Source organism: Aspergillus stella-maris (genome assembly GCF_047715825.1).
Source record: "Aspergillus stella-maris strain CBS 113639 unplaced genomic scaffold BDV14scaffold_42, whole genome shotgun sequence".
NCBI classification, from domain to species: Eukaryota; Fungi; Ascomycota; class Eurotiomycetes; order Eurotiales; family Aspergillaceae; genus Aspergillus; species Aspergillus stella-maris.
The window spans coordinates 1-128,658 of NW_027396836.1; the positions used below are offsets into that span (position 1 = coordinate 1).

The 128,658-nt window shown below is 51.4% G+C and overlaps 45 protein-coding genes across 45 annotated transcripts in view; 20 read left to right on the forward strand and 25 right to left on the reverse strand.

Moving 5' to 3' along the window:
- Positions 1-583: 583 nt before the first annotated feature.
- On the reverse strand, positions 584-1,297 carry BDV14DRAFT_176672 (uncharacterized protein). The gene has a single exon (XM_073769286.1). It carries the CDS (start codon positions 1,174-1,176, stop codon positions 760-762), a length of 417 nt encoding a protein of 138 aa, XP_073626248.1. The 5' UTR covers positions 1,177-1,297; the 3' UTR covers positions 584-759.
- A 754-nt stretch (positions 1,298-2,051) lies between these two features.
- On the reverse strand, positions 2,052-3,410 carry BDV14DRAFT_90756 (uncharacterized protein). The gene is made up of 2 exons (XM_073777835.1): positions 2,829-3,410; positions 2,052-2,769 (listed from the first exon to the last, which is right to left on the reverse strand). The coding sequence occupies exons 1-2, from the start codon at positions 3,216-3,218 to the stop codon at positions 2,212-2,214; spliced, it is 948 nt and encodes a 315-aa protein (XP_073626249.1). The 5' UTR covers positions 3,219-3,410; the 3' UTR covers positions 2,052-2,211.
- A 1,523-nt stretch (positions 3,411-4,933) lies between these two features.
- Positions 4,934-6,782, reverse strand: BDV14DRAFT_201917 (pyruvate kinase CDC19; the record flags this gene model as incomplete). The annotated part of the gene is made up of 6 exons (XM_073773877.1): positions 4,934-5,179; positions 5,226-6,263; positions 6,317-6,397; positions 6,445-6,491; positions 6,553-6,597; positions 6,659-6,782. The coding sequence occupies 6 exons, from the start codon at positions 6,780-6,782 to the stop codon at positions 4,934-4,936; spliced, it is 1,581 nt and encodes a 526-aa protein (XP_073626250.1).
- A 976-nt stretch (positions 6,783-7,758) lies between these two features.
- On the forward strand, positions 7,759-8,868 carry BDV14DRAFT_176683 (DUF1748 domain-containing protein). Its single transcript, XM_073769287.1, has 4 exons — positions 7,759-7,971; positions 8,075-8,114; positions 8,188-8,230; positions 8,362-8,868. The coding sequence occupies exons 1-4, from the start codon at positions 7,966-7,968 to the stop codon at positions 8,501-8,503; spliced, it is 231 nt and encodes a 76-aa protein (XP_073626251.1). The 5' UTR covers positions 7,759-7,965; the 3' UTR covers positions 8,504-8,868.
- A 105-nt stretch (positions 8,869-8,973) lies between these two features.
- Positions 8,974-11,032, reverse strand: BDV14DRAFT_176687 (F-box protein). The gene is made up of 2 exons (XM_073769288.1): positions 9,604-11,032; positions 8,974-9,533 (listed from the first exon to the last, which is right to left on the reverse strand). Exons 1-2 carry the CDS (start codon positions 10,868-10,870, stop codon positions 9,412-9,414), a joined length of 1,389 nt encoding a protein of 462 aa, XP_073626252.1. The 5' UTR covers positions 10,871-11,032; the 3' UTR covers positions 8,974-9,411.
- Positions 11,033-11,162: 130 nt separating this feature from the next.
- On the forward strand, positions 11,163-14,134 carry BDV14DRAFT_176688 (uncharacterized protein). Its single transcript, XM_073769289.1, has one exon. It carries the CDS (start codon positions 11,715-11,717, stop codon positions 14,037-14,039), a length of 2,325 nt encoding a protein of 774 aa, XP_073626253.1. The 5' UTR covers positions 11,163-11,714; the 3' UTR covers positions 14,040-14,134.
- A 1,742-nt stretch (positions 14,135-15,876) lies between these two features.
- Positions 15,877-16,718, reverse strand: BDV14DRAFT_201921 (chitin deacetylase; the record flags this gene model as incomplete). Its single annotated transcript, XM_073773878.1, has 3 exons — positions 15,877-15,929; positions 16,014-16,381; positions 16,432-16,718. 3 exons carry the CDS (start codon positions 16,716-16,718, stop codon positions 15,877-15,879), a joined length of 708 nt encoding a protein of 235 aa, XP_073626254.1.
- A 3,564-nt stretch (positions 16,719-20,282) lies between these two features.
- On the forward strand, positions 20,283-21,933 carry BDV14DRAFT_190976 (uncharacterized protein; the record flags this gene model as incomplete). The annotated part of the gene is made up of 7 exons (XM_073771424.1): positions 20,283-20,339; positions 20,374-20,527; positions 20,605-20,897; positions 20,950-21,078; positions 21,115-21,433; positions 21,497-21,552; positions 21,643-21,933. The coding sequence occupies 7 exons, from the start codon at positions 20,283-20,285 to the stop codon at positions 21,931-21,933; spliced, it is 1,299 nt and encodes a 432-aa protein (XP_073626255.1).
- A 442-nt stretch (positions 21,934-22,375) lies between these two features.
- BDV14DRAFT_190977 (glycoside hydrolase 5 family protein) lies at positions 22,376-23,739 on the forward strand (the record flags this gene model as incomplete). The annotated part of the gene is made up of 4 exons (XM_073771425.1): positions 22,376-22,630; positions 22,702-22,837; positions 22,894-23,347; positions 23,406-23,739. 4 exons carry the CDS (start codon positions 22,376-22,378, stop codon positions 23,737-23,739), a joined length of 1,179 nt encoding a protein of 392 aa, XP_073626256.1.
- Positions 23,740-24,267: 528 nt separating this feature from the next.
- BDV14DRAFT_176690 (NAD-dependent epimerase/dehydratase family protein) lies at positions 24,268-25,388 on the reverse strand. The gene has a single exon (XM_073769290.1). It carries the CDS (start codon positions 25,302-25,304, stop codon positions 24,342-24,344), a length of 963 nt encoding a protein of 320 aa, XP_073626257.1. The 5' UTR covers positions 25,305-25,388; the 3' UTR covers positions 24,268-24,341.
- Positions 25,389-28,337: 2,949 nt separating this feature from the next.
- BDV14DRAFT_201924 (uncharacterized protein) lies at positions 28,338-29,213 on the forward strand (the record flags this gene model as incomplete). The annotated part of the gene is made up of 2 exons (XM_073773879.1): positions 28,338-28,403; positions 28,770-29,213. The coding sequence occupies 2 exons, from the start codon at positions 28,338-28,340 to the stop codon at positions 29,211-29,213; spliced, it is 510 nt and encodes a 169-aa protein (XP_073626258.1).
- Positions 29,214-29,462: 249 nt separating this feature from the next.
- BDV14DRAFT_201925 (bromodomain-containing protein) lies at positions 29,463-29,894 on the forward strand (the record flags this gene model as incomplete). Its single annotated transcript, XM_073773880.1, has 1 exon — positions 29,463-29,894. The coding sequence occupies one exon, from the start codon at positions 29,463-29,465 to the stop codon at positions 29,892-29,894; it is 432 nt and encodes a 143-aa protein (XP_073626259.1).
- Positions 29,895-30,066: 172 nt separating this feature from the next.
- BDV14DRAFT_190979 (pectate lyase) lies at positions 30,067-31,020 on the reverse strand (the record flags this gene model as incomplete). Its single annotated transcript, XM_073771426.1, has 3 exons — positions 30,067-30,132; positions 30,211-30,551; positions 30,645-31,020. The coding sequence occupies 3 exons, from the start codon at positions 31,018-31,020 to the stop codon at positions 30,067-30,069; spliced, it is 783 nt and encodes a 260-aa protein (XP_073626260.1).
- A 3,768-nt stretch (positions 31,021-34,788) lies between these two features.
- BDV14DRAFT_201927 (DODA-type extradiol aromatic ring-opening family dioxygenase) lies at positions 34,789-35,926 on the forward strand (the record flags this gene model as incomplete). The annotated part of the gene is made up of 5 exons (XM_073773881.1): positions 34,789-35,011; positions 35,070-35,098; positions 35,163-35,449; positions 35,521-35,764; positions 35,813-35,926. The coding sequence occupies 5 exons, from the start codon at positions 34,789-34,791 to the stop codon at positions 35,924-35,926; spliced, it is 897 nt and encodes a 298-aa protein (XP_073626261.1).
- Positions 35,927-36,217: 291 nt separating this feature from the next.
- BDV14DRAFT_201928 (major facilitator superfamily domain-containing protein) lies at positions 36,218-40,024 on the reverse strand (the record flags this gene model as incomplete). The annotated part of the gene is made up of 4 exons (XM_073773882.1): positions 36,218-36,825; positions 38,501-39,592; positions 39,658-39,903; positions 39,958-40,024. The coding sequence occupies 4 exons, from the start codon at positions 40,022-40,024 to the stop codon at positions 36,218-36,220; spliced, it is 2,013 nt and encodes a 670-aa protein (XP_073626262.1).
- A 1,404-nt stretch (positions 40,025-41,428) lies between these two features.
- Positions 41,429-44,626, forward strand: BDV14DRAFT_209992 (uncharacterized protein; the record flags this gene model as incomplete). Its single annotated transcript, XM_073775787.1, has 3 exons — positions 41,429-42,116; positions 42,166-43,214; positions 44,537-44,626. The coding sequence occupies 3 exons, from the start codon at positions 41,429-41,431 to the stop codon at positions 44,624-44,626; spliced, it is 1,827 nt and encodes a 608-aa protein (XP_073626263.1).
- A 1,464-nt stretch (positions 44,627-46,090) lies between these two features.
- Positions 46,091-46,630, reverse strand: BDV14DRAFT_90913 (uncharacterized protein). Its single transcript, XM_073777836.1, has one exon. It carries the CDS (start codon positions 46,525-46,527, stop codon positions 46,249-46,251), a length of 279 nt encoding a protein of 92 aa, XP_073626264.1. The 5' UTR covers positions 46,528-46,630; the 3' UTR covers positions 46,091-46,248.
- On the reverse strand, positions 46,631-49,462 carry BDV14DRAFT_90917 (mRNA-binding ubiquitin-specific protease UBP3). The gene is made up of 2 exons (XM_073777837.1): positions 48,844-49,462; positions 46,631-48,789 (listed from the first exon to the last, which is right to left on the reverse strand). Exons 1-2 carry the CDS (start codon positions 49,363-49,365, stop codon positions 46,735-46,737), a joined length of 2,577 nt encoding a protein of 858 aa, XP_073626265.1. The 5' UTR covers positions 49,366-49,462; the 3' UTR covers positions 46,631-46,734.
- Positions 49,463-49,919: 457 nt separating this feature from the next.
- Positions 49,920-52,558, forward strand: BDV14DRAFT_176696 (RING-type E3 ubiquitin transferase MAG2). The gene is made up of 2 exons (XM_073769291.1): positions 49,920-50,405; positions 50,453-52,558. Exons 1-2 carry the CDS (start codon positions 50,160-50,162, stop codon positions 52,361-52,363), a joined length of 2,157 nt encoding a protein of 718 aa, XP_073626266.1. The 5' UTR covers positions 49,920-50,159; the 3' UTR covers positions 52,364-52,558.
- A 246-nt stretch (positions 52,559-52,804) lies between these two features.
- Positions 52,805-56,349, forward strand: erg4 (c-24(28) sterol reductase; the record flags this gene model as incomplete). Its single annotated transcript, XM_073771427.1, has 8 exons — positions 52,805-52,842; positions 52,950-54,008; positions 54,054-54,607; positions 55,242-55,325; positions 55,386-55,537; positions 55,613-55,864; positions 55,938-56,049; positions 56,195-56,349. The coding sequence occupies 8 exons, from the start codon at positions 52,805-52,807 to the stop codon at positions 56,347-56,349; spliced, it is 2,406 nt and encodes an 801-aa protein (XP_073626267.1).
- Positions 56,350-56,697: 348 nt separating this feature from the next.
- Positions 56,698-58,208, reverse strand: BDV14DRAFT_201935 (uncharacterized protein; the record flags this gene model as incomplete). Its single annotated transcript, XM_073773883.1, has 2 exons — positions 56,698-56,837; positions 57,083-58,208. 2 exons carry the CDS (start codon positions 58,206-58,208, stop codon positions 56,698-56,700), a joined length of 1,266 nt encoding a protein of 421 aa, XP_073626268.1.
- An 89-nt stretch (positions 58,209-58,297) lies between these two features.
- On the reverse strand, positions 58,298-60,059 carry BDV14DRAFT_90940 (Zn(II)2Cys6 transcription factor domain-containing protein). The gene is made up of 3 exons (XM_073777838.1): positions 59,787-60,059; positions 59,331-59,711; positions 58,298-59,266 (listed from the first exon to the last, which is right to left on the reverse strand). Exons 1-3 carry the CDS (start codon positions 59,913-59,915, stop codon positions 58,388-58,390), a joined length of 1,389 nt encoding a protein of 462 aa, XP_073626269.1. The 5' UTR covers positions 59,916-60,059; the 3' UTR covers positions 58,298-58,387.
- A 144-nt stretch (positions 60,060-60,203) lies between these two features.
- On the reverse strand, positions 60,204-60,948 carry BDV14DRAFT_201937 (NudC domain-containing protein; the record flags this gene model as incomplete). Its single annotated transcript, XM_073773884.1, has 3 exons — positions 60,204-60,235; positions 60,304-60,625; positions 60,697-60,948. The coding sequence occupies 3 exons, from the start codon at positions 60,946-60,948 to the stop codon at positions 60,204-60,206; spliced, it is 606 nt and encodes a 201-aa protein (XP_073626270.1).
- Positions 60,949-61,217: 269 nt separating this feature from the next.
- Positions 61,218-64,635, reverse strand: BDV14DRAFT_176706 (uncharacterized protein). The gene has a single exon (XM_073769292.1). The coding sequence runs from the start codon at positions 64,386-64,388 to the stop codon at positions 61,692-61,694; it is 2,697 nt and encodes an 898-aa protein (XP_073626271.1). The 5' UTR covers positions 64,389-64,635; the 3' UTR covers positions 61,218-61,691.
- A 460-nt stretch (positions 64,636-65,095) lies between these two features.
- On the reverse strand, positions 65,096-68,329 carry BDV14DRAFT_190989 (uncharacterized protein; the record flags this gene model as incomplete). The annotated part of the gene is made up of 4 exons (XM_073771428.1): positions 65,096-66,834; positions 67,170-67,173; positions 67,210-67,721; positions 67,798-68,329. The coding sequence occupies 4 exons, from the start codon at positions 68,327-68,329 to the stop codon at positions 65,096-65,098; spliced, it is 2,787 nt and encodes a 928-aa protein (XP_073626272.1).
- Positions 68,330-68,532: 203 nt separating this feature from the next.
- Positions 68,533-70,402, reverse strand: BDV14DRAFT_176711 (WD40 repeat domain-containing protein). The gene is made up of 2 exons (XM_073769293.1): positions 69,922-70,402; positions 68,533-69,830 (listed from the first exon to the last, which is right to left on the reverse strand). Exons 1-2 carry the CDS (start codon positions 70,314-70,316, stop codon positions 68,957-68,959), a joined length of 1,269 nt encoding a protein of 422 aa, XP_073626273.1. The 5' UTR covers positions 70,317-70,402; the 3' UTR covers positions 68,533-68,956.
- A 215-nt stretch (positions 70,403-70,617) lies between these two features.
- On the reverse strand, positions 70,618-72,575 carry BDV14DRAFT_91039 (glycoside hydrolase family 7 protein). Its single transcript, XM_073777840.1, has 3 exons — positions 72,114-72,575; positions 71,681-72,064; positions 70,618-71,631 (listed from the first exon to the last, which is right to left on the reverse strand). Exons 1-3 carry the CDS (start codon positions 72,327-72,329, stop codon positions 70,861-70,863), a joined length of 1,371 nt encoding a protein of 456 aa, XP_073626274.1. The 5' UTR covers positions 72,330-72,575; the 3' UTR covers positions 70,618-70,860.
- A 1,642-nt stretch (positions 72,576-74,217) lies between these two features.
- Positions 74,218-75,755, forward strand: BDV14DRAFT_91048 (alpha/beta hydrolase). The gene is made up of 2 exons (XM_073777841.1): positions 74,218-74,773; positions 74,828-75,755. The coding sequence occupies exons 1-2, from the start codon at positions 74,379-74,381 to the stop codon at positions 75,645-75,647; spliced, it is 1,215 nt and encodes a 404-aa protein (XP_073626275.1). The 5' UTR covers positions 74,218-74,378; the 3' UTR covers positions 75,648-75,755.
- An 85-nt stretch (positions 75,756-75,840) lies between these two features.
- Positions 75,841-76,124, reverse strand: BDV14DRAFT_201944 (uncharacterized protein; the record flags this gene model as incomplete). The annotated part of the gene is made up of 2 exons (XM_073773885.1): positions 75,841-76,045; positions 76,096-76,124. 2 exons carry the CDS (start codon positions 76,122-76,124, stop codon positions 75,841-75,843), a joined length of 234 nt encoding a protein of 77 aa, XP_073626276.1.
- A 4,551-nt stretch (positions 76,125-80,675) lies between these two features.
- On the forward strand, positions 80,676-82,407 carry BDV14DRAFT_176720 (autophagy protein 5). The gene is made up of 4 exons (XM_073769294.1): positions 80,676-80,858; positions 80,911-81,039; positions 81,139-81,586; positions 81,650-82,407. The coding sequence occupies exons 2-4, from the start codon at positions 80,917-80,919 to the stop codon at positions 82,090-82,092; spliced, it is 1,014 nt and encodes a 337-aa protein (XP_073626277.1). The 5' UTR covers positions 80,676-80,858; positions 80,911-80,916; the 3' UTR covers positions 82,093-82,407.
- Positions 82,408-85,833: 3,426 nt separating this feature from the next.
- BDV14DRAFT_176723 (uncharacterized protein) lies at positions 85,834-87,109 on the forward strand. Its single transcript, XM_073769295.1, has one exon. The coding sequence runs from the start codon at positions 86,012-86,014 to the stop codon at positions 86,660-86,662; it is 651 nt and encodes a 216-aa protein (XP_073626278.1). The 5' UTR covers positions 85,834-86,011; the 3' UTR covers positions 86,663-87,109.
- A 2,522-nt stretch (positions 87,110-89,631) lies between these two features.
- BDV14DRAFT_176725 (uncharacterized protein) lies at positions 89,632-90,070 on the reverse strand. Its single transcript, XM_073769296.1, has 2 exons — positions 89,790-90,070; positions 89,632-89,737 (listed from the first exon to the last, which is right to left on the reverse strand). Exons 1-2 carry the CDS (start codon positions 89,990-89,992, stop codon positions 89,734-89,736), a joined length of 207 nt encoding a protein of 68 aa, XP_073626279.1. The 5' UTR covers positions 89,993-90,070; the 3' UTR covers positions 89,632-89,733.
- A 163-nt stretch (positions 90,071-90,233) lies between these two features.
- On the reverse strand, positions 90,234-90,564 carry BDV14DRAFT_176726 (uncharacterized protein). Its single transcript, XM_073769297.1, has one exon. The coding sequence runs from the start codon at positions 90,448-90,450 to the stop codon at positions 90,271-90,273; it is 180 nt and encodes a 59-aa protein (XP_073626280.1). The 5' UTR covers positions 90,451-90,564; the 3' UTR covers positions 90,234-90,270.
- A 945-nt stretch (positions 90,565-91,509) lies between these two features.
- On the reverse strand, positions 91,510-93,921 carry BDV14DRAFT_201947 (Zn(II)2Cys6 transcription factor; the record flags this gene model as incomplete). Its single annotated transcript, XM_073773886.1, has 3 exons — positions 91,510-93,335; positions 93,383-93,583; positions 93,663-93,921. 3 exons carry the CDS (start codon positions 93,919-93,921, stop codon positions 91,510-91,512), a joined length of 2,286 nt encoding a protein of 761 aa, XP_073626281.1.
- Positions 93,922-98,083: 4,162 nt separating this feature from the next.
- BDV14DRAFT_91134 (SAM and PH domain-containing protein) lies at positions 98,084-101,089 on the forward strand. Its single transcript, XM_073777842.1, has 3 exons — positions 98,084-98,223; positions 98,279-98,473; positions 98,533-101,089. Exons 1-3 carry the CDS (start codon positions 98,221-98,223, stop codon positions 100,900-100,902), a joined length of 2,568 nt encoding a protein of 855 aa, XP_073626282.1. The 5' UTR covers positions 98,084-98,220; the 3' UTR covers positions 100,903-101,089.
- BDV14DRAFT_91224 (uncharacterized protein) lies at positions 101,032-102,273 on the reverse strand. Its single transcript, XM_073777844.1, has 3 exons — positions 101,949-102,273; positions 101,295-101,898; positions 101,032-101,235 (listed from the first exon to the last, which is right to left on the reverse strand). Exons 2-3 carry the CDS (start codon positions 101,835-101,837, stop codon positions 101,161-101,163), a joined length of 618 nt encoding a protein of 205 aa, XP_073626283.1. The 5' UTR covers positions 101,838-101,898; positions 101,949-102,273; the 3' UTR covers positions 101,032-101,160.
- Positions 102,274-102,350: 77 nt separating this feature from the next.
- On the forward strand, positions 102,351-103,797 carry BDV14DRAFT_91164 (NACHT and Ankyrin domain protein). The gene is made up of 5 exons (XM_073777843.1): positions 102,351-103,103; positions 103,181-103,242; positions 103,291-103,462; positions 103,539-103,563; positions 103,614-103,797. Exons 1-5 carry the CDS (start codon positions 102,661-102,663, stop codon positions 103,689-103,691), a joined length of 780 nt encoding a protein of 259 aa, XP_073626284.1. The 5' UTR covers positions 102,351-102,660; the 3' UTR covers positions 103,692-103,797.
- Positions 103,798-107,798: 4,001 nt separating this feature from the next.
- On the reverse strand, positions 107,799-111,395 carry BDV14DRAFT_201950 (vWFA and PH domain-containing RING finger protein; the record flags this gene model as incomplete). Its single annotated transcript, XM_073773887.1, has 6 exons — positions 107,799-108,963; positions 109,014-109,713; positions 109,765-109,988; positions 110,034-110,718; positions 110,773-111,288; positions 111,341-111,395. The coding sequence occupies 6 exons, from the start codon at positions 111,393-111,395 to the stop codon at positions 107,799-107,801; spliced, it is 3,345 nt and encodes a 1,114-aa protein (XP_073626285.1).
- Positions 111,396-112,267: 872 nt separating this feature from the next.
- BDV14DRAFT_176753 (uncharacterized protein) lies at positions 112,268-112,585 on the forward strand. The gene has a single exon (XM_073769298.1). It carries the CDS (start codon positions 112,334-112,336, stop codon positions 112,547-112,549), a length of 216 nt encoding a protein of 71 aa, XP_073626286.1. The 5' UTR covers positions 112,268-112,333; the 3' UTR covers positions 112,550-112,585.
- Positions 112,586-116,843: 4,258 nt separating this feature from the next.
- On the forward strand, positions 116,844-117,831 carry BDV14DRAFT_176759 (uncharacterized protein). The gene has a single exon (XM_073769299.1). The coding sequence runs from the start codon at positions 117,258-117,260 to the stop codon at positions 117,753-117,755; it is 498 nt and encodes a 165-aa protein (XP_073626287.1). The 5' UTR covers positions 116,844-117,257; the 3' UTR covers positions 117,756-117,831.
- Positions 117,832-118,559: 728 nt separating this feature from the next.
- cds1 (phosphatidate cytidylyltransferase) lies at positions 118,560-120,317 on the reverse strand. Its single transcript, XM_073777845.1, has 4 exons — positions 120,077-120,317; positions 119,652-120,024; positions 118,811-119,604; positions 118,560-118,758 (listed from the first exon to the last, which is right to left on the reverse strand). The coding sequence occupies exons 1-4, from the start codon at positions 120,215-120,217 to the stop codon at positions 118,720-118,722; spliced, it is 1,347 nt and encodes a 448-aa protein (XP_073626288.1). The 5' UTR covers positions 120,218-120,317; the 3' UTR covers positions 118,560-118,719.
- A 282-nt stretch (positions 120,318-120,599) lies between these two features.
- On the forward strand, positions 120,600-123,245 carry BDV14DRAFT_91273 (putative DNA repair protein Rad26). Its single transcript, XM_073777847.1, has 2 exons — positions 120,600-121,186; positions 121,237-123,245. Exons 1-2 carry the CDS (start codon positions 120,731-120,733, stop codon positions 123,109-123,111), a joined length of 2,331 nt encoding a protein of 776 aa, XP_073626289.1. The 5' UTR covers positions 120,600-120,730; the 3' UTR covers positions 123,112-123,245.
- Positions 123,246-123,636: 391 nt separating this feature from the next.
- Positions 123,637-125,579, forward strand: BDV14DRAFT_176764 (mitochondrial 37S ribosomal protein uS4m). Its single transcript, XM_073769300.1, has 3 exons — positions 123,637-123,815; positions 123,876-124,322; positions 124,387-125,579. Exons 1-3 carry the CDS (start codon positions 123,780-123,782, stop codon positions 125,284-125,286), a joined length of 1,383 nt encoding a protein of 460 aa, XP_073626290.1. The 5' UTR covers positions 123,637-123,779; the 3' UTR covers positions 125,287-125,579.
- A 98-nt stretch (positions 125,580-125,677) lies between these two features.
- BDV14DRAFT_210003 (uncharacterized protein) lies at positions 125,678-128,246 on the forward strand. The gene has a single exon (XM_073775788.1). It carries the CDS (start codon positions 125,932-125,934, stop codon positions 127,936-127,938), a length of 2,007 nt encoding a protein of 668 aa, XP_073626291.1. The 5' UTR covers positions 125,678-125,931; the 3' UTR covers positions 127,939-128,246.
- Positions 128,247-128,478: 232 nt separating this feature from the next.
- BDV14DRAFT_201956 (pyruvate dehydrogenase (acetyl-transferring) subunit E1 alpha) overlaps positions 128,479-128,658 on the reverse strand; it is a gene marked incomplete at both ends in the record, with an annotated part of 1,393 nt that continues 1,213 nt past the window's right edge. Inside the window, one exon of the mRNA XM_073773888.1 lies at positions 128,479-128,658. This exon is cut by the window's right edge and continues 326 nt beyond it. Within this exon, the coding sequence (XP_073626292.1) occupies positions 128,479-128,658 (180 nt within the window).

Sequence of the window (128,658 nt, forward strand, 5' to 3'; positions counted from 1 at the left end):
CGCGGTGGCAGGCATGGCGGCAGAAGTATCAACTCCGTGGGGAAGGAGCAACGTAGTGTCAAGGTGCGGGCTCGGGAGTGTATTCGGAACAGGCTAACGAAGTAGATACACGGGCAGAACGCAGGATCGGGCTATCAGACGGGCACTTAGAATAACAAGACGTTGCTCAGAGGTCGGGAACAGGATCGACATCAGAGTTGAGGAAGTATCGGTCAGCCAGGCGGTCAGAACAGGCAGAATCTCGCGATCCTCATTCCGGGCGCCGTGCCCGGGATGAGGCCCTAAGCTGGCACTGTCACGCTGGTTGGGTATTTCAACCTCAGGTGAAATACCTGCCTTCTGGCACCGTGACAATTGCTGGCAATACCCTACGGCGTAAGCAAGAAACGCAGCTTATCCTGTTGTTTTACAGGGAGAAGAGATATATACCCCCGTTTGCAAATAAGCAGATTCTAATATAAGTCTTTAAGTAATTTGGTGATCATACACAGTGAGCCACCAACTGCAGCCCTATCTACTACCTATAAATCAAGGTAATCTTTGTGTCAGGATAAATATCTCAAATTCTTCTAATTCTAAAAGCAATCTAGTACCTTGAATCTATATCTTAATGGGACGACCAAATTCGGCAACCAAGCTTTTCAATCAAAGCGCCAGGCTGTACCGAAACCGAAGAAAAGAATTTCGAACAGAGAAACAGTATGAAAAGAGAACCACTACACCTAGTCAGCACCATAGAAGAGACCTGTACCGGTCTCGTTAGACCGGCCAGGCACCCGGGAGAGCAGACGGGCATGGAATGTCTTCCAAGTGCACAACCAGTTCCTCGTCCATGTGAGAGCGGAGTCTATGCCAATTTAGATAGACCTCAGAAAAGTCATAAGTGGGCAAGTCAGCTGGCAGCTCACCAGTCCTGGTCATATGCTCACGAAGCCGCAGCAGGGGCGCCTTCTCGTGAATGCCCGGAATACCCTCGAGGTGCAACCACTTCCAGACGAGCCGGTACTGTGGCCGGAGCCTTCGTTGGTAAGCTGGAATCGGCGGCCGGTGATCCTCAGCCAGGGCAAACTGCATCATGTTAAAGACCCTAGACCAATGCAGCCCTTTCATTTTCGGATCCTGCTCGTATAGAGCCATCACGTACAGAATAGATTCTGTGAGTGAGTTGGGATTCATGATCTGGATGGAATATAGACCTGTCCACGGGCCCGTAGGGCCGACTTCGTACGTTGGCGCAATGCCTCTGGGGAAAGGCGGGGGGAGAGCGGGATCAGAAGAGACCGTTAAGTGAGGGTCGTTCTGGGGGGGCGGACCGTGTTTGTAATCTGGGAGCCAGGGGAGTAGCTGGCTCTTCTTGTGTAGAGAGAGCAGCAGCAGCGGTGTGTCTGCGTTTGCATCTGCGTCTGCGTCCCCAATATGAAAGTGTGCTTCCGAGGGGGTGTGGAAGCCGTTTTGGGCCGTACAAATCGCCAGCCCGAGTGCGAAGTCTGGAACATTGGTTCGATCGCCCTTCCACTCGAGACAGTTGGGGTCCCTGCAGACGGGGTACCTAGACCCTACCTCCACCACGGCCTGGGGGATGTGGTGGTCTGGGATGATGAAGTCGACCTCGGGAATCCCATATGTACTCCCTGCAAAGCCGATGGCTAGCCAGCCCCAAAGTATACTTGGGATCTTGAGCTTGTCAAACAGCTCGGCGATCTCTGCTGCGAGGAGCGCTCCGGGGACTGGTTCTTCTGGCATGGTCTTGGACTTTGTTTTTCAATGCTCGTGCAATCTTTCTGGTGCTTTCTTAATCCTCGATCAGCCTATACCACAATTTCAGGAGAGGGTTTCTTGTACGTTTTATAACGCTCTGTTTTACCGCAGACAATGGCATAGTAGAGTATAAAGAGTTAACAAGGAGTCAAGTGCAGTGGCTTGATCTATGCTTTGTTAAGGGGCTTCCATGTAAAATGCCCATGGTATCCAAGGCCATAGAGCATAAGAGGTCTCATCACTTTTCTTTCATCGTATCATAATAGGATCGCGGTATATTCTGGGGACAAAGAGAGGATTGGCATCGTGAAATTATCTATTAGGCACGAGGAGGACAATGTGAGAATAGGTGAATGACAGACAGAGGGAATCCAAGAGAAAGTAACTTGAGAAACATATGATGTCTTACCACCCAGGTCTCCAGTCTAACGAAGGAAACACATGTTTGCTAGGTCAGAAGGCTGATGTGAAGGAGGGTGCTAGCCACAATACGACAAGGAACGAAAAGGCAATCCCACAGAGAAAACCACTGAGAAAGTGAAGAAACAAAAGGAGTTGAGCATCATGGAGTCGAAGCACAAAGGCGCCGCCCTTCTCTCCTTGCACCGTTGTGTCTTTGTTTAGATACTCAGTTCCCGCGGCCGGGTTCGTCGTATGGGACTGGGAATTCGCTTCGATCTTCTGAGCTGGGGCAAGGGATCGCTCGTGTGGAAGTCGAAGATTGTCCTTCCAGCTCGCCGCGTTCCATTCATTGACCATAGCCAGCCACAACATGTCTCTTGCTATTCTCTGCCTTTGCGCGGGTGAGTAGTCGACATTTTCGTGCCTCTGGGAAACATGGCGAGCGATCTTCTCCAGTTGCTCAACAGCGGTTTGGCGTTGGATAGAGGCAGGTCGTGACTTTGTAGAGCTCACAATCTCAGTGACTAGGTCCTCTGGTGTTGCGAACGGAATTTCTCTGTTAGCGTCGGCGTCAAAGGCGCGCTTCATGGAAGCAGTGTCAAGCCAGGTCTACTTGGGGTAGGTTAGCACAATAAAGATCATTGGGTATCCAGATGCTGGGCACTCGCCAATTTTTTTCGAATGGAACTTGATGGTGACTCCCTTGGCCGTCTCCACCGTACACACTCGAGCCTTGTAGTTCGTCGGATCGTGACGGACAAGAGCATCGGATAGGCGTCGACGGATATGCCAGACATCATCAGGCTGATCAAGCAGATCGACAATGATGTCGAGTTCCTGGAAATTCCAGTGCGCGTTAGCTTTTGCTTTGAGAAACACTGTGTTCGATGAATGGGCAAGCCAACATTTGTCTCCGGAACAGACTGCGCATAGTGCGAAAGAGCAAAGGAGCCAACAAAGAGCAGGCGAATAGCATCCGGCTTTTCAACTTGCGCCAGATCAAACATTAGCTGGTGGGCGACAGGTGCAAGGTTGCGCAGCCGTCGGATGCTTGACATTCTGCCGTCGACAAAGAGAAAACGGACTATACAGAGTATCGAGCCTTGACAGAGAATCAAGGCTTTGAGCAAGCTGTCCGAATGAAGGGTGAAGAAGAACCCGGATATGCTAGTAAGAGCCAGGTGAGTGAACGCCGATTGAACGAAAGCGAAACGAGGATGGGGTTCGTTCCCTCAGAGGAGGAAGAATGATTCGCTTTTAAGTACCGTCTCTTGAAGCGCTCTTGGTTGCCCGTAAGACGACACTCATGGGCGCATGCTTGCGTGTGTCAAAGCAATGGCCCGTAGTCGTATGCTCTTGCCAATGAACTGACCACACAGATGGCCCACAGATGAAGATGCAAGTTGCCTCTCCGTTTACATTAGCGGTGCAAATCTCACTGCATGCCGCAAGACCGATGGGGGTATGGCTCAGAGCAGGACCCTCACAATGCCGCCGCTCGCTTTCCTATGGGCCCGGGCTTGGGCCGTGATTACCGCCTCGGGAGATCCATTGCCAGCACGAATCTGCATATAAAGGTGTCAAGGCAGCATCTAAAATGGTGTGTCAGAGTTCATACCTTCCAGTAGAGAGCAATAACTTTGAACTGAGAGGGCAGCTGGAGGGTATCTGCTTCTGCCTTCTCAGCAGCATTGCCCGCCGGGACACAGTGCAAGTTGCAGTTGGAATGCAGACAATGCAGGCCCTTGCGCTGACACAGGAGCACGAGTCTTGTACAGTTGTAATTTTCTAAAAAAGCATCCCAGCCCCTTCCTTTCCACCACCGTAGTACGTAGTAGTGTACTACCTAGATAGAGAAACTCGGCCTCCGCTCCCCCGAGCAGAACCCGAAACTTCGGCGGAACCCGGGAGAAGCCCGGGCTGATGATTTGCCGAGAGCATGGGCTCCAGGGCCGCGATTATTTTATTTTCGTACGAATTGTTTTACATTTTCTCTCCTTACCATTCTCTCTGCTCTGTATCTACTCTATACGTAGAGTGCAGTGCCTGGTGCCTACAGTGTTCATGTCCACGTACATTGCGCCACCCGATAATGGCCGACGGAACGGGAGTGCCTTCTTGATTAAAGCTGCAGGGCCGCGACTCGGGAGTGCAGTCTGCTGCTGCTTTCCCCGCGATTTGTTTTTCTTCCGACTGACTCCCAGTCTTTCGCTCTTACTTTTTCTCCATGGGGGGAAAACCGTTGGGAGTCCTCCCTACGGTGACAAATTCCTAAGCTACAGGCTTGCGCTGTATCCTCTCAGTGCTCTATGGGAGAACATGCCAGCGCCTAATGTTATTACCGGTGGCTTGATGAGCTGAAACAATCAACTGCAGCCAGGCCGAGAGCGCAGCTTGAACGCTTATACCTTGGTGCGCAGGGTATTTACTTGAGCTTGAGTACTCAAGCGGCTACTAACTGAACTGACGATGAAACTAATTATTCTAGCTTTTGATATTGTGCATCATAACCACTAATGATTGCTAACTAACGCCAAGATATTCGAATTTACAGGCTATGTTCTGTTCGTCCTTTCTACCAAGTTGTGTTTGTGGTATGCTTGAGCCGAAAGAGGCTCGTCGCCGTGACTGTCAGGGATACAGGATGTTGACGATTCTTGGAGGTTCGAGGTCGGGATGTGCTCGAGGACAGCCTAGCCTACAAACGCCTATTTCCGATCGTTTCTGCTGCCGTGCCGTTCGTCGAGATTGGGAATACAATCCTTGGACACATTTACTCAGACAGACCGAGGTTCTCCTCGGCGGGGACCACACGGACAGTGTTGGTGTGGCCCATACCGCCGCGCCATCCCTGGACACAGACGATGTTGTCGCCCTTGTTGATGATGCCGAGCTTGAGACCGTGCGAGATACCCCACTTGAGACGACGGTCGACATCCTCCTGCCAGATCTTGACGTTGAAGTCGGGCTTCTGCTCGGGGAAGTAGAAGGGCCAGACACCGCGGTACAGGTGGGAATACTACGAATGTTAGCGACATTCAAGAAAACAATGGTGGTCGACTTACCCGGGAGGCGACGGGGTTACGGGATACCATGATGATGGGGCAGACGGGGCGGTACTTGGAGATCAGACGAGCGGTTTTACCACTGGTGGTGAGAACGACGATGGCACCGGCGTTGAGCTCAAGACTGGCGCTGACAGCGGCCATGGCAATGGACTCGACAGTGTCGGTGGGACGAGGAGCAAGGTTGCGGAGCTCATCGAAGACGTTGAAGTGAGGGATGGCAACCTCAGCGAGGAGACAGGTCTCGGACATCATGGTGACAGCCTCGCAAGGGTAGTTACCCTTGGCGGTCTCTCCGGAAAGCATGACACAGTCAGCACCGTCGAGGACAGCGTTGGCAACGTCGGAAACCTCAGCACGGGTGGGGCGGGGGTTGAATGTCATGGACTCGAGCATCTGAGTGGCGCAAATGACGGGCTTGCCCTTGATGTTACACTTGGCGATCATCATCTTCTGGGCGATGAAGACCTTGGGGGCGGGGATCTCAATACCAAGGTCACCACGGGCAACCATGACACCGTCGGTCTCCTCGAGGATCTCGTCGAAGTTGTTGACACCCTGCTGGTTCTCGATCTTGGCAATGATCTGGATCTCCTTGCCCTCCTCGCCGAGGACCTCACGGATGTGGCGGATGTCGCTGCCGCGACGGATAAATGAAGCGAAGACCATGTCGACCTTGTTCTTGACACCGAACTTGAGATCGCTAATGTCCTTCTCGGAAAGAGCGGGAAGGTCTACGTCGGTACCGGGGAGGTTGACACCCTTGCGGGAGGAGATGTTACCGTTGTTCAAGCAGCGGCAGCGGATGGTCTTGTCATCAACGACCTCGATGACCTCAAATGAGAGGATACCGTCATCGACGTAGATGAGCTTGCCGGCGGAGATGACCTTGGTGATGTTCTTGTAGTCGAGGTACATGTTCTGGTCGTCGCAAGCGGTGGCATATTGATCATCGGTGGTGATGTTCAGCTCGTGGCCAGCCTTGATGGGGATGTCCTTGTCGTCAACGGTGTTACCGGTACGAATCTCAGGTCCTTTCTATTCTAAAGTTAGATTGAAATGCGGCGGGTGGACTAGAGTTTGGCACTCACGGTGTCGAGCGCGATGGCGACGGGGCGGCCGGCCTGGGCCTGCTCGGCTTCCCGAGCGTGGTCAATGACGGATTGGTGGTACTACTGCAGTCAGAATTTTGTCGCAAATTTTCAGCGAGCAATTTTACCTCATATGAACCGTGGGAGAAGTTCATGCGAACAACGTTGAGACCAGCTATTGATGTTATCAGTTCCAGGTCCGAGCACGGTGGTGGTCTCGTTGGGGGTCGCCGTACCTCTGCGGAGGGCGTTGATTTTCTCCACGGAGTTTGTCTTGGGGCCTGCGAGCGAGCGCGTCAGTCAACCAATTAACCAATGCAGTATTAAAAGGTATTCTCATACCGATGGTACAGATGATGGAGGTGCGGCGGAAGTTCTTCGCCGGCACCATCTCGGTGTTCAGCTTGGAGTGCCACTCCAGCTTCATCCGGTTGCTCAGGTGGTCGAGGGAGTTGCTTGCGGCCATTTTGAAAGCTTTCCCTATGTGTAGAATGGAAAAGGAGTAGAAAGGGAGATTGAAGGTAAGATGGGGATGGGGGAGGGAAGGAGGAGAGAAGGAGAGCAGGCGGGCGATAAGAAAAAAGTGAGGTGGGATCGGCGAGTTGGAGTCTCCGGTGAGAGAGTGAGTGTAAGAGTGGGTGGGAGCGTGTTGGCGGGAGGAGGGGCTCTCTCTGCCTGGACTGCGCCCGCCTGCAAAAAACTGTTGGCCGCCCGGTTTACCCTGTGCTCCTGTTCGTCTATCGGCCGGTTCCCCGTGGGTCAATTCTATTATTCATGCTTTTTCTACTATACAATGATAGTCCTTTCCATTGCAAATACATATTATCACAGTCGCCGGTTGGTCTACAGAACAGTAGGTATCTTCGTTGCTTTTTCCGCCTGACGTCAAGGCATGACGCCCCAGTATCAGAAGACCACTCCGAGCATTGGCACGCCTCATACCGGACGATCTATACTCTGATTGCCGAGTCTGTTTCGAGTCCAGCTCCAACATGGGATACCAGCATCGCATTCGCTACCGAGATGTTGAAACTAGAGGAAGATCCCACCCACAGCGAGCCAAGATCGATAGCTCAACCGGACAACCACAGTAGTAAGCTGGAGCCTGTCAGAGATCATCTCAGCGCACTCGCACCATCCGGGTAACTGATTGGTCTCGCGAGGCCTCCGTGCCTGTTCGATTCGCCCTGGGCACCTTCCTGGCCCTTTCCGCTGAGCGCCGGACGGTGTAATTTGACCTGGCCAGCCAGACACCCAGACTTGGTTCAGTTGAGAGCGCCGCTGTCGGACAACGTATTTCCGAGTCTAGTCTGTAGTAGGCTTAGTGCATCCAGCCTCATGGGGAGCAGTCACCAGCCACACTTTCCTGAGGTAGCCAGCACCAGCCACCAGATAATCAGCAGCCCAAAATCATGTGAAGCCCAAGCACCCACTGCACCACGTGAGCTTGACATCCCGACCGCCTGTCGTCTTGTCCGTCTCCCGCGGAGCAGCAAGCTACTTGATACAAGTCAACAACCATATCGAATATTCTCACCGAGCATACCGGGTTACCGACTCACCGGAAGCTCTGCCGCATCATCATCATCCATATTGCTTCTTCGACCTGATACTTGATCCGATCTCATAGCTTAAGCTAACAAGTCAATATGGTGGTACGTTTACCTTCTCCGACTCTTACCGACGATAGGGCCAAGATGTGCCTGGCAGGTTCTGGTTGATTGATCGACTGATACTGACTGCTTTGTGATGCTACAGCTCGGCCGCCTCACTCACTATGCGTTTGACGCTGTTCTTTGTATGTCTTTTCCTTTCCCTCACCACCTATTTGGTATTGAACGAGAGTTAGAGCTAACAGATGCGCTGTATAGTCTCCGCCTTCCTAGCAGGCGTAAAGCGCTCGACGGGCCTCACGTAAATACCCCCGACAAAACACCTTCCTTCCTTCCTACTTCCTCCATACATGCATACAAACATACAAATACCCACCCCGATTCAAATCGATTGAAGAAAACAGTATAGTGCAAAAAAACTAACATCCCCAGCCCCAGTCTCGAAAGCGACAAAGTCACAGACAACAAGGACTTCAAGAAGTGGATCGACAATTATCTCGGTGTTGGCGAGTGGGTGATGGACCAGAGTATTGCTGTGCTTGGGTCGACGAGTTATTTCGAGAGGAGGCGGTGATTTCGTCTCGAAATAACGTGAAAGTAGATGGGTATTGATAGAGAGGTCTGAAAAGAGGTTCAAGATGGAAAGAGATGCGACCCATTCTGCAGGAGGGCAGGATGGTTGAAAGGAGACTCTCCGATCGCTGTACGATGTCCGGGTGATTCTGCTCTGTTCTTGAGCGAATCTGTGGTCTTTTTTTATCTTGGCTTGGGGATTATGAATTATGAAAGAGATTTGAATCGTTATTGTTGTTGACCGATTGACTATACTTACTATGCTGCTATGCTTCGCGACCTGGCGTTAGGAATGCTGCGCTGTTACTTCACTATTACGCTACTACATACCATACTAAGCACTAAACAAACTCAAAGCTTCCTCGCATCAAACTCAGTACGATTATTCAATTGGTTCCCTGGCGTAGACCTTAATGTTAGAAAGTGAAATCCCACGTCCGCTTGGCCGCAAGTTAGGATTTTCGGTTGAGTGGTGGAGCGTGCGCTAGAGATATATATTTTGCCCGGCCCAAGTGACAGGTCCATCCACAACCCACATAACGAGAAACTTATAACGCCTGTCTATTTCAAGGGGGAAATCGCACCAGACCATTCTGAGATTGATTAGAATTATTGATTGTAGCAGATCCCGAGACAAAGGAGCGGGAATAAGTAGATTCCTGTACCGGCGCCGAAATACTTCTACCTAACATAGTACCATAGCAAAAGGATTCCTGAGTTACGATTCACAAACGCCGTTGGTATGAGCTCCTACCGAGAACTAATGACAACATGGAAGGGGATGGATCAAAAACAGAACGCCTAGGACACCGTGAAGACCAGATTGATAGAGCAGGGGAGGGGAGGGAAGGGCAAGGGGTCATTAACGTTAATCATGATTAGTGCGGAGCGGGAAAGGAATAGTATGCATCACGTCCGGATGAGAGCGTCAATATCCAGACGGCGATAGTACGTGATATGCCCCATGGACTCCCAGTAGTGCGCGACGCAGTCGGGGGATTTGAGGATGAGTTGGGAGTTTATGAAGGTATCTATCAGGACAAGTTAGTAAAAGCAAGGCAAAATTGGAGAACGAAGAGGAGGAAGATTAAAACAGCGTACCATCTCTGAATCCCAAACCCGCGATATGACCTCTACTCCGTACGACCCTCGCACCCTGGAAGAGTGCCTCCGTCGCAATGCGAACAGTCCCGCCGGGCCCAATGTCATCGGAGACAAAAGAGTATTCGCCGCGGGGTACGTTTGGATCTCCTGTTAGCTTGACGGCCTTGAGACTGCCCCTTTGGACAATCTGATCATCTCTGGGGTCATGCGCGTCATATTCATCGCCTCCACTTTCCTTGTCCTGCTGTAGGAAAAGGAGGAATTCGCATCCGTGCGCGGAGTAGTCACCTACCCAAATACCCTGGTATGGTTTTTGACTTATTGGCGTGTATAAAGATGGATCGAGGGTCGAGTATGTAGATACCGTCTCCTGCTGACCAGCCGTGAACATCGGAAGACCGAGCCTGAAATGCGCCCAGCGCCGAATCCGGAAGGCATATTCCGATATTTCATTCAACAACTGGGGTATTTGGTTCCGGGGGCTCGAGTCGTCGTCTGGATCCCTGTAGACGCGGTGGTCGCTTGGCACGTTCGGCGGCGGCCACTGCGTGTCGTCTGTGAGCTCTGCTGGGTTTCCGGGTCGGCAGAGGGAGATGGAGTTGAAGACGTATTGGGCTTCCACGGGCATTGTCATCCGGCTTTCGGTGTTGAGGTAGCGCGGGATGCCCTCGGGGTCTCCTTGCAGGAGGAGGATCGGATCGTCGAGCCATAGACTCACTTTCGGTTCGAAGGCTTGTATAACGACGTCGAGGTTATATTCCCATACTTGGAACTTGTGTGAGCGGCGCTCAGTAGTCACCCTATATCCCTCGATTACACCCCGGCGGTTGTCGTACCGCGTGAGTATGAGATTCCCTGTGTGCTCCGTGTCGGAGAACCACACTTTATGTCGCGGAATGAACCAGCAGGGGTGGTGAGTGATGTAAAGTCTGCGGAAGGAGTCGAAGATGCCGGGATCATGGATCGGATCGAGAATATTCGCATTGACGAGGTTCGACCAGAGCCGGTCGTTATTCGCATGCTGGGCTAGTATCCGACAAGATTCGGAGAGGCGGGCAAGATCGAGTGCGGGGAGGTAGGAAAAGATCTCGTAGAGGAGTTCGGGCGGGAGTTGGAGCAGCGGCGTCTTCATGTTCTGTAGTGTTATAAAGTCCTGATCGGATAGAGGTTGCTGCTCTTCGTTATCTGGGGACTCGCCCTGGTGGGACGATTCTTGAGCGGGCTGCCCAAGGGGCGGTGGCCACTCCATGAGTGCAACTGCCATCGAGAATGTGGTGGGTGAAAGGTGTCAATCGGTGGATAGGAGAGAGATTGAACCGGGGAGAAAAAGGTCGAACCCCAGGAGCATTGAGGGCAGCATCTGGAGACAGGTCGTGGGGAAGTCTTTATCTGGGGATTGTGTATCTGGACCTGGAGAGCACGAAGCTGCGAATGCTGTGACTGGCCCAATGATGATGATGTCACATGCCGGTCTATGGTCCCTGTGCTCACGTGAACCGTACAACTTTGGCTTCCCTAGTCTAGACCATCCAACCCTTGCAGACAATGCGATTATCATTCAAGTGCTAGTATATACAGTGTACTGAGTATTGTTCATGGACCATCGTGGTCGACTACGAATCGATGTTCTTGGATCTACCACTGCACTTGCGTCCCTCACCTTGTAGCCAGGAACGACAAGATGGCGATGCGCGCCGAGCATCTTCCCCAGGTCATACAAAAGGACTGACCACTGAAAAAATACAGCTGAGAGACAGAGTATACACCACGGTAAGTCTGCTGATTGGCCCATTAGAAGAAAACAAAAGCCCCAGTACAACTTCAACCTGCCAGGCAGAGGTCACCTGACTGCTGCCTTGTTTACATTTCCCGATTAGGACAACATGCTTGACCCCTCACGCGCAAGGACGACACGACCGTGTGCTAGGGTTGAATCATAATAACGCCTCTTATAAATGTCGACTGTTGGGTTGTTGACTGCTGCTACCTGTGAGGCGTTGTTGTGGCCCGCTCTCGTTGCCTGGCACTAACGCTTTATCAACCGCGTTGGCCCACCTGCGTCTACTCGACTTGCGTTTCATCTTCCCGTCCAACAAAAAACTGCAGCCATGGCCGCCAAAACCAGAAGAAAGAGGTGTGACAGTGCTGGCTCACCAGCTGTGCAGTCTTCGCCCCTCGTGCGCGATAGGTTACGTCCCAGGGATGACTCTGCTAGGCAATGCGAGACCCCCCGTCCGCATAAGAGAGTGCGCTTCTCGGATTTTGGGCCGAAATCACAAAATGTTCCCGAATACTCGACTGGCCTTACGCCAGCTCTGAACCGGACCTCTTTCGAGGAGAGAGACGATGCTTCGCAACGTACACCAACTCGCGCATCCCGTCGCCACTCGGCTCCGCTGTCTCGATCTCGCCGGACCCCTGATAGTCCAATGCCCCTGGGCTCTATGCCAGAGGAGAAGGTGCTGCATTTTACGCCTCTGCGACAGCTTCTCGACCGGCGGACCCAGCGACGAATTAGACGCATAGGGCTGAGCGACGAAATCAACAACCTCGAACGTGAGAAGCGATCGGCCGCTCGATACGAGAAATCTATCGAGTCGCTGCTGCACGAGCGGAATCTTTTGAGACAGGAACTCGACGCGGCGAAGAAAGAACGGTCTTTATCAGCAAGCCAGCTATCTAGTGATGATGGATCGTGGATGGCAACTCAAGATCGGATTCGACACTTGGAGTGCGGTAACGATCGACTAAGGGCTCAGCTATCCTTCTCAGGCTTCAGCAATGACCAGCCTCCAACCCCCCAGAGTGAGACCGGCACTGTAGATACTCTCATATTGAATGAAAGCGGCTTCGACGGAGACACAATGTTCATGTCTGATTCCCCCGACTTCCGCGCAACGGATAACAACCACTCGGTACCCGACAACTTTTCTCTCAGTCAGAACCAAACGGGAGTCGATGCTTCGGCTCAAACGTCAAGCGACCAGGATCCTGAATACCTTGCCATTTCTCGGGACCTGAAATCTGCCGAGGAAGCAAAAAGGACGCTGTTCGAGGGGTGTCGCTCCCGCCTCCAGGAACTCAAAGGAACCGCCCTTGAGCGCCACCTCCACAATAACTCACCCCCGCCAGAGTTCTTTGACGATATTCTTTCAACCATGATGCAAACAATTTCTCGCGCCTCAGATGCGACGCAGGCACTGAGCGACATCCATAATGAAATATCCACTCTGGGATTTGAGGGCGAAAGTGCAGAAGAAAGTGTCGGAGAATTGCAAAGCCAACTCCGCGCTGCTCGTCTTGAGCTGGAGCGAATTTTGCCCGGAGAAACCGCCAACGCGGGCTTGAACGATGGAATGTCGACGTTGAGTGCGCTCGTGAAGCGGGTCGAGACACTTGTCAATAATCTCGGCGAAGAGCAAACGCGTTATGAAGGTTCAGCTGACCGGGAAAGAGCTCTGCGGGGACAGTTCGATTCGCTCCTGGCCCGCTATGAGACTGCATCCAAGAAGATAGAAGATTTGGAAGAGTCGATTTCGTCTTCCGCAGGCGATATGCTCCACACACGAATGCAGATGCAGGAAATGGAACGCGAAGCCGAAGAGCGGACTGTGGGCATCGACAGATTGAACGCGGCTTTGAGTAAGTATCATGACGAAGTGAAGAGCCTCGAAGACCTCGTGACCAAACTCGAAGACGAGAAAGCGCAGGCTTGCAAGGACCATGCTCAGCAGGTATCAGAGTTGAAGCAGAAGCTTGCCGATGAGGAGACCTCTCGCCAGGCATCTGATCAGCTAGCCGCAGAAATGGGCAAGCACCTTCACGAGCTGGAAGAAACGATCGAACAGAATCGGATTCAAGTCTGCGATCTCACTGCCAAGGTAGAGACTCTTGAGCGTCAGCACTCCGAAGCCGTTGCAGCTCTCGAGAAGAACACCGAAGAACACGAACAAGAAGTCGGCCTCATGAACGTCCGCGTCGCCGAACTCAACACCGCTCTCGAAGCCGCCAAAGCCGAAGCGGCCAAACTCAGCCGAACAAACACCGGCCTCGAGGAGCAACTACGCCTGGAAATGGAAAACAGAGACGGTCTACTAGACACCTGGGTTGAAGAACAGACGCGCGCATTCGCAGCCATGAAATCGGCCGTTAGCTCTCAACGACGCAAGGCCAAGGCACGTGCAGCGAACTGGGAATTGAAGTCTGATGAGCTGCTGTCGACGCCTTCTAGCATTGGTCCTGAGAGTGAGCCCATCACGCCTGTTAGTATGACGAGGTTCGTGGATGTAGAGGTTGGTCGTGGTAAGCAGCGACGAAGACTGGATAGTGGGATCGGGGTTTTCACCTCGGATGAGCTGGGTGAGGATGAGGATGTGGATGAGCATGGGGAGTTGCATGTAGATGTGGTGCCTTCTGACCCTGTCGATCTTTGAGCCTGTTGTATACGGTAGTATTTTTCTTTGTTCATATCTAATATTGTATCTATCATGTTGGAATAGACAACTTTTTTTGGAATTTCTGGAACACCCATGTTACTATGTGGATGTTAGACCACATGATTTCTATCAACCCCTTCAGCTTGCAGCATAATGCGTGAAGAACGAAGAAAACCTCCTTTAATTCTACTCTCGTATCAAATTCAGAATCAAATTCTACTACTTCTTTGCCATGTCCATACAGCCCGGTTAGAAACAGAACCGGGCCCTTCAGCAACTCGTGCTGCACCATCCCCTCGAAGGCCAGGCTGTTGGCACTCCTCAAGGTCAGAAACTCTTGATCCTACATTAGCTTCTCGAATGTATACTTTTGAGTGTATACATTTGGCAGGATTCTTTATGTTAAATGAGAGTAGGGCAATATAGTAAAACCTCAAATTGAGAGGAGCAATACCACGTTAAACAGCAATCCAACCCACGACATTGGCGTCCACAACCTAATGTAGGGCTGAATATTCAGTTGCGCTTACAAAAGTATATATACGCCAACCGGTTAGACTCGTGTTTAAGTCCAGGGACGCCGAGTCTGGTTGTAGATGATGTATGCATGTACATATGTATGTATGTATGTATGTATGTATGTATGCGTGCTCTGCTTGTGCATTATGGTCCATTTCCAGCCTCCATGTCCGACATGACCCGATCCAGCCTGGTGCCAATTGCTGGCAGAATGTGATGCAGAATTTCTAGCAGCGCGGGTAGCCAGGACCTCTGTCATTTTGTCTCGCAGGTCATGGACATGGAAACCTTTAAGGAAGCTTGTGCCTACCTAGGACCTGACCGAGGTAACAAGCCCCAACTGCCAAGACTGGTTGAGGCAAGTCAAACCAGATAGGTACGATAGTAATTCAAGCTGGTTGAATTTGAGTGAAGGAATCACGAATAAGGTTGGCTCGACTTTGTTTTGTTGTTATGGTACTCTCTGCCATGTCCCTGACCGGCCACCTGTCCGCTGCGCTCTTTCACGGTAGAGGCAGGGGTTTAATGGCTCTGATTAGATACAAGGCAATTGCGGTACATAATCAGAGGCACCTGAGTTACCTACAATCATAGCCAACTAGAGTCATGTAGTAACCGCCTAAACAAAACAAAAAGAAAAGCAAAAGGTTGAACATGAGAGCTGAAAATCCACTACCACTACCACTGTACAACCCCCGAACGTACGCCGTATCGGCCGCCCATGTTCCTTGAAACCCATCGCTCGGGGCTACTAGATTGCCAAATACTTGGGGCCAGCCTAAAGTAAGGTGTCCCACTATATCGGGCAATAGTAGTGTAACGTGCTATTGTACGACCCGAATTCAGGGGCATCCGATCTGTTGGATGAGAGATCGTATTGACTGCCTCGTATAAGGTAGTAAACAAATCATGTTGCCTACCTATTTTCTGGTGAAAGGGACAGTGTGAATGATGATGGTGTCGTCGTTGTGTCTATTTCCTGAGGAGTTAGGGCTAGGGACCTCCCGTCGATTTGAAGCCTAGGTAAGCAACCCATTCCCCATTCACAGTAAGATATATTCATCCGAAGGCTATTACTATTAAGTATTACCAGAGTACCCAAAATAACCAGGAAATTGAAAAAGAAAAGGGAAAGAAAAAGGACAATATGTGGCGCGGGTATGTTCAACCAAAGCCCATCATCCATCTGTATCTACCAATGCCAATTCTGGACTCGCTTGTCATCTTCGGTCCGGGTGCTTAGCGGACCATTACCAGAGGCATTAGGGAGGTAGCCATTCGGTAATTAGAGATCTCGATTACTCTCCGCTCCCAATTAACGGTACCAGATTCCCTCCGCTTCACCGAGACAATCACCGACAGTCGTAGCTGCAGAAACATCCCGCATTAGCACATTTCCAACCCCAATGTTTGTAAATAAGCAAAGCGAAAAAAGCAAAGAAGAAAACATACCAACAATCCCCCTCCTATTTACCTCCTGCAACATCCGTTCCGCCAAGCTCGCAACAGTCCAATAATGAATATCGTGCGCAAGCACAATACTCCCCCCCCCATCCAACTGGTTAACGAAATTCGCATACGCAACATTGATAATCGCGTTCGCGTCCTGGTTCTCGTAGTCCTTTGTGTCGATGCTCGCTGATATAACGCGGTAGTTCATGTTTGCCATTGTTTGCAGCATTGCGGGACTGGTTTCGAGGTAGGGCGGGCGCATGTAGGAGGGGACCACGCCGAGCGCGGGCCGGATTACGTTGTCGAGCTGGGTCATTTCTGAGCGGATGCCTGCGTCGCCTAGGGAGGCGAGGGATGGGTGCGTGTATCTTTGATTCCTTGTTAGTGAGGGACTTGAATACGTGGGGGGAGAGCGTACGTATGTGAGGCGACCTGGTGGCCTTCGTTCCTTATGCGGGTGAGGATGCCTGGGTTTGAGGCTGCTGCGTCGCCGAGGACAAAGAATGTTGCGCGGGCGCCATATTGGCTTAGGATGTCGAGGAGTTGCGGTGTGTACTGGGATGGGCCGTCGTCAAATGTAAGGGCAATGGTGTTTGGCGTTGTGCATTGAAGCAGGACCTGGCCTACTGGAGCTCTCTTTGCGAGAGGTGTAGCCAGGGCATTGCAGGCCAGGGTTGCAAAGAGAAAGGCGAGAGCTGCGTGCATCTTGCAGGACAGTGACAAAAGAAGGCTAATATTGACAATGAATGGTCTGAACGAAAAAACGAAAGTGACTTAAGAGATCAATTGCAAGAGCATACAGCTGTACTTGTATCAAATACAACGATGAGCTTCTTATCCTTGAAGAAATATAAGTGACAGGTCCCAAACTATAAAACTACGTCCCTTACCTCCTTATACATAGTCTCTCCGGAGCACTGGAGCAAAGACGAGCTTTATCGCACGGATCGCCTCGCAGGAAGAGCTCCTCCACGTCGAGGCAACGATCAACATAATGCCCCGATCTGGTTGGCAGATGCGTAGCAACGTGGCTGAGGGGTTCAAGAACCCATGGATAATGATCCTTCCCTGAGTTGTCGCGCCCCTATCGCTGCGCGCCTTAACCGAGGACCCAATAACGCAGCAATGTGAGCGATCCAACGGGTCAAGCTGCATCGCCAAGAGGCATTGGCTGATCTGTGATATCAGCTATAAAATCCGGACTTTCTCCGCCAAAGGTCAAGGCAATGCAATGCGAGGCAAGGCAGTGCAGAGCCAAGAAGGCAACCTCTGATAAGTTGAAAGTTTGGAACCGAGCTCAAGTCTGCGGTAGTTAAGCGGATGTATCACATCATTCGAGGATCGATCCGCCAAGGATCGGATCTGCATGGGCGATATGGTAATATGCGTCTCGGCGGGCCATGAACCCTGCTGCGTCGTTCTTGGGCTTCTTGGCCCGAGTCAGACACTCAATGGATCTTGTAACCCTTTTGGGTGAGGTTCAATCGTTTGTACAATGTTTGTGTGATGTCACGCAAGTCTTCTGTTGTTGGTATTAGGAACCACGAAGTAAGATCCCCTCATTTTCGGGCATCAAGGGAGTGCGACAAGAGAATTAGGGCCGTGTAGTCTGCCTGACTGCCTGCCTCATTGCCTTGTACCCTTGTCACTTACCTGCAGCCGCAAACCCCGAGCCGTGTTCAAAGGTATTTGGAAACAACCCGCATGTCTGCCAACGGTTCATCGGTGCGTCATCATATGATAATGTACATGGTATGCACTTCGTATTCTTATCAGACCCCAGCAACAACCCCGACTCCGACTACCCCAGCATCTGGACCCACCGCGGGGCTGAGTTTACTTTGATTCTTTGAGCCTCTACATACACTGTCGATGATCTTCATTGGACGGTAAAGTGAGACATACCAGGGTTGTTCTTCTGGGCATAAGCAGCAACCCCTAAACTCCGATAAACCTGACTCAAGCCCTATTGTGTCACCACTGCGAGACTAGTTTATCTCGCACGCCTATCCTTTCCAATATCCATTGTGCACGCATAAGGCCGTCTAACCTGCTTCTATGGCGGGCCTTGCGGCTGCAGTCTTGACGTCAACACCGTGCCAGGCTGGCCTCGCTTCGCGCGCTCGGTACCGAAGACTGGGCGTCAGGTGAATTTTATTAGCCGGGGCAAACGTGCATACTCCGTGCATACTCGGCCGGGACGCCCGGGACCTGGCATCTACCGAGACTATTCGACGAGTATGACATCAAGACAACCCGATCCTTCGCAAGCCACACGATAACGGCCTTCCTGGGCTGAAGCGCATGGTTGGCATATGCAGCGCAAACCACGAGGTCAAATCAGCGGACTGCATGGGTACGAGGGTACTTGCGTGAAATATCGCACATTGGCTTCGAGGCACAACAGTGCGTTTTGAACAAGACTCGTCGCCGCTAATAAGGATCATTGCAGATGCACCGCTGTGGCATTTCTCCTCATGGTCACGATTGGCCCGTTGTCGATATGCGACTTGAATAACCTCATGTCGATAAAGTATTCCAAGAGCAGGGGTGGCCTGCCTCGGAAACACCATTAATATCCGACCGATATATCCAAAGCGCCGAGAGCAATATCGATCGACTTGGCAGGTTGGCGTCTTGGGACCGGGCAATCCTTGTCCTCGTAGGACTCGGTAAAGTTTTTGAAACTGACTAGATTCTCACCGTTGCCAAGCAGCTGTTATGCTTGATTGCAAGATGAAGAGGAAAGAGAAAGAAAGTGAGGTCTAGTGTCCGCTCTCTACGAGGAAGGCGCGACCATGAGCCCTGGCATGTAGGGAAAGGGGGCCTTGGCCCACAGACCCCAATCAAGGAAAGAGCTCGAGGAAGTTCCTTCCCTGCTCTGGAGTTCCGAGAAAACCCCGGAGTACAAATTCATGGGGAATAATGGAGTGGATCAAGAACTTAACCTGAGCGATGCAAATTCATCTTGAGTAAGCCCAGGAATAGATATATCACACTGAAGTAGGTTGCCGGTATGGGCACCGATGGAAAGTCATCCCTTGGTTCAAGAGATTCTTTCTCAACCCTCCTGGTCAAGAGGCTGACCGGATCATCAGGACGGTAGGGTATCCGAGGGACCATAAAGTCGCACAATCGGTCCGAACTGGAGGGAGTATGCGGTACCCAGTACGGATAAATGAACATGAACATCGATGGGGCCCGAAGAACGTATAGCTAAGTCGGAGTAAGCACCATTCTGTGCGCAACAGGGCAGCTAACGCTTGACTAACTGAAACACAAGTCAAACCCACCAGACTCTTTGGAATCCGGAGATCATGCTTGGAAAGCACAGGGATGTACTCGGAGCTCAAGAGGTCGGTTATAGAGAACCCAGACATGACACCACGCTCTTGCCCGGATGTGGAATGTTGGGTGACTGGGTTGCGATACCGCATGCTCTGCTCGTGGTTCACGAGGTTTGATGCAGAACCAGTTCATGCAACATGCCACATACAGGAACCAGAATGTGTATGCATCAAGTAATCCTCACAACAGCAAACACGAACTGCGGGAACTCCCTTTCGGATTTCCAACCAGGCTAAACTCGAAGCACAATATCTCTTTGGTTGGGGTGACGATAAGAGAAGAAGCGACAGGTGGAGCGGGGTTGTTTACTCTGGGCCGTCGCAATCACAATCACAACCAGACTGTCTGCTTATGAGCGCCAGATGTGTTCAATAGATAAGCACCCGCGATTACAGCACTCCCTATACTCAATTAAAATGCTTGAAAGTATTGGACTCAAGCAGGTAGCACTGAAGGAAGATTAGATTCGCGGTCGATGCCTGCTTACGGCCAGAGACACTGGCGTGAGATCGTAACCGTGAAATCGAAACCAGTAGGAGCGTAGATCCTTTTTGAATCCTTCTGTAACTTGATCGCTTCGCACATGCGAGGGCATCTAAGAACCACGGAAAACCCTTCCAGTGCTCTTGGGATATGCGGATGCAACGTTAACTCTGGGAGCTAGGGCTGGAGGGGCACGTGCCCGAGGCCAACGCAGAGGTAAGTAGAGTAGATATTGGAAAGGGACGAGAGCAAAGCATAGTGGCAGATTATCAGATGTTAGTGGTAAGTGGGCTGCTCTAGATTGCTGTTGGACCTTCTGCGTTGCCTGCCCGCCTACTTATATGGTCAATGATTTTCCTTTTCTGAAATGAAAAATTCTCCCCCTTCCGCGCATGACTGAAAGCATCTGCCGGCAGGATCCGCATATCCAAACGATAAATGACAAACAAGGAGTTCCGAAACTGCACCGATGAAGTCTTCAAGTCTAGGAAAATAGTTGATGCCGACGGCACAGCTCTCTACGAGACAGAGGCTCCTCCTGCGCAAGATCATAATCCACAATGATACCGCTCTCTTAAATGAATACATCACCGCTTGGGATCATCAAAGCCTTGGGATCATGAGCACAGATATACAATCGCATGATCCTTTCTATACAGCTGCAGCAAAGGGAGCCTTGATGCGTTGCACATCCTGCTTGATGCGTTGCACATCCTGCTTGATGCTCACCACGGCAATGACAACTCGGTGTCGCTTGAAGAGCGGGGAGTCTCGCTAGTACATGTTGCTTGTCAGCATGCGCAGATTAGTGTCGTGAAGTTCTTGCTTGATTCCGACCCTCCTTTTGCGACTATTCATGATAGGACCCCAGGCGGGTGGACACCGCTTATGTCGGCAGCGTATTCGACTGGTACTTTTGGCGAAGGCGCAGAGGCTCGGCGCGGCCGGGCTGAGGGCCTAATGAATATGCTTCTAGACCAGGGGGCTTCTGCTCATGACAAGGCGCCATCATCGACTACGATCCGTCAAGGACAGCTGGTCCCGCAGGCCGGAGTTTACCTGGCTTGGCCTGGCTATTACGGGCTGCAGTTATGGAATGATAAAGCGACTTCTAGAACGTGGTGCTGATCCACGGGAGCGTTTGGAATATTACTGTGATGAACCAGCTTTCTGGGATGATGGTGTTATTGTTCGGGATGTTACCCCGATGCATATAGGAAGTCGGACTTGGATTGTAGATGGGATAAGGGCGCTTCTTGACCACTATCAGGAAAGTGGCTCAAAACTGTCATATTTGCTGTCTCGTCATGATAGCATGAATCGAATACCTTTCCACTGGGCAGCCGCAGGCTCCCATCCAGAATATGAGCCCTCTCTTCCGGAGAACGCTTTAACCAAAAGGGTAACCAACACATTCGGGCTTCTCGTGCCTAAGAATGACCCGGCCGCCGCGGAGAAGCTGATCAACTCCCGCGACATAAAAGGCGCAATGCCGCTTCACTACGCCACACAGGCGCACGCCAGTTGCGGAAGCAAAGGGTCAAATCATGCTCACCACACCATTCAATGGCTCTGCTATCGCGGAGCAAGTGCGAGCACGACAGACCATAAGATGTAAACCACCCTCCACAATATGGCCTACTCAACCCTAGACGGCGAGCCCATTAACCTTCGTTTGATTACTCTACTTCTAGCCCACGGCTGCCTCGTCGACACCAAAGATGAACACGGCGAAACCCCACTGCATATCCTGGCGAGACATCTGCGACAAGCTCATGCAGCCAAAATGCTTATTTAGTACGGTGCGAGAGTTGATGTCATGAACAACAGGAGAAATTTGCCATTGCATGAAGCAATGAGAGGAGCGATGAGGCCGAGGCTTAGATGGGATGGTCGAAGGCAGGAGGCAGTATCGATGAGCGACCGTATAGATGCTCAAGACAAGGTTGTGGAGGCTCTACTGGATGCGCATGGAACAAAAAATGTATTGGATGAACCAAACATGCAAGGAAAGGTGCCGCGCCAGCTGAGGGAGAAGACGAGCGGAGATGGGAGGTGGAGGCACGCTCCTCGCGATCAGATCCAGTAACTCGGTAGAGGAGGGGCGGGTTTCAGGGAATTTATAATTTTTCTAACCTGGCAAGTTAGTCTTGCTAGGCCTTGAGTTAATTCAACAGTCTAGATCTCTGCTTTAATCAAGTTCTCCCATCTCTAGGGCCCCGTTCCGTTCCGCTTGTGGTAGCAGCCGCTCTAAGACGAGTTAGTGCTGATGTCCGGAGCTCGGCAGGTAAATTACAGCTCAGTAATAGGACGCCATGGATCTAGATCTGCTGTCGGACGGGAAAATAATATCCGGGGAAGGAGCTTTGACGCTTTCCTCTCCCCGGTTCTGGGTCCTTCATATAAGAGTCGGCGGGCTGTCAAGGCGATTGCAAAAATGTTTGAGTTTATTGAGAGTTGATAATCGGCAAGCAGTAGGAATCAACTGTTCGTTAACACATGATACGAACAGAATTACCATAATATTCATCATGCTCTTGACCAAAAGCCTTTCCTGGATTCTAGCAGTGACAGTTCTCCCAGCTGCCATCCAAGCTGTGCCGCCACCAGCTTATACCGCTCCATCAGTGCCGATAGGTAAAGGAAAGGATCACATTCCTCGAACAAAGGGCCGACTGTTTGAACTTGATGGGAAAGTTCAATATTTTGCTGGGACAAATTGCTGGTGGCTTGGGAACCTCTTGAATGATGATGAGGTCGAGTTGGCAATCTCGCAGATGGCGGATGTATGCAGTGCACTTTCCTTACCTTGTCAATTGGTCTAATACGAATAGCCACTAACCATTTTGTTCCTAAGACTGGTTATAAAGTCGTCCGAACTTGGGGCTTCTTTGGCGTCAATGATCCCACAAACCCAGGTCAGCCTACCTTCTACCAGGTACTGAACGAGAGTCTTTATGATGGCGGATGGGGAATCAACTACGGACCCGAGGGTGCGTAACTCATAGCACGCTGAACGACATTCTAGATCTTTGCTTACTCCCCACAGGAATCCACCGCCTCGACGTTGTCGTCTCCCTAGCCGAGAAATACAACCTCAAGCTCGTCCTAGTCTTAATGAACAATTGGAACGACTTCGGCGGGATAAACATCTACAGCAATGCCTTCGGCAGCAACGCAACAACATTCTACACGCACCCCGACGCGCAGCGTGCTTACCAGAGTTACGTCAAATTCATTGTAAACAGGTACAAGTCGTCCTCGGCAATCTTCGCATGGGAATTGGGCAACGAGCCTCGATGCAAGGGGTGTGATCCGTCCGTTATCTATAAGTGGGCGACCGAGATAAGCCAGTTGATTAAAAGCCTTGATTCGAAGCATATGGTTGCGCTTGGCGACGAGGGGTGGCTTTGTCCGCCTGAGGGGGATGGGACGTATGCGTATGATTGTTCTGAGGGTGTGGACTTTGTGAGGAATTTGGAGATTGAGACGTTGGATTATGGGTAACGCCCCCTTGCACCCATTTCCCTCACATTAGCGTACTTATTAACGCGACTGCAGCACATTCCACATGTACCCCGAATCATGGGGCTACAACTACACCTGGGGCAACGAATGGATCCGACAACACGACGCAATCGGTGCGCGAACCGGCAAGCCCGTCAAGTTCGAGGAATATGGTGCGCCAATCAACCATACGGAGATTGAGCGGCCTTGGCAGTTGACTGTTTTGAGGGATACGAAGGTTGCGGCGGACTTTATCTGGCAGTTTGGGTCTGTGTTGCCGGAGTCGGGGACTACGTGGGGAGATGTGAATTCGATTTATTATGGGACGGAGGAGTATGAGGTTTTGGCGGTTAAGCATGTGGAGGAGATGCGGAGGAAACGTGTGTAAAGTCATCCCGTGGGCTGGTCATTAGCACTTGGTAGGAAAAGAAAGAAGCCGATTGAAGAGAAGCTCTTTGACCTTATCCCTCTTATACACCTCGATTGTTATAAATGAGACTCCGGAGACAATGCTGCCTATCCTGTTGCAAAGTCGAGTCCTTATCGGCGCTTGAACAGTAGGCGATAGCCATGCCCTGCTTTGGTCAATGGACCTGTTCCTGACACCAAGTGGCTCGCACTGTAGGTTGCCTGAAGCGGAAAGATAATTATAAGCACAAATGCTCATGGGCATGTCTTATGTCGGGTAGCTGCAGTATATGTGCCCTATTGTCGTACCCGGGTGGCGCGGGCCGTTCCGTGTCACGGGTACCGAAAGCGGATTTTATTTTGACTATTTGGACCTTGCAAGTACCGCACAAGAACGACTACAGCAAAACTCAGATTTAGGCTTTTATACACTGTAGGGACGCTTTTTGCATGACCATTACGATGTAGAGAAGCTGGGCGCATCCGAGCTTCAACGACCACAGTCAAGTCAGTAAGGTAGCTTCTCAATTTTATAAAATATCAAATCGTGCAAAGATCTGCTTTGCTAGAGTAGATATTGAGCTACTCCTGCACAGCCTCCCAAGCACGAATATACATGGGCATATTCAATATGAATTCCGTTCGCTTCGGATACCATCCGAGCAAAGCCCTCGCCCTCCCCGCCTCACACTTTCCCGCTGTACTCAATGCCTCAAGCATGACGTCTCCCTGGGTCCCCGTATACTCGATCCTAGCGGCAATCCCCAAAGCAGACTTCGCTGCCTCAACAATATCATGCACGCCGACCGTCTCAGTAACGAGGTCAAACACAGGCCAAGAACCAAGTTGTCCATGGATACGATCAACAGCAGCATGAATCCCAGCCGCTGTATCATCAATATGCACTGTTGATGGACGTGCTGTGATATCAGTGGGGATTTGAATCGCGTCGCCCTGACCACTTCGCTTCGCCTCAAGGAGTGGTTTCCACCAAGGCGTCCAGATCCATGAGCCCCGACCGTAGACAAGACCTGGTCGGATAATCGCGACGTCAAGGATATCCCGAGAAGAAAGAATAGCCTGCTCGTATACAGGTCGCCAAGTGATAATCCGCGGCGGTCTCCCCATTGACTGCGCGCTTCCAACAGGTGAAAGATCACTGGTCGTCACAGAGGGCGACCCGTGGATCCAGATCCCAGAGGTATAGACGAAGCCTAGCTTTGGACCGACTATACCGTCGTTTGCGAGGTCGGCGTACCGCCTTGTCGCGGCGGCCTTGATGCCCTCTAGAATAGCGGTGCCGAGCTGAAGTGTTGAGGTGGCGTCGACGACGACGTCGATGCGATTTTCAAGAATGGCAGCGCTCAGGGCTTCAGGGGCAAGGATATCAAGATCGACTGGAATTATCTCATTTTGGAGCAGTAATTTGGCCTTCTCGGGATTGCGAGCCGTGCCCCAGACTGTGTAGTTGCCTGAGGAGAGTAGAGACTGCGCGGTGGCTAGGCCGATGTAGCCTGAGCCACCGAGGATGAGAACGTTTGGCATTTCAGTGGGTACGAGTGGCTGCCTGCAGGATGCAGAATGTCGCTGTATAGAGTTGATGGAATTGTGGTGGTTAATTCATTGAGGGGTTAAGATGGTGGAGAGGTGAACTTACACTAGTCATTAGCTGCTCTAACCTTGTACATCACACTTTGTTTCAGATGACCGGATAGGCTAACCAGAATGGAGACTTCTACCTTCTCGTCCTGAACAGCATTATATATCTTTCGCCAGGCGTGGTCAATTAAAGAGTCCAGGGGTCTGCGAATTACTGCATCATGCGCGTCAACTTGTTCTTCACGACGAGGAATGTGTCTGTTTATACAAAATATGCATGTATAAGGTAGAGGACGGCCGTAGTGCACTGGGCTGACTGCTGAGTGGTGATTGGTGATCCGAACTTCTGGCGGCACTATGTATGCCTGGGGCACCAGGCTCGCTGGCGGACTGAACCGACACATTGAAATTAGGATGGTTCCCAGACTTCCGGTGAAGAATTGGATGTTCCGCGAAGTTATGTACATATCTTGAGCCATTGAGGGGTAAACGTTTAGCCTGCACGGCAGCAGTTTGTAGTTATGATACGATAGGGAGTTCTTGTTTCGTTGGCCCACAAGGCTCATGGCTTATACCCACATTAACTAAGCTTGTTTGGTTAATTCTAACCTGTACAGCAGTATTGCCCTATAGGACCTACTCTTCTTTACATGAAGGGTCATTTGGGATCACAGAGGTAAAACTAAGGTAATTATATTAGTCAGGGTCCTATCCGGGCGGGTTCTAACCTGCGACTAGGGAAAGCCCAAGTAAACTAGTGCTCTTCGACACCATGTAAAAACAAAGAATTAGCTATTCAAAATGCCAACTTGGCCGACCAGCGGAGTCATATCGTAGTCCAACCAGTTTCCAAGTAGAATCATTAGCATATTACTCGCAATCCCTTTTTATCTGAAGAAAGAGGGTATTTCTGCTTCCCTTTCTCCTCGGGATGCTATATCCCTTGGCGCAAGGCACCGGATTGTTCAAAGCTCGGCAGCAATTAAGAAGATTGAGTCTCAGCACAGAGACGTCACGCAGGACATATACCCGAAACCGGCGTTGCAAATCAACAGATTAGCCATCACACCTAGCAAGGCTGCCGGCACTCGGCACAGAGTGGGCGGACTAATCTCTCGCGGTTAGTCAGCTAGATCAGAACCATGAACAAACGGGATCACTATGTCGATCAGGGATTGGATCGTAGATTTGGGAGGGTCTTGAGGTCTAGTAGTTCGAAGTTCATCTAGCGGTGGAAGGTCGGCTGAGAGGGTCGTGCGCCTCAATCGATCCTACCCACAATGAAAACCGGCTTGGCCTTTTGAGAGACAGGTGTGACTGTCGAATTCTTCTCCTTACGCTCCCCTGTGGCCTAGCTTAACGGTGAATCCCGATACACCAAGTGGGCGGCCACGGCGTTCGTTTGGGTGAGCGGAAAGGAAACAAATGTGGCTGCCAGGAATGTACCGGTCTAACTGACACGGGTACAGCATGAGCAGGTCAGACAGGGATGCAAAAGTTGAGCAATAGGATTCACAAGTCGTCGGACACGGGGGTCAGCCTTCAAAGTCGGCCAGTCAAAGCATACTGCTCAAAGAGTACGGCGATGCAACTCTGAGATTCAATCGAATCTTGAGCCAGCGCACCAGTCAACGAGCTACCGCCCCATGCCCCGAGTCCCAAGCCATAGCCCCCACGCAAAGATTATCTCGATGCAACTCAGCTGGTAATATAGATACTTCTCTTGACGTTTTCCACGGTTCACGCGCCGGACAGAAAGCCCTGTCGCGTAGAGTCACACCCTGAAAGGTATGGGTAACATCACAGCCAATCATGGAGCCGGGGTAAGCAGAGTTGCCTTGTGGGGGCTTGGATCTGAAAAGTTGCAGAGAGGGCCAATCCGCTTTGATGAGATTACGTATTGACGTGTCTTGATTCCAGATCGTGGACGGATCCAGATTGCTAGGCGCATATCAGGTGGACACACTGGACTAACCCCGAAGAGCGGAACATGACAGGGCCGTACCTCGCTGCATTACCTAGAGAGCGGTACTCGAAGCGTTTCTGGCATTGAACAAGTTCTGGAGGTGAACTTTTGGGGATAACAAGGTGCTGCCCAGGTGGTCCTCAGCGCCGTAAAGGGGGTGAACGTGCACCATGGGCTCCAGAGTACTCACCTCAGCACCAGCAGATATGTAAAAGGGCTTACCGTCCTCTAGGGAGGCTTACAGAGCCTTTCACCTCGCTTTCCACTCTGCTCGCGCAGAGTTTGTCACTCAAGCGCGAAGGATCAGTGACAAGCCCGTCTGACCTTGTGCTCTCTTGTTATCCCGCACCTGACTACATACGCAACATGACAACAATACGGCACGTGTGGATATTCAGCTCGTCCAGGACACGCGTTTACCGGTTGGGACACTGCTAACCTACTCGTCTCCTTCTCTTTTTAGAACAAGGTGCATCCCACGAAGCACAACGCTGGACCCTCCGTAATAACCTGCGGTTAACTCGCTTCGCTATCCCTTGTTCTTCCGGCTACACGATCCCGATCGGACCAGTAGCTCTCGCTCAAGACATATCTCGAACCCAAACAAACCTCACGCTTTCAAAGCCGAACCTCCAACAACAAATCCTCAAGATGTCTTCCTGCTCTTGCAACTGCTGCTCCGGCGACTGCAACTCTTGCTCTTGCAGCTCTTGCAGCGTACGTTCCGTTCTCATGCACTTTGTCCCTCTGTCTATCTTCTGCCTTTAGCCAACTCTCTAACAAGTCTTTCCCCTGCAGCACTAAATACCTCCAATGCAAGCTCGCCCCGTGCCTATGCCTCGATACTCTGACCTCGACCTCGACCTCAATCTTTGCCTCGCAAGCCCATCCTGAGTGTGCCAAGCTGCCTTGAACCTGTTCGCCCGCCTATGTCTACTCTCTACGACTGACAACAAATACGGTACTTCAGTTTCGGCGGACCGGACAAGATGCCTAGGGTGGATTGCTCAACCATGGGGGAAAATGGTATCATGGCGTCTGGGAGTGCTGTTGATATCATAACCATGACCGACATGCTTGTTCCATGAATGTTGTATTTAACAAAGTCGCTCTTTACCAAATAAAATGACGTCGACGTTGTCAAAGAAATGTGTTTCGCTTGATGGCTGGAGAGCACGTCGTAGGTACGCCAGGTAACAAGAGGTTATGACCCTCTATGACCACTGACAGAAAATTTATTCAATGAAGCCAAGTTGCTGACGATACTCAATGTCTTTCCCACCGTCCCGTAGCACAAGAGTTGACTGATCAGCGCCATACCCAGCCGACGCTGGGAGCTCAGGTACCAACCCCCCGGCTCCACTACGGAGGCCGAGAGTTCCTTTCCCTGAAAAGGTGCGCTACTTCTACTTCTACTGTTCAGACAGTTATCTGACCGTGTCTAGCCAGCTGTTCTCGAAGAGCTAAACAGCGACATCAAATTCCGCGTCGTCAACAACGATGGCTCCCCCACAAGCACAATCATCCTCACCGGCCTAAAATGCCTATTCCAGAAGCAACTCCCCAAGATGCCAAAAGACTACATTGCGCGACTCGTCTACGACAGAACTCACCTATCAATTGCTATCGTCAAAATGCCCCTTGAAGTAATAGGCGGCATCTCCTTCCGCGAATTCCGAGACCGCAAGTTTGCTGAGATTGTCTTCTGCGCTGTCTCTTCTGACCAGCAGGTTAAGGGGTATGGTGCGCATTTAATGGCTCATTTGAAGGATTATGTCTGTGCTACTTCACTTGTTATGCATCTTCTTACATACGCGGATAATTACGCGACGGGGTATTTCCAGAAACAGGGCTTCACGAAGGACATCGCGCTCAACAAATCACTCTGAATGGGCTACATTAAGGACTACGAAAGCGGAACATTGATGCAATGCTCAATGGTCCCGAAGATTCGATACTTAGAAGTCGGCCGAATGTTACTGAAGCAGAAGGCCACCGTCCGCGCTTAAATGCGTCTACTAAGCAAAAGCCATGCCGTGCATCAGCCGTTGGCGCAGTGGGCTCATGCCAATGGGGCTCTACCAGTACTCAACCCGCAATTCATACCAGCCACCTAAGCAACAGGCTGGTCCCCCGACATGGACAAACTATCCCGCGAACCACGGCACGGCCCACAATTCACTGAACTCCGGCGCTTCTTGAACCAGATCCAGAAACATAAGCAGGCTTGGCCATTCTTGCACCCTGTTAACAGGGATGAAGTACCCGATTACTATAATGTCATTGTTGAGCCGTTGGATCTATCGACGATTGAGGAGCGGCTGGAGCAGGATAGCTATGCTGCGCCGAGGAATCTTGTAAGGGACCTCAAGCTGATCTTTAGTAATTGTCGGCAGTATAATGATGCGGCGACGGTTTATGCGAAGTGTGCGGAGAAGTTGGAGAGGTTCATGTGGGATTTGATCAAGGAGGTTCGGAGTGGTTTGAGTTGCTCAAGTCATGATTGCAGTAGAGCAGGATTTTCTTTGACAGGTCTTTCGCGCGAGGGCAGCTTACTATTCCTACAATAGGAACATATGAATTGATCCGGAAACTTTTGCATTCCAATCGCTGCAGATAACACCGTCTAACTATTTACACAAATCGGGTAGCATCGCAGATACTACCCGAAGTCTTTTTGCAGATTGCAACGGCGGAGCCGGACACGCACATCAGACCCCGAACCCATGGGGCTAAAGCAATCTAGCACTCGGTAAGAGGCTCAGAGTAGATACAGTAGTCAGAGACACCATCGCCAATCTCCTCGGGCTATAAGGGGGGAAAAACATTAGCAAACAAATCCAATCCACACAATCAAGTAGGGAAATCAAGAAAGAAGCAACATACCTCCTCATCATTGTTATCAGTGCCCTGGTACTCAGCACAGATAGTCTTGACGTCAGTAGCGCAGGTGGCGCTGTCAATGGTCGCAGTGTCGCCGTAGTTGCTGTTGATGCCGACGAGGTACTTGCCCTCGACGGCGGTGATGCCCTCAAGGACAATGTGGCGCTCGTACATGCTGTCGCAGTTTCCGCAGGAGCGGTAAAGCTTGCCGAAGTCGTAGACGGTGAAGTCAGAGACGGTAACGGTGCCGCCGCCGTTGTGCTGGATGACCTTGTCGTCGGCACCTTGGGCTCCGCCGCCGACGACGTTGAAGGGGCCTTCGCCGGTTTTGAGGGAGAGGGCGTCTAGACGGGGTGTGTTAAGTATGCTCATGGTAGGTCAAGAGGGGGTCAAGGTAGGTAGGGTGTGGTTAGAAAGAAAAGGGAATGAAAGCATACCCTCGCAAACAGCCTCCCACCAGACGTTCTCGATCGTGCAGGATCCCTCGCAGTGTACACCCTCGGTCTGGTCAGCGCCGATAATGACGTTCTTGAGGGTACCGCCGTCCTTGACCATGAAGACGGCGTCAGAGTCGCCACCCTCGGATTGACCGGAGCAGTCGACGCCACGGCCGTAGGTCTGCATGCCACCGTCGAAGGTCTCGCCGGAAATCTCCATGGTCTCGTCGAGGGTGACGCTGCCCTGGGACTCGGGGATGGGGAAGGTGTAGCGCTTGCTGAGCTTGCTGGCGTTGGGGTGCGAGCGGGCGCCGTGCGTGGCCAGCACGCTGGTCGCCATGGCGAGGGAGAGGATGAGGCCGTTCTTGACGAACATTTTGATGTTGTACAGGGTATACTAAGAAAGTATGTAGAGATTGAATAGAGTACAGAGAAAGAAAGTGATACCAGATCAACGATGGAATGAGGATTGAAGTCGGATGGATTGCGAATGGGTTGGCGAGACTGGCCTCTTTATATCTTCTCACTTCCCCTATAAAGTGAAGAATCATGTCTCAAGCCGTTGGGCCTCAAGGAGTCAAGGTCCCCGTACAGAGTACCTGGTCTACGCCGCTTGGCACGTTTCAATGCAAATCCACCCCGAAATAAACCCATAAATGAATCATGAGCGGTCAGCTAGCGAAGAGGACCGTCAGAGCGGCCAACAAGGTGGCACGGTCTTGCATGGTTCGTGGAACAACCATAGCTCTCCCATCCCCAACAGAGACAAGACCTACCCCTTGACCTCTTGGCATCAAAGCTTGGAAACACCCTCGGTCCTCACGCCAGGCCAGATAAGACTCCGATTCGCGCGTCTCCAAGCTCCGAGTCAGGTCCAGACGCCTGGCCTGCTTGGCAGCCTCAGCGGCGTCGATGAATGGCCGCCTCTCTCCACAGTGCCGACGCACGCCGGAGCTGTCATTCGAGGTGTTTGATTGTAATTTGGCCTCTGTTGCTTGTTGCGGTGATGATTGTCGTTGTGCTTTGTGATTGTTGTTCCAGACTGTCAAAGTGGTGGTGATATGTCGGGTTCCGCGAGATCCGGCACTTGCATTTCAGGAAGGATTGTCTGACCTTGGCTGGCCGTGTGTGTTTGTAGGGCTCTCGGAAAATTCTTCACAAGGCGACGGACGGCCCAGTGATCATCGCGGTTCCTGATGCTGTGTGTGACAAACTGCGATAATCCTCGTTGACTGCGATCGGCCAAACCCTATCTTCCACACTCTGTACCAGCCTCATATCGAAACCTCGTATAACCTCAGCCCCTTTACGAGGTTTAAACCCCTATCAAGCCACCTCCAGACTCTGCACACCGTCAAGGCAATTAATACGAGTGCGCCCGCGCCTGCAAAGTGGCTGTTCTCCACAGGAGTCAAAAGTGGATCTTATCGTGGAGCCAGTTGAAGCCACCGTCTCAAATAGAAAGGCCCGGCCCAGTGGCTGTTTATGGTTAACTCCATTAACCTCAAACAACGGTCTCCATCCGATATTTGGTAATCTGGGCTGTGGGCTTTGGCCCTGGTGTTTTGACTCTTGTCCCTGCACTTGCAGTGAAGCTGAAGGAAAGTGGGATACGATGTCGGCCAGGGCCGAAGCTTCGTATGTCGTATCTTGTTTATAGTGTGTTTCACTTGGCCGGTTATTCTTGGAAGTACTATACGACAGGATACTTCGTACTAAGATGAACCTGAATCCGATGTCCCTTCGAGAGTCATCCGTATCTCGGCTCATGCTTCATGATTCGAGCAGTGAGTGTCGCGACTTTGCTGCCGGCGATTGCATTCGATCTCAACAATCTGATAGATCACGACCGCTGCATATCCTCGGTTATCAACGTGATAATGATCATCACTGCGCGACTTCCCCGCCGTTACAAGCCACAGCCCTGCAAGGCTGCAACGCGTAAGGCTGCAACGTGCTGTGCTGCATCACCTGTCGGTTCCTCATATGGCACATTCAACGCACCAGAATGAATCTCAGAGATCTAGCCGTAGGATCACTTCGGACAGCTCAATTCCCGTAGAGTACAAGGCTGACATAGTCGTTAGAGAGGAGGGTACCGCGAACGGCGTTGCGGTCGCCGAAGATATTTTACATCCGTCCCAGCCTGCATAGTAATGATATAGATAGTAGACCGAGAGGCCTATCGGGGATATTTTGTAATCACCAAGCCCCGCAAAAACTTTTTATAACGTAAAACTTGGTCCCTAGTAGCCGGAATGTAAGTGGCGGAATGACTGTGTACCTGAGTAACCATTCTCAGGGGATTGATCGCTAAACGTCAGGTCTAGTGCTTTTGGGCCCAGGTCCAGTTGCAAGAGAGTAGTTACTCGGTATATAGATGCGTAAAATGTAGAACAACATCTTCTCTGACCTGTCGGGTATGGCTGGGTATATATATGTATATAGTGCTCGAGCTCGAGGCAGTCAATTGGGACGCACCGGGAATGGTATATATACTGGTTTTGGCATACGTATAGTGAACACCAAGTATGCTAGAGCGTCAAAAGTATTATCGCCTTTATCCGCAGAAGGTTACAAGGCTCTTTGAGGACGGTCCGTTTGTTAGCTCGGTATATACCCCGTAATATGCGATCGTTCTTGGGCATCAATTGTTGTCGATAATCGGCTTCGAGACCTTCTTCCTGGCGTTTCTTCAACCCTAACTCCTCTCAAACCCTCCGCGAACTCTGAGCTTGCACAGTCTCATTCACCAAATATACTGCGGGCTCTGCTTGTCATTAAAGCCCTCGGCCGCAGTCTCGCCTGCATTACTGCAATTGTCTTTCTTGAAACCCCGAGTTGCCCACCTAAATCCCGCAATCTGCAAGATAGTTATAAACAACCAGACCGCTCCAAGTGATATACATGCAATTCACGCCGTGAGGTAGTGCGGGGCATCGCTCTAGAAGGTATCTGAATTATTGATCTAGACACTGAGCGTGAAAGGCAAACGGGAAAACGGATGAAAACGTACCCCTTTGAAGACTTGGTTTCCGTATGTGCCGCCTAGATTGGAACAGCCAACTTTGAGACACAACATGTGGTTAGAAGTCTCTCATTAAATCATTCACTAGCATTTTTGACTTGCGACTGCAGGGCTTCCACTCTACCCCAGACAATAACTTGTCCAGGAATCCAGTAATGTGGGCCGATACGATGAAGAACGATGTTTGATGGATTTCAAGTAGAACTATGCCGAACCAGAGTAGGAAAACGCCGGTGTTCGCTCGCTCGTGCGTCATATTTGTATCGGTCAGGAAGGTCGATGTTAGAACGCTGGAAACATTGGTGCGGTCGATTGCCTTTCAGGTAAACATTAGCTAGATAGCAGTCAGATTCCAGGCTCATAATCAAATGGAGGAAGCTAGGACTGACAGCAAATATAGGAAGGAAGATAAAGTCAATATTTCGCACGATGCGGGTTTCTTCTTCTCGCTTCCAGGTAACAAGGACCTGTTCGCCGTCCTTGTGGATCTTCTGAGAGAAAATGCCATTTTGTGCTTCTGAGTCCGGAACCTGGTTATCTGGCGGAGTATCGGTATCGACGCTGACATTTATAGCCTTGTCTTTGAAGCTTTGGCCGATATCGTAGCGGCAATGATCTGCTATTGTGAATGTCCTGAATACTGCTGTTGCAGCTTCTTAAGGGTAACTGGGCTCTAGTTGTGATTGTGATTCTAAAAATTTGAATAAATCCAGAGAATTCGGGAAGAAGACAAGAATAATAAGAAAATACGATTGCGACATATATACTAAAGAGTCGCATGCTTGGGGTAGTTCTTCATGGCGAGAACTGTTGCAGTCGTGATTGTGCAGGATGTTGTCATCGTAGCCGAGCCATACTGCAATATTGTTGATATTGATAGGGGCTTAGAAGATCCATTTTAAGTGCACATGAACAATATTTGATGAGAGGAGTTTCCGGTGATGAGTTTCCTGAGAGATTTGTATATTGACGCAGAGTAGCCGGGGTATTTGCATGTACAACTGACGCCATCTGTACCCCAATCTGCACCATCAGACCCTCCAACTAATTCCTTATCACTGTGGACATCCCAGGATAATGGATCCTACACTTAATCAACGAAGATTCTAACACAAGATGACTGGACCTAACTATCAAAGCCATTCCCCCCCGGTGTACCACATCGGCCACGCCGGCGTCGGGTTGCTCTTCGATGACAGGCCCGTGATGCAAGCTGCAAGGACAAACTTAAAAGAGATCGGGGAAGAGATCCTGTCTCTGCTTCCGCGACCCAAAGCCATCATCGCATTCAGCGGTCACTTTGAAGCTGGCGAGATTCATGGGCCGGGGGTAATTGAAGGTATGTTCTAAGGGTGAAGCACAATGTATTTCTGGAACGTCAGGTTAACGAAACCCAGTGAATGTTAAGAAAAATACGTATATTCAGGTAGTATTTATACCAAAACAGATAGTTCTGGACCTTTACAAGACTGGCTCTGACCAATTTTAAGCATGACTTTGTCAACGACTTCCACGACAGAAAGCCTTTCGTTTATGAATACGACTGGCCGCACCGCGACACACCAGAGCTGGCAAATGACATCTGGAAACACCTTCACAATGCCGGAATCAAGGCTAAGCGCGTCGAACGAGGAGTCGATCACGGCGTCTGGGTTCCATTCAAGGTTATGTTTCCCGAAGAGAGACCGCTTGATGTCCCCTTGATTCAAGTTTCCACGTTCCATGGGTATGACCTTGAAAGTCAAATCCTGTTGGGAGAAGCTATACATAGCCTACGGTACGATCACTTCATTTACCCTAGGTCTTGACCCATGTGCCATTGGACACATACTGATAGCTTCATTCTAGTCACGAAGGCTACCTTATCATAGGTTCTCTAATGGCGGTACATTCTTTTGCCTCCAAACAGGAAATTGCAGACGCGCCCAACAAAGAAAAAGAGGCGACTTGGGCAAAGGTGTTATCCGAATCGAGAGCATTCGATACCCATCTTCGCGAAGCAGTCACGAAGCGAGACGCAAACGAGAGAAGAGAAGCGCTACTGAAGCTGGAAAGTCTTTATGAATTCAGACGATCGCATCCAACCGTTGAAGTAAGTTCACAAAGAACGTGGAATACAGTATAGCTTATATGACAATAGCACTTTACGCCTTTGCTTGCTGCGGCTGGGGCAGCTGGCAATGCGGATGTTGTGCCTTTGGGCGTGGATCTGGTTGAGCCTGGCTTTTCATACCTTAATCTGCGGTTCTCTTGATCGCTGCCCAGATGACTATAATCACTGGAGAAATCCTGATTTGAACGCCGACTTAATGGATATTCCGTCTGGCACTGATGAAGGTAGCTGTGGCCTTATTGTTATAGTAATGGAGAATCGCCCGATGGTCATCTGTATCTCGAGGGCGATATGACCTATCATACTGTTATTCAATACAGTCTAGTATTTCCATCCCAATATATCTCACGTCAACTTGGATCTTGGCTTAAGAACCCAATGCCCGGGGGCAGCTCTATGACTAACAGGTCGAACTAGATTCGCTAACCCTAATTACTTTCTCTCCTTCAACAATTCCTCGATGTGCTCATTCAACCAATACCTCGCCAAAACATCCTTCAAAATACTCTTCGACCCTTCAATAAATCCAAGACACCCTCCAGCCCCACAAGCACAAACAAAAGGCTGCGCCATAGTCCACTCAGAACTAGGGTAAAAGAACGTCAAGTCATCCCCTTTCTTAATGCCCTTCCCCCCAACACGAACTTCCATAGCTTTCATATCAAAGATCAATGATGGCGCACAAGAGTGATTACAGAAGACAAGATCATCATTCAGTTCGACTTGCGTGTCTTCGCACGTTGCGACACTCGAGTATGTTCTTTTCCATGTGGGAGTTGCGGAGGAGATTTTTGTAAAGAGAGCCCCGGGCGGCAGGGTGACGAGAGACGCTGCGCTGTTACTGTAGGCTTCTGGGTTGCGGTTTATTTGGATGAGGTTTGGGTGGGTTGGGTTTGATGGGAGGATAATGTTGCCGGTAGAGGTACATGTAGTTTCGGTTGTGGCGTTTGGGTTGATGTTTTTGGCATTGTGAAGCTTGAGGGCGGGAGTAGGAGGGACTATATCAATTGACGGGGCTATGGTGGCCGCAAATTGGTGATCTATGTATACCAATATTGAACAGGCGATTCGAGATCCAGGTATATTTTTGTAGTTCTTGGGAACAAGTCGAAGTAGCTAGCTACTTATGTAGCGTATTTTGTCTATGCGTCATTGTTATAGACGGTCAATGGACCTATAGTACGGACATAGAGCCCAATACAACGTTTCTGGAACACCATATGCGTCTTTTGCGTCTCCTTAGGAATGTCACAATTGTTTTCAATTTGACGGGTACGCCGTCACCATGCAGCAACCACGCAATGCTCTACACTATCCAACTCCTAAAGTAGCAAGTAGAAAGCCCTACATGCACCATTATATTCACGTATGACTGGGCATCCCAAAGGAAGAAAGAGGCTTCAAAGGCTGCAAAGAAGTTCTATGACGCATGACTCCAATATAGTGGTCCGCTTTACCCAGTGCGGGCCGCATCCAGAAGTTTGTGCTACCGTACCAAACATTCCAGCAGAGCTTATCCGAGGTTATTTCCAGTATCAACTTCACTAAAGTTGGTCCCATGCAAACATCTTATTGGCACGCAAGACCTACCAGACTCGTAGCCTCTGTATTCCCCTCGTTCAGTTGGTCCAATAACGACCTTTGTAAACGGCTGGGTACACCAATATCCTTCCTCCACTCGATAGTCCATGCAGCTTGACCGAGAATCTGGATATAAAGGCAGCTACTGATTGGAACCACGTAATATCTGACTGAGCGCCAGCTGATGGATGATTTTCCCGATTGCCAGATCGAAGCCAGGTCCAGTACACTGGAGAACCAAAAGCAGGGGTAGCAGGTCTCCATCGCCCGCCTCACATGCATCCTACAGACGGAAGATTGGAAACTTATGTTGGACTGGTAGGCTTCACACTTCAAGGTCTTGCAGTCTAAAGTTTCATCTGCAGGAATGGGCAGAGTTTGAATTCCAGCCTGAGACAGCCTTTTGATCGGACTCGTGCTTCCGACCAATTGCCGAGGTGAGATATAAGGTGGCTTGCAGACTGTGTAGCATCACAGTGGACCAATTCCCGGAACTACCCTGCTAGCTGCGGCCGTAAACCTTGTTGATCCTGGGTTCTGCTCAGCATGAATCATGAGCCGATAATCTTGGGAGCTCAAATTGAAGGCACTAGATTGTAGATCGTGTTTTTGGCAATCTGCAAGAGATCGACGCGCAGAGTCATCAGGTCGTCAAAGTAAGGTCTTCCTGTCCCCGAACCCGAGAGATTAATGCAGACATTGCAATTGTGTATGATGGATTTTTTTTTGAAAACCATATTGTAGTACAATGAGGTTGCTGGGGAAGTTTTCAGCACATCTAGATGATAGGCACCAATTAAACCCGCTCTCTGGTTTGTGGATTTGCAATGCCACAAACTTTTGTCTTATCTTCATTCCTTGGCCATCAAGCAATGCTACACAGATGAACCTGCGAGTCACTCAAGTTTCGTACACTTGCGCCACAGTTACACTGACATTCCACCTATGCTACGCTGGAACGCGTTTCCGCTCCCCTCTCCTTTTCCTTCGACTGACTCGAGTTTCCGGGCACAAAGAAGAGATATACCACAAGTGCAGTGAGCAGGCAAATAACCGCTATGTTGTTTGGAATATTTAGTTAGCTAATGGACAGGAATCTCGGGCCTTAAGTATCAAAAAAGAGTTTCGACTTACCCAAAGTCATATTCATATAAAAGTACCCAAATGCCTCTGAAAAGGACCCCGATATCAGGGGGCCTAGCACAAGCCCCGAGTTGAACGCCACCTCGTTGATTGCGAATGCGCGTGAGCGGCCGCCGTTCGGTCCGAATATGCCGGGGTGTTCTGACTCGATAGCTTGAAGGGCCACTTCGCAATATTTGTTCTCAGTACGCCATTGATACAACGAGTAGCGAGACAAAACAACTGGGTTATTGGAGGCTTTACTCATCGTGTTTAGGAGCCCAGCCCCGTGAACAAGGGGCTGCAGAAAACCAATGCCAGCAACGCAGACAATAAAAAGTGATTCCCCACCATGACCCGGTCTGATCCAACCCCAATGACCGTGGATTTGCGCTGCGCCAGGAACCCCCAGTCCAAACACGAAAGGGGCCAGAAGAGTCCACCCCAAAACCGCTGGATCCCTTGTTCCAACTCTATCTCGCAGCCAGCCAGATATTGGGGACAGGAGAGCAAGCGGAAGCTGCAATATGAGAAATACTGCGCCAACAGAGGCGGACTTCCACATGAATATCTGCTGAAGGTGGACGGGCCATGTTGCGCTGAAGCCCGCGAGCAGGCTAGAGAGGACGACTGAGTTTGCGAGGCCTGCCAGGACGCGGAAGTCGCTGAGCATGTAGGTGTAGAAATTTGTTGTCTTGGTCTCGTGTGAGCGTTCATCATTTCTATCAGTATTTCTATCGTTAATCCGGGTTCCAATATCGGTTCGAAGAAGCGGCGACCGGTCTGTATCATCTGCGAGTGGCCCCTTCCCAGGATCGGAGTCCGGATACCGCTGCGAATCAACAATAAAAAGGCGCGCAAGAATGTCAATGGTTAAAAATGCCATCGGTACAGTCCAAGCAGGCCAGTAACCCGCATATTGAAGAAGTGCTCCCGAAATTGCTGGGCCACCCACTGTACCAGCGATCACAAAAGACATGCATATTCCCATCATCTTGCCGAGGTCCTTCTCGTCTACATTGTCTGTCAACATTGCCAGACCGACGATCCATGCAGCAGAGTCTGCTGTTGCTTGTAGGATACGGCCAACGTATACTGCCGGCACTATCAGCGAAGGCAGGTTAGTTCACTGCGATGTTGGAACGGACGGGGCAGGATTGCCAACGTACAAGATGGCGTGGATGCAACCAACAGCGTTCCTATAAGGCACGTCCCCAAGGATACCAACAGCGGCATCTTTCTGCTCTTGATCCGGTCGGCTAAGTTGGCGTTTAAGGGGGTCGCGACAAGTAATACCACGCCGTAGGTAGTCTGCAATTGGGTCGTTAAGCTTTGCGTTTGTGCTGGGTCGATGTAGAGGCGGACTTCGAGCATGTAGGGAAGTATCGGTGTGAGGAAACCGTATAGAAGAGTCTCTTGAAGTATGTGTCAGATGAGAAAGTAGGAGTCAGTGTCTTGGGTTCTCATACCGGTGAACATGGCAATGCAGGCCGTTCCTACAGCCAGGGCTCGCGAGGAGCGCCAACCCTGAACCATATTGCTATTGCGAGAAGCAAACACTAAAAAAGATGTTGATAACCTAATCTGTTCTCATGAGGCCGTTGCCATTTTATAAAATTGCAATCTAGGCAACGATACCTTTTTGCGCCGATGTGTAGATACCGGGCCGAAGGCTCTTTCTACGTCCGGTTACACCTCGAAAAGTTGGATGAGTGACAGTGACGTAGTATTCAACAAATTTTCAGCACGATCTGCGTTTGAATGGTGCTCAGCTGAGTTCCGTCGAGCCTGTTTATCTTTGGTGCGACAAGGATGTATGAGGTACAGAGTTAGGGATCCCATGCATGTTTTTGAACCCACCATACCCCGGGCAGTGTCCTTCCCTGGATGAGACGTAACGTGATTCCGTATGATAGGAGACATATTCCCCAAAGGCAGGGTTGACCCGATACATAATCTGGGAGTAAGCTAGGGATATTGCAAGTGATACCGAGCTAGACAGAGCATGGCAGGCTCTATACTCCCCTGGACCTTCCTTAGCTTCAAGAAAGGGAACCTGCCAGCACTGTTCCTAAAATGCACTAAACAGCTTTCTTGCTCTTCTCCGATGGATAACTCAATCTCCCGGTCCAAATACAGGATCCTTTGCTGAAGGTTGCCACACCAGTCACCTATAGGATCTATTCTTCTGGGAGATGCAGCTTTGATCTTACATTCCAGTTTCCCAAGATTTTCGTCAAGCCTACGTGTTCGCGACCTTGCGTTACACTACGCAATCATCAAGATTGCATGTCACCCCGCAGTAAGATAAGCAATGTACTACTCTGCTGCGTCCAACTTTTGTATTTTCCCCCATATGACTTCCATGGGAGTTTCCCTTATACTCACACAAGTTCGGTCAATAGCATTGTGGCTGACATTCTGCCGATCTGTCACTTTGAATGAAATGGGGAGATGAAATGACAGGGGTTGAGAGGGACGATCAATAGCGAGACTACAATGTCACGTGGTCATTTCGAGGCATCGTAAGCCATGTCCCTCGTTGGTTGGTACTCGCCATGATCTTGGTATGCTGGCACTATATCTCAGATGCGTGTATAAAGTCTACAGTTTCTGTGGGTGGAATGTCGCTGCCTCGGTAGTCATGGGCATCAGGGCCGCAATATCGTTTGGTTCATGGCTGGTCGTTCATGCCTTGGGAATCGACAACGCAATGTGCGATTACCACCTTAGGTTTCGATATCTTCTGCCTCTCGATCATACGCAGTCCATGTTTCCATCAACAACAACTTGTCAACCTTTTTTGTGGAGGAAGATGCAGCCTATCGGACGGCATGTTCACCCGCGCCGGGACATGCTTGATCCTGCAGCCTGAAGGAACGATCTGCATTTAGCCAGAATCTCACTTCCAACTTCAAGTGAGGGACCAAATAGACAGAAATGGCAAAAGGATCACCATTTCAGAGAGCAAGAATTGCCTACGAGCAGAAAGTCCGCCGCTTAGCCCGGTTCCTCCCAGAATACAATCAACTCCTCGAAGAGAGTGAGTGTCCGGTTCAAATCGAGTTCATCGACTACTACAACGATGGAGAGGTTCAAGCCCAAGGGCCGTCAACTTGGGATGCCGATTCCTCTCACGATACCCTAGCAGATTGGCTCGGACGCCGGCATGAAGCAGTTACCACGAGATATATTCTCGTGGAAGATGTGGCGCCCTCTATCTGTCTTACCTTAGGAGCAGTACTTGATCTGGACCCGCGCTTCTTCGTTAATCATATAAACAATAGTTCCAGTCTCATGGATAATGAGAAACATCGCATGAGCCCCAACTGGAAATCTTCGACACGCCTAACTCCGTACATCTCTTTTAGTTGGTGTCGTCCGGTTGCTCGCAATGGTGCAATGGTTGTTGAAAAACGTAGAGCTATTGAAGCTCGTTCAGTTACCAAAGAAGTGACCAGGCCCGGAGCAAAGTTTACTCTGGTTCATTCTGGGGCAAATGTTCTCCGGCCAGAATTAGTAAACTTCTCCGTGAAATCGTCAAATCTCTCTTCGAGGGTCAGGTTGGCTGCCATTGAGGAGCGAGCATCCATCTTCAAAATCCGGGTTGACGATAATTGCAATTATGGTACGGCAAAACGAGATCCTCTCCCAGTAATATGCTCACTATTTTGCAGTGATTATGCTCCTCGACAAAGTTCCACAACAAGCTCACACACGTTGGTCAGTACCCTGGGACGACTCGGAAGAATTGCCGCGCCTTGCGCCTGTCAACGCCACAACGCAGTCTTCTCCATTGTATAAGTGCCTTGTTCCGCGAATGCCGCCCGATATTATTGCCGATGTTGATGCTCTACGGCTAGAAGACCTTGCGTTAAACTTCATTTATACGAATTTGGCTTCTTCGCAGTCGTGCATGGATGCCTTTTTTGGCCTCAATTCAACTCCCTTGCATATTCTCGCCGGCATTGTCGAATCAGATACATTGGGGCTTTTGCGACTAGTCTCTGACATCCAGTCTGACGTCTTAGAGGTTACCTTATCGCCTGACGCTGAGCTCGACGACATTCTTGCGCTGAGGACACTCGTAGCGCGCTTGCAGTCCCAGATCCCCGACTTGAGTTTGGATGTTCAGGAAGCATTAAAATCACTGACTCGATGCAGTGAACAAGAATATCATGGAGATACACATGTCCATCGAATTGGCAGCACTTTTGACAAGGCAAATGAGCGACTTGACAAAACACTACACACTATATCAGGCACACTCCAGTTCATCGAAAGCCATCGCGCCATTTTGGAGACGGAGAGTATCTCACGCCTGACAGAGCTGGCCTTTCTTTTTATCCCACTTTCTTTCGTGGCATCGTTATTCTCGATGCAAATACAAAGCCTGTCAAATCCGGTCCCTGTGTCCCACTTTGTTGCGTGCGCCCTGTCGCTGAGCGTCACAACATACGGTATACGCGCCTTTGCGCGGAGCACCTGGGTACATAAACGAAAGCTGTCGGTACTGAAATCTATACGGACGCATTATCCCATCCCTGCTGCCGCCTCAATATCCAACCGGGTTGTGCTTCTTTGGTTCTTGGTTCAAATAAAATCCCTCCCAAAGCGGGCTTTTGCTCAGGTTGGCTACGTTGGGTCACTGTCCATCCTCTTGCTAGTCGTATTTGTCCCACCAGTTGTGGTTCTATGGAAACGAGAGTTGACTATTGGTCTGAGCGTCAGCATCACCTTTGTACTGTTACTTCTCGGGCTGACTACTGTGAGCTTATTTGTTCTCGCACGGCGTTTAAGCGAAGGCTGGCGGAATGACACAAGAAATGAGACACATGTCGAGTAAGACACTATCTTGCGACGAAGAATATAATTCTTACTGCATGCTTCAGAATCGGGACACATACGGCCGCCAACAAAAATAAAACTCCATAGCTTGCCCATCTAGCCTGATTTGAGCAACTTAATGTGATAGCTCAGATACATGAATGTGAGAATTGGCATGAGGACCGACACCGCTGTAGCCATGACCGCACCCCAGCCGAGTCCCATCGCTGTTGTGCCTATTCTTGTCTTCACCACCTCACCAAATATGGATTGGACACCAGCAGAATGAGCAACTGCGGCAACATGCTGCCAGATAACGGCGACCAGTAGAATTGCTATGGCAATTGAATTGCAAGCAATAATCATTCCCACCGATGCGACCCGTGGGAATGGTCTTACCTCAACTTCTCCCGTCGCAGTTTCCTCATCGTGCCATCCGGGGAACGTGCTGTTAATGAAAGTAGTAATCACTAGCAAAACCGTGGATGCAATGCTGCAGCACGCTTAGTATCTAGGGCATCATTCCATGACCATTCTTTGCAGGCCCCACGAACAGGAATGGAGAAAACAAGGGCACTCACATGAAAACAGAGACAACCACACCGTCCTTATAGTTATCCGCAACGGCGAGCAAGTTCAACGGATCCAGTGTGCTATTGAGCGTCTCTGCAATTTCCGTAGCCGAGGACCGACATATCCAATTACTGTTACTATAGCCGCGGCTGGCAGCGCATAAGCCAAAATATCCGACGCGAACCTGGAGGTCACCCATTGAACTGATATTGGCCGCAAGTTCGTAGAACGCTGGGTTCAGAACGGCGTCTGTTGAGACAATATTGTCTTGCTGATTGACCTCGTCGGCGTACGAGAAGGATACAAGCCATATACCCCTCATGTGGTAGGATGAGCAACCAGCGACCAGAATTGCTGCAGCAATGAGTTTTTGATAAAAAGATAAATCGAGATGATGGGGCACTCACAAAGCATCGCGATCGCGACAATACTCACGGCAATCAGCAAACGGGACCAACTCAACATATCTTCTACTTTTGTCTTCAAGCGATCTTTATATCTCGCCATCCTTTTCTTCAGACGCGCCATCCTAGCGTTCGATTTCGATCTCGTCGAATCACCATCATTAGACCCCTCTGACTCCTCTGACTCGTTTAATTGTCTCGCCGACTCTCCTGTTTTGGACGCTGCTCCGTGTTCAGATGCTAGCGGCGTGCGTTCATCAGGCTCGATTTCCTCTTCCTCTTCTTCTCCATCTTCAGCCTCGTGCTTATCATTGTTGCCCCCTGCCGCAGCTGAAGCTGAAGCTGCTTTCCAACTCCAGTTCTCGCCTCGCTCAGCCTTGTCGTCCTCGTCCCGACCGAGATCTTCATGTTTCGCAGCAGCTAGACTGTCCGTCTCGCCAGTCGTAATTAATTTCTGTTTGTCTTTCTGTTCCCCTTTCTCTTCCTTTTTCCTATCACCCGTCATCAAATCGTCCCCACGGCCCGCTACCTTTGCAGAAAAGGCAGACGCAGACGCAGCCTCAATCTCATCCCTCGTGATACCAGCCAGTTTCATTACCGTCGGTTGGGATAGAGAATTCTCGCTGTCAGATAAAGGGGAAGCTGCATGTGCCGGTGGCTGGCATTTAGCCGCCGCAGATTGAGGAGCGAATAGATCCCGCAGACTGGGGGTGAGATTGGGATTGTTTTCGCTTTTCCCCATCTTTTCGCGGTCGCTCTTCGTCACGTTCTTCTTTAGTACCGGATACATTTTTGTTGTAATGCTGAGAAGTAAAGTGTTTGGTTTACCTTGTTATGGTATATTAGGGTTGGTATGTATCACGGCACCCTAAATGTACCCCATGCACAGTGGGAAAGAACAAGGATCAGAAATTGAATGAGAAGAGGTCAGGAAGCGAAGCGAAGGAAAGAAAACGGGACTCTAACCTGCAGCCAAACCAAGCTCACCTGCATCTTAGCACAGCACAGCCCGACTCTAGAGTCGAGATAAGGTACCTGAGAGGGCAGAGCCTCGTGCGGGGTCGGACCCTTCCCGCCCTCCCGCTACCGGGACCATAAACCTTGCATTCCAAGGCTGGAGTAATTGGGTAGACTGTCAACAAACTCGGACAATTTAAGACGTGGTACCCTGGGTTTCTTGAAGATTCGGCTGCCGAGGTTTTTATGCATGTTATGTTGGGCGGGTGCGGGTTAGGTTTAAATGGTTTGATCGCGGTTTGGAGATCATGTACAGGTCATGTCGAGATACATATCCCCTGTACCTCTAGTCTACTTCTTGGATGACAAAATTTTGTGTTGAGCGAACCGCTAATAAGTAAAAACTGCCTCTTCTTTAATCTTGGGGATATAGGGGAAGTGACAACAAACTGGAGAGTGGTATATGCTACAGCGATATTGATAGACAGTTTGTTTTATTGAAGCAGGCTTTTTGTCTCACAAGTCAGACGTTGATCCACGAAGAATCCCAATATCCATTCCTCCTTCCGTTCCCCTTCCTCCTCTTGCATAAGAATCCTTTTCGGCAATAAGTTCAGTCCAGCAGTCCCAGTCCCATCCCACTGGCTTTGAACATCGCCAACAAGAAAGCATAAGAAAAACATAACCGCGTCTCCCCATCTAGCAAACACACCGGAAGCACACCAGCCAAATCCATCAGTAGCGGTAGCGATAAAGGTAACCGCCCACACAGCACGCACCAACACCAAGCAACAGCAGCAACAACAGCAACAGCAACAGGGCAACAGCAACCACGCTCATGATAACACGCAACGTACGTACACATCTATGAAAGGAAATTCATGCAGTCGTAATGATCCCGTCTCATGCCACAGAGCAAGCAAGCAAGCACAAGCACAGGAATGGCAGCCGTGAGATGAGGTAAACCAATGGGCTATGCGAGGAAATTCGGGGTATATATCAGAGCGACATCCTCCAGATACAACATCGTAAGTAAAACAGCGGTAAATCGGGGAGTGTAGAGGTCAATGCAAAGGTCAAAAGGGAAGCCGCCGTATCAGGCGATAAGCGGGTGAAATAGATTAGATGGCAATATCGACGTAAAGGCATCGTAAAGTAGTGAATAAGGCATAAGAGTAGATGGTTAGAGGACCATCGGAGCAATGCCAGTAAAAGCAAGACAAGTCGGGAAGTTGAAAGCCAAGTACTTCCAGACTTTTGGATGAGACTGGTTCTCATCAAGTGAATAGGTTATGATCAAAGACAAGGATGTTTGTGCAATCACATCGGATCGAAGGGTAGACAATCGGGCAATTGATCAGACTGCTCGACGATGAGGTAAGAGTCCATACGCTGTTGAAGGGAAAAATGCTTTCATTCGCATTTTAGTCATCAGAGCATCATACTCCGCAGTTGAAGCGGGTGTCTCGACCGTCATATAGCCGATCATGGGATACGCTCATAGAACAACAGGTACGCGACCTTGTTGTCGCGAGTACCATAACGTCCCAGAGGCGTTCGGATACCAGAGGATGCTCCAGATTGGTTAGGAGCGCCATTGACGGCAGCGGAGGTGGATTTCTTGCTCGAGTGGCCACCAGATGTGCCGTTGACCTGACTCCAGCCTCTCTCGTCGTCCGACTGCTCACCCTGGTCAATATGGTCGTAGATATTACCGGGCTCCTTGTCACGCTTGTGTTGTTCAAGTGCAGCGGCGAGCACTTTAGGGTCCTCTTCGCCGCCGGCCTCAGCAACATCCTCGCTCTTAACGCGACGGATGACAGTGTCGTCGAGACGAATCCACTCACGGCCTTCCTGGCGACGAACATCAACAGTGTAATGACCGCCACTAGCGTTCTTGCCATGGTGGTAGATGACACCAATGAGTCGGTACTTGGGAAGACCGCCCTGGGCCATCATGACGCTGCGTCTGTGGGGAGGGAAGACCTCGCGAGGAATCTCTAGATCAAGAGGGTACCCGATCTTCTTCCAGATCTTCTGCGTACCGTGCGTCACACTGTCGTACTGGAAGCGCTTGAGGTGAAGGATGAGGACGGGAGGCAGATTCTCAATGAAGACTTGCTTGGTGGCAGTGACATTGGGGCCGCGGGCAGAGTTGAAGTCGCCTTGGATGCTTTCCGACTTGGTCAATCCCTTCAGCGCGTCGATGATGTTGTGAACATCAGGAGCACCGATATCAAGCTGCAGTGGCTGGTACGGTTCGAGAGTCACCGATGGCTTGTTGCCAGGTACGCGGAATTCAGATCGGATCTTGCCGCCAAAGATCTTTGTGACCGGCGACTCGGAGGCAATATGTCCCGATGAGCGCGTAACAGCAGATTTTTGCTTGTGACCAACCTCAAGCCAACCATCACCATTCTCGCCTTCTGTAGATACGGAATCAGCTGCCGGGGCAGGAGCTTCCTTTGCAGCGCGGGCACATTCCTCGTGCATCTCCTCAAGAAGGAAACCGAGGAACTCCTGAGCATCCTGCTGGTGGCCACGGCGCATGTCTCGGAAACGGGGAAGCTGGCGAATAACCTCGTAAACAAACTCGGGGACGAATGCCTCACCGTATTGCTCGATCTCGGTGGGCTTGAGTCTCCTCCGCAGCTGTTCCTCGTCCTCAGCGGAATCTATGACACGGAACTCCTTCATAAACATGATCAAGGCATCAACCATTGGGAAACTGCTTTGAATGCTGTGGGACGCTCGCTTTCCGATGTGGTCAAGGAACTGATAGAAAGGTACACAAGAAACAAGAATCTGAAGCACTGAGTTCATATAGCACATGTTGCCGGTATTGACAAGACCTCTGGGTTCCAGGAACGAAACCTTATCACTGTACTGGGAGACCTCATCACTAATGTTGGAGATAACATCTGCCACAGTCTGGTTTCGCTGAGGAGCCGCGCCATTGATAACGCCAGTCGCAGCAGTCTGTCCAGCCGCACGTGCGAGGTTCTTGTTCCGGACCAAGTCCGCCCAAGATTTAGGAATAGCTGGCTTAGCAGGCTCCTCCGGCTTGTTTTCAGTCGCGTCGGTAGGTTGCGCCTCCTGTGGGGTCTCGGTAGTGGCTTCACTAGTAGACTTTGGTGTTTCCGCAGGGCGGCTAGCCTCGCCTTGAGTACCGCGGCGAGGAGTGCTTGGTGTGGGAAGGACTGGAAGGACTGGCACGACAGGTAGAGTCGCCTTTGATCCCTTGGGTTGGGACTGAGGGCGGACAGTTGCACTCTGGACAGCAGAAGAAGGCGTCGTGGGCTGGGTGGAATCTGCGATAGAAGGAGCGGCGGAAATGGTTGGGGTCTCCGGCTCAGAGGGTGTTTGAGCCTGGGTCTCCTGAGTCTTTGGCTGTTCTATAGCCTGAGCTTCTTGGACACGCGGATCGTCCTTTGCTGGAAGCTCCACGGAAAGAGATGAAGCTTGCAAATTGCGGGTCCTACGCGCCTTGCGAGGAGCTCTGGCCGGGAACGGAGTATCGGGATTCGAAAGCCACGGGAGCTGGTAATTGATCATTAGTACTAGGAGTGGAGTAACACGATCGAGATCACTTACCGGAGCACGGAAAGGCTCTTTGGGAGGCGAAGCAGCGGCAACCGGAACAGGACCAGGAGATGAAATGGCGGGACTGGGAGTGGGATGAACGGGAACCACGACAGGTGACTGAGTATGAGGTGGAAGCGGTGCAGGAGCTGGGACGACAGATGGGGACATCGGGTTCTGGTAGGGAGTGGAAGCCCTTGGCTGGAGAGGAAGCGTTTGCGGTGGCATGTGCGCCGGCGCCATCATAGGCTGCTGAGGAGGGTACGACGATATGAATGCCGGTGCATAAGGATTGAAATGAGGACGAGGTGGAGGCATTTGCATCGGCGGATAAGGAGCGTACCACTGAGGGTACTGCTGCGGCGAGAAGGCGGCGGGAGGGGGATGACCGTTCATCTGAGGCGGGTAACCCATATACGCCGGTGGCGAACGCATGTTGGGAGGGCCGCTGGCGTAAGGAACGTCCTGCTGGCGCCGCGGCGCAGGAATGGGTGGCTGCCCATGGGGCATTGCGGGCAGATGATGGTTCATCATGTCCAGGCACGAAAGCGAGCCGCCTTGACAATTTCAGCCACGCGTTGCCGCAATGGGAGCCATAAGAGGTCCGGAAAGATATTCGAGAGAGCGATGTGCCTTCTAGGCGGCCATTATCCCTAAAGGGTTAGATGGCTTAGGAGAGGAGGCAGGGAGTTGAAGTGACGATGGTCGGCGGTGTCTGTGGGAACGGTCTAAGAGGGGGAGTCGTGTGTTAGCCAGCGCGAAAGCAAACGCTCGAAAGCGAGGGGGCAATGGGGGAGAAAGAGAGACAGAAAGACAAGCAAAATTAAACAACAGGGTAACACACCACTTGACGCGAAGGATAAAGGATAGAGAGGTAGTGCCAGGGTGAGGGCGGGCAGGGAGGAGGGAGCACCGGGTAACGGGCAGCGGCAGAAAGGCGACAGAGCTCCGAACTGGGAACGAGATGATGTTTTTTTCGGTGCTGGCTCGGGTGCACGTGCCTGAGGCTCCCAGCGCCAAGCGCAGCAATGACATACCTGCAGCTCTCGCCCCTCACTCTCTACTGGCTTTTCTCCCTTTCCCTGCCTCGAGCCGGAGAAGGATCAGGTTGCTGGTGCTTCTCCTCTCCTATAGCTGCCCCGCAGGGATTACTTGTCTACTTGTTCAATTATATTGTTTTACATCTGTAGGCCGGAGTAAAAGGTTTACTTTTGCCTCCTGGTTGTTACCCCTGCGGAGACGCCCGCGTTGAGTCAGAAAGACTCGACCCCTCATACTCATCCACTTCCGACTGGAACACCAAACACTACTGTTGCTTCGGGCGAGCAATGTCGTCCAATTCTGGCCAGACTCCTACCTCTTCCAAGGCGGTGAACATTCCCAATAAGTCGTCACCCTCGACGTTTCACTCCGCGCCGGCAATTGATAGCGCAAGCAGACGCGGAGGCTCAGGGAGTTTTGGCGCAGGATTGGCTTCGAGGAGCTCGAGCTCGCCTCGGAACAATCAGGCTCTCAAGAGTCAACACAAGCGACAAAGACATCCTCGGTTGTTGGATGATGATATCGATGAGTCGGTGGGTAAGATCACTTACCTGGTTCGAAAAACATGCTAATCAGGCAGACCATCATGAGATCGACAACCAGCCGCAAAGGACAAACGTCCATCACCCATTTAATGAACTTCTCCCTCCCTCCTCGCCCTGAATACCATCCGCCGCCGCGAAACACACGCCGCTACAATTCATGGGGCCTCGGTTCTGGCTATCATGCGATGGACAAGGCGCGCTACGTACACGCCAATTATCGTTTCATCGTAACACCAAACCGTGTCTACCATGCTCAGGCAGCCAATGCTGATGTCCATCTCGACTGGGACTCGATTCTTCAGATCCTCGTTTCCGCCCAGACTCAGTCGTCGAGCTGCCCGATCTGTTTATCCACACCTGTCGCTCCACGGATGGCTCGCTGTGGGCACATCTTTTGTCTGCCGTGTCTAATTCGCTTTATGCACTCGACAGACGCCGAGACCCCAGTACCCGAAAAGAAGGCGCGCTCGAAAAAGTGCCCCATCTGTTGGGACATTATTTACATCTCGGAAACGCGACCAGTGAGATGGTTTAGCGGACAGGAAGGAGTTCTTCCGTTCGAAGGGGGAGACGTCGTACTAAGGCTAGTCAAGAGAGAACCGCGCAGTACTCTTGCTCTTCCTCGAGATGGTGCTGAGGCCCTTGCTCCTGAAGAGGACATTCCGTGGTATCATGCTGCCGAGGTTGCGGATTACGCTCGTATCATGAAGGGGGGAGAAGACTACATGAGCTCGCAATACGATATTGAGATTGAAGATCTGCGCAGGCAGGAGCAGGAAGATGAAGTACTTTTCGGCGATGAGACAACTTGGACGAGAAAGGCAGTGTCCGCCATCAATGAAGCCAAACAAAAGCTCCATGGCATTGGAAATCCTCCTGAATCATCGCCCAGCCCAAGTGCTACTCGACCCCCGAAAGACCCAATTGAGATTCAGCAACCCCCAGAAGAAGTTGCTCTCATGTACGCGTCTCAACATGCAGTAAAATCCGGCAAAACTTCGTCCGATCAGCCGGCCACTCCTTTAATAGAGAACGGGCTATCTCAAACAATAGATGCGATGGAAAACCTGAACCTGGCCGCTACAAATGGCGCAAAGTCCAAGCAGAAACATCCTGTCAGGGGCGGAAACGCGCCTCATCCGTCCGACCAGCCATACTATTTCTACCAAGCACTTCCTCACTACTACCTCTCTCCCCTCGACATTCGCGTCCTCAAAGCTGCGTTTGGTGATTACTCACAATTTCCCGCCACAATTCTACCCCGAGTCGAACACATTACAACTGGTCACATTGTCGACGACGAACTCCGGAAACGAGTCAAGTACCTCGGCCACCTCCCCCAAGGCTGTGAAGTCAACTTTCTAGAGTGCGATTGGAGAGAGACCATCATGCCTGACGTTCTAGAACAGTTCAATACAGACCTGACCAAGAGAAGGAAGCGAAATAAAGAAAAGGAAGCTCGCGAGGAAAAGAGCCGCATCAAAGCCGAAAAGGAAGAAGACGATAAACGTTGGGCTGCAGCTCGCCAGAAGCGGCCCAGTATCAGCATCGCCGACCGTCCGTTCAACGACCATGATTTCCTGCCGCTGGCGAGTGGCGCCTCTGCAGCTGAGTCTGGAATCGAGCTAGGGTCCTCTGCGTCACCCCCTCGGGCACCTTCCCACTTCAGTGCCCTGGCAAGTCCTTCAAGCAGCCCACCTGGAGCCCGCACCGTCTGGGGCACCGCTGCCGTTGCACAGTCAGGGGGACTTCCAGAGCACCTGAGATCAACTCCTCGAGATGGGTGGCGAGAAGGATGGGAAGAAGAGCTGTTCGCTCAGCAGGAGTCTGACCTGATTGCCCAGACGGCCGTCGATGAAAACAGTTCTTCGTCGCAAGCCAAGAAGAAGGGCAAGAAGAACAAGAAGATCACCCTGATGTCGACGAACATCCAAAGAGGTGCTTGACGGTTGCTGTGCTAGCGTTTTCTTGTTTATACTACCCTTCTCTGTATTTTTTTTCTCTCTTTCAAGCGCAGGATTGACGTCGATTATCTGGGAGTCGCAGGAGCAGGAGTTGAAGGCTATTTGCATTGACAATCATACACAACATTTACATATGAAGCTAGAAATTAGAACAAAATCAATAAATAAACCCTGTCAATCTGACTTCTGCTAGGACCTGCAAGTGATCTTGTTTGCGCCGGTGGAGCATTCCTTTGGCGGTGATTTGCTGGCCCCTTAAACGATCGGCGTGCTAAATGTTCCCCAGCTTTATTTTTGTTGTCCTTCCAAACATTCCATCCTTCCCTTTTCTTTTCCCTTTCCCCAGTCAATTGTTCCTCTTTCTTTTGGTCATTCATTTCTCTCGAAGGTTAGGCCTCTCGAGAGTCTTATGCCGACGAAATCATGACAGTCACTCGTTCTCAGACGGGAAGAACCCCCAAGTAAGTTGCCACTCCGGATCAGGGGCGATGCGCCAACCTCCCTCGTTGAACCCAACCGTTCCCCTGGTGCTTTCAGAGTCAATTGCTAATTGGGTTTTTGCGATTAGAAAGGTTGACCGCCCCGGCTACGTTGAAACCCCCGGTCGCCGCGTCACCCGCAGCAGCGTCGCGCCCGAGGAGACTGATTCCGCGACAGAGACCAGGGGCCGCACAAGGTCGACCCGCCGCAGCCCTCGAGCAAAGAGCGAGGAGGACTCCGAAGACGACGTCAAGACCTCTACTACCAACGGTCACGCCAACGGAAAGGCCAATGGTCACGCCAATGGCCACGCCAATGGCAACGTCGCGGCCGAGAACCAGCGCATTGTTGACGGCTGGGCGGAAGGCATGGACCCCAAGGTCGACTACAGCGGACACTTCGAATTCGGAGGCTCAATGGGCGTTCTCTCCATGATGATCGGTTTCCCGCTCTTGATGTACTACATGTGGATTGGCGCGACATACTATGACGGCAAGTTCCCTACGCGTTCAGAGGGACAGACTCTGTCAGAGTTTTTCGGACACCTTGCAGGACTGGCGTACGAGGGCGCGTTCCCATCGCTCAAGGCATGGACTATTTACTGGACTTTCTTTATCTTCGAGGGTATTCTCTACCTCGTTGCCCCTGGTATCACTGTTATGGGCCGCCCTCTGCCGCACCTCAAGGGAAAGCAGCTGCCCTACTACTGCTCCGCTCTTTGGTCGTTCTGGACTACCATTGCGATCGCATTCACTCTGCACTTTACCGGTCTTTTCAAGCTATACACTATTATTGATGAATTCGGCCCTCTCATGAGCGTGGCCATTCTTTCAGGATTCTTGGTTGCTTTCATTGCCTACTTCTCGGCTTTGGCTCGTGGAGCCCAGCACCGCATGACTGGCTACCCCATCTACGACTTCTTCATGGGTGCCGAGCTCAACCCTCGTATGTTTGGCATTCTTGACTTCAAGATGTTCTTCGAGGTCCGTCTGCCGTGGTACATCCTTCTTCTTGTCACCATGGGCGCCGCCGCGAGGCAGTGGGAGGTATACGGATACGTCTCTGGAGAAGTTGGATTCCTCTTGCTCGCTCACTTCCTCTACGCCAACGCCTGCTCCAAGGGCGAGGAGTGCATTGTCTCCACATGGTAAGTTCTCAAACTCAATAATTCGAATTGTCTTAACAGTCATAGGGATATGTACTATGAGAAATGGGGTTTCATGTTGATCTTCTGGAACTTGGCCGGTGTGCCCCTGAGCTACTGCCACTGCACCATCTACCTCGCCAACCACGACCCAGCCACATACCACTGGAACCGCTTCTTCCTGGTCTTCCTCTATATCGCCTACCTGTTCGTCTACTGGGTCTGGGATACGACCAACAGCCAGAAGAACCGCTACCGCCAGCAAGAGCGCGGTACCCGCGTCTTCCGCAAGGCCTTCCCCCAGCTCCCCTGGCAGACGGTTGAGAACCCCAAGACCATCACCGCCGCCGATGGCTCCAAGATCCTGGTCGACGGATGGTACGGCAAGGCTCGCAAGATCCACTATACTTGCGATCTGTACTTTGCTCTGAACTGGGGTCTTATCACAGGATTCAACAGCCCGTTCCCCTGGTTCTACCCGGTCTTCTTCGCCTGCATGATTTCCCACCGTGCTCTGCGCGACATCCAGCGCTGCCGCAACAAGTACGGTGAGGCCTGGGCCGAGTATGAGAAACAGGTCCCCTACCTGTTCATTCCTGTACGTCAACCCAAACTATGTCTAAGCGTCAGCTAACGGTTTCTAGTACGTCTTCTAAGCGCCTTTCTGGCTGAGTCCACTCCATCATCGACTTCCCAATTACCTGACGACTGCGGCAACTCGCTGCTCCAATTCTCAACACCTTGATTCGACCACTTGATTTTGTACTACCATTCGCTGTATCTATTACCTTCGCTTCTGCACCTGTTTTTACATTTGCTCTTACCTTTTGCCCACTACGGAGGATGTACACAACCCTTTTTGACATTTCTGGTTCCTGGATGGCAGTGACGCCGACTAATTACATTACGATAATCCGATCTCGATGCAGACATGTACTTTATGTACTCTACAGAATTCTACAAAACAATCAAACTCAATAGAAATACCACGATGCTTATCAACCACGTGACTCTTATCAGTAGCAGCACCCCGCACTCTATCAAGCTCCGTAGCTTAGCTAGCTTCAACACTTCACCAACTACTGTACCTAGAACTTTAAAGGTCAATCGTGGCTCAAAATGTTGATCCAGGAATACACACACGACGTCCCCACAACCGCAGACGGCAATGGCTCGATGCGTACGAACTAGCCCATCCTCACCACAAGACGCCTCTCTCTGACAGTCTCCCAACAGGAATATATGTCTTCCATCCCACGATCCCAGGATACCCAAATGCGCGATTCCCTGGTGTTGTTGTCTTTAGTGAGATTTATCAAGGTATATCCAACTCTTTCTTGAACACAATGGCCAGCAAGCTAATTTAGTGATCGTTGTTAGTGACCGGCCCAGTCGCCCGCTTCGCCCGCCAAATCGCCGGACAGGGATACATCGTTGCATGCCCGAGCTCCTACCATGAATTTACGGGTCCCGAGGCACTCAAGTATGATGCTGAGGACACGGATAAGGGGAATGAGTGGAAGGTTGCGAAGGTGCGTGCTTTCCCTACGATTCCCCACCCCCTCATCTTTCGAAATTTATGCTGATTGTGGATGTCTGCGTGGCAGACAATCCCCGCCTACGACGAAGACGCACAACTCTCCGTCTCATACCTCCTAAGTCTAAAGACATGTACCGGCCGCATCGGCGCAACGGGGATGTGTCTCGGCGGACACCTTGCGTACCGCTGTGCCCTTGATCCTCGCGTGCATGCGAGCGTTTGTTACTTCGCGACGGACATCCACTCTCATACGCTTGGAAGGGGGAAGAATGATGATTCTTTGGTTAGAGCGGGAGATATCAAAGGGGAGCTTGTTATGGTGCGTTTTTCACTTGATTTACTTTTAGAGTTGGTAGAAGGGTTTTAAGAAAGGTTGCTAATGTGGCATCCAGATATTCGGCAAGAACGACACCCACGTCCCGCCCGCTGGTCGAGACTTGATCCGCTCTACACTGCATGAAAAGGGCGTCCTATTTAGTTTCTATGAGGTTGCTTGGGCGCAGCGTACGTCTCCCTTCCCTTGCCTTTATCCTTTCCTTACCCTTATCCTTTCCCTTCTCATATCCGAACCCAACCCAACCCAACCCTACCTCCGCATCCAACTACATCCAGACCATGGTCAATCTAACGTGTTTTTGCTGGGCGACAGACGCATTCATCCGCGACGAACTAAGCAAAGGCCGGTACGATCCCGCGATCTCGAAAGTCTGTTTCGAGATGTTACTCGAGGTATTCGGGCGCGTGTTGAAGGTTGATCTTGGTGAGAGTGATGGGAAGGGGATGTTTGTTGAGGATGTTTGTTGATTCTAGCAAGTGATTCTTGCGAACTAGTGGGGAGGATTGCGGAGGGGAAGGAGGTAGGTAGGGCTTCTAGCTTGATCTGTCTGTGGGGTTGAGGGTTATGGCCACGGTCGAGATTGTGTGTGAAGGATGGTCTTCATAGCTGTTAATATCTTTCGTCCTCGGCCTGGGTACAGAGCCTCTGTATAGAAAGAGGGCCATTGTTACGGCTACGGTGAGTAGAACGGATAGGATTCCGAAGACATTCTGAAAAAGCATGACTATTCTCAATCCTATGCTGAATCCTACCTATCTATGAGTGTACCGACTATTTGCGCTCAATCGGGCGTGGCCAAACCCATAAACTCATGGCTAGGTATCACCGAGGCTATCGTAAACATCTCGAATGGTACCACTGTCCATTGCCAGCACGCCGCCCCGGCCCAAAGCCTGCACCAATGACTGGCTGTCTGTCTCGAACTTGAACTTGAAATGATCAACGTCCGGTTCAACTGCTCGTGGTGAGCGGGCGGTCGTTCTTTAGTCGATGATGCGCGTGGATAGTCCCGCCCCGCCCGGCATGTGTGGATGATGTCGAGGCATGGGAAAATCCAGTAGCGCAACATGACTGGGAGGTTGAGCCCAGATTCTTCGCGAGTTTTATTGCCCTGGATTCTTCTCGGCCGGGCTCTGCGGACGAGGAGATAGGCCAAATGCGTGACTACCGCTGGTCGCCGACCGGGTACAACGAACTGACAATATGTGCGGAAGACTTCGCATAGTAAAATATCCGCTGGAAGACACCCTCTTTCTGAACAAGGACAAGACCAGATGTCGCGATGCTCAGTGTCCCGACATATCATCCGATACACAGGTGAGTTCTTGATCATTGGCTTAACGGCGCTGGCCCAGTGATCCCTGAACCGACGTCCGGCTGTCTCTGCATCTTCCTCTCCGTGTCGGTACGAGCGCGTGTAGTCTGCTACTATGAATGCCAAATACCGTCCAATGTGGCCGGCTATACAATGCAAGGGGGTGGACCCATCATCATCGGACACTAATGTCATATTGGCACTCCTTTCTTTGTACCAGTCGCACATCTTGATATATTTGGAGAGCGCATCTGTGTCGTTCTCTGTTTTGTATTTCCCGTGGTATTTCCCGTGGTATTGAGCCGGTTGGGGGACCTTCAACGAAACAATTGACTGTTCTTGGAATTTATTAGCCGGTTGAACATCATGAAACCCAGCATCATAGAGGATTTGCGCTGCCTCTAAGTTGGATTCGACTAGGGTGTAGACAGAGGGACTAGGTTTGAAAATATCAGCGAAGAGATTTCGAAGTTTGCTGTACGCGAGGTAGCCATTGCTATGGAGTTCGGCTGCGATTTCCCCGCTGTGAAAGTCCAAGATTGTTTGCTCGTCCTGTATATCGAATTTCCTGAGGTCATATTGTTGGAGGGTTCCCCGTGCATGTTGTAACAGTTTGGCCATTTGCGCAGCAAAGCCAACAGCTAAGATTTCCAATACAGCCTTGTTGAAGTAGTCGATAGCTGCGGGCTTGAGAATCTGTCGATTGACAGGGCATAAGCGGTCTTCCACTAAAATCCGTACCTCCGCGACTTCAAAGGCAATCACCGCTTGAAACAATGCTTCAAGCGGCGGCTCATTCGAGCCGTCGGATGAGATCAATGATGCATTGGTGCGCGGTTGCTCTTCTAGCGGTATCTCCGCAGTATCCACGGTTGATGTAGCTATTTCGTCGTCAGTAGAAATACTACCATCGTTATCCTCATAACGACCACGGTCAGAAGTCTCACCAGCAGAGGGATCCGCGCTATCGGCGCTGGGATCATTCAAGGCAGATTCCCGGTCCCCTGCCATCACGAAGCATGCCCGAGGCGTTCGACCAGGTCTGAAGATAAGCGGATCGGAATTATAAGAATAGATGCCAGTAAAAATGCCAATCGCTATGATAACAGCTGGAGGATGTCCGGTAGAAGTTTGTTGGCTTTCAGGTCGCGGGTTGGGGATGGGCCCTCCAGTTGAGGGCCGCGACTGCCTTATTTGAACTCGACCACCTGAAGCTGCTCAATCGGATCCAGCGATGCCCCCAGTACCTCGTCTAGCGACACATCCAACGAAACATGTTTGAGCATATAGCCACAAGCACTTGCCGGGAACTCCAGCAGCTTTAGTACTAGAGGATCCAGACTATTCTCCAGATACATACAGATAGCGATGCACTCTGAGCGAGCCCGTTTCTCTACCCACCACAGGTCAACACCCAGCATGAGCGCTAGCCACCAAGCGAGGACGACCAGTGCCGGAGGGTCCTTTGTGATGAGGAGCTCGTAAAAGTCTGGTCCTAGCCGACCCATGAACGTTGTTATCCTTGGGAAGGTTTTGTATGATGGTTCGAGGGCGAGTAAGGGAGTGAGCATCCGAAGTGGTAGGAAATAGGAGCTGTTGGTCTCGTCCGTCTGCTCACTTATCCCACAGAGGTCTGCCAGCCCAGAGTGCAGTCCCTCCCTTCCAGGCCTTGTATCATCAAACAGATCGTTTCGCGAATCCATAAACATGTCCCACCACATGCTCTTCCGAACCCAGGGTCGAGATCGGGCAAGAAGATGGCGGAGACCGGACTGAACAAATAACCAGTTCAGTGAGACTGCTGGGTTCGACGAGAACACAAATGACTGCCTCGGGTTAAACGAGTTCATGGCGAAGGAGTTGACTGTCATTAGCAGGCAAGCTGAAAACAATGGGTCCATGTTGTTGGGTCCCGTTGGAGACTGCAGATCACTGCTATACTGCCTTATCGCTCTCTGCCAGTGATGCGCTTCAAGCAGGGTATATCGATCCGCAGTCTCTCTATCCGGGAGCGCAGTCCTCAGGTGCGCAATTGCAACAGCGACAATGCTATGCATTAGATACGGGGACTGCACAGGCAGTCAAGTCAGTCTGTCAATTGCTTCCCAACATTGAAATAGTGTCCGTTCTCACCTTCAGCGCCAAGCCAATCATCTTCCCTCTCATAACACTCATCCCATTCTGACTAATAATCGTCGGCGTGATAGTATCCTGAAACATCCTGATCGTATCCAAATTCCCCATGCACCCCTTGAAGCGAAGCTTTCCTTGCGTCGCACCCAACACATCGTCGATCTGACTTGACACCGCGCTGACAGCAAGACTATGCGCCGTCCCATCGGGAGAGGGAGCAGGAACACCGTCGAGAAACCGCGCGATAATCACATTATCACTATCTCCGCCGTCTAACCCCTTTGATTTGCCGTATCCAGGCGGAAGAATAGCTTCGTAAACACACTCCCTCCCGAGTCCAAGCTTGATGCATTTCTGGCATTGCGGGCGTGTCTCATCGCACTGCACCAAGCATCCTTATCAGCCCTTCATCCACATACATCATCCCAAGGAAGCTGGAATGGGAATTATACGCACCTTAACTCGTCGGACCTTGCATTTTGCACACCCCTCTCTTGACTTCCTGTGCGCGCGCCGAGCGTGGTAGACGCGTTCAGTGGGTTGGGAGGGGAGTTTCACGCGAAAGGGGACGTTCTGGCCTTTCATGGTAGCATTGGATCATATGTGCAAAGGAGAGAGGGAGGCTGCATGATGGATGATTTAGGTACGTCAGAGGTTCAAGTCGAACAAGAGGTGTTGTGGTGCCGGTGCCCAGGCTCGTATTCGTGGCGGAGGGCGGTCTTGTTCCGCTCAGTCTTATGGTATTGATCTACATCACGCTGATTCTGGTCCCTCTTGCTAGAACAGAAAAAGTTACAAAGTAGTCAATCTTCAATAATCGTAGCTTCATTAGCATAGTCCGCTATGCTATGGTATGGTATCTGTTATATCGTCTTAACCCATCTTCGCATTCGAAAAGTCCATCTCTAAACACACAAACAAATTAGCAATCCCCTTCCAAATTTCCAAACACAAAGGAAGAACAAAAACATACCAGGATGATCCTTCTTAAACTTCTCCAAAATATCCATCTTCTTCCGCTCCTCAGAATCAGGCAACCCCAGCTCCTTCTGCCTCTGATCAAACATCATCTTCTCAACCATGGCCCTCGTCTCGCCGTCCAGATCACTTAAGTTCGAATTCTCAGGCGTGATTTTGGAAACGTCGATTTTGGGAGCGGAAGTAACGACATGAGCCCACCACTCTGCCTTGTTAGCTTTGTCGAGGTGAACGCTTATTTCCTTCCCGGCTGGCTTTGATGTAGTCTCGAGCGTCCACGACGATTCGGATGTTTTGATAGGGTGTGGGAAGGGGCCCTGCATTAACAATGAATTAGCATCTCAGTCCACCCTCACATCAGGGTGTCAGGAAGAAGAGATTGGGATACCTGAACAAAAACCTCCCCATCCTTCCCACGCAACTTAACAAGTATAGATTCCTTCTTGATCTCAACCTCAAAGTCCTTCCCGCGATACTTTGCGTCAACGGGGATCGTGATGTCAAGATCGCGAATTGTTTGGGTCCATTTGTAGGGGAGTTGAGACTGCTCGGCGTCTTCGGCGGCCTTGCGGGCTTTTTCGGTTTCTTCGCGCTGGGCGGTTTCGAGGGGGGTTGGGTCGGATTCTGTGGGGGCGGACATAGTGATGGTTTTGTTTGGTAAGAGAGGAAGAAGGAAGGAAGGTTAATGGGGAAGAGGTGAGGGGTGGTGTTGAGGGAAACCTTTGGAAATCGGAGGGGAGCTTTGCGGTGCGGAGGTAAAGTGGTGGTGGGGTTGATCGGCGGAGCCTCAAGTGTACTCAAAGTAAAGTTCTGGATGCTTCCATCCAATGCTTAATGGAGGCAAAGCAGGGCCACCATCTTATAAATTATGTAGATAATATGGCATTTTTTCTTTCTTGAAAATAACGGGCTTTATTATTCACTGACTAACTAGACAAGGCACTTGGCTAGCATATTCTCAAATATGGTACGAGGACCAATGGGCTCAAACAACAATACCTTACTGAAGGTATAGCTATTCGGAAGTTCGCAACATTGAGAAGCGAACGAAAACACAGGCAGACGGGAGGAGCTAAGGAGAAAAGACCAGCCGTTAATTACTTGAAAAACAATATCAAATCATATTTGTACTCCCATCCCATCCCATCCATCCATCCTACCGAAGTACTCCATCGAAGTAAAATTGAATATGAACAGCAAATAAATCAGCATGGTAAGGAAAAAGAAATGATACTCGAACATAAAGAACCGCCGACGCCATGGTATGTTAAGATAATGAGGAGAGCAGGCCGTTTATGCTTGACGCCTGAAGCAGAAGATAGGTACATGATGTCTAGGTGCAAACGCGGATGCGGCAGTATGCAGATGCGGGTCGGATGCAGGTTACTCGTTCCCGCCTAGGAGAGTCTGAATCAGCAGAAATTGCAAACTCTCATGCACATCGACCTGGTGAGGATTTGAGGCTGAGACGGAGGCTGAAGCGTGAGGTTGGTCTGGATCATCAATGTCATCCGCAGCGTCATTTTCAATCGTTGTAGTAGGAGTGGACGACGAGTCGGCGTCAACAGACCCAAAGAACTGCCCCGCGAACTCGGCAACCTCGTTAGCAAGCTTTGTCTCAAGCATCCGCTCGAGCGTAGCCATGTCCCGTTGCAGCTTCTGCTCCCTCTGCGCCTTCTGCTCTTCCGCCCTTCGACAAGTCCCATCACGATCACGGAGTTTTGCGCAATTTGGACAGTGGTAGTTCGTTTCGCAGTAAGAGCACTTGCAGGGCGGATTGGCCGTGACACAGTCCTGGCAGACATATACCGAGCAGCTAGAACATTCTCTCAGAACACTAGCGCAGCGCTGGCGCTGGTCACCGATGGGACGGTACTGGGGGCAGAAGAAGGATTGGCAACCCTGCCATTTGGCGTTGTGTTCGGCAGGCGAGTCGGAATAGAGAGAGGGGGAGGAGGAGCGGGAGCGATTAGAGTTCGAGGCGGAGAGGCTGCGCGAGCGGCGGAGATGGTGGGGGACTTGCGGGATGTTCAGTTCGTGATCTTCTGTAAAGCTGCTAGTCGTAGAATCGAGCGCACGTTGTGTTCGATATGGTAGGTCAAAGCCTGCCGTGGCATTCTGGACAACGGTCTGAACGGCATTTTCAATGGTGGACGGCGAGTCATCTAGCGAAGGAAGTGCCAAAGGCGAGACAATGGTAGGGGTTGCAGTTCGATTTTGAATGGCCAATTTCTCCAATGTGAGATCGCGATAACCACAAATCCTCAAGCGAAGCCCGCGCAGGTCATGCTCGATACACAGTGGCTTGGAACAGCTCTTGCAATGTACCTTCCACTGCGGGGTGTCATAACACTCCTTGCATAGATTCCGAGGACAAGCAGATGGCTGACGATCCGGAGGACCAAGGAGCCACTTCATCATAGCAATATGACCAGCTTCCAGGGTGTAGTCCGGTTTGCGGGGATCACCATACGCATACTTAGGGAAAGACTTGCTCCATTCCTGTGCAGAATACTCTAGATCCTCCCAGCCTTGACCACGAGGCAAAGGAGCCGCGCGCACTTGATCAACTTCCCGATTTGGCGTGCCGATGCTGATGCCGCCGCCTCCCGAGAAGATCGGCTCGGTGCAGCACCAGTGGAGTTTGAGCGCGGGGTACGATACTGGCACGTTTGGCTGCACGGCCGCATCATCATCTGTGTTCTCTTCAGGATCGTACATGAGACATGGCGAGGTACTGGATCCGGGAGCCCACCAGAAGGGACCAGCGGTGGTTCCCGCTCCTGGTGACTTGGGCGCTTGCGAGTGCAGGTATGGCCGTTCGTATGCGCAGCTGGCGCAGAGCGTCTTGCGACAGCCAACGCAGTGCATGAGGATACTGCACTGTTCGCACCGTTCGGCAATCGGCTCGCAGCAGTTGTCGCAGCGGATGTTCTCGACGAATTGTCGGTGTGTTCGGCGAAGGTGTGTCGGCAACATTTTTCCCTCACCTAAATCCCTTTTCTCCCCGGTGCCTAGGGCTTCACCGAAACACCCAGTCTCATCATGCTCCCACAGCTTGCCATCCTTCTGTGATGGACGACTATTCGGGTCGATCGGACCAATCCAGTTCTTCGACCTCCACAACCGGTCAAACACTACCCAGGCCTCCGGTGAACCCTGCGGAGCACGCATAGCAACATACCCTCTTCTCCGGAAACATCTCCCAGCCGGAGTCGAGCACCATGCTGTATCCGTCCAGATACCCAGCTTATGACATAGATTCACCAGTTCATGAGTCGGCTCCGAGTCCGAGTCCTTCCGGGTAAGCGAAGAAGAAAGATATGGTCGTCGTCGATGGTGCCGGCATCGATAAGTGTAGAGACTTTTCAAGGCTAGATGTTGTGTCGACGGCGAGCTGCCGATGTTCTTCTCCATGCTAACATCGTACTGCAGCCCGAACATCATGAGGTACGGGATAAGGTGGTACTTCAACGAGACATTTTTGCACCCGCGCACAGACAGATGCTCAAGCGTTTCCCGTCTCGGATGCAGAACCGTCGAAATGAGTATTTGCCCTGAGACTGCAGTGTTATCCAGCTCCAGGCTTTTCAAGCACGGACTAAACGGCACCACCACTTTCATTAACAACTGATCAAGAGCATACGGAAGGGACTGGCGCGGTGTTCGCGGGTCCGACGACCCAGGCAAAATAATCCGTAACGGCGATGGGGTGCCGGAGGGGAAGAGAAGGCGAAAAGAGAGGTATTTCCATGCTGTCGGATATGAGCGGAGGAAGGATCGCAGGTAGCGTGAGGTATGTGAGAGTCGGAGGATAGCGGCGGTCGGCAGCTGGAGGAGGAGGGATTCAAGGATCGGGGTGTGTGTAGTGAGGACTCGTTCGAATGTTGAGAGGGTATGTCGTTTTTGTCTTGAATGTGTTGGTTCATCTGGGGTAAGGCCGAGGATCTCATCGTCTTCATCATGTTGCTGCTCGTCGTCCATTGCTATTGCCTTACTGTTTCCAATCCCCGCATCCCAGAGCTCCGCAGTGGTTGGTACCGGTATCATATCGATGGTGTTAAGCTCAACGAGTGCCATTTCGGATGTTTTCCCACTTTCACTGACTTCGTATGTCTTCGTTTCACCAATCTAGGTTGACGCGAGATCGCGAACACAGCGGAGGACGCGGGCGGTACAGCGCATCATAAGGGAGCAGGGACCGGCGGAAGGAAGGGCGCGTAAGTAGGGAGCACCTAGGAAGTAGGCGGCTGGGCCTCGAAAGCCATGAAAAGGAGATCACGATAAGAAGATGAGGACAGTGAAGTTGCAACTGAGGGGGCCTTGTTGGACAACTCAGAAAGTTGTGAATGAGGCACAAAATCCCGGATGTTGCCCTGGCTCATCATGTGATAGGTCGCCTCGATTGCCGATTCATTGGTCTGAGCGGTGATTCTCTCACTGCGATCGTTTATCTTACGGCACAGAATCGACTTTTATTCTTCAGTTAATGGAATGAAATCTCATATTGACTCATATTGGCTCTCTATGTTCTTGAATAATTGCGCGATCAACGCAAAGTCTGCTCTTCTACTTCGTACCATACCTCGTACCGACCTCCGAAAGCAGTGAATCTGCGATAAGAAGGATGGGCCCAGGTCCCCGTCCCGCCCAATCCCCAACTGTTGACACCAGTCTCCATCATTGGCATCCACCACCAATCTAAGTGATATGATTTCTTAGATCCAGCCCAACGGTTCGTCAATCGGCGTCACATTCTAAAATCAGTTGCTAAAAGGGGCTAATAATTAGTGCCTGCCTACTGACTCCCCCACGGTGTACCCCCTCGCAATACCCTTGCGCCCTTCCACCACAAGCGTACTGTCGTCCTCGTCCGCCCCCTCGCCATCATATTGAACACTGTTCGCCGCGCTATTGAAATCGCTACCGAGACCGGCCCATGTTCGTTGAGATCGCAAGAACTCCGCTCCTGGTGAGAAGGTGCCGCCGACCATTGCCAGGTCGCCTTTTGCGCGGCGAGCCAGTGCGCGCGCTGTTGATGGGCCGTCGGGAGCGGTGATTGATGCGTTGCCGCTGGTAGAACTGGACACGCGGGGTGCGGATTCTCGCATCGGGCGCGAGTTCGAGACGTACCGACCGGTGCGGAGGTCGAACTCGGGTGGTGCAGATTCGGGTTCCGACATGTCGTCCTCTTCCTGGTCGGCGCCGTTTGTCTCGCCATTGGCATCGGCGGTGTCTGGCGCTGATTTCTGGGGCTTGTCCAGAATACTCTGGAAGTCAGCCTGCCAGGCCCCGGTCCAGACCCGCTCTTCGTCACCCTGCAGCGCAACCTCCAGCTCAAACGGAGTAATGACCGGCTTCCAGAAGTCCTTGCTATCGACCAACGAGCTTTCCCAGCAACCGATCACAACCCATCCACCGATCTCGCTGAAGTTGGCTACCTTGGCGGCATTCAATTTGCCCACGACAAACAGGTAGCTCTTTTTACCAGCGGCAGCAATCTTCTCTTTCACGTGTTCCACAATGTGCAGGTAATTCTTGACACTCAATGTATTTACCAGGATACCGAAAATTGGCACCGTGCTCAACCGTGTCGTGATTGCATACCGCCGTCTCAAAACCGCCGCAGTCGACGCAGGAAGAGGCTTAACTTCCTCACCAGCCGGCCGGTCGGTAGGATAAATATGAATATCCTTCACCCTCGACGCAAGGGTCAACAACAGCGCCGTCGGCGGCTCTGAAATATGGAACAGCGCCCACTCGCCCAACTTCTCCGGAGCCTCCTTGACCTCCTCCGGCACCGTCCTGTTCGGGATAACACTGCTCGGATCATGCACCAACCCCGTAGCGAACAAATTGTATTCGCTGTACCCGTGCTCCTTGACCAAACGCTTATACACCTCCGCGACATGGATCTGGAACGTCACGTCCGCGGCAATTATAACTTTCGTTTGCGGGTCGGGATACGTCTCCTTGAATGCTGCGAACAGCGGGTCGAGACAAAGTGGTTTCCGCGTGAAAACATAAATAACGGGGAGGTGCGAGGTAGGCGATAGACAGGACCGGCCGTAGTGCACAACCACATCTGCAGAGACATGCTCGGCTGCGACTTCGTCAACGCAGCAAGTACCGTAGGATGTATCAGCCAGGATGTAAAGTTTCGGCGGCTGTTCCTTTTCGTTCTCGGTCTCATTGCCAACGCTAAGATTCAAGACATCGGTAGCGAGGCTTTCTGTAGGCGTAGCCTCCTTCTCATTTCCATTCAACTCTTTACCCCCCACATCGACTTCCAACCCGCGACTCAAAAGCTGAAAGACCCGCGGCGCATCAGGGAGCATCTCATCCGGGAACTGCAGCGCCACACGCTTATACCGCAGCGCGCGGATCTCGCGCAATGTGTGTTCAATGTCATATGTAATACTCAGTTCATCATCACTGAGAATGTTGTTTGTCTCGGTGGGCGGGGCGACGGGCGAGGTTTCTTCGAGGATGCGTGTGTCGGGGGTTGAGAGGATGGGGGCTGCTTCTGGCGCGGACATTTTGGGTACCAGTGTTTGTTGTAGATTGTGTAGAATATAGGCAAAGGAGGGAGGGGAAGGCGTGGTAGTGAGGGTTGTATGGTGGAGGGGTAGCGGAGGGAAATTTTTATTTTTTGGGCTCCGATGATCTCCCCACCTCCAGCTGCAGTCAATCACCCCGCCGCTGTAGTACTAATGGCGGCCAATTGGTGACGGGCTATTTCATGCTTACACTGCACATTGTACACTGCCAGACACCAGATAATTTTGATGTACTTCGGTTGTTATATGCAAACAATAAAAGATTCAGAGTTCTATATACCCAACATCCATCCCCAAGAACTTATCTACAAATCCGCCCTAGCAGGCTCCCCCGCCCAAACGCGCCGAATCAACTCGCGAATCGGCTCCCTCTGAATCTCCCTCGGATTCCAATAAGGGTTTCCCACAGCAATATCAGCAGCCTTGTCAATATCGCTCTCCTTCATCCCAAACTCCTTCACACCTCTCTTAACACCCAATTTCTCAAGTAGCACATTCAATCCCCGAATCGCATCCCCCTCACTCCCCGGCAACACCTCAGCGAGTTTCTTCATGGCCTCCGGGATCTTGGGAGCATTGTAGGAAATCGCATGGGGCAGAACGCAGGTGTGTGTTTCTGCGTGCGGGAGATTGAATGACCCGCCGAGTGTATGGCAGAGTTTGTGGTGGATTGACATGCCAACGCTTCCCAGACATGTACCGCATAGCCAGGCGCCGTAGAGGGCTAGGGAGCGGGCGGATTCCGAGGACGGGTTCTGGACGATTTCGGGGAGGGAGGAGGCCAGTGCGCGGGTTCCTTCTACTGCCATGAGGTTTATCACTGGGTTTGTGTTGCGGGCGTAGAGGGCTTCGACTGTTTAACCATAACAATTAGCATCCACTCTGGAGAGGAAGGTAGGGTAGGTAAGTAGAAAAAGGTGAATGCATACCAGCATGCGCAATAGCATTGACACCACTCGTCGCACTCATCCCCGTCGGCAAACTCATCGTCAACTCAACATCATAAATGACCGTTCCCGGGAGAATCTTCGGATCAGATCTCGTCTTCTTCAGCCCATCCGCTGTCTCACCCAGAATAGGCGTCATCTCACTCCCCGCATACGTAGTCGGAATACAAACGTGGTAAAGACCCGTGCGAATAGAAATCGCCTTTCCCAGGCCAATTGTACTCCCGCCCCCAATTGAAACAACAACATCCGCGCCCTTCTCCTTCGCATAATCAACGGCTTTATCGGTGATGTGAGTGGGCGTGTGCATTGTTGCTTCGGTGAATATCCCCGCGACAGGGACCTTGCCCTCTAGCACGGAGGAGACGCGCTCGGCATGGGAGGTTTGTTGCGGGGTTGAGAGGATAAGGGGGGCTTTTTTTTCGAGCCGGGAGAGCTCGTCGGGGAGTTTGGAGAGGGTGCCGCTGCCAAAAATTACGCGGCCGGGGTTGGCGTTGTATTCAAAGGCGTCCATTGCGATCTATACGTATTGTGATCGAGGTGTAGTATGAACGTGGGGTAATGTTAGGTGGTGAGGGGAAGAGAGGGGAGAAGGGAAAGGACAGCAGGGGAGGAGAGGAGCCACTCTCATATAAGAAAAGAAGTCAAGCTTGATCATCATGAATAATCCGCACTTCAACTCTCCCCACACCCCACCACGACCCGAATTGGACGTCATGGATGAAGCTAAATTGGGTTCGGCAAATCCTTACTGCCGTGGGTCTGTCGCGGGGCTGGCGGTTAATGTATATCCGAGTGAAGTATATCCAGCCGGGGTTGAACATGACGAGATTAGCTAGGTACTTGCTAGGAGAGACTAGTCAATTACACTTCAGATATTGAATGTTAGTCGAAGTGTCCTGGTCGTTGGATTGTATTCGTAGGCTGGTCGTTTATGCTCTCTTGAGTGTAGAAATGCAGGCCGGAAATCCCCCACCTGATCCGTCTCGACGGGCCGGGTGCCTGGGGCGGAATTGCGGATTTGGCTGCAGTATGCAGTTTATACCCTACGATTGCATGTATGCTTTGCTCCAACGCTTCGCGAGCCTGGAAAACTGGGTCTTCTGATGCATAGTGTACACTATGGGTAGTAGGTATTACCCTAATCCATATCTGCAAATCCCATAACTTCCCTGGCAGTCCCCCGATCTTTGCCCTTTGCCTTCTTGCGCTTCTTTCTCGACTCTTTATCCTGCTTCGTCTCTCGATCACTATCATCTGAATCATCATCGCTGTCATCGCCCCCTCCGTACATGCGCTTCTCGCCGGAAAAGTCACCGCCATCCGCGGCCTCATGCCAGACCTTCACGATTTGCCCACCACCACTAACCATGCGACCCTCAACGTCAAATCCAAGCCCGATAACACCCTCCGTCTCATCATGCGTAAGTTCCGAAACAACCTTGTTCATGCCCATCTTGACGAACTTGACTTTCCCGCTCCCGAGACCGATGGCGATCGTCTTGCCCTTGCCTAGTTCATCGGGGACGACGCTGAGTGTCTCCAGACTCTCGCCACCACCAGCACCACCCTTCTCAACGTAGACTCTCTCGTCCTGATCATCCCAGACTCCCCTCTCCCAAAGCGTAAGAACACCGCTAGATCCACCAGCAACGACCTTTTCGCCCCGACTCGTTCCACCAGATGATAACCCGCTAATAAACGTTGAACTAATCAATTCCTCTTCCTGGTCTTCGCTCCGCACAAGCACGCCCCGTCGTAAATCTGTAACTGCCAGTGTTGTGCCACCTGTTGTAACCCACTGCTTGCTGAATCCTGATGTGCTGGTATCTGAGGCTGGAAGAGGTGTTAATGAGGAAACGTAATCGTCATGAGGACGGTGCGTTTGTTGAGGTTTAGCCGAGACTTTCGAGTAAGGAACACGCAGGTCGTAGAGGTGTAGTTTGCTTGAGTCCGTCGCAAGGAGGAGTGTCTGTGGTGAGAGGGCGTGCACAACCGTCGGAGCATCAATTGACCTGCATGACCAAGTTAAGAACCGTTAGCACCAGAGTCAATCTACAACCTTCAAGTAGGTCCGTCCATTGACTCGATCAAGTATATACTTACCCATCCTTCGTCGTAGGCACAGCGATCTTATTAACAACAACACCACTCTCACTCTTCGCAGCCTTGACAAGCCCATCCGTACCAGCACTATAAAGCTCCTCCCCATCAACACCAAACGTCAGCGTGCGACAACTCCCCTTGTGCCGTCTTGTGCGCCAAGCAGTATCAATATGTCCCTTGCCATTGCGCGATGAGCTTGTCGACACCGAAGCGCGGTCATTTTCTTCGTCGTCGTCGTCGTCAGCGTCGGCGTCTGAGTCATGTTCGTCCGAGGGAAGTCGGTAGGTCTGTACATGGCCTGTTGAGAGACCGACAGAGAGAACAGGTTCGGAAGGGTGCAGGGCCTGCGCAAAGAGGTCTGCGCTTAGAGGAAGGGTGCAAACTGTGTCGAACATTGTGATGTAGTTTCAAAGATGAGCAAACGGGTGCTCAATGGGTGGATGCTCTTTGCTAGGATTCGAGCTTTCGTCGGTGATCGTCGGATTTTTTGGATTTTGTGACGGAGCTCCCGCGGAGCTGTGTTTGCTTTGTTTGCTTAGCAGAAGTGACTGCTAGGACCGAGAATTTTCCGGTTATTTGATAACGATTAGGCTAACCTGTTTGGGTGACTATACCCATGCGTGGCAGGAAGATTTAGGAAGACTAGATTTAAGGGATGAAGGTATAAACGGAATGATGACTCTGAAGCATTTTATACTGGAGGAACACATCTTAAAAGCAGTAAATCATTCGAGAGTAGCATAATTCAGTACATGAAAGGGCAAAGACAAAGTTGACGAAGCCAAAAGCAACAAATAGGAAGCATGTACAGAGAAAGAAAGCATCCTGCAGCCAGGCAGGATCGAAGTCCCTATGTACAGTTTTTGGGACAGCAAATCCAAATCAACATAAGAAACATTTGTCTCCACATTGTTTAAGGAAGTCCTGTTGTTTTACTGCTCAGAAGCGAGCAGCAGTGGTACCAGCAGAGTCAAATGTAGAACCAATGGGGCCGAACTTGATGTTCGAGAAAGTAACAGAGGAGTCAGGGAACTGAGATTCAACAACCTCAGGATCACCCTCGCCGTTCTCGCAAGTACCGCGGGCAACACCGGGGGTTTCGGGGTCAGCTTCCTCGGGGTAAGAGCTGTCGAGCCACTGCATGCTAGCGTAGTGGTCATCCCAGATACTGAGGATGAGGACCATGGCAGACGCGGCATCACCCATCGCGGGAAGACCACCGTGCAGAGCGAAGATGTCCTCGTCACCAAATGCGGTCTTTTGGGCAGTGCAGAACTCGGAGGTAATGGAGTTACCCTCGACGCCTGAGATGTTAGACTCGGAGTTGGGGATCACTTCGCCGTTCTGGACGTAGAAGCGCTTGATATCAGAAAGAGAGCCGCCATCGGCATAGAATTGGGTGACGACAGTGATGGTGGACGAAGTGTCGACTATGCCGCCGGGGCCGTAGAAGCTAGTGTTGCCCATGCGGTATGAGTTGAAGTCGCACCCGTCTGGGTCGCAGGTGCCGCCGTAGCGGTCGGCGGAGTAGGTACCACCACAGGCATCACCTTCACAGACCGTCTGGCCAATGTCGTCGCAAGGGTGAGGGGTGTAGGCGGAGGAGATGCTGTTGGCTTCCCAGATGTCCATTTCAGGACAGCAGCTACCTAGATTACCGACACCCGCGTTCTCGTCGCTGTCGGATCCTGTCCATCCTTCAACGTTGGCCTGCATCTGTCAGCATATCATATAGACATTGGAGTATTGCGTATCTCACCACTCCGTTAATAAACTTAATGTCACGAGGGCACTGGGAATCGCAGTAACCAGTACCGTACTTGGCACCAGCCGAATTCCCCTCGTAGCTGCCCAGGCCACCATCGGCATCCATTGAAGTAAAGTACAAAGCACCGTTCAACCCGCAAGGCAGATTGGAGACATCAACGTCAAAGGTGAACTCGTTGTTCAGGAGGTCGAATGTCTGGTAGGTGGTGTCGTCCTCCATCAAATACACACGAGAACCGATGTTTGCACCGGTCACAAACTTGAGGGTCAAAGCATCGCCGGAGGAGGTAATACCGTAGGTACCCTCGTAATCGGCACCATCGATGGCACAGTTGGCAGCGCAAGACTCATTGTCAGGGCAAAGAGTCGAATCCCACTGTTCAACGTTTAATAGTGGTCAGGATAGAAGAGAATCATGAACTCACGGTGTTGCCAGTGTAGCAGTTGGTGTACCCGTCGACTGAGTGAGTCCAGCGCCAGTTGGAGTCAAGGACAACTGATCCCTGAACTTCTGTGCATGTCCCGCCGCTTGAACATTGCTGCCAGGTCAAAGATGGGTGTACTTCTTCCTGCTGGGTGCCAGCCTGCTGGGCACGAGAGACCGACCAAAGGGCTGAAATGAGGAGAGCGCGCTGATACATGATGTATGAAGGACCAAAGACTTTTGTGTTTTTGTTTGTCTATCCGGTAGATGATGAGCAGGGTAACGGAACGACAGAACGCCTGTCTTTATACTGTGTTCTGGAGAGCAGTCATGCCGCTGGATTCGCTTCTACATCCAAATTGGGATCGTTTGACAGCGCTCCGTCAATCAAGACGGTGCTCCGGACCGCGGGGCCGTGCTGTTCCTGTTTCAAAGAGACAGCAAGGCATGGCCATCTCGAGCGTCGGCAAGAGCTCCATATTGCGAAAGCTCCATAAGGTCCTTCGGCCAAGGCAGGTTGTATGCTCGCTAATTGAGGGTGTGGACATTGGATTACTGGTCAATAACCATAGCCGCTTGCAATTGGTCTAGGGTTCAATGAAGGACGATATGACGGAGGAAGCTCCGAGTACAATCCGTCGAAGAGAATACAAGATGGGAAACACTGCGTCGATCTCGTTTGAGATGGGGTAGTTTTTATGCAGGGGTTATGGATTTGCAACTTGCTGAAAGCGCCCTGCTCTTGATCGTAGGCCGTTATTGGGCAATGAATGGCATTGAGCGGAGTTTTGGAGCTCTGGCTCGAGAACCGTATGTCTCTGCCCAGCTGGTGGCCGGTGCATGTAGGTATGCAGGAACAACTCGGGATCTAAGCTTGGATGGGCGCCATGTCCCTGTCCGTCCCTGTCGGTTCGCTGACAAAAGGCCAACGGAACGTATGGCACATTGGTTCTCATCCGGTTCATGTGTTAGGCACATACTTGGCGCTATAATTTTTCCGGGGTATGATGATGAGGCGGGGACGAGATCCTTGACCGTTCTGTAGGCACGAAAGCGAGGAAGCAACATGGGACTGGCGCCGGGGTGGTATAGTGCGACAGGGCGCAGATTTGATTGGGCGCCTATAACATCCTGAAGACTCTAGGGTCTTGGTGGAGATTAATCAAGTCCTGAACTGTTCCTTATCCTGGCGATCTCCGGGGTGCGGGGGTGGCACTAAAATGCTAATACCGTCAATTGCATGCTGACCCCCGGATTCTGCAGGAAATGTGAAAACGCCAGTGTTTCGCTTATCGCTCCTTTTGATTTCGCGTCGAGTGCGCTTCACAGATCAAGACTCACAATTAAGCTACCACTCGGCGCCACTGTGACTGCTCGTTTCTGGGACGACGAGTACATGCGTCTAGTCAGAAGAAGAGCGTTGCAATCATCAGGGGTAGGAAGCGTCAGCAGCCGAGCCTCGATATTGTGCCGTAGCGCATTAGGTAGTCCTATATTGCGGAGCGCAACGAAGGTTGTCCGGAGGTCTGTAGAAGGACAAGGAAGTCGATACAGTGTGCATTGCCGATCCTTTCCTCGTTCATCAACTGTAAGCTGGCCGCACGAGCGGGCTGAGCGGCCATAAATTGAAAAGCTGAGGATAATGCCACATCGAAGTCACTGGTCGCCTCAGGAGACGCGGAGTCGTGTTCTCCAGACCTCCGAGTTACCCGGGGTGAAACACGCTCCAAACTGTAACACGGAGACTGCCTCCGCCTTCGATCAAGCAAGAGCAGAAGGAGTGGTCCACAGTAGGAAGATAGAGAGACCAGCGATAGCCCTGCCTTCTTTTCAGGCGCGGCGTTCAAATGTCATTGCAACGGATCACGGCAGGTGAGACTGGAAAAGTGCCGGCTCCCAGGACTCTTCCTGACAAGGTGGCATCTTTGTAGAGTCCGAATAAGTCCGTGGTTCTCAGAGACAGAAAGGCTGTGGATGAGATAGCCTCGTAAGGCTGTGGCTTGGACGACCGAGTAGGCAGGAGGCTTGCACATGCTTGTTCCTGGCTGTCACGTGACAGTGCAGTTGGTGCCTTATCTCTGAGGTTCCAGGAACAATCTCTTCTTATCTCCTTATCCTTATCGGCCCAAGGCTGCAGTCCTTCCGTCACGCTCTCCTCCGTCTCCCTTCCTTCTCTCCCTCTCTCCCTCTACTTAACTCTCCCAGAGAAAGTGCAACCAGCTCCTTTTCTTCGTAACACAATAGATCATCTTGGTATTGTACCGCAATGGTTTCCTGGTACAACCAGTTTGAGAACATTTCTCTTTCTCTAGCAGATCATCGCTATTCCCTGCTCGCCGCTGCAGGGGTGTCGCTAAGCGTGGGTCTGTTCCTACGCACGCTATACCCAGACCAGTACATTGAGGACAGGGTCTTGTATTCCCCGCTTGCTGCCACCCGATCTGCTGGCACAAACAGCAAAGACCACCCTCTCCCATTAGATGTTTTGCCAGGGGCCCGGGATGTGCCGTCCCCTTATGGATCGATCCGGGTCTACGAATGGGGCCCAGAAGACGGTCCAAAGGTGCTGCTTGTTCACGGAATCACGACCCCCTGTGTCTCACTCGGTGGACTAGCGCACGCCTTTGTAGATCGAGGATGCCGGGTTATGCTGTTTGATCTGTAGGTTTTTGTTTGTCTTGAAACATCAAGCTGGCCTTTGCTGATTATTGTCAGATTTGGAAGAGGTTACTCTGATTGCCCCTCAGATCTCCCCCAAGATGAGCGTTTATTCGCAAGTCAAATCTTCCTGGCTCTGAGCTCTTCCCCAATTTCATGGACAGGTGCCGGCTCCGGCAAGTTCTGTCTCGTTGGCTACTCTCTTGGCGGCGGTATAGCTGCATCTTTTGCTTCATTCTTTCCACAACTCTTGACGTCCCTGGTGCTTCTTGCTCCAGCAGGATTGATCCGTGACTCTCAAATCAGCTTCCGGACCAGGCTTCTGTACGCCGGAGGCCTTCCAACCGGACTTCTACGATACCTCTCTGGTAAACGTCTGCGTGCTGGCCCTCTTTCTACCCCGAAGCCCCCAAGCAAGAAGATCAGCGCCAGTGACGCGCTCACTGAAGAAATTCCTTCTGAAAGAGCCGCGGAGAAACAGATTCTATCCCGATCGTACCCTGATGTCACGGTTCCTTCTGCGGTCCAATGGCAAGTGAACAACCACAGCGGCTTTGTGCATGCTTTTGTGTCTAGCATGCGATATGGTCCAATTTTGAGCCAACGCCAACGGGAAACATGGGAACGCCTCGGACAATATCTCTCTTCACAGAAGCACCTTTCCGCAGAAGCGCAGAGAGCTAATGGCCTTCCCAGCAACAAGGTCATCATTATGTGCGGCGAGAACGATCCAATCATCGTCCAGGAAGAGCTACTTTCCGACGTCAATGCAACCCTTGGAAACAATGTGATGTTCAAACATTTCTCTGCCGGTCACGAATTCCCCAGCACTAAATATGATGAAGTTGCACAGATTGTTTTGGACACTTTGCTTTGATTCGGCTTCACCGGCGATATTACAAGACGCACCGACCCTTTTTTGGACCCATAGATAACACCTGGCTATAGACATGCGTGCGCGCGAACCTTGGGTTTCCTCCCATGCTAATGACAAATGCATTTTTAGACCCTGTATATAGAAATTTTTCTCCTTTTGGTGATTTCCAATGTCGAATTGCTTTTCCCCTTGCTCACTTTTTCAGAAGCTCATCCGATGCATCAAGCTGGCTTGTCAATTGGTTCATGTGCTGTGAGCGGTCCTGCATTCCTGCGCGCGCGTAATATGGTTGGTCCGAGGATGATGATTGAGAGTATCGGTCTGCACCGCTGCTGCCTTCGGCGGGGACATTGTTCACGTTTCCTTCGCTAAGATTGCTGTTGGTTCCGTTTCTCATCCTGGAGCCGTAATGTTAGCGGGTTGGCTTGTAGAATCTCTGGAAACCTACTGAGATTGTCCTTGGCCGTTTGAAGACATGTTCGTTGCTTTGCCTTGCTGATATGTTTACTAGACACAGTTGAAGTTGGAATTGCGATCGATGCTGTCCAAGGTGTTCTGGTGAAAAATATGCAGACTTTGGTCTGAGGAAGGATATAATGCCAGAAGGTGTTGGGTGAGAGGGCTTATCAAGAATGAGGTGTCTCGTGGTTGCAGGTAAGAAAGCAAGACTGTCGGGAATCTCTCAGCCTTATATACCCCAGCATCCCAGGTAAAATTAAATCTCTTACGGTAAAGCTAATGATGAGTCCAGATAATGTGTCACAAGAGCAGGTCCACCCTCTGAAACAACGCAAAGTTTCGCTCCTTTTCGACCAAGAATGGAAGGGCTCGACATTGAAAACCTACAAAATGAAGTAAGCAATTCAATCCAGCAGCGACGAGGTCGAATGGGGCACATGAGTAGGTGGATGACGCTGCCGGGCGAGATGGAGATCTTCGCATGCCTTGCGCTTCCTAGGAGAAAAAACTTTCAGCGTCCCAATAAAGACAAACTTTGACACCACGTCAGTGTCTTCTTCTGGACTTTGTTTCCAAGAGGACTTTTCCAGCTTCAGCACCCTGGGCGATGCGGGTTTGGTCTGTGTATCGCGGCAATCGCGATTGATGGGCCCAACAATAGGGTTCATCCTGTACAGCGAACCCCGCCTACTGGAACTATAAGGTTCGGCAAGCAGTAGTATGCTAATTCATAAAGAGGTTACTGTTGGTCATATTTTGGTTCCAGTGCCTGGGAGAGGAATTGTTACTGGATCGACTGTGGACCAGACTGGGCCCAGAACGAAAATTCTGGGGAATCTATGGCCAGCGGACAAGGATGGCTTCCGTCAAGGCACATGAGCCGAAAATCGCCGATCCAGTCTCTCGGTATACGGATTCGGACCCAATACGACGAGCTGAGATTGACGCGCCTTAACCAGGAAGGTACGTCGAGATGGCGTTGCCAGTGCCACTCTGTTCTGGAAAGGAAACCAGTAACGTATATACAAACAGATTATGGAATATACTATCTCTACTTACCTTGGCAGGTACAGTGGCTGAAACTGACAGCCATCTTTTCCATATCAAGGTATGAAGCTCTGCCGCAAATCTAGGCCACAACCCTGCCCCAGCTGTCACACGACCTGCAGATTGCAATGCAATCCGTAATGGGGACCACCTTATCAAATTGAATCGGCTCCAGGGGTTAGGTTGTGATCTCATCAAGGGCAGCCGTTAAACGATCTGCCGGTTCCATACTAATGTGGGCGAACGTGGATGACCTGGCCCCTGCACGATTGATGAGGAGGGCTGCACGGTCACTCCCACGCTCTTGGTCGAGGACTTTGATGGCGTCTCCCACCCTTACAGGATGGAGAAATCAAGGTTGCTTTCCTTCTTGGCCGTTTGGGAGTACAGAAATACTGCACTTCGGGCTTACCGCATGTCAAACATATGTTCTATGGCATTTTTGCTATTACAAGGTAAGTCAGCTCCTTTTTTTTCCGTGTTGGATTCCATTCTTACCGTATGTGCACATCGGTGTAGCGACAATTTGCTCGAGAAAATTCTGCTGGTCATAATTACATTTCACTCGTTAGTGTGGCAGATGGTGTTCTGCTCGGGTGTTTTTGCTTTTTCTCCAATCCTTTTCTCCCCACGATAGGTAAGTCGCACTTATCGACGATGAATTTCTATTAGGCTGAGTTATTACTTGTTTTTAGTATCCACTTCCCACTACTCCCCCAGCGCTTGAGGTTTAGGAAGTTAATTTCGACTTGGCCATGCCTCTCTCACCGAGGCACTGCCACGATTCACGGAGCGCTCGTGTTCTATGCGCTTGGATCTTGGCTCAACCGGAAGAGACCTATCTCAATGATCGGCCACAGCCTTGCCCAGAAGAGCCGCAGCGCACAATCTATGTGTGACCTGAAGCCCCTGCATTTGCAGCTCCCAGCTCCTATCCAGGCCCTCTGACGTGAACGCTAGTTCGACCACAGACAAAGGGGGAAATCTTTTCCTTCTGTGCCCAAGAAATTTCGTCGACGAGGGTCAGGGGATCATGACTGGCGAACACCTGGCTGCGCCTCTTCCGTGGAATGCTGGGGTTCCCTAGGTCTCAGCGGCTCACAAATCGCCGCCAGGCGCACCGGCAGCTGTACTTCCACGAACCCCGCGGGGCGATCAGTCCTTTCACCAGTCATGTTTGGTCCCAGTCACTCGGTTCCGACAGCAGGGCCGGCTCGAACTAGCTAACGGTAGCCGCACCAATGTCTGATGTTCTGTCGCAAACCAACGAGAATCTGACAGTCTGTGAAGAATGTTCCCCGAAGTCTGTACTTCCGCGGAGCTGCCTCCACCAGCATCATTTCCCCTGCCGTCATAGCTCAGTTCCTTCTCGTGACACGGTCCAGCCACAAGAGATCGGTCTAAAACATCTATCTCGAGATCTTGGAATCTTGGTCGGTTTCCGGCCCGCGTTCGCTGATGCTGCGGCTGTTTGACAGTCGCTCCCCGGCCGAAGCTAGCGATAAGCTTTCGCCTCGGTTTTATTATTCACCCTTGTCTAACGTTACATCTGGACCCGACTGTTTATCGGTCATTGTTTTGGCTATCAGGATTCAGGAGTCCACGGAGTCACCTCAGTATCCTGTCAGTCGAATTCCAGGGCTACGCCAATGCCCTTTCCTCAATTTTGTCAGCCATTCGCTCTAACATACTGCTATCGCCAAGGTAATTCCACTGTCACGCTGTCATCACTGCCAAGCATACCGTTCCCACAGCTTCGTGGCCCAGTGCATAGCCTCGTACCCCTTGCTTCGAATCGAGCCGCCAACATCCATCTAAGGCTGGCATTGCGGTATTTGGAATTCAGGACGTCAAGCTCAGGGAATTTGATGCCTTATTCGGATCCGTCGTGGGATTAAAATTGTCTGTGTGACTCTCCCACGGGATCAGATCCTTTTTTGGCCACGCTCAGAGCAGGGATTGCGAAGCATTGGCATTGCGTATGCTTCAATTACACCGTGGATGATGACATCTTCGGATCCGAGCTTGTTTGCACGGAGCGAGATATATAATCACATGCCAGAAGGGCACTTGGTTCATGCTACTGGTTTACGCTCCGTCTCTGCTTCGAGACTCGTCTTCGAACGACATGTTCTTGGTTGACCTCATTGCGTACAAGAGCAACGATACACACATTTTCTTCATGGTGACCCGAGGCAGTTTCCAGGCCATGCTAAGCCCGCAGAAGTCGCAACAAAGCAATTCCATAAACTCAGAAGACGAGCTCGCTTCCCGATTATCAGCCGACTACTCGCATATTCGAGCACGGGACAATGGCCGAGATCCAACTTTGACAGTGCTTGCTTTTGAGCTCCGTCTTACGACTAAGGGAGCCACCTGAGACCAGTCTCTTTTACTGGAAAGTTGTACAATGTTTGCTGTGATCAACCTTTGATGAGACTGATCTGTTCCACATTGCGCAAATCCTTTTCCTTCCACAACGACGGTCAATTTTGGCTCAGCCTCACGAAATCCAGCATCACCAATCCCATTCTTGCGCAAAATGTCAATCAGGCTTACGAGAACCGTCTATAGCATATAGCGACATAGTCACCTGGTGACCCCTGCCACAGGAATCATTTCTCTAACATCGCGTCCCGCTCCGTTACCCACGCACCCTGTATCCTCCAAACAGGGTGCTATATGGAATGGGTGCCCTGCGTAGCCACTCAACGCTGCAAAATGCGCAGTTTGCATGCAGCTTTAGCGTTACTATTCGAACTGACATCTACTCTGTATCATGGACCAATAAACTCGTACTCCAAAAATGGGCCCGCACTGGCAAACGCCACGGGAGAAAGGAGTATACTGATCTGCCTCTGACAACTGATGCAGAGCCGATCGTACCTTAGATTACTCCGTCCCGATCCGCAGGTGACCTTTCTGAACCCGGCTCTTTGGGTCGCCTCTCTGTGTGACGTGCAGGGATCCGGGTTCTCGGAATTTATCTCCGGGTCCTAGGCAAAGGTTCCTATAGCTGATGCTCGAATCTCGACTGGAAGAATTTGGCGAAGACTCACTGGTGACTGGCGTCGGGGGCAGTTCACTCTCTTGCGTAGCACATATAATCTTATCTAGCGCAGTTACCGCATGGCCAATGCTCCGAGGAGATGAGATCTCTGATCCCATTTTACTGAAATCGTGAACCAGACCTATCACTGAGCTTGCGATGTCCTACTCGTAGTGAAAGAATCGCTTCCAGTCATCACTCGTCAAGGGGATTAGTCTACATTTTCGGAGTCACTGCAGTGTCTACGCCCATTAGTGTTTTGAAGCGCCGAAATATATATTCATCACTACACGGTTTCTACGTGCCAACAAGACTCTAGGAACCTTAACTAATGATAGAGCATAGACTTACATGTACCATCGCAGGGAAGTATAGAGCCAGAATAAGCCCAGATATACCCAGTGAAAAGCGTTCAGTTAACTTGAAGTGGAAAGTCTGCAAACTGCCCTCATGACAAATCACGTGCCCAAAGCCTGGCGTCGGGAGAGTTTCCTAATCAAGAACCAACACCACATCGTCTCCGTGGGGGCCCCGCGACTCGCCATCTTCATCTCATCATCTAGATCAACTTGATCCGTTCGCTTGGCTTTGCGCTCTTCAGAAGTACAGGAGGACTTGTTTGCATAATAAAAATGCTGCGTAGAACATAACAACTGGTACCGTTACCCCACTCCTTGAAGACCAGATAGCTAACATCCTCCCTACCAGGCAACCATGGCCATCGACTACGCAACCCTAAACACAGTCCAGAAATCAATTTGGGAAGGCTATATCCCGCTGCAGATTAGCCTTGCGCCGTCTGAGAGTCGGACGTTTGATCGGACGGATCCGTATCTTGTACGTTGTGATCACTGTACCTCAGTAGGCTGGAGTCAACGGCCATCAGCCATCAGACGCATGATGGAGGGGAGTCAGCTAGCTAAATAACGTGAAAAGATCTCCTACCCTCGAATCTCATACCTTCCTTCCCTCCTAACCCGACTAAAAGCATTCTTCACACCATTCCTTATCGACTCTTCCGCCTCACAGCCTCACGAAGGCTGGTTCTCCTTCGAAGGCGTGCCTCTGAAATGGCACTATCCCGTTGGCTTGCTCTACGATCTATACGCTGGCGCAGAACCAGCGACAAAGTCCAGCGACATTAACACCGACGACTCAGACAGTCCAGAAACCGGTCCTGGTCCCCTTCCCTGGCGACTTGTAGTGCACTTCAGCGACTGGCCTGATGATGAACTTGTTCGGCTGGACAGTAATGGAATGGTCATGAACGATGCATTCATTAATAGCGTCAAGGAAGCGGATTTTGTGAGGAACGGGAATGCAAAGGGAATTATGAGCTTGAGTAAGGGGGATTCTGCGGGGTTGTGGAGGGCTGTTCAGGATGGTAAGTAACCCTTCCCTTTGTCATACGCTTGTGGTTGGGGATTGTGCTAACAGTGGTTGGCAGTTGATCTACCGTCCTACCAACGCATAATGAACATCCTCCTCCCAAGCACACCACACCAACCCCTCCGCAACCTACCAATCCGACTCTTTCTCCCCCTCCCGCCAAAACCAGATAGCGATAGCGACAGCCCCTTCCTCAAGGTCGTACAGTCGCCTATCCCGCCGACAATCTCAGCACAGCAGCATCATCCAAGCCAATCAATTCTACTATCTGGATCCCGCGCCTCCGTATCGAGTCCAAGTCCAGGCCCACAGGTCCAAACAATAGGAACGGCGCTGAACTCGATTCTACCGCATTTGTTTCCGAGTCGGCGCACGCCTGTGCTCGCGAAGCCGGTGTTGCATGGGGCGCAGGTTCCTATGTCTGCGCCGGTTGAGGAGGTTGTGAGGGGTGCGGCTTATGGGGATGGGTGGGTTTATATTGTTGTTAGGATGATGGGATAAGTCTAGTCCTCTTGACTCTTAACTTGAACGAATGGATGATTGAAGCCGTGACAAATGAATAAGAGAACTATCGCATCATTCTCGTCGTATAGAGCGGTGTCTGTCTGACCCCCTCACCTACTCGTCCGCAATATCATTAGACTATCAATCCCAGGTGCGTCCTACCTATCACTGGGTAGCGTAATTGAGTCCCAGTAATCTATGATAAACCAGACAGATCCAACGCTCCCCGTTCTCGTCCCCTATCCCTAGGTCAACCCCACATCACAGTTGGAAAAACTCAGTTCACCAAAACCAAGACCATGATCCTTCATGATCATTCCAACCTGCCAAATCCCAAGTGCAGGAGGCCTTATTGCTGCTAACGCAGCGCCGTAAGACCCAATACTGGTGTGTCCATGCTAGTCCCAACACTGGTTCTGAGCGGGACCTAGGCTGGTATCTGTATGAAGGATCTGAAGCACGGCACGGTGAGGCAAGGCAAGGCAGAATCTACCTTACGACATGAAGATGCGAGATGGATTTGGTAGATGCCTTGTGCGCCGTGAAATCGGGACATAATTAGGCAAGGCATTCTACGCACGCGGGCAGTCGGCGAAGGGCTGACCGGGGACTAGTAATGTAGATAGGTAATGGCTAGGTATGCCCGTCGATAGTAATTCCTACCCAGTCAGGAGGGAAGGAACCACCAGTCCGAATGTTGGTCGTTCCTTCCTCATGTGTTGGTGCTATTCGTTAATTGGGAAGGAGCGATGGGCGTCGGGTGCTTTTGGCTAAGGAGGAAGGTGCTACTGGCTCCCGTTCCGTCAGGTGTGGGTTTGGGATGGAATGAGCGGCACAGTTTGTGCACGCGCAGCGGTCCTGTGCCTACCTAGCTGATCACTCCTGTCTGTATTTTGTCCCCATGAACCAGGACCTCCTAGGTAGACTTCGGACAGTGCATGCCCCGCCTTCAAATGGTATTGCTTAGTTTCCGAATGATAAAATCCAGTGGGTCTCGACAGGTGTTGGGCCTGGGGATGCCTTGTCTGAGCCCTTGGGCTTGGTGCATGCATGGACATGAGGCCAATTCTGGCCGTAAGTATACCATCCATCAAGACCATAAACAGTAAAACGTCGTCAGTACAATTCCAACAAGAAGAGCCGGATACGCACTGCCCGTACTGAGATAGGAGCCTGTGGTCCAGCCACTTGAGCACCAAAATATCAATACAACAAACCGCAAGAGCAAGATGAGAAGAACAATAGGTAAAGTAAAACAGACACTAGGAAAGAATGGATCTTGAAATCTATCCAATGACAGGTGTATACGACGATATGGCACAGATGGCCCTGCATACCGCAATGATTCGGCGTCTAGGGAGATTGCGCTGGATCGTGGACGGGTCCGCTTGCTCGGAGTACTTAAGACGGCGCTTCCGTTGTCCTATCCCTCAATATCTTCATACTTTACTGTTAGGCTCTCTGGGGCGGAGCGTACTGGCCCGCTTGACCGCGGTGTGGAAATTAGAATTGGAGTAGGATCGAGGCGAACTCTAAGATCAGGAAGGGGGTATATCCGAGATGGCTTAGAAGAAATAGACGGGTTGGTCACAAAAGACTGAGGTCCCATCAAGGAAGCATTAGTAGAAAACCAGGTACGTGGACCTGTGCGAGTGAAACCTCGGCCTGCGCGGCGATATCAATAAGCAGTAATGGGCCTTGGTAAGGATCGCGCTGTAGAGACCAATGCTGCCGACTATCAGTTTAGCGGTGGCAGGGGCATTGACCCAGATCTAGAAATTGTCTCGGCGCCAAAGCTCTAGCCAAACATAGCATGAGTTTGAGATGTCGAGGTTGGCGGCGCGCGAACTAGTAGAAGCAGGTACCTGTGCGGATTGTACTAGCAGACGGGACAAGCTTGTATACCTCAAGTGGAGTTGGCGCGTCGTGATTCTTCTTTGTGCTGTTGCAAACAGTTCAGTGTCCCAAAATAGACAGATGGAGCCTTGAGTCTACCCTTGAGCCAGTCCGGATGTAAACAGCATATTGACTCACTAGGATGTGGCGCTAAACGACGTCGTTACAGCGACAACAGACGGGTCCCGACCCGGCTGGCCATTAAGTCGACGCTTCCAGCTCAGCCACTACATATATCGCCCTGGGAGATAGTCCGAAAGACGGCGGCAACGGCAGACCCAAATATAATAGCTTCAGCATATATCGCGAGCCTTGGCAAGGTAGGATGACTGGCGTGGGAGCTCTCGTTCAAGTAGAGTAGTATTAGCTGTGGACTACCCCACACTGGCGTGAGTTATGAGCATATTGAAAGTCGAAACAGCATCGAATCATCACTCAGACTGCAGAAAGATCTAAGCAGCGCGGAGTGTCGCGGTTCCTGCCAACGGTTGATTGTTACACAACGACATTGTCTGCAGCGCCGTGGCGTCAAATCATTCCTGGTCAATTGGGGCCGGCGCTTCGATATACCTGGATACCCACGGCGCTAAGTACCCAAGGCCGGATTTAGAACTCAGGGATCTCGTTTCGGATCTCCATGAACAGGGAAACAAAATAATAAGGCTTCTCTTGACAGGGTAGACCTCCACAGTGTTCCCGATCTCCATAGCACGAGAAACAGTCTCAGATTGCTGGTAGAATTTTTATCGAAGCAAACGGACCCCTGCGAGAGAAGCGTCAAACTTAGCTTATTGTCTCGGCGATCATGAATGGTCCTGCAGCCAATGGGAGAAGCTGTCATTGTTAAGCGTCTTACTAGGTCCCTGCTTCGGCGGCACGGATCTAAAGACGTAGTACCGCCCAGCGCGATAATTGGGTAGCAGTGCTGCAAGCCAGCTTGGGTCAGCGGTTCTTCAGACTTAAGAGCTGTGGAGCTAAGGGGCGTCTTAGCTAGATTGTCGCAAAGCGAGTGTATGAAGGGGCACTGTAGGGAGGGCGGGCGGCTACGTCGGTCAGTGGGCAGAGGGCTGTCAACCAACCGACGGCTGATGGGAGGAGCCGCGCGCAATGACCACAGCTACCTGTCTGGTAGAAGCGCCGGGGGCGGGCACTCGAGATTAAGGCGCCATGGCAACCAGACAGGGGCAGCGGCTGAACAGGCGGGGATTCGCTGGAGGAACCCCTGCTGATTCTCTTCAGCTGGCGCGCGCGAGAAGTCTGCAGAAAGGCCTCCTGGTGTCATGTCTGGAGGTGTTTCAGGATGGACCCTGGCGCCAGAGAAGCAGTCAACAAGACATATAAGAGTGAGGATTATCTTCAGCAATGAGATTATCATCAGTACTTCTCTTCATCTTCATCTTCATAATCAACGATATTGGTCGGGTTGATCCTGATCTTGTCCATCTCTGTTGCACTCTGGTTTAAGCGCCGAGGCGAATGCCATCGTTCCCTGAACCACCACCGAGGTCATTCAGCCACGCGAAAACAAAGCAGACCGAAGACCGGATCTCAGTCTGCCCTATAATAGATAATCCACAATTAACACCGTCTTTAGCTGGCTAAGACGCTGTTCAGTGAGTTGGACTCTGCGCTGTTTCTATTTTCGAGTCTCTTGGGCGTGGCCGCTAACCGAATCCGGCTAAAAAAGCACTACCTGGCGCTAAGCGTGTATTGATACCGTTTCCAACGCTCTGTACCGTTTCTGTACCGCCATCGTACCAAGCGACAAGGGACTCTCCTCCAGCTTCTGCTCTTGTACAGCACCGTTTGTCTTCCTTGCAGCGCCTCTGGCTACATTACTATCTTTAGCCGATCTGCTTCTTTACTTAACTCATCTCACCCCTCCATATTGCCTCCATCTACAACCTCTCATCTACTCATCTACCTCACCAACTCACCCATCTCAACCCTACCTTACCATAACTACTATACCACCACACCACCTCACCAACCTCAACCTTCTCAATACTACAACCTCAACATGGCACCTCGACCCGATCTCTATCCTCTCGAAACACCGAAGCATCTTGCCTTCCCGTCAGAGCTTCAGGAACCCCACCGCTCAGCGAACCCTACGTCGACAAGATGCGACGGCAAAGGACCATCAGTACCTCCACCTCTTGCCTACACAGAGTTCCTCAAGGCTCTCAGTCCGACATACGGGAGCCCTCCTCAGTCTGCAGGCACCCCCTATTCAGCAAGCTACCCTACCAACAAGCAGCTCCCATCACCACCATCCCACCCATCAACGGCATCAACCTCCTCATTCCCTCTGGACACTGTTCCACCATCATCAAAAGCAAGGACGCACATGCGCACTCACTCAGCATCATCTACCCCTCTGTATGCATCTCGATCAGCCGTAGATGCCAGCCATTACCGCCGCATGCGAATGTCCCCGACTCACTACTACTCCCCCGTCGGTGCTGTGGACTCGCCGAAGAGCGCACACCCCGTCCACTCCCCGTACCCACCAGTCGAGCGGAAGGTACGATACGTCGAATCTCCTTCTGGCGTGACGTCGAGGTCCATTACCATCCAGCACGTCGTGACACATACCGTGACGCTCAAGCGCGTGCCTTCGCTTGCGGCCCCTCCAAAGGGCAAGCGCAGAAGGATGCCTGTGGCTTAACTTGAGCCAGTCACCACATTTTCTCTTAACGATTTATTACTCCTGTCTCATCTACTGCATCTTCTTTGTGTCCTATCTCTACTTTGTTCAAGTTATCCTGCGTTACGTTTTGCATATATCCTAAATGGGGCTGAAACTAACCCAGGCGGCTGAAGACAGCCCCAGGAAGCAAGGGTCGGCGTTAGCGCATTTCATTTGTCATCGTCTATCTAGCATATTCTGTCTTTGTGTTTGTTGAAAGCGAGAGCGGAGTTCAGGGTCAGCATGTTCTCTGTTGTCTGTTGTCTCGTTGGGTGAAAGCGGGTGTTCACTTTACTGTTCTGTTGGCGTTGGGAGCATTTCTTTCCTGTATAACCTACGAAAGATACCTAGTCCAGTCAGCCAAACCGACATAATGGAATGAATGAACGACTACCCCTCTCGCTTCTAGTCCTACTAATTCCTTCCTCACAATCTCAAAGATGAGTCGCCCAGAACTCAGAGCCTCGACCTCCAAGAGTCAGTCATGTCGTCTATGCGCACCAATCATGCCTTCACCCCAACCTGACCTGTTGGACCCCAGTCCGGTCCAGCTTACTCGACTCCATCCTTCGTTTCGACCCACGTTCATACCAGTAGCCCGCAGGATCAAATTACCGACCCAACATGTCAGACGCACAGACAAACAGACAATGGGCTTAGCGCTCGAAGGATCGCGATGGCGCTTCCGGGCCCTGGTGGCAGGTGCTTACGCCTACTGACTCCTGAGCTGTTGCTGTTGCTGTTGCTGTTGCTGCCTTTGTCTTTGTTTGTGGCCGCATGGTGGGAGCTTGGACTGTCCGTCTCATGGTGCTTGCCTGCTCTATACTATAGCGGACTAGTGTTGGTTGTAGAGTCATCCTATCAGATGGGATTGCGGACTAACGCCATTTCTTGGCGCTGGAGGGCGGATGGAGATCTTTTCCTATTGATTGAGGCTTTAGAGCTGGAGCTATGTCCGCTTACATGCTTTGTTTGGGATATATTGTATCGGCGGGAAGGGAACGTATGGGGATCCTGGGTGACCCGTGGAAAGCAAGCTGTATATGGGACAGGCTATCACTATCAAGTTACTTGTGGAGTGGGTGTAGTTTAGCGGGCGAGGTGGGAATACTCGAGCTTGTTGTCGACAACACCATCACCAACAACGCAGTAACCCTCACTTCCGTGAGCCGAGCACCTTACGACAGTCAGAATACCTTACCTACTTGTGAAGCTAGCACTCGAACCAATGTCAAGTCGAAGCATGAACCTAGCTCGCTACGGTAGGTACCAGCAACCCGCCCGGCAACACACCGAGCGCCAAGACATGTCATACCGTATCTTCGTAAAACACCCGTAATACACTAGTCTATACAACGAAGTATATCATCAGCCTGGCCGGAGATCACCAAGGACAACAGTCTCACTTCGTATAGAGGAGTTCGCCGAGATAGGCAAGTGCCATGCTTAGCAGACCGGGTAAGTTTAGTTGCCATCTGCAAAAGCTCAGGGGTTTCGGTTGTGATTGGGTACTTTGGCTGTTGAGTTGGTTATCTCAGGGCAGACAGCGGCACGCACCTGGCAGCAATATGAGAACGGACAGGGAATTGACGACAATATCCGCATCAAACCCGCATGCATGCATGGGCCAATAGTTTGCCCTGGGAGGCAAAATAGAGAGGGGAAAGAGGGATATACCTCGCGATAACACCCCTTCGGAGTTCTATTTACAGAATTACATCCACAGTTCCCTGACATGGAGCTCATGATAGGGCAAGCGAAATCTATAAACAGCCCAGAGGGCAATTAGCACAGGTGATTGACGGCCTCGCGCAGAGCTAATAAAGTGATATGAGCTACCTAGTACTTGGATTCCCGCGTGGGCCATAGAAACACACGCAATTGACTCGCGGTTCGGAGGTCCGGGGTGAAAGACTGGTTGTCTACCTAGGCAGAAGCATAGCATGGCATGTAGGGTAAGGTGAGGTGAGGTAGCTTTTCTTTAAGCATGAACTAGCGCCCTTGCATGCTTTAGCGGGCGCGAGCTAGCCTTGTCCTTCATTCACATCTTGGATCCAGGACAGAGATTGGTTGAACAGAGATAAATAAAGAAACGAGTGTCGTGGGCATGATGGAATCAGTGCTGATCGCAGTTACAAATATAGAACGACCCGGCGTTCAGGATGGAGAGGTGATCCTGGGGAGGACAGAAAGTTGCTCTGTGGATGGTGATTGGGTAAGGGTGTAGATTTAAGCGCCGGGGTCGCTATTTTTGGGTCCCACGATGGAGATCATCCTTGGGTCTTGGCGGATGTGTTGTAGGTATGGATGTACCCTTCCCACGCGAACAGTAGACGTCACCATTCACGTTTTCCGGTGGGAATTGGGAAGGCTAACCGCTTGGAAACCAGCCAGCGGCCTACGCTAGAACAAATCACCATCATCGTCTCGATGGTTCTATTCTATCCAAAACCATACCTAATGCACCAGCATCACCGGTCCCACTGGGCGACCAGTCACATCGCACGCCTAAGCGCCCGCTTACCCTGAAGACTCCATTTATAGAATGATAACGAACTTCACCCTCCCAACTATGGAGGGATGGTTGCATGCTACTAAACATGTAACTCGTACCTGCAGGCTGCTTCTATATTTGGGGGTGTAAGAGGGGGTAGGATGGTGTCTTGGAGAGGGGATTGGTGTCCTAACCGCTGGGGAGATTGCATTTTCTGGAAGAGGAGGTGCCGTGCGGTTTGCGAGGGCGGTGGGCGTCAGTATGGTAGGGGAAAATCACCACGGATTGGGATGAACTGCGAAGGGGGAGGGTGGGAGTACGCTGGCGACGGGATTGTCGGGTCAAGTCGATGGAACTGGGAAGCGCCGTCACAGTCCATATTGTTCAATGCATCTATTTTGGTCTACCTGAGCGCTACCACAATACCTAATACCTGCCTACTACCCTTCCACCCATTCTCTCTGATTATATTTCTCTTCAGTTCACTCCTTGTGCTGGTTCTAAGCAAGACCTTTGAAAGCACCAAGAGACTGATACCGACGCGATTGATTAATGGCTAAGTGAATATCCTGAATATCAATGAGTAATATGGTCACTGACAGTTCTGAGCAGATTACCCATTGCAACAACCTTAAGGCTGGCTGACAAAGAACGCCTCTTACCACCCTCGCGCTGCTTCGGAAAGAGATGAGAGATCGCCTCGGATTGACGTCCTCAAAACAAACCAAGTACAACAAGACGAGACCAGACCAAAGGCCCGTTGATCTCAACATAAGCGGATAGTGACACAAGGGCCTACAACGACCTACATACATCCGTTGTCCGAGGCGAAAGTCATTCGCAATGCGTACCTTTGACTATGTCGCTAGGGCTATATTCCGCTGAACACCAGGACTAGACAGCTGTCGTAGCCTTCTGCACCTCTGCGGCTTAACGTACCTGGATTGGACTGGTTTCGTCCGCGCTCCACTAAGCAGACCCTCTCACTCTGGGCTCGTCGACCATCAGCCGCTGGTCTCTCGTGCGTAGTCAAGGTAACATGAGTAGATCGTAAAACCAATAGTAACCTCCCCTCCGTAGCCTCCACTGCACCCTAAAGAAACCACATATAGAAGGTGAGTAGAGTAAGCCGTCCAATCAGTAGAATGACCCGTAGAAGGGCGTAGTCTTTGCAGATGGTGGGATTGTGCACCGAGGGGAAAACATATCCTATGTAAGTCGAGTAAAGTAGGCCGTCCTTCGGGAAAGTAGCCGTTGTAGCCATCGTAGTCATTGTGGTACTCGTGCCGTAGTGAAGGTAGTATGACTCTTACTCTAGCGTAAAATAGATATGATCGGGACGTATTCGTTCCTCAGTGGTCTAATAATGCAGAGATTCTGCGTTGACATTTGACCCCAAAGCTGAGGGTATGTTGCCGGTATTGTGGGTTTGCTCCCAGAGCACTAGCTTCGTATAACAAATAGCCATCTTCAGTCGAGAAATTTAGAAGGGAGGGATATAGCTAGATGTCGATCCGTGAATGAGGTAGGGGTGGGACACGGAAACCTCTATCTCTGTACGAGGTTCGGTTTTTCAAGGTATATATGTAAGAGATTGTTCCTTGGAATTAAATCCTTTTTAGACTTGGTAGCAGAAGGAGAAAGAGTTTTTTGTAGCACTATATAAGCACATTGAAAATAGGGTATCAAAATATATCGAGTGAAGGTAGAACATCCAAAGCCAGAGCAATGTAACCGAAGAAGCAGAAGGTATATATAAGTTGTGTCACGCTGAAGAAGCAACTCTAAGACAAAAGCTGTATGCCATCGGTCGCCCGAGATCATTTAAAGCGCAGTGAAGCAAAAGCTAGATGTATATAACGAAAGACCAAAGTGGAAACAAACACGTGGAGCTCCAGCACAAGATTTGAGAAACGAGGATATAAAGCAGCGACACATTCCATTCGTCAGAAGGTCAAAAGCATCATTTGAATATTCACAGTGAAAAGTAGAGTGCAAATAACTGGAAAACTGCCGAACATCCCACCCGAACTAGAAAAGCCATAAAGGTAAAAGCACAAAATGACAGTTGAAACCGGGCAAGAGGAACATTCGTATGAAAGAGCCCATTTCTCCCGCCAGCCCTTAGAGATCGTGCGGAAGCCAGATCAAGAGGGGCAGAATGTAAGATAAACAAACGTGAAGCAAGAAAGCCCAAACGAACAAAAATCCACCAAAACACAAACTTCAACCGTACGCCAAGTAATGAATGCTTGACGAGACTGGTCCTCGTCAGCATCCAATTATTCACCCCTATCCAGCTGCACAACAATCGTGTCTGACTGTGAGGCAGCTACAAGAGTAGATATTGCCATTCCCTCAACTTCATGACATCACGCCAGTGGATAGGCTGTTTTTTGACGCGCGGCGCAATATCAGGAGCAGCCATAGATGGAGAAAGAAGACCCATGCCTTCAAAAGAAAATGTCATGGCAGATGGAGCCGCGGCCGAAGGGAACGTTTTGGTCAAATCCGAGTAAACCGGCTCCGGCTCCAGATCATCAGAGAGACTCCAGGTCTCCTGGAGCACGGCATACATTCGACCAAAGCTGCCAAAATCGGCGCAATCCCCCATTGCCGCAATCCGCTGTTCGAGAATAATGCGGAAGTTGCTTGTCGGCGTGGAGTTTACGCCAGTAATGAGCATCGGCCAGACGAGGGAGCGGTCGAAGCCATGCGCTCCAGCAGGAATGTACTGGAGATTTGTTGCGATCGTTTCAACAAGTTCGGTGATGGCTTGCTGCTCTGGGTGGAAGCCTGGGCTAAGGCTGTGGAGATAGACGCGAGCGGCAAGGCGGAACATGGTAGTCATGTTTTTGGTGAGCTTGTCTGGATCAATGGTGCCTCTTTCATTCGTTGGACTCTCGACGTGAGGTTGCATGGTAGCTTGTTCGGCGTGGTCGAGTTGTGCCATTAGACCGGCGACGTAGGAGGCGACTTCCATGTCGTTGAGCCTGCCGGACTCCTTGTGGAAATCGAGACAGGCAATTTCTGAGATCAGGTACATTATTCTGTCTTCGCAGCCCATAAGCTCTCTAAGACCAGAGGAAACCCCCTTAAGATGCTTTTCGCGGTATTTGTGTGCAAACTTAGGAGACTTGCCGAGCATTGTGGCGCCAAAAATATCAATCCAGCTGCTGAGAGAAACACTGAAGGGGGGGATAATGTAAGGATTTGCTGAATGAAGGTTTAGTTTCTCGACGAGGTCGGTGACAGCTGTGAAATGGTCGCTCCAGGCAATGTCAGGGAGAGAGTCAACTTCTGGGGATCCCACAGAGCAGTGGAAGAAGATCATAGCCAATGTTGCGTCTAGGATCGTATCATGGCCATTATCAGCATACAAGGCCTTGTTGAGCTTGGAGACAGCTGCATAGCGGTGTCGCATGATGTCGTTCTCGACGCGTTTGCCACGCTGCTTCTTCACAGTCTTGAGATGGATTGCCGCAACACTCAAACAGCAGTGGTAATAAGATATGTTGGTTTCGAGGGAGTGTAGGATGTCGCGGGCGCGGGACGGACCCTGCTTATGGAGATCGAGAATGGGGAATACAAGTCGAAGAACATTGTCGACAAAGTGATAGAGTAGGTATCGCTCTCGCTCGTTTGAACTCATCTTCGCCTCCAAATAGTAGGACAGCGGCCCTTCGGGGAATTCAGCCGACTGGAGCGTGATGGGGTCTTGGGCACTGGCAAGAGGGTTAGAGAAGCCTTGGTACCAATCGTCACTATTTGGCAGGGCTGGGGTCGTTGTGGCAATTGCGGTTGCTGTCGAGGTTGTTGTTATTACTGCTGGGCTAGCTAAACTGGCATTGGTGGCAGTTGTACCTGCCGATGTAGGCGTAGGGAGCATGGGGTTTGGCATGGGGTTGAAGTAGAAGGCGTTGGGGTCCTGTAACAAGGCTAAGTTGTCCGCGACAGGGACAAAGTTGCTACTTCCAATTCCGGCATCGTACCCATAAGCACCGGGAAGTAGCGATGCTGATGTGGGAGTTGGCAGGAACGGCGTTGAAGGGATGAACATGGGAGTTTGCTCTACTGTCTCTGTCGGCTGCACCTGAGGTGTGTTGGCGGGAGGTTGCTGTTGGGTCCTGCTTGATGGCACAGTGTCCCTGATATATTCTGAAGAACTCTCAGTCATTTCCCATCAACTATGGTGCCAAACATACCGTGAAGGGCCTTGTCCCTCTGCTCTGCTCTAACTTGCCGACCTGCCACTCTGATTCTCTCTCTGTGCAGTTTTTGCGCCTGGAGACTGACCCACCAACTCGGCCTTTCGTACTGGCAATTAACGCCTAGGGTACTGCAAGCGCTGCAGATCGGATGTTTCTCATCGCATTTCTTCCTTCTCAGGCGGCAGGTATAGCATCCTGTACATTGTGGTCAGCTGTTTTCTTAGCAGCCCGTTAGTGGTACGTGGGCTAGCCGCGCGCCTTGCGTCTCACTAACCGTCCTTCGAGCGCTTTTGACCCTTCGTGACTTTCCTCCTCGGCCCAGAGACAGGCGAAGTTGGAGATCTAATAGGTGATGAGGGTTCGACATATGTTGATTGGGTGGGCTGTTGAGGCCTGGTCAAGATTGCGGGTCGTCTGCGGGCAGACATGTTCTTGGGGTTTGGACGTCGAGTTGGCTTCAGGACGTGGATATCGTATTGAGAACCCGGAGCTCCGGTGGTGACAAAGTATGAGTCGGCGAGCTCGGTCGTCATCGATACAAGCAGTCCTCACAGTGATGCAACTCTCCACAAGTGTGGCAAGCTACAGAGCATCTAAGCAGTTCGAGATGAAAGAACCAAGTGAGGCTGTCTGTCCGAGAGACAATTGCATGAACTGGTGGTGACCATGATGCTCTTAATACATCTGGAGATGCAGAGCTTTAAGTCCAAAAACAGCAACGTGCCATGCTCTGATGCTTCTATTTTGGACCACCCTGCGGCGGTTGAGCTACTGAGCTATGTGCAGACTGCATCTCGAAGCGCGGACGGGGAGATCCCAAGCTAACGACGAATGACAGGACGACAAAGAAGCTAATTTTGGATTATGGTCGGCGGTTGTGCCTGAGGTTGATCAAGGCTCTTTTCCAGAGCTAACTTGGGAACTGGAGGGTCGCTGGGGTCCCCATGTCATGTTCTTTCTTCGGCATAGTTGGCGCCGGCTCACAGGCCACTCCGATCATCCTCTGACGCGGCGGCTCTATGCGGCCCCATCAACTTTCTGGGGTAATCCCGTCGATCATACATCATGTCTGATTACGCATTGCACTGTTACACTCTTGACTTTAAAACAATCATCATACTTCTTTTCTACTTCAATTCGACCAACTTTTCGCTGACTTTCGCATCTTGTCGCTGCCATCGCTCTAAATCGATTTTGACTACTTCCATAGGGGTGGTCAGAAAGGACGCCCACCTCAACACAAGCCGAACGCGTCATTGGCCGATTTGCGTTTCAGAATGACAATTATCCTGTTTAGCGAACACCTCGGCGACTGATGAAACGATCGTCCATGAGGTTAATTGTGAATGAAAGACTGGTAGGTGCGTCGCCAAGCTCCATTCTCCAATCACCATTGGCTCGCTGGGAAGCCTCAGCGGTTCCAGAAGCCCTTGGATTGGCTACTTTAGGATATGTTGGCGCTCTGATTCTCGCCAGCCAACCAGCAGTGGGGAATAAGGACAGGCCCGTACCGCACCGTAAATCGCTCGGCGCTATCTTCTCTGATTCGCTCATTCCTGTTATCAGATCATCCCCCAATCAGCAACCGCGAGGAAGCGCCTCTAACCACCATAGCATAAAGTCAATGCAGGCTAATTCTACTAGTTCTGTCGAAGGATTTAGGCTAATTAGGTGCTGACCACCGCTTTTTCGCGCTCTATTAATAGCCATTTCCTTTCATCAGATGCACTAATTACCTGCTTCAGGCCAATAGTGCATTACTTGGCGTTAATATTGAACATAATTAGCAACGCTTATGCATGAGACAATCTTGAGACTGAATTTTGGGAGCGCCGCACTCTTGTCTCGGACTTTTCCAACACTCAGGGTCTCGTCTCATTCGTTTCAACTTGTTTTGGGTTGCCGCTCACTGCTACGCTGTTACCGCTGAGCTGGCTTCTGGATAGATACACTTCAGATTCTACCGAATGGTGAATTGTCTGTTGCCGCTGTTGGTTTTTGCTGTTGAGTTATTGGTAACTTGAATGTCGGCGATTCGCTTTGAATGGCGTGCAGGAGATAGAACTCGAACTCGGTTATACTCTATGTCTATAGGAGGTGCGGTTTCAAAGGATCGGTGTTGACCATCAGTGTTGCATTGGTCAATTGTATATTTTTGACGCTGCAATTGCATTAGGTCGAGTGTGATGACATAATGCTCCTGTTGTCATGCTTGTCGCGATCGGGGAGCGCTAACACTGGACTCATAGAATTGGCTCGACGGGTATGGTAGGTACATATCCCAAATGTCAAACTCAGAATACGTAGATGGCGCGATCCTTCGTTGTGCTCGAAGACTCCTACGGGCGAGCAATGCCATTCAGCGGCCCTCTCCTCCTGCGGAAGGAACGATTCCAAATAGAAGAACTTTACTCTGGAGATACTCCGAGTGTAACTTCAACAATTTGCTGCCTTATGGTGACTTAACTAAGTATTAACTTAAGTTATCTAATAGGAGGATTGGTAGGTGGGCAACCAACGCGCAGGTTATGTCCTGAGTATATCATTGGACTCTACCTCCTCTAAACGACTGGTTGTCTACAGCGATACTAAGGCCAAGACTGGTCATGTGCCCACGGCCCTACGAGGAGGACCACTCATTTCCTACCTGGCATGCAGCCTAGCGCCCACGTGCAATGTGACTTTATTCGTATGTACGTATTGGATGTTGTATGGGGTAGAGGCATCAAGTCACGAGGTTGGCGGTGGAGGGTAAACTACGTGCGCCTAAGAACGCAAGGGGTTGACAACTTGACGTAGATATTGCAGGTGCATAACGCACCTACAGCGCATCGTGCTTTACGCAATGCACAGTGATGGTTCTAGAAGAAATACAGAAGCAGAAGCAGAAGCCCAGGCCAGCGCAAAGCAGAGACGAGGAGAGCACCTAGGGTTACTTGTAGATATACTTCTGGACTGACGGAATGGTTGCCTTGTCCCAAGGAGATACAACCAGCTTCGGTAAGGTGAGATTGGGCGCTGCTAAGAATTATGCACTGCAAGGCAACAGAACCGATGGGGCCAGACTCCAGACCCCAGGGCAGGCTAGTGGAAGGTGAAACACGCGAGTTTGCCTCGTGTTGATCGACTGGTGCTATTGGCGGAGAGGGGAGACCTTACGATGCTGGAGGTCCAACGGAAGGACTTACCCTGGGCTATGGTACCGCTGGGTTAATCTAAATGTCTGAACCCGGGACTATCGAGTCCAAGTTGTACAGCGATGTACTGTACACGTCTGCCACGACGGCATGCCAGCGAGGCGGTGCCGGGTACTGGGATTAATTCTTTTTGCTAAAGAGCTAGATGTGAATTGACTCGTCATGTCGTTTTGGGCTGTAGTTTCTTCGAAGAGGTCAAAGCTGCGAAGGGCTGGAGGAAGAAGGAACGAATGGATTCGTTCCAGCCACTTGATACGATTACCTAGACAACCAGAGTCTCATCTCACAATCACATCGCTTGGCTGATTGCGGTCAGAACACAAAAATCTGCTGGGCTGCTGGATAGGTGGGCTTTAGGAGTGTCCGAGAGCCCGAGGCTTGTGTGACGCGGGGAAGACCTGGTGGAATCTTGGACGGTCAGCGGCATGGACAGCGAGGTGGCTGATGTTGATCTCGGCAGGAATGCTCTGGACCCAGAAGCCTAATATTGCGATGTTCGTTGAGTGATCCGAGTGGTTGAATTGGGAATTTTCAACGGTGCACTGCACATAAGTTGTCTTCGGGTGGTTGGGCCGAGAGGGCAGTCAAATGATTCATGATAAGGCACTGGAAGAGCGGTATAGGACATCAAGTCATAGTGTACCGTCCGAGAGGTCGGAAACTGCCTTATGACAATGAAACGGTCAAGAGAGGCGGGAAATCGATTGGTATTTGAGCGTTTGAGGTTCGGACTGACAGGTCTCAGAGCGACCGTGACGGGGGTGACAAGTGGGGAGGGCAAGTCTCAACAGAATCCCATCACATCCTGACCAGCAGAAGGGAGCAATCACAACTTTATACAAGGATGGATCCTGGGCTGCGAACTGGTGCCGTGATGGGCGATATTAGCGTGGACAAAAGGCAGTAAATGGGCAAGGAAGGTGGAATTAACCGTCATTGGCGTGGTCAAATGGGACAGCCCGCCTTAGCGCTAGCCTAGGAAGCCAACAACTGGCCACCAAGCGTGTGATCACGGCAGTAGCGTCAGTTCCTCCAGCCTCTCACACCGCGTGCTTCCCCTCCTTCTATCACCGGAGGAATTTCAAGGTTCTGCAGCCATCTGCACTCCCAACCAACCAGGCAATGCGATTGGTGTGCTGTAGGCGCTGGAGAATCCTGTCATGCAGGAGTGCAGCCAATCCCCTGCCTGAAACTCGAGACTTGCAGCAGACGACGTTGATCTATTCGCAGTTACCCTTCGCCCCCTCCCGCATGCATCGCCAGGGAAACTTCATCACATCCAGCGACTGCGATTTGCGCTCGGCGGATCCTGGCGGTTCGACTTGATGCAGCGTCTTGCGGCCGGCGCTTTAGCCCGTAGCAGATTCCTTCTTCCCCCCCAGGGGAGACTGAGCGCTTTTACCGACTGGTATATACTTAACGCTGTGTCATCCCACGATCTTCCCCTGTACTTCCTCGCTTCTGAAACCCAAGTCACATCCCCCAAACTCTGGCCGTGAAGTCTCTAATATTCTTTTGACTTCACTTTGTCTCAAGAGGACAAACAACCTCGTCTTGAAGCATACTCATCTTCACCGTTGTCTAGCATTGTTGCATCCCCACTTGTAGGAGCTTTTGGCTCCATCTTCCGGCACCATGGTACGACTCGTGTCCTTTGTTTGCAAGGGCTTTCAGACTAACAATGCTCTTCTAGCCTTACACTCAAGGATTCCAGCCAACCCTCGACTACCGCAGGCTCCAGGAAAAGCTCTACAATGAGACAAGAACGCTGCCTCGTTACCGTTCCGCATCGGCGATGTCGGAGGCTACCGAGATCTACGACTCGGACATCGATACGGCCTCGCTAGGTGCATCCTCCGATGGCTCACCTTACGGAAGTGCTGGCTCGGTAAGTCTTACATATGGCCATTTTTAACCCTCGTATGATATTAATGTGAGGTTCTATAGCTCGTCGCCGAGAGTGTCACCACCCTGTCGAGTGTCGACGATGCCAAAACCCCCGATACAACCGGCCTCAGTCGATTCACCTTCGCTCTCGATGGAAGCCCGATTAGAGGTCCTCAGGGACCACACCTATTCCGGACGTCGGAGGACTCGCTTTCACGACCTCAATTGTCGCCAGAGTGGGGCTATGAGAAGGTCCCCGACAGCGCAATTGCTACCCATTTCTACACCGACTTCAAGGTCCAGCCTCAACACCAGCCTCAACACCAGCCTTCGCCTGTCCCCGTCAATATTGCACCAACTCCTTCGCCGCCACCACCACAACCTATTTCTCGGCCCGAGTCTGGTGTTGACATTGCAAAATGGTCACCTAACCAAGTTGTCCGCTGGATGCAGGGTTTGGGCTTCGATGAGTCTGTCACAGAAAAGTTCTACATCAACGATATCTCCGGTGCAATTTTGTTGGAACTGCAAGTCGATGATCTCAAGGAACTTGAGATTGCTTCGTTCGGAAAACGCCATCAACTTATGGCTTGCATCAAGAAACTCCGGGAGTGTCAGTTCTCAAGCGCCGCCCCATCTTGCGACTCGCGCTACCCAACTCCAGATCCTTCCTCACGGCTCGATACACGCACCCCTCAGACCACTGCTGGTGAGGTAGGTGCTGTGCGGGATTGCTTTAGCCCAGTCATGGACAGGGTTGATCAGGCTTTGAGGACCCGGTCTGGTTCGCGATCTTCGGCCCAAAGCAGCAGCCGACAAGACAGCATTCCCAAACGCGGGCGTCAGGAGACTGATGTTGTACCTCAAGATTCTGTCTCCATCGTTGCAATTGAGCAACTGCTTCCCAAGCTGCACGTGTGCTCTAAGGGTGAAAACTGCCGCAAATGGCAGAAGCAGCAATCTCGTGTCGCTCGTCTTCTCAAGGACCTCCAACTCGAAGGACTCGGCGGCTCTGTTCTGGTTACCGGCGACCCTGGCAACCCTTCTACTGCGCAGTCTGTGACCAAATCCCCGAAGCCGGATCACAGGCCACCGGCACTCAACTTTCAGACTTCCAAGTCTGATCTGCTAAGGTCGCCGAGGATGGACGAGAAGACACCAAAGTCAGACATTACTCCGTCTCTCATCGCCTCCTCTGATCTTATGGGGGCCAACCTGCCAGCGGACATTCGACTGTCGCAGGAGAAGCTTGAGAGCATGAAATCACGAGACCCACAGGAGAATGTTCGTAACTTCCTCAACTTTCAGCGTCTCAGCTCCTTGAAGCCGGTGACAGACCCTGCCACACCTCCTGATGATGAAATGTCGATGGAAGATTCACCCATCTCCCCCAAAGGAGTCCAGATCCCAACGCTTGCCAACAATCTTCGTACCCTTCCCAAGCTGCAGATCCCAAGCCTAAACTCTCCTGGTGAATCGGTCCTCTCCCCATCCTACTCGGCTCTGCGCACCATTACGCCGTCTGTTTACAACAAGGGAAGGCAGTACGGGGTCAACTCTAGCGCGATGAACACCCAAAGTTCTTTCATGTCGCCGTCCGATTACTACCGAGTGGATTCTCGCTACGAGGTGGTTACTCCCCAGGTCGCAGATGACCCCATGACCGCAGTTCCGGTTGAGGAGATTGAGCGTGGTTGCTCCCAATCCGTCCCTCCGGATATGCGATTTGGAGGAAACTTGGGCAACAGCCAAGACTCTACGGCTAACACCAAGTCTGAGAACCACCGTCGCCTTCACTCTGCGGCTCTCGGACAAGGCGCTCAGAAACTGGTTCCTGTTGCCGAGCGCTCTCCGCTTCCCCCAATTGACACATTGGAAGACTACGAGAAGACCCCTCGAGCTCCACGCTACAGGAACAACCCCTTCAGCCCCGGGTCAGCCCATGCCGACGACATCATCCACAGCGGCTGGATGAAGAAGCGCAAAACGACCAAGCTCATTCGCCACGAATGGGAGGACCACCACTTTGCTCTCCGCGGCACTCAGCTCTGCATGTACAACGACGAAGAAGCTGCTCAACAAAACTCCAAGGCACTCGAGCGCATCGACGTTGATGACTACGCTGTCGCATGCTCATCCCTCCAATCCAAGTCTAAGCTCACTGCCGCCTTCAAGAAGACCGTTCTGAAGCGCGTCAATGACAACCCCGGCGACGCCACAGCGTTCGCCTTCTCCCTTATCCCCGGCACCAACAACAACGGTGTTGTCGAGAAAAAGCCTTTCCTCGCCAGTGGCCCCAAGTCGCACCACTTCGCCGTCAAGACACGGGAAGAGCGCATCGACTGGATGCGTGAGCTGATGCTCGCCAAAGCTCTGCGCCGTAGTCGCGAGAGCGGAGACTCTGGTTATCTTAATGGCGAGCCATTCTAGTTTGCTGAACAGGCTGGCCTTGATCTATCTCTGACCCTCAGTTACTAGCATTGATACCCATACCCCATTCATACCCCCATTGGTCATTCTTTCTGCCGCATTCTGCTTCTTATCATTCATTCTTCTTCCTTTTTGTGTGTTTTACTTTTTGAACTTTTTGCACAACATAACGACTTTACGACTCTCCTCCTTCTGTCAAGTAACGCGATTTGTCTTTACTGCTCGATTACTGTCATTGTTATCCTTGTTTTCATTTGTCTACTGGCAAGAAACAGCTAGACTGGATACAAAATCTTTGGCAAACGATAATGGCTCGCGCCTGGTTTGCATGGACTAATGGACGGTTTTTGTGAGCTTGAGCTGGACCTCAAAGGCTAACAGGGGAACTGTACTGGAAGAATCGCATGTATGTACATTGAGCAAAGAACAACTGTAAGAATGAATTTTTCCCAACGGACTACCTTTTCTTCAATTCTGCCTCTTCGTAAAAGTCTCGCAGCCAGCTCGTACCGTTTCCCCCAACAGTCAGTGGCTGGGCGAATCCCGACAAGACCAAGATCAACAGCCACCTCACACCTCACGCCATCGAACCTGATACTCAGGGCAAATCCCGCATTCGAGCATGATTGGCGGTCCCAAAAACGAGTGGAGTTCGCCCGGCGCGTAACAAGACGATCACACTGGCCTGACATGTTGCCGCAGTCGCTGATCACACCTACGAATCCCACTTCCACTGCTGCGTGGTCGGAGCCGGATTGAGTGAGGCATATCATCGCCAGTTTCGTCTTCTTCGGTTGAATCCTGAAGGAGCCAGTCAATGAGGCACTAGCCTCTTGACCCCTTTGTTTCGACCTCGAATGGATCCTCGTCATGGCTTGTCTGTCAGGTGCAAGTCCAACGGCGTGAGTCTGCAGGATGCTTGGCGTTGGCTGCATTGTTCTTGTTGTCTGCTACCCATTGTAGTTCTCGTACTGGGGGATTTATATGGGCCAATACCTGCCTACTTAGTAGTGGAGGTAGTAAATGTTGGAGAACGCACGACTCACGAGAGACTGTGAGACAGATAGTGGACACGATCTCTATCTGGTATCTGATCGATCAAACCCCACCAGTCAAGCAAGTAAGCAATCGCACAGAATGGAACTATTGCTTTCCAACAAAGAACATGGAAGCAGCCGGGACCCGAAGCATCCGGTCCGGTTCCTTTCACCGCAACAAGACTTGGGGAAGTGTAACGTCCAGCGAGGTTCAGCCAACGATATCGCGTCTGCCAGGGTGTTTGGAGGGGCAGGGGGTATTGTTCAGTAATTGGTGCGCTTATGTAGGAGAGCTTGTCATTTGATCTTCTGTCTAGTTTAATTTGCGTCTTGGCTGCGTGGGCTGGCTGTGGGCACTTATCTGTGCTGGGATAGGCTGGCTGGCATGAGTTGATTCCGGGGGAGAGAGAGGCTTCCATTTTGCCTTCTTGGTTGTCTGTCTCTCGCTCGCATTCTCGTCCGTTCTCATTCCCGTTCTCTCTCTTTTGGTTTGTTCTCTTCTCTTTTCTTTCCTCTCTCTTGCGTCTGTCCTCTCCCTCTCCCGATTCACCTCACTACCTACCTCTCTACTCTCCTTCTCTCCTTTCGGCTCCTTTCCTCGCTTCTCACCCGCCTCTTCCCCGCGGCCTCTCATCCCGCCATCTCGTCTCACCCCGTCTCACCCCACCCTATCTATGATCCGCTCCTCTACCGTCCACCATAGCGACGCCGTCGACGGAGCATGTTGGACGTTAGAACCCTGCGGGGCCATCTCACCACCGCAACAACCTCCGCACGCGTCGTCGTGCGCTGTCTAAACGGTGGTCGAGACCTGCAGGATTCCTCGCAACGGGCAATAATTCTACTGGTGGATACATTGGACTCTTTATACAGACTCAGGATCCAACTATGCTGCGGCGATGAGTCGGACATTGAAATTGGGGAATCGAGTGAGAGCAATGGGGTTGGAGTTGGGACCGGTGGCTGGCTCACCGATCCGGGAAGGATGGTTGCGCTCGCTGAGACGCTGGAATGCTTCTGCTCGACTATGAAGAGTATGGAGCTTTACTTTCAGCCTGGTGGGGTGGGGGTCACGTTTTATCGGAAGAAGTTGCTTGAGCAGACGTTTTTTGGGAGGTTGAAGAGGTTTAAGGTGCTGTTGTTGCTGTTTATGCAACCGGTGAGGTCAGTATATTCCCTTTTTTCGATGCGTTTTTGCAAAGTAAGTTACTAGTGTAGGCTAACAGTATATGCTTGAGCAGTAATCGGTCGTTCCTGGACAAGGAGATCTTCAGCCTGAAGTTGCTGGGGGAAGTGGAGTCTGGTATATTTTCTTTTCCTGTTCCTGGTAGAAAGTACTGACTTTATCTAGGTCCGAAGCTCGACACCGAGTTCGAAGAACGCGTCCTTGGCATTTCGAGTCAACTTGCTTCAGAACATTTCATCACTCTCGCGGATCTATGTAATCGTCGGCTGCAGGGGACTGGGCAGTGGTTGTTTGAGGATGAGGAGTATGAGCGGTGGTTGATGGGGTTCTCCAAAACGTTGTATTGTGTCGGGCCTCGTGAGTATCTCCATTATTGATGGAATTGGCTATGAGCTAACAAGACGATTTGATAGCTGGTGTTGGCAAGACCTTTCTATCGTAAGTTTTCCGTCGACCGCACAAAACATCCAAAGACTAACAACTTCCAGAGCATCAATCATCGACTCTCTTCAGAGAACGTTCACCTCCCCCGATGTGGCAACAGTATTCATCTTCTGTCAAGATGAGACACAAAGGGAACTGACAACTCTCGATCTTCTCCGAAATATCCTGGCTCAACTCGTCTACCGTAGACGCAGTCTCTCCTACGCTTCATCGGCTCTCTATCATTCCGAGTCCGTAACGAAAGGGAAGGCTTCGCCAAAGGTATATCAAAATGCGATCCGCGCTGAAGTTGACCGGTTCTCAAAAGTGTTCTTCATCATTGACGGACTGGATATGATGTCGGATAAGGAGCGTTTCTTGACCCGTCTTCAGAAGCTCCCGGACCAGGTGCAGCTTTTGGTTACCCTGCGGGAGGTTACGCAGATTGGGGATGAGGCCTACGTGTCGGTGATGGCTCCATCGAATGATCTTCAGGCGTACGCAGTGTCTCGCATCGAGAGCGACCCCAACCTGAGTGTATTACTCAAACAAGAATCAAGCCCGAGGTTGTATGATATGGTCGTCAATGTTGTGACGGAGAGGAGTCATGGAATGTAAGTCCCCATTATTCTTGTTCTCTGTGGAAACCACTGACAACGACAGATTCCTCCTCGCCAAGATACATCTCGAGTCCCTCTCCCGATATGCCCACAAGAGCCGTAAAGGCCTCTTCGAAAATGTCTTGAGGTACCTCCCGCACACCCTCAACGAAGCCTACGGCGAAGCAATGAAACAGGTCGTAGGCCATAGCAAGAAAGCCACATCCTACGTATACTGGACATTGTATTCGCTCCGCCCGTTGTCGGTAGGGGAGTTGAAATGCGCGACCAATAGCGCGGACGGTGAAGCAGACGACGAGGAAGCTATCAGCTTTGAGCACTCCCTGCAGACCCAGAGCGCCGGGATACTCACCGTTGATGCAATTACCGGGAGCGTTTGTTTCGTGCATCGAACGGCCAAGGAGTACCTGAGTGGTGCGCCGGCTAGAGTATTCTTTCCAGCCGCGCAGAAGGATATCGCAGAGACTTGTCTCACTGCCATCACACCGGACGAGGTCGTTGACGACTGTTACTACAACGGAGGTACACCGTCTCGTAGCTCCGGAAATGGATTCCTTAATTACGCGGCTATGTACTGGGGTAGCCATGCGCGGGAGGTCTCTGAGGACGAGCAGACGATCCAGGTTTTAATCAAGACTTTCCTGAACAAGCTACTGTGGCGGCGCCCACCTCTTCAAGTCCTGACCAATGAACCCAGAATGCCATCAGAGCTCGGCCTTGGAAGATATCCACAGGATTGGACAGCTCTCCATATTCTCGCCTACTTTGGTATCGTCAGCAAATCGCGACGTCTTCATGTACAGGGCGCGAACCTGGACGCGAACGATAATTCATTTCGGATTACTCCGCTACATTGCGCGGCCAGCCAGGGGAACCTGGAAGTCGCGGAGTTCCTCCTCGACAATGGCGCCGACGCAAACACCACTGCGCGCGATGGAAGCACAGCACTACATCTCGCTACGCAATACGGGCATCGTCAGATCATGAAACTATTCCTTCACCATCCTGTCAACCCGCAAGTGGCAAATGATGAAGGTGCAACGGCTCTTCAGCTTGCGATCAAGACAGAATGGGACGAGGGCACAGTTCCTCTCCTAGTAAAAAACAAGGTCGACGTCAACACTAGAAACCTTCACACGGGAGACACAGCCCTCCATGTCGCAATCAAGTGGCGACGACCTCGTATCGTCCTGCATCTCCTTGAGAAGGGTGCTTCTATCGACATGACCAACGAAGACGGCCTCACACCCCTTCAACTCGCCGTCAAAGTCGACAACTGTGAGGCAATTTCCGTCCTTCTCCAGCGACGCGCAAACATCGAGGCGCGGTCTTTATCCGGATCAACGGCTCTTCAAGTCGCCGCCTCTGAAGGGCACTGGATTGCCTTTGATCTTCTCATGCTGGGAGGCGCAGATATCAACGCCTGGAACAGGGAAGGCGAGCCTCTCATCCACAAACAGGCTCGTCTAGCAAGCAGCCCAGCTATCGCGTCGAAACTGCTCGCTCACGGCGCAGACATCGACACACTCAACAGCAAGGGTATGAACGCACTTCATTGCGCCGCCGCAGCAGGTAACAAAACAATGTTCATTTTTCTCCTAGAGCACGGCGCAAAACCAGAAACGCTCACCTCCGCCGCTGAATCAATCCTCCACCTTACGCCCCCAACAACCCAAGATGGCCTCGACATCCTCAAACTCGCAACCCTCAACTTTGGTCTCGACGTCAACGCCCCCTCTTCAAAGGGCTGGACACCCCTACACCAAGCCGTCTACGTAGGCACAGGTGCCTCAAACCACGACTACTCGCAGATATCAGAGTACATCCATTTCCTCCTCTCCGCAAACGCAAACGTCAACGCCCGCCTGCAACCACCCTCCCGCTCACAAACAAACACCCCCTCATCAATGAACATGCCCATGCCCATGAAAATAGCCATAAACCCAAACACAAACGCCGAAACCCCGCTCCACCTCGCCGTAACAGCCATCGTCCCGCGCCCCTCCCTCCTAACCCTCCTCATCGCCTCAGGCGCAGACGTCAACGCCGCCACAGCAGAGGGAAAAACACCCCTCCACCTCGCCGCCGAGCGCGGCCGCGAATCCCTCTTCCGTATCCTCTACGAGGCAGGCGCAGATATATCCGCCGAAGCACCGGATAGCGCGCGCGCAGACGACGGCCAGGCCGTTCGAAACGGCACCACGCCGCTCGAAGTCGCGCTCAAAAACCCGTTTGGAAGAGAGTGGTTTTCGCATGATGGCGAGCTCAAGCCGTGGGTGCGGAGTCGCAGCGGAAATGGTAGACGGAGGAAGAGCGCGGGGATTAGTGGCGAGTGGAGTGCTGGTGGCACGAGGAGGGATAGCGTTGGCACTGTCATTGAGGAAGATCTAGGCGGCGATACCGATAGCGGTACAGATGGCCACGGGGATGCAGACATCATTGATGACGGTGATAGTCACAGTGACAGCGGGAGCGTCAGCGTGGGTCACAGCGTCGACGAAGTCTCCGAGACAGAGGGCGACGGAGACGAACTACTAAATTCAACAGCGTACAGGTATTCAAAGGTCGCCAAGGAGTTTCCAGAAACCCTAAATCTGAAGGATGACGATGAGAAGATCCGCATCGAACACGTCCCCGTCTCACTACGCAATGAGACACCCTACGTGATTGTTTGAGAACAGAATACGTCAGATAACTAGCTGGCTTGATTACATTTGGATACACTATTCGGTCGTGCATTTAGCATTTAGCGAGCATGGCATGATGCGATACGATGCGATATATTGGCGTATCACTAGCGGTCCATTTTCTTTCCTTTTTGTTGCCCTCTCTTGTTCTCTCGTTATATACTACCCACTTGCTTACATACCTACACTCTGTGTACATCTGGCTGCATATACGCTCACGAAGACATGATACCCTCTTTAGATAATATCAGATTATCTCATCCACAGTGAAGACTACGTCAGTGTTGGTAGGACGGTAGTATCAGGATAAACGGGGCAGTAAGGAGTACTCATCATTCAGATGGAACGGGAGAGAGCAAGTTATAATCAGAATTCAATGCAATATAGATTCTTCTAAGAAAAACAAAGATCATGACCAGATCACTTGGTAACCGCCCAAGGGCATACAGATGTAACACCATGAGCACCTGAACTTCACATACATCAGATCATGACCATGGCTTCACAATCACAATCAAGGCAATCAATCAGACAATCGCACAATCACAAAAGTAATCCAATCACGCAATCGCAATCCAACCCCAGACCAACAGACTAGTCCAAACCAAGAATCAAAATCCAGATCCGAATCCATCATAAAGAAGACGCGCATGCATGCATATCCAGGAAAGAAAAGATGACCAAGAAGCAGAATATCACAGAAAGGAGATACCCAAAAGCGAAGGAGGATAGAGATTATAGACAAGGAGAATTAGGTGTAGTAGTATGTATGTATAGTCGAGAACCGTGGTATCATGCCGCACACAGCCATGAACATGAGCAACAAAGTGGTATCATAAATAAACGAAGAGGGGAAGGAATCAGGACGAGAGAAGAAAGATATAAACAACCAGGAATTGTCACAAAAGAAGATGTGAGGTAAGAATGGGAAAAATCATGTCTTTTATTCTTCGGTCAGAGCGTCGTCGCCGGTCTCGCGCCAGTCCTTTGAGCGCTCGGTTAGACGGCGCACACCGGAGATGCGCTGGGCCCAGTGTGCTTCAGACGGCGAGCGGAAGGTGTATGCACGCTGGGAGGAGATCACGCCGATGCTCTGGAGAACGGCCTTGCGGGAATCACGACCGAAAACGGCAGGGTGGTTGATCCACTCGAGAGCGGACTCGAGGTCGCCATCAAGGGCCATCATGGTCTGGGAGTCGACTGCTGCAACCGGGGTGATAGTGGCAGTATCCGAAGCAGCGGAGGAATGACCTTCGTAGGTCGAGGAGTTGGGGGAGCTGGAGGTGGGTGTTTCGCCTCGAGACTCTGGCTCGGCTGAGCCCTTGGAAGCAGGAGGAGGAAGAGGAGGGAGGCTGCCCTTGCCTAGACCCTTGAGGATACTGCGGGTCTCGTTGAGCAGATGTTGGGCTCGATCGTGCTGGTTACGTGAGGCGAGTGTGAGAGCACGCGTCAACATATCCGACGTAAGGAGCTCCATGCGACGTTGCACAATAGATGGGTGAGGAGGGATTGGAGGGGTCACGGGCCGACCAGAGCCCTTGTACCTGGGGTTCGGCGGCAGCATGGTGATGGCAAGGAGCGATGGCCGTGGTGAGTGTTGTAGGTGACCCTCCCGAAGCAAGTCGCCGTACGTCAGATCCGCTTGGATCAGCGGAACCTCCTCCACGCTCAAGACGCGCTGCTCATCGCCGTCCGACCCGCCTCCCAAGGCTTCCAAGCCGGAAACCAAGCTCTCCCAGGGATCGTGGGGTGGGGACTCGTGGGTCGCAGTGTCTGGTGGAATGACGAGCTGAACGAGAACATCTCGCTTGTCGCCAAATCGCAAGTCTCCAAGAGCCGCCTCAGCATCTCTGCCTGTAGCTCTCTTGGTTGTGTGCAGAGCTCCGCTGATCTTGACGAACTTGGCAGGGGAGCCTTCCGGGAGGCGGAGCTTCAACTTGACGTTCTGGTGAGACGTCGTTTGGATAGCTCCCAGGCAACCAGCAACACATTCCCTCAGCATCATCCAGTCCTTGACGTAGAGGTAAGAACCCTTGGTCCGCGTCGAGAGCTCGATCATAGTGTCCGGCTTGTGAGTTAATCCGAGACCGAAAGAATGGATGCCAACCCTGTCTTAGTCAGCAATTATCCCTTGGTTGTCAGTTGTGTTGTCACTTACTTGGCAGCTTCAGCTCTCGACACGACAAAGTCGACACTCTCCGGGTCGGATGTCGAAGAGTCACTGATCAAAAGAATACTCGACACCGGGTTCGACGACTTTCGCTGCATCAGCAGGTCCATCGCGACATTGGCACCCTCCACAACATCCGCTCGCAAGCTCTTCTGTCCGACAGGTCGGATAGAGCTCAGAATCTTTGACCAGCCACCCCAGGACTTTGTCGTCATCCCCACCAAGGGTACACCTCCTCCGCTCGAGCCGAACGTCACCAAGCCCATACGGTCGCGGGGGCCTAGATTTTGAACAAGGAACTTGAGACTGTCTCGGAGAAGAGTAATCTTCAAGCCTTGCATGGAAGATGATACGGGAATCACAACGACAATGTCGACCGGGATATGGATCGATGGTGAAGGAGACGCTTCGATGCCCATGTTTGTGTAGTCGGTAATAGCAGTGTTGTTCGATCGCGCAGCACCGTATGAAGAGTTCAACGACGCCTGCCGCTTCATGGTGCCGCGGTAGTCATCTTCATCTTGTCCAGAATGACGGTCAAAGTCCACGTCGGGACTGCGAAGAGACTCGACAGCATTGAAGTCAAGGAGAGCACGGCGCCAGGTTTCCAACTGACCCCTGCTGGGGAAGCGAAGATAGAAGCACGGAAGCTCGCTGACGGACAGGTGCAGGGTAAGGATAGGCTCGTCTGAGAACGTTAGCTCCTCATTCAAACTCATATACCTTGGCGCTGACGTACCGGCAACGTCTTCGATGCTCTTCAAATGTTTTTTGATCAGAATAGATCCCTTGAGCGTGCACCTCGGACGAGGCTTCGGCATCGTAGGATCGTATGCATGATCAGGCACCCGCTTCTCCTTGACACAGATGAGCATCTCCTGGAAGAGGTAGCACTCCAATTCCTGCCATGACTCGCGGTCCTTGCCGACTCGCATGTGCCCATGCAAGCGAAGTTTGCCAAATCTACTCAATCAGCATTTATCATCCACTAGAAATGCAAGAACGTACCGTTGGAACTCCAGACCATGCCAGTTGTCCACCTTGCTCCTAAGTTCCTCCGCAATATCGTCAAGGTTCTCTTGCTCAAAGATAGGCTTCGCGTCGGGTACTGAAGGGAAGCGCGATGGATACGGTTCGTCCTTGGGTTGTGATTGCGACGCCGAGCTGTTCCGGAAGGCGTCCGCCTCTGGCCGCCAGTTGCCCTCAGGCATTTCAACCGTGATCAAGCAAGTGAGCGATTGTTGTTGGCGAGACCGGTTGAGGGTAGGGAACTCGCTGCGGATAGTCACCGTCGGAGCTGGGATGGGGTTCTTTGAGACAGGAGCGGTGCGAGGACTAAGGTCGGACTCCATGGCTTGAACGTCATAGTCATGGCGGCGGCCCTCGTTGTACTCGCCGGAGGACCCGGCAGCACTGCCGTTGCGTGAGTGCTGTTGGCGAGACGTTGAGGTCAGACGCTCAATGCGTTCGCGCTGCATCCCGGTATCCTTGCTATCCCGTCGACTGCCGTACATGTCGCGACTATCGCGGTTATATGACCGACTGCCCGCCTCGCTCTGTCCGTATGCTCGACTACCAACCTCGCTAGGAGCTTGCCGGCTGGTGACCGAGTCCCACGGCGTGGGGGTAGTCAAGCCGCTCCGCGCGGTAGCGGCATCACTGTTTACTGAACGCACAATGTTACTTAATTTTTCTGAACCGTTGTCAGCGACCAATCCTCGCTTCTGGGGATCGGACGTAAGCTTACCGATATCCAGTACATTGCCCCCTCTCGTCGAGTCGAGTCCCAATGGTGCATCACATGTCGGACAGTATTGCCCCTCGATCTCTCGTAAATATTCGTAAAAACAGGCTTCGTGGGCTACGTGAGCGCAGGAAAACTGGAGTATGCGCTCACCGCGCAGAGTATGTTCTAGAGGCTCTTCGCAGACAGCACATTCGCTGCCGACGAAAGTGCGCTCCCTCCGCGAGCGGGTGCGGTCCACATCCATCAAGCCCGCCATTGACCTTCCAGAAGCAGTGTTTGTAGTCCTGTGGGAGGTAGTGCGGGAGATTATAGGGTCGTCGGAGTAGGAATTGAACTGGGCGGCGGATCTGGGGATCTCGGAGTAATATGAGCCAGTGGTGGTAGTGGAAGGAGCGCGAGACCGCGACGCCGCAGTGACAGTGTGGCTGGAAAAACTGCTGTCCGGACGATCAGAGCGGGTAAAGGAGCGAAAAGACCGTAAAGGCGAACGAGCGGGGGATTCCGGACGCGCGAGAGCTAGGCAGGATGGCCGTTAGCAGACGAAGGAGGGCAGCAGAAAGCCAAAAACAGGCCGACGCCAATGAGAGAACAGCCGGAGTGACGACGGTGTGGTTGTCGTGCATGCAGACCCGGTCAAGGTGGGTTGAAAGGAATTCTCGTCCCCGTGGCGTATACAGCAATGAGAGAAAGAGAGGAGAGGAGAGGAGAGGAGTAGTAGTGAAGAACAAAGGAGCGGAGAGACGAGACAAAAAGAGCGACAGCACCAGAACAGGAAAGTAGCAGTAAGAGACAGGAGTAAGAATAATAATAATGCACGAGTATAGGCAGATTCGAGTGGCAACCTGCTTCACATCACTTACGGAGCGGAGACTTCTTCTTGGACCAGGCAAAGAATCCACGTTCGCCAGAATCGACGGTCCCAGACTTTGAATCGGATCGCGATGGGGGACGGTGTTTCCACATGGGCCAAACTCAGTCAGATAATGCTGACGGGGCGAGAGGTGATCGAAGGAGAAACAAGGAAAAAGGAGAGGGTTAGAGGGGTTAGAGGAGGCAGAGACTGAGTAGAATGTACAAGAGTAGAGCCAGGGGCGCGGAGACTGGAGAGGGACAGGAATAGCAGAGTGGAGAAGTATCCCAGTTGCGACTGTGACGGAGGGTCAAGGCCAGAGCTAGAGCACTAGCGCGGGCAAACGAGAGACAAGAAAATGATGAAGAAGTTAAGGAGATGAAGGAGAGGTCGAGCGAGGAGAGCTGAAAGGTGGAAGTGGTGGTGGTGGTGGAAGTGGAAGTGGTGAATGAACGCTTCCATGGATGGCTCAATGCTGGTGGGCCGATCAGGGACAATCCCCCTGACTGGATATTCACATAAACATGTAGTCATAGTTTACTATACTCATTTTTATTATGCTCTGTATAGACTCCTTAACTCAACATCTATCATAAACAAGCAAGTAAAATCGGGGAATTCAGCCATCCAGTGGTTGAGCTGCAAGTCATTGTGCAGAGACAGAAGTACTTTGTTGTAGTACCACTACTTCCAGCCGTACCAAGTTCCCCTATGGAGTCTGTCCCATTTTCCGCATTGAGCGCCCTCTCCAGCAGATTCTTCACCAATAATTTCTCCCCAAATAATGATCCTCCCTCTTCATTAGCTAGCCTGCCGAATTCATTGTCTTGTCTTGTCGATCCCCGACGTTTCCTGTCATCCTCATGGCAAACAAGTAATATCATTATCATTATTACCTTACTATCAACATCAATTATCTTCTCCTGATCCAGGATCCCAGGAAATGTTAAGGTTCCAGCTAGCAAGTGCAGACTCCACTGAGGGATTGCTGGGATGCCATACAATCGAACTGCTGAGTCAGGGACGCTGGGTGCACTAAAAATTAGCGTGGAAGCCAGAAAACCTTGGAACTTCGACTGCCTGACTAAGAACATGTCGTTACCATGGTTCGTCTTCAAGATCGAACATCCACGAACTCCTTGCGAAAACAGGGCCAAGCAGACGGTGTTTATATGAGACTATCAGCATCCAGGCTGTCGGGATTCGGTGTAAGAAAATCCACTGCATCGCTGCGAGCACATGACGTCGGTCCATCCCGCTGCTCGATCAGAATGGGGCACTTGCTTTCCAGACGGCAAGTGGGATGCGCATTGGATGGATTCGCCCATGGCAACATATGGTACAGCACCAGCACCTCTTGTGTCAACTCTCAGTTCTTGTCGCATTCCCAAATTTCCAAATTTCAAGAATTTTAAGTTACGACGGATTACTAGCCAGGTTGTCTTCTTTCTGCATGAACCTAAACGCTAGGTACAGCGGTAGCCCGACACTGACGCAGCCGCCCTCGCCGTGATTGGACGTTGGTCTTCCTTTTGGCGATTCTTCGGAGTTTCACAGGGCAACCCTACGGAGGACTGCAGCTTGCATGAAGCTACCATAGTCGCTTGCTGGGCTGACCTGGTCAGGGCCAGAGGCCAGTCCAGAGGTCAACCAGAGTCCAGACGTGGAAATCCTCACCGACCTCATGGAGCATCCGAGCTTCGAAAATCAGGATCGACCCCCCGGAAGATGGAGCGCACGGCTACGATTCCAGATTCAGATATCGCCCTGCTTCCCAATCTGTGCTCTTGCGGCGATAACCCAATGGCATTCGTATCATTTTGGAGCTTTAGGTTTCTTGCTAAGACTGCGGAGAAATGGGCGCTCATCATGATCACTCTCAAGTCCGCCGGCCCGATGCAGAATGCGCAGTATTAAGGGTTTGATTTGCCGGCAAGCAAACTCCGAGAGTTACTCTGTCTGTGCATAAGACGTCTATTGGAGTAATGCTTAGTCGATGAGAGGCTAGGAAGTCGTGCTCACCGGCAGTACCGATTATGGAGTACATACGGAGTAGTTCAAACACCAAGATGACCCGGTGCCATGGCAAACAACGTCAGACTCTTGCCATTCAAGACCGGGGAATTAGAATCAGATTGATTAAGCGATCCTTCTTGACTGGACACTGAACAGTTGACCCGAGCAACAGGGTCAAGATTGACTAACCCCAAACTACAATCACAACCATACAATGGCATTGTCTGTAGTGGTTATGGCGCTTTAGACTTTCGCTCGTTGGAATTTGTTATCAATTCAACTACAGTGCAGTCAACAGCAATTCTAACTCCAGACTCCTATTATCCTATCCTGTGCAATCTCTGCAAAGTGCAATCGGCATGAATAATGACTGCTGATCCTGTGCCGCCCATGCAGCGGGCCGCCCCAAACAATGCACCAACATGTAACATAAGTCGGGCCAAATACAGTCCAGACCGGACTGTATAATCACTTGCGACTTGCAACTTGGCCGTTGTCAGAATCTCTGTTCATCTTCTGACTCTGACGTTCGCATTCAATAACGAATTAACCCCTCCAGCACCTGCATCTGCACCGGGTCCGACCGTTACGCTAGCCCTTCCTCCAAAGCTTGGGGGCTGCACTGTCAGTGTCAACTGTCAGTGTCAATACAATTAGACCAGCCATTGAAACCCTACCCCTGCTCCAACTCCAGTCTAAAACCCTATGCAGGGCTCGTCACAATTGCGACATCCCACTACGACCCTTGTCATCGCCCCGACCGTATTCGCTAAAAAGAGGCACCAAGCTCCCGCCCATTCGCGTGGTCGCCATGTGAAACGGTCGTGAAACCTGCTAAGTATCCCGGCAAGGATTCGAGAAGCACACTATCCTACAAGGCTACAACAAACAACTCCCTCTGAGTCCGGCGCAATGACTCGAAATATCCAGCATGATGGACACGCTCCCGCCAATTCTGCAGCCTGTGTCCGCTGTCAAGTCCGTCAATAATAGCACATGGGTCTTGCCCACTGCGATGGATCACGGCTGGCGTTCGCACTCCTGACTCCACAGCTGTCATGCTGTCAATGTCACTGCCAGTGATCCACTGATTAGGTGGGTGACTCGTCAGTCGTCATTGCCATTATCCAGGGATAGGAAAGTTGGCCACAGAAAATTATTCTCCCTGGCGTCCGTATAATGGAAGCAATGCCAATGGCGCCACCTTGAAAGTCCAGAGCTGAGGGATCGCAAAGCGGCCGAACAGGTCCGAACCCTAGCAGCGAACTCGACTAAGGATTCTCAGGAATCGCCCCGTGCAGGGGTTCTGCATCTGCTCGTTCCAATCAGGGACCGTGGAAGTCGAACGATGTGATGGATGCTCTTCCAGGGCCAAGCCCAACCTCCGCATTTCGATCGAATCTATTTAGGCTCTTCGGCTTTAAGTCGGGAAATTGAATCGGAATCTCAATCAAGAATCAAGAATCAAGGTGAAGCTGAAGCTGACCATTCGCCACCGATTTCATGTTTCCTTCGATGCATCAATCGATAGGAATCGGAGTCGGCGTGGCCGCTTTGCTTTGCTTTGCCCTTTGCTGAAGGGGGAGTGACTGCTCACAAAATAATTCTACTCATGGCAGCGCCATGCCATCGCTATTGTCCATTGGGCAAGTCCGCCGCAAGGCACGAACGAGGCGACATGTCTCATCTCGATCGTGATTTGATTCGCGAACGCCTGGACAGGGCGCAGTGCGCATTAGACACAGATACAGATGGCGATATCTCGTGCGATTCGCGAACGCCGGTCTTTGCTCATTTATCTGTTAATCTATCTACTCAATTTATCTCATCGTGATGTGAGTGATACCTTCTAGGCTTGTGCTAGCTGGATCTACGCGGTGGTATTGGCGTTGGCGTTGGCGTTGGTAGTTGATATGTCACATTGGTGATTAATCTCTCATCCCAATTATTCCCAACGCCCAATCCGCTGGATACTCTGTTTTGGAGGGACGGGAGATTGACTGATTCACTTGCCGCTTGCCCTGCCCTGTCAGTGGCACGGTGCCGGTGCCAATTGCATAAGGTACTAGATCCCACCTTCCTGTTTGGCTTCTCTACAGACAGAGAGCAAGAGTAAAGACAAGGCCTGGAGAATGGAGTCGCTCAGCCTAACTCACGACTTAGCAGCGTCATCGACACCATACACTACCACAGCCCAGTCAATGCCGGGATAAGTACGAGTAGACCAAATAAGTTGCAACAGCGCTCGGGCCTAGATTCGTAAGACACTATGGATCGAATCCATAGGTATCCTTAGTCGGCAGTAGATCATAGATAGCCTCTCGACTCCGAGTCCTGGGGCCGTCGGGCCACGCGTGAGCCCCGAGCCGTCTGGCAGTGGCAGTGGCAGTGGCGCTTGGAAACTAGATTGTAGATAGTAGCTGACGGGACGGGACGTGATGGTTGTCGACTTGCCGTCTAGAGCAGGGCACTACGTCATCTCATTGTTCCATTTACTGTAAAGTAGCAGGTGGGGGTTAAATGAACCTGGACTTGAATCATGCTGGGAATCTGAAGTACAATTATACATACTGGCCCCCAAACCAATGCTGAGGTGATCTGGGTTGGGCTATGCTAGACAGTGCCCTACTACCTTCCTACCATACACTACTACGTAGGACTGGGTACTCCAGATCGTAGGTACTTGCCCTACAGAGAATAAGCGGCAGTGGCAGTGATAATAGCACGCGCACGAGGCGTCGTTGAGGACGGGGAAGGTGCGATGGAATGGAGTAGGGCGAGGGTTTGAGGAAGAAGCGAGTGGTAGGGACGTTGGTCGCTTTTCCCTTGCGAATGCTATCTTGGTTTGTGTTGCTTGGGAAGGCACAATGGATGGGCGTCGTCGTTCCTTCCTTTTATAGGTCGAGGGGTAAATATATATATATTCGGACTTTAGGGTTGAAGGCCAGCACTTCCGTCCTCTTGAGATCTACTGCCCATTGCCTCCCGAGCAGAATCAGATGCATAAACACAGATATTTCCTCAATGGACTGCGAACTACATCTGAATCTATCATGGTGTCCCTATGGCTGCCCAGCCAAATATTGGACCTGGTGTATAGTTCCAGAAGGATAGCACGACGCGACCCACCGTTCCTCTAACCCCGGGTCCACGCGTCGCACACCACGTTAATACTGGACTTTGCGCTTCACTTTCTGAATTGCATACGATTAGAACATGGTTGTCAGTATGAAGCGCAGAGTTAGCGACGCGTTCAGAATGAAGACGAGCAATCCGGCTGTGCATCCTCTGCGCCGTCTCAGCCTGCAACGCCGACGCCGTATCGCAAACGGAGCCTAACTACAACCTCAACAACAGCTACAATTACAAATGCGCCTGCGCATGAAAATGACAATAAGGACTATACGCAAACTCGTGGCGACGGAAAACCCCAAATCCCAAATCAAAAGAAACATCAACGCGCCAGCCAACGAAAAGACACCACACCAAACCTCGCAGAAGTCCTCCAAAAACTCATAACGCCCCAATCAATCAAAGACCCCAAGAAACTAACCCTCACAATCAAATCGCACATCGAAACCGGCCGCCTCCCCTTTGGCAACAAAATCACCATTATGGCATGCTGGACCTTCTCCAAGCGCGGCTCGAGAAATGCGACAGCCCCGAGGCAATCCTGCTCCTATGCCACTTCATGAACGAGCATTTCGGCGAATACATCGATGCGTGGCGCGAGACTAAGGGCGTGAAGAACTACAGGCTTGATTCCTCGTCTACAGCGCTCTGCTTCGTTACATATAGCATCGCCGAAGTATTGGAGGCAGACGAGAGGAAGAAAGTCCTTGTGAAATACAGGGATGAGATTGACCGGATGCAGGATGAGCTCGAGGAGTTGGAAGACCTTGTCCACGATCGGGAGATTGAGATGGAGGGAACCGTTGATGCGGTTAAGGGCGTTATGGGCGATATTAAGTGGGAGATGGAGGTTAAGAAGAAGACGGGCGGGCTTTTTCTGATCCGGGGGAATGAGGCTTGTGTTGGTGCGGCTGGTGATGGTAGTTTTCCTACTGCAACGGTCCTACTATCCATCTACCGATGCAGTAACCAACAGACTGGTTGACAGGAGGGTTAGTTGAGTGCTTGTACATACCCATCTACATATACTATAATCACAGTATATACACAATCGATCGATCTTCTACAATGCATTATACAGTACTTCCACCTCGTACATTCGCGCACAATGCACATACCCACCCTTAATCCCCCGGCGCACCGAGCAAAACGGTCGTCACCCTAGCTAGCTACTTAGCTAGGTAGGTCGCGCTGTACATAGATCACGTTCTTGTCTAATCTGATCTAGCCTAACAATGGATCCAGGCTCGAGGGATCTACTCTGTATCTACTGGGAGACCAAGGCCGAGACCGAGACGGAGGGTGAGGAGTTCAGTCAGAGGTAAACTTGGGATACTTATTTAGGTATGGCAGGTGAATGATAGCAGTGAGGGATAAGTGAAGGTTGGAGGGTGAATGGCTCCTAGTCCGCGGTGAATATGGTGAGGGGAAGGAATGGAGGATAGATGGGGAGAATGCAGAAGGGGGAGGTAGGCGGTTTTGAACTTTGTGAAAATATATTCGATACTCCGTGGACTAAATTATCTACCAGAAACCAAGCTCGCAGTTCGTAAGGAATACAAAGGAGCAGAAGCATCATTTAGAAACCAGACGTATCGATGTGAATTGGATTGCATTGCAGTACATTGAATCGAATCGAAGCAAAGCGACCAATGCGGAAAACACGCTATCGAATATACGTAGGAGACATGTCACTGCCCTTACTCCTACACATCACATGTACAAGAACACATCCATCCAAAAAGGCCCCAAGGCCGAACAAGCCAACGAACTTCTCGCTAACGTCCAACGAAGACGAAGACATAGACAACAGGCGATGGTCGACAAAAGACCAGGGGAAGAACGTCAATTATAAGGTATTAGTCGTAGCAAATAGGTGTCTCGCACAAGAATGTATTCGTTCCCAGTAGCTGGGCTAGAAATTGAAGGAACCGAAATTTTGAGTGCGGCTAATGGCGCTGGAGTTCCGTGCTGAGCAGCTCCAAAACCTAGGAAAGTTTAGCTGAATGTTTTCAGTCGGAAAGGGAAAGAAGACTATACCTTCTCAGGAAGAGCTCCCTGGTTGTATAGGTACTTGCTCAGACCGCGAACAACCTCAACCTGGTCGTCAACAGTCAGGCCAGTGATGGCAGCTTCAATGATGTCTCCAACGCTCGCTTTGAAGACGGCAATGAAGCTGTGGTAGTACATGTAGGCGAAGAATCCCATGATAAACTGGCAGTCCATGCGGTCCGTGATACCACCGTGGCCGGGAATGGACTCGCCAAAGTCCTTGATCTTAAAGGAACGCTTGAGGCCAGACGCGAAGAAACCGCCGAATGGAGCAACAAGAGAGGCGAAACTAGCGAAGAGCAAGATGTGGAGCTGCATCGGGGCAAGGTAGAAGGTCCTACCGAAGCCGGTCCATTCGGGGATCTCAAAGGCCTGGGGTACAAAAACCGGGTTGGGGTCGCACTCCAAACCAGTGAGAACGTTCGAGCCGAGGTCATTGACCGGGCAGATGAAGTACTTGTAGCGCATCAAGATGTTGGTCATGAAGTAGCCGAAGATGATAGTGCAGACCCAAGCGCCAAGGAAGCCCTCGACAGTTTTCTTGGGAGAGAGCTGAATCAGCTGGGTGCGTCCGAAGGTGATACCGCAGACGTAGGCGAAGATGTCGTTCGTAATAACCAAAGACGCCGGAAGGAAGAACCAGATCATGCCCTCAAGAATGTTGTTCATGACAAAGTGCGCCTGGACAACGATCAAGTACAGGGCCATGTGAGTCCAGGCGAACTGGGTAAACTGGAAGCGGTAGTGGCCCTTTTGCAGCGACGCGACAAAGAAGACGAAGCCTGCAAATGTTAATATAGGAGCAAGAAGTAGAAAGGTAATGGCATACCCATGATCCACAGAGTGAAGCTGATGAAGCGATGGTGAGTGGCCAGAGGCAGCAGGACCCTATCGACGAGGAGAATGTGCTTGAAGTAATAGATGACACTTTCACCGTACAAAAAGTACATGCTAGTTCCCAAGAAGTACCAGTTCAAAGACTTGGTGAACCGAATGTTCTTTTCCTTGCTCGGGACGTTGGCAATCGCGATGACTTCCTTGAAGGAGATGATCTGGATAGCAGTCACAATACCGATGATGTAAATATGGCCGGAGAACATGGCAATGAAGAAACCCGCAATCATCACGAATGTCCATATCGTACGGGTGATGAATGTCTGCTTCTTCTTCTGGTACTCGTCTTGCGGGGGCTGCTCCTGTTTCTGAGACATTGTCAGCAAGTCCGTGATTGCAGGGACTCGGCAGTTGACGAACCTCCTCCGGTATTGTCGCAGGCTGAGAAACAGCTCCATTTCGCGTCGGGCTACCCGGATCAGAGGCAGCATCACTGCCCTCTGATATACTCGACCGGCGGCCCTGGTGTTGGAACCGAACGCTCCGACGTGACTTGGACATGGTGAATAGGGGAGTTCGAGGATCCGGCTAGGCAGACGCGCGGGGACGGCAGGAATCGGCGGAGACAAGCGTCCAAGAACAGCGGACAGATCGGAATGGCGCCGAATGGACGTAGAGGGATGAATATGAGGGAGGAGAGAAAAGGTGGAAACGAGGAGAGGGTGCGAACAGGTTAATTGGCGGAAGAGGGATCGTCGCCTATTAAAATTTCATGTGAGAAGCGACAGGTTGTCGGGGAGAAAAAAGCAATGACAAGAGCAAGGCTCGTGGAAGACAGTCTAGTTCTAAAACAAAGGTAGACTGGTCATTGAAGCAGCATTGGAGCTGGGAGGGGGGAGATGTGAGATCGAGGGGAAGGCTCGGAGGGAGGAAGTTGGGAACTTGCTGGAGTTGCGGGTGACTGCCATCTACGTCAGGTGTTTTCCCTCCCTCCATCGTTTTCTCGTTCTCCGCTCCACCACTGCTCTACGCCAATTATCTCCGCGCTATTCATGGCGGCCTCACTTCTTGGGCATGGAAGCTATCGATGATGATCTCTTTTCCGACGACGGTTTCGACGATCTCCCTGCCGATGCTCTCCAGCAGCTCGAACATGAGGCTTTCCGCGCTACACAGGCCGGCCCATCCACCCAGGCAGCCCCGGAAACGCGAGTGAGCTGGGCGCCTCAAGATGCCGTCAACCCTTATCCCCAGATCGAGCCTAGCAAGGCCGCCAGCAACACGCTCCAGCCACCGGCGCATCTTCATACGGGGTTAACAAATGATTATGGGGCGTTGGACGTGGGCGAATTGGACGCCGAAGTGTTTGACGATGGAGTTGCATTGGATGACACGGTTGCTTTCTCGGAACGACCCTCGCATTATGGCCAGGATACAATCGTAATAGATGATGATGAGCCGATGCAGGCCGACGGAGGCCAGTCGTACTATTCCGCATTACACAAGGACCATGAAGTCCTGACGACACAAGTATGCATTCTTGGGACCGGAAAATGACAGAGCTAATGATTATTGAATAGCTTCAACAGGAGAACGAACGGTATGCTCGCATGGAGAGCGAGCTTACCACTGCCAAATCCCTGGCCGAAACGAGGACAGGAGAAATTGCCATCATCCGGTCGAACCAGTCGAAGATGATCGCCGACTATGAGCGGCAAATAGCTGGCTTGCGCAAGGCAATGGCTGAGGAGGCGGCAAGGTACAAGCAGGAGGTAGAGACCGCACGGAAAGAAGGGAAGATGCTTGCTACGGAGAATGTGTTTCTCAAACAAGACCTTGCCGAAGAATCTTTGCGGAGTAATCAAGCAAGAGCGAAACTTCGAGTCGAGAGGGAAGCCCCTATGACGCCGAAGAAGACCAAGCCCCTGCCTTTCAGAGACGGGTTCAATGATGAGGAAATCTTAGCTGTCTCTCCTAGCAAATCGGGCCGTTCTAAGCAAGCGACACCGACCGTTACTGGGAAGAAGCGAAGGCGCACAAGCCACGGCAGTCCTACGCCTTCTCATTTGAGCCCGTATGCTCCCCAGTCAGAAGTTGAAGACGCTGGCGATGAAATGGATGACGCAATGCTGGATGCTGTATTGGAGGTGCCTGTTACGAAAGAGTCTGCACAAAAGAGCGATGATCAAGACATGCACCTTGTGAAACAAATCTTGAATCACCAAACCATTCCTGACAAGACGGACATTGAAATCATGGGGGAGATGGCATTTCCGTCGGAACCGAAGCAGACTCTGGCTACTATTCTTCTAGGAGAGACAGCGAAACTCGACCTCGGCCACTACGCGATTGAACATATGCAGGCGGTCATAGGCATATGGTCGCGGGCATTGGAGGAAAAGTACTACCAGCCTATACCGCTCTTCCTCGAGATTACGCGATATATACTCGCAATTGACACGGCTTCCGTTATGCAACTACTTGAAGACCTGGTACCTGTGCTCTTGGCTTCAGGCGAAGTCAATGGCATTCCTCGCTTCAAAAACTCGCCCTATGCGCGTCAGAATTTTGGCAAGGTGCGATTGACTCCGCCCTCTCAGCTCGAGCCATTGGTGGATTCAACAGAGACCGTTACCGTGCTGTATCAGATCGCCTGGCGGAGCTTGAGTAATGACGCACAACTGGAACGTCTCTGGCGCCGTATTGACTATTCATTCATCTTGATGATGCTGAGCTGTTCACAACCCATTCGCGACATCAAGTTGACATTAAGTCTGCTCATGACCAGTGTCCGGGCTGAATCGTTCGCCACCATCCATGAGTCTCACCAGGATCAGATCTCAAACGAAAACTGGGTTGTTGATCGCGTAGCTAGTCTTCTGTGGGAGACGCCTCAACCAGATGAAGGCCAGCCCCGCTACACTCGGGCGCAGATTTGCGATATGCGACTGGAAGCGTTGTCGTTTTTGATGACTGTGGCTTTCAATCCTATGGTACCGGCGAGTACGCACGGAAGCCTCCTCATCGCATCGCATCCTACGACTTTGGCCAAACTGATCAGGGCGATGCATGACGAACTAGACGCGCTCTACTCATTCCCGCCGGAGCGGGACATGCACTCATCAATGGTCAACGGCCTTATGCGTGTGGTTTACAGTGTCATACGTCGGCATCCAAAGGAAGCGGAATTGCAGCCAAAGCTCCAGAATCTGGCGGGCGGAAAGCAGCAATTTCTGGTGGTGATGACCCGGCTTGCCTTTAGCGAAGGGTTGGTCCTCGAGGCTGGCATTGAAGACGAGACGGTGGAAATGGCGCATGAGATACTGGACGACGCAGTGAATCCGGAGGAGGCAGAGGCACTTCTTGATGCGTTCCCGCATGCAAAGGGCGAGCCGGAGGTCAAGGCGAGTGAGGGTAAGGATATGGAGATGCAAGATACAGAGAACGGGGAATAAGCATTTGGGTCTGGCGTTATTGTGGATTTACGTATATACCCTGAGCAAAAGTATCGTATGATTTGACATAGCATAATATAAACAAACAGCATACAATAGCATCGAGCAAGAGTGGTTTTAGATATTATGATACTGGGCCCCTACAGTAGGACTATAATACGAAAAGTGTGGGAAGATGGAACTCCCTTCTCCATACCCCCGCATATAGCGAGGACCATGATGAAAAGAGAAAAGACCACAAAGTGGAAAGTGCCAAAGAATACGCCTGTCAATGACCCGAAGGCCGTTGAACAAACCGTTCCGCCGCGCTGTGCAATGCAGGGACCAATCTGTGGTGGACCGCCTTCTTGATCGCAGCCACCCAAACAAGGTAAGTATGAAGAAAGAAAAAGAAAAGGAGAGGAAGAGCGGACGGGCATGAGCTGACTTTATAGGGGCAAAAGGGCGCTAGGGGGAAGCGAGAGGTTGCAGCCAATAGGCGACAGGGAGTTAGAGAGGCTGGTGGCCTGAAGGATTAGGCGTGAAGGCGGAAGAACGAAGGAAGTGGCAGAAGTCATGTGTCCGGGCCCAGTCACGTGCGGGAAAGTTTTGGATCGATTGATCGGAGATTGAACGGACAGCCAGAAAGACAGACCGACAAGACAGACAAGGCACCTGCCAACGCCAGCATGAGGAACAGGGCCACAACAGCGTTGGCGAAGCCGGTATATACCCAATTCTCTGTATACTTATTCAATTCAATTCTAACATGAATAATCGTCCAGAAAATCCGGCAATCATGGAGCAAATACAACCTCTACAACCTCACCCGCGTCCGCGCCCCCCGAACAATGGCCCGCACCTTCTTCCAGCAAAAATGGAAAGCCAAGTCACTCTCCCGCGACTACCACGGTGAACAGATCCGCGAGTCACAATGGACGCGCATGTTCAACAGGCGTCTGCGCAGTGTTGTCCCCATGGACCCGTCCTTATTAGCGCGGGACGACGGATCCCTTGCCTCCGCGGGACGAGGATCGGGGCTGGAACCAAAGATTGAGACTGAGAAGACCAGGACCGATACGGAGAAGCTGAAGACGCCGTATACGTCTATGACGTTTGCGCCGCTGGAGAGGAGGTTGGATGTTGCTGTTTTCAGGGCCATGTTTGCGAGTTCGGCAAGACAGGCTAGGCAGTTTGTGCTGCATGGGGCTGTGACGGTTAATGGGAAGAAGGTTTGTCATTCCTAGAATGCTTCTTTTCTTGTATTTGGAAGTCTTCTAACGATTGTGTTTCTAGATGAGATTCCCCGGTTACCTCCTCAACCCCGGCGATATGTTCCAGGTCGACCCCGAGCGTGTCATGTTTGCTACTGGTGCGCCAAAGGACAAGGCTGAACGTCGAGAGGCTCGCTTGGAGCGCAAGAAGGCTACCGAGGCCACTGAAGCCGAGGGCGAGGGAGAAGGCGAGGGGGCGGAGGCTAAGGAAGGCGAGGGAGAAGCTGAGGCCGAGGCGACGAAGGAAGAAGACAAGATTGACACAAAGAAGACCCTGAAGGACCTTCTCTCGCAGGCCAAGAGCATCCTTTCCCGCAGCCAGGACACACTCCCCGCCAAACGCAAGCAGGATCTGCGTGGCTTCCAGAAGGCCGTCCGCCGAGTGATGTCCAAGGCTGGTAGCAACCAGAGTCTCATAACCGATTCCCTCGAGAATCAGTTCGTCGAGCTCATGAGCCGTCTGAAGGCCACGAAGATCGAGGACCCGAAGATCAAGAACTTCAAGCCCAAGGAGAAAGCCGAGACCGACGACGCCGCTGAAGGAGAGAAGACTGAAGCCGCCGCTGGCGACAAGCCGACAGAGGCACTCAGCGAAGCTTTCCGCCAAGCCACAGAGAACCCAGAAGCAGATGTCGACACGTCAAAGCTGACAGAAGACGAATACGACACTCTCAAGCGCGCCCTCACCCAGATGCACGACAATCCCATCGACAGCTCCAAACCGTACGCTACCCCCTGGCGCCCACGCGACTACATGAGCGCTTTTGCCATGATCCCGCGGTACCTCGAAGTCAACCAGAACATCTGTGCTGCGGTGTACCTGCGCCACCCCGTTGCCCGACCTGGACTCGGAGAAGTGCCGTCGCCATTCGGTGAGTCGGTAGCAACGCCTGCATTCACCTGGTACTTGAAGCGGCGTTAGATGTTTTGTGCTGTAAACTTCTTCTCTCTCTCCTACTTTCACCTTTGTATTACTGGATCGGGCGCGCATTCTTGTATCTGTCTTGGTTCGGCAAGTGGCTGGCTTGATCACTGCTGTGTGGACTATGTAAACTATATCGCAATTAGAGCATTCTCAATACATATAATTCTACAATTCAACCTTATGTATGCTTTACATTTGCATATACTTCTAGAAGAAGTTGAAACAAGATGCAAATACTTGAAGTGCAAGACATTGTGAAATCCCGTACGATATTAATACACATCTTCGCAGCTAAATACAGTGAACAAGTGGGGCTGAAATGTAATTGCAAAACCTCAGGGGGAAATTTTAACTCGCCTCCTCTCCCAAGATCATCACCAACTGCCTGCGCCTACTGAACCACGTCCCTGCTCGATATCTCTCCTTTTCTACTGTTAATATTGCATTATCAGCCCTCGGGCTTACATACATACCCCCGTCTACAACAAACTACTTACGACACCCGCCGCGAGCCCACGATACCCCCCGACCGAACTTATCACCGAGCACGAACCCAAGCCTCACTCGCGCACGAGGAGAGACTCCCAGCCCGACAGTCCACTCATTCCCGTCCTCTTAATTGAGCGACTCTCATCCATTGAGATGTACAACCCCTGGGGCACACACCACACAACACAGCACCATGGCCACCATACAACCTCCCACCCGCACCACCCGCACCAGCAGCAACACCACGCCCACCACCCGCAAGCCCATCACGCCCACCACACACACCCACACACCCAAGCGTCCGTGACGTCCGTCTCAGCGACAGGCCCAATACCAGGAACAGTCAGTTCAGGCGCAAGACTGGACCTCGACTCTTCGCCTAGCGGCTCGCCGTCAACACAATCGGGGTACCAGATGTCTGCGTCGCAGATGCGCTGGCTGCCGAGTATGATTACGCGGACGGCACAGGCTCAGGCGCAGGGACATAATGGGGCTGGTGTTGCGGGGGCGGCGTCGCTGCCCACTATTTCGTCGAGGTTGAGAATGCAGCAGCAGCAGCATTCGCAGGCCGCGCATCAACAACAGCAGCGTATGGCTTCGCAGGCGCAAGCGCCGGTCTCGATGATTGTTGATTCGAGGGGCTCGGGCGTGGGTAACGGGAATGTGGGTGTGAATAATGGGACTGGGAATGGGAATGGGAATGGGGTAAGCCAGGGGCAGGTCGTGGGGTTGGAAAGTGAGGATAGTGATCGGTCTGAGAGTCCCGGGGCGAGGGAGGTCAGCGGGGCGGATGCGCTGGGGGAGCCGGAGTTTGCGGGCGAGGGTGGACAGGGCGGTAGGGCGGATGGGGAGGGGGATATTGATGTTGAGGTTCTGGGGGATGTCAGTGGGAAAGACGGTGGGAATGGGGATATGGTGCATCCGAGTGGGATTAACTTGGCATCACGAAAGCATGGCAAGCGGCTCACGACCAAGGAAGAGGTGTCCCTTTTCGAGATATGCAACCGCCATGCTTCGGAGTTCGGACAACGCAGTAACCTCTGCAAGTGGTGGATGACAGTTACAATGGAGTTTACGCGCGGCCAGAAACACCCGTATTCATGGCACTCTGTCCGGCGAAAGGTCGAGCTTGTCACAAAGCAGCGAATGAAGTTCCTGGAAGAACAGCGCGACAAGGGCGGCGAAACAGAGGATCTCTCCAATCCACGCTGGCGCGCCGTCGTCGACGCCTGGATACCAACCTGGCAACGCTGGGAAGACGCCGAAGCGCGCCGCATCGAGAAACGAGACTCACGACGGCCACGGAAGCGCAAGTGGACGGTTACCACACCTACATCGACAACCATCACCACAGACGGATGGGACCTGCCCGGATCATCAGCGCCTAGTACAGGTCCTGATGGCTGGCGCGCGTCTAGCACCAGCAGTAGCCCCATGGTCGGCCACACCCATACACCCCAAACACACCACACAACAACAGCACCCTCCTCAACGCCTCTTTCAGCAACCCCAGTCCGCCTCCCTCCGGGCTTCGATACCCTTTTCTCTCAATCGCAGACGCATACGCCGGCGTCTACCACTTCGTCGCCATTTAACCCGCATATCCAACCTCCTCGAAATCATAATACTACGAATCACCCTTCGACACCGTCTAATCTCCATCAAGCTCATACCTCGAATAATGCACATACACATACACATACACATACACATCCCCACGCCCCACCAACACCGGACAACAGCATGATGGCCGCCGTCCTCGAAACACTAGGAAAGCTCAATAAGCATCTCGACTCGAATTCAAATCCCAAACAACCCAACAACTCTTCAAATCACGACCTCCCCGCCTCCTCGCAACAAAACACACAATCAACCCAAGAAACCTCTTCCATGTCTCCTACGACCTCCCCTTCCTCTCTTTCCCAAAACCACATAAATGGCCACTCCAATTCAACATCCCACCTCGACACCAGCACAATACCATCCTCAGCGCTGAAGAGTTTGAAGGAATCCCTAAGAAACGAAATAATGGCCGAGCTCCGCAAGGAATGGGCGCAGGAGCGCGCGGCCCTAGAAGAGAAATTGGATTCCCTGTCCAGCTCGCAGGAGATGATTTTGGAAATGTTGAGGCAGGAGCCGTCTGGGTCGAATCCGATTTAGTTTTTCCAAATCAAATGAGGGTCAGGGTGAGGTGTGATGAGGTTGAAGGGGGTTGTACTGGATGGAGTGAGGGGGAGAGTGTTGGATGGGCGCGGGCTTTGGATAGATCTTGCTGGACACGGCCTGATGGGAGGTTGGTATCTTCTGATGATGTTATGCATGATTTCTTTTCTTGTTTTTAAATTTTGCATTATACCTCTACCTTGATCTATACCTATTTATCATGTTTATATCCCCTTTCTATTTCTTTCTACTTAACGCAGGCTAGAAATTAGAATGGCGACGGCAGATACGACTACTTATAAATACACCCCAGACTACATTAAAAAGAAACCAATATGGCCAATCCAATAGTATTTGCTATAGGAGAACCGATGCAAACAAAATCCGGCTAAATTACAAAGTAAACGTCATGGTGTTAGGATAAAGCTTCCCGGTTTTCGCACGCATAGGAAGATAGGTTAATATAGGGAGTAATGAAACAAGCTCTTTCTATGAATAAATCAAAGACCAACTGCAACTGACTGACTCATGAACAGCTTAGTAGTAGAAGGTCTCGTCAACGGTACGACCGCGCATCCATTTAGGCTCGGAGCCACGGACGTAAATGTCCTCGTAGAGAATGCGGGAGTTGTTCTCAGGGACGGGCATCTTCTCAGCGATGGCGACCTCGGCGTCGACGTCGGCGCGGGCGTTCTTGTCGAGGCCCTTGAGGTCCTC

Coding starts and splice junctions, on each gene's coding strand:
- BDV14DRAFT_176672 (XM_073769286.1), bottom strand. CDS start 1,176: ATGAATCCCAACTCACTCACAGAATCTATTCTGTACGTGATGGCTCTA.
- BDV14DRAFT_90756 (XM_073777835.1), bottom strand. CDS start 3,218: ATGTCAAGCATCCGACGGCTGCGCAACCTTGCACCTGTCGCCCACCAG. Junction 2,770..2,828: donor GTTCCATTCGAAAAAAATTG/GCGAGTGCCCAG, acceptor TACCCCAAGTAG/ACCTGGCTTGACACTGCTTC.
- BDV14DRAFT_176683 (XM_073769287.1), top strand. Junction 8,115..8,187: donor TGCGTTTGACGCTGTTCTTT/GTATGTCTTTTC, acceptor TGCGCTGTATAG/TCTCCGCCTTCCTAGCAGGC. Junction 8,231..8,361: donor AAGCGCTCGACGGGCCTCAC/GTAAATACCCCC, acceptor TAACATCCCCAG/CCCCAGTCTCGAAAGCGACA.
- BDV14DRAFT_176687 (XM_073769288.1), bottom strand. CDS start 10,870: ATGGCAGTTGCACTCATGGAGTGGCCACCGCCCCTTGGGCAGCCCGCT. Junction 9,534..9,603: donor GGGTTTGGGATTCAGAGATG/GTACGCTGTTTT, acceptor TTGTCCTGATAG/ATACCTTCATAAACTCCCAA.
- BDV14DRAFT_176688 (XM_073769289.1), top strand. CDS start 11,715: ATGGCCGCCAAAACCAGAAGAAAGAGGTGTGACAGTGCTGGCTCACCA.
- BDV14DRAFT_176690 (XM_073769290.1), bottom strand. CDS start 25,304: ATGCCAAACGTTCTCATCCTCGGTGGCTCAGGCTACATCGGCCTAGCC.
- BDV14DRAFT_90913 (XM_073777836.1), bottom strand. CDS start 46,527: ATGAGAACCAGTCTCATCCAAAAGTCTGGAAGTACTTGGCTTTCAACT.
- BDV14DRAFT_90917 (XM_073777837.1), bottom strand. CDS start 49,365: ATGATGAACCATCATCTGCCCGCAATGCCCCATGGGCAGCCACCCATT. Junction 48,790..48,843: donor AAGAGCCTTTCCGTGCTCCG/GTAAGTGATCTC, acceptor ATCAATTACCAG/CTCCCGTGGCTTTCGAATCC.
- BDV14DRAFT_176696 (XM_073769291.1), top strand. CDS start 50,160: ATGTCGTCCAATTCTGGCCAGACTCCTACCTCTTCCAAGGCGGTGAAC. Junction 50,406..50,452: donor ATGATGATATCGATGAGTCG/GTGGGTAAGATC, acceptor CTAATCAGGCAG/ACCATCATGAGATCGACAAC.
- BDV14DRAFT_90940 (XM_073777838.1), bottom strand. CDS start 59,915: ATGAAAGGCCAGAACGTCCCCTTTCGCGTGAAACTCCCCTCCCAACCC. Junction 59,712..59,786: donor GCAAGGTCCGACGAGTTAAG/GTGCGTATAATT, acceptor TGCTTGGTGCAG/TGCGATGAGACACGCCCGCA. Junction 59,267..59,330: donor TGATTGGCTTGGCGCTGAAG/GTGAGAACGGAC, acceptor CTGCCTGTGCAG/TCCCCGTATCTAATGCATAG.
- BDV14DRAFT_176706 (XM_073769292.1), bottom strand. CDS start 64,388: ATGGCACTCGTTGAGCTTAACACCATCGATATGATACCGGTACCAACC.
- BDV14DRAFT_176711 (XM_073769293.1), bottom strand. CDS start 70,316: ATGTTCGACACAGTTTGCACCCTTCCTCTAAGCGCAGACCTCTTTGCG. Junction 69,831..69,921: donor GTGCCTACGACGAAGGATGG/GTAAGTATATAC, acceptor TTGGTCATGCAG/GTCAATTGATGCTCCGACGG.
- BDV14DRAFT_91039 (XM_073777840.1), bottom strand. CDS start 72,329: ATGTATCAGCGCGCTCTCCTCATTTCAGCCCTTTGGTCGGTCTCTCGT. Junction 72,065..72,113: donor ACTGCTACACTGGCAACACC/GTGAGTTCATGA, acceptor AACGTTGAACAG/TGGGATTCGACTCTTTGCCC. Junction 71,632..71,680: donor TTAAGTTTATTAACGGAGTG/GTGAGATACGCA, acceptor TGACAGATGCAG/GCCAACGTTGAAGGATGGAC.
- BDV14DRAFT_91048 (XM_073777841.1), top strand. CDS start 74,379: ATGGTTTCCTGGTACAACCAGTTTGAGAACATTTCTCTTTCTCTAGCA. Junction 74,774..74,827: donor CGGGTTATGCTGTTTGATCT/GTAGGTTTTTGT, acceptor GATTATTGTCAG/ATTTGGAAGAGGTTACTCTG.
- BDV14DRAFT_176720 (XM_073769294.1), top strand. CDS start 80,917: ATGGCCATCGACTACGCAACCCTAAACACAGTCCAGAAATCAATTTGG. Junction 81,040..81,138: donor ATCGGACGGATCCGTATCTT/GTACGTTGTGAT, acceptor TAACGTGAAAAG/ATCTCCTACCCTCGAATCTC. Junction 81,587..81,649: donor GTGGAGGGCTGTTCAGGATG/GTAAGTAACCCT, acceptor AGTGGTTGGCAG/TTGATCTACCGTCCTACCAA.
- BDV14DRAFT_176723 (XM_073769295.1), top strand. CDS start 86,012: ATGGCACCTCGACCCGATCTCTATCCTCTCGAAACACCGAAGCATCTT.
- BDV14DRAFT_176725 (XM_073769296.1), bottom strand. CDS start 89,992: ATGTATGTAGGTCGTTGTAGGCCCTTGTGTCACTATCCGCTTATGTTG.
- BDV14DRAFT_176726 (XM_073769297.1), bottom strand. CDS start 90,450: ATGACTACGATGGCTACAACGGCTACTTTCCCGAAGGACGGCCTACTT.
- BDV14DRAFT_91134 (XM_073777842.1), top strand. Junction 98,474..98,532: donor CTTACGGAAGTGCTGGCTCG/GTAAGTCTTACA, acceptor GAGGTTCTATAG/CTCGTCGCCGAGAGTGTCAC.
- BDV14DRAFT_91224 (XM_073777844.1), bottom strand. CDS start 101,837: ATGCAGCCAACGCCAAGCATCCTGCAGACTCACGCCGTTGGACTTGCA. Junction 101,236..101,294: donor ACATACATGCGATTCTTCCA/GTACAGTTCCCC, acceptor ACCGTCCATTAG/TCCATGCAAACCAGGCGCGA.
- BDV14DRAFT_91164 (XM_073777843.1), top strand. CDS start 102,661: ATGTTGGACGTTAGAACCCTGCGGGGCCATCTCACCACCGCAACAACC. Junction 103,243..103,290: donor GCTGGGGGAAGTGGAGTCTG/GTATATTTTCTT, acceptor GACTTTATCTAG/GTCCGAAGCTCGACACCGAG. Junction 103,463..103,538: donor TTGATGGGGTTCTCCAAAAC/GTTGTATTGTGT, acceptor ACGATTTGATAG/CTGGTGTTGGCAAGACCTTT.
- BDV14DRAFT_176753 (XM_073769298.1), top strand. CDS start 112,334: ATGGAGTCTGTCCCATTTTCCGCATTGAGCGCCCTCTCCAGCAGATTC.
- BDV14DRAFT_176759 (XM_073769299.1), top strand. CDS start 117,258: ATGCTGGACCTTCTCCAAGCGCGGCTCGAGAAATGCGACAGCCCCGAG.
- cds1 (XM_073777845.1), bottom strand. CDS start 120,217: ATGTCCAAGTCACGTCGGAGCGTTCGGTTCCAACACCAGGGCCGCCGG. Junction 120,025..120,076: donor CTGCGACAATACCGGAGGAG/GTTCGTCAACTG, acceptor ACAATGTCTCAG/AAACAGGAGCAGCCCCCGCA. Junction 118,759..118,810: donor AGGGAGCTCTTCCTGAGAAG/GTATAGTCTTCT, acceptor AAACTTTCCTAG/GTTTTGGAGCTGCTCAGCAC.
- BDV14DRAFT_91273 (XM_073777847.1), top strand. CDS start 120,731: ATGGAAGCTATCGATGATGATCTCTTTTCCGACGACGGTTTCGACGAT. Junction 121,187..121,236: donor ATGAAGTCCTGACGACACAA/GTATGCATTCTT, acceptor ATTATTGAATAG/CTTCAACAGGAGAACGAACG.
- BDV14DRAFT_176764 (XM_073769300.1), top strand. CDS start 123,780: ATGAGGAACAGGGCCACAACAGCGTTGGCGAAGCCG. Junction 123,816..123,875: donor CAACAGCGTTGGCGAAGCCG/GTATATACCCAA, acceptor ATAATCGTCCAG/AAAATCCGGCAATCATGGAG. Junction 124,323..124,386: donor TGACGGTTAATGGGAAGAAG/GTTTGTCATTCC, acceptor TTGTGTTTCTAG/ATGAGATTCCCCGGTTACCT.
- BDV14DRAFT_210003 (XM_073775788.1), top strand. CDS start 125,932: ATGTACAACCCCTGGGGCACACACCACACAACACAGCACCATGGCCAC.